The 119,715-nt window shown below is 54.9% G+C and overlaps 1 protein-coding gene across 2 annotated transcripts; it reads right to left on the bottom strand.

Moving 5' to 3' along the window:
- Positions 1-4,543: 4,543 nt before the first annotated feature.
- CABLES1 (Cdk5 and Abl enzyme substrate 1) lies at positions 4,544-108,173 on the bottom strand. 2 transcript variants are annotated; one of them, XM_062201456.1, is made up of 10 exons: positions 107,359-108,173; positions 62,891-62,962; positions 57,407-57,499; positions 43,416-43,493; positions 24,696-24,792; positions 23,420-23,576; positions 22,273-22,376; positions 10,883-10,989; positions 8,121-8,328; positions 4,544-5,743 (listed from the first exon to the last, which is right to left on the bottom strand). In XM_062201456.1, exons 1-10 carry the CDS (start codon positions 108,171-108,173, stop codon positions 5,603-5,605), a joined length of 1,872 nt encoding a protein of 623 aa, XP_062057440.1. In that variant the 3' UTR covers positions 4,544-5,602. The 2 variants fall into 2 exon arrangements, with proteins under 2 accessions (XP_062057440.1, XP_062057443.1); XM_062201459.1 differs by lacking the exon at positions 43,416-43,493.
- Positions 108,174-119,715: the final 11,542 nt, after the last annotated feature.

Genomic DNA, 119,715 nt, shown 5'->3' with positions numbered 1-119,715 from the left:
CCAGCTCTGAGGCTCCTCCTAAGAACCCCCAAGGTTCTGAGAGCATGCCCAGGAGAGCAACTGCAGCTGGATACCAACCAGCGCCCTGGTGGGTTGCTTCAGGGACAGGTTCACTGTGGCTAAGCTGCCTTTTTGGGGGATGGGGGTGGGGAGAGGCTTATAACTTCTGAAACTTTCCTGTGTGGCGATTCTGATGCTTTTGGGAACTTCCCCTAGCTTCCAAAGACATTTTGGAAGAGCAGACAACCCTATGTGGTCCATGCTTGACAAGACAATTTCCTACTCTGCCAACTGGGTGTGCAGGGCAGGGTCGTGGTGGGCACTTGATGGTGTGTAAGATGGACGTGAGCGAAGGGGGCTCAGTGGTTGGACTGTTTCAGAAGGGGTGGGTGGTGAGACCCCTGGGGGTAGCAGGGTCGCTTAGTTGGGGCTGGGGCCTGGGTTACAGAACACACGCCTGGGGCTTCTCCCCTCCTTTCCACCTTCTTAATGCCTCTGTTCTGACCCAAGCTAGAGGCAGGACAACTGGTTCAGTCACATGGAACTGGGTTTGAGTCTCAGTCGCTTAAAGCTGTGTATATTGGGAATGTAACACTGTTTCAGAGCCTCAGTTTCCACAGAATGGGCACAGAATCCTAACCTAACAGGTTAAACAGGAGTGTGTGCTTCTGAACCCAACACAGGGGCACCTGCTGGGTGAATTTGATGACCTCCCAAGCTCTAACCCCTTGTTGAACAAGGGCTTATCTCCCTGTCAAAGCTCACGTCTCTGGCTTCTCCCAACCCATCCAGGAGCCCTAGTAAAAGTGCTAGATTTCACCCCTATCCGTTTTCCTACCAAGCACTGGAGACGGCACCTTTCCTCAACCCCACTGGTCTCTCTCCAACACTTGGAAACCCACAGAACCCAGTGTAAGATGCATTTATTTAATAAATGCTAGGTGGCCCTCACCATCAGTGCAGGCAAACCGGATGTCTGCTCCTCCGCGATGGCCCCAAGGCTATGGCTGGGCAGCTCCTGCCCCAGCACCCCCAGTGCTGGCCCTGACTCCCCCATTGTGATTCTGACCCTGAGCCCCAGAGAATCTGGGATACAGGTGGCATCTGAGCAGCAGCCTGAACGAGCACTTGTTGAGGTCACCCAGCTCCGTGCCTGGGGCGGCGTGGCACCTGCAGATTAGCCCCAGCTTAGTCCCACACAAATCTTTCCAGGCCTGTGCATCCTGGGTCAATAGACACCAAGATGACTCCACAGCGAGGGGCTGGCTTTTTTTTTTTTTTTCCCTTAAGAATTATTTACTTGAAAGGCAGAGTGACAGAGAGGGAGAGACAGATCTTCCACCTCTTCTATTGCTTTCCCAGGCCATAGAGAGCTGGGTCGGAAGTGGAGCAGCCAGGACTCGAACTGATGCCCATATGGGATGGTGGCACTGCAGGCAGCGGGTTTACCCGCTATGCCACAGCCCCGACCGCAAGTGGTACCTTTTTAAAGATGCCTTTTTGTCCTATGCCTCTCCAACTTGATGCAGGTCCTGCCCTTGCAAGAAGCGGCTCCCACCCGCGCCCCCCCTGAGGAGTAAGATGGCAGAGTTGGGGGCCAGGCCTGTGCCTGCAGACCCTGTGGAGCTTCTAGGATTCTGACTGGGGGTTTATAGGGCGGTGGCCACTTGGGTAGCTTCCCTCCTATTCTGAATTGCATCCCTAGCCCTTGTGTGTGTGTAGGTGATAAACAGACCATTCCCTTCATCTGTTTTTTATTTTTTTTTCTTTTTTTTTTAAATAGCGTTTTACCTCCGTTCGGCCCGAGACTGTATTCCTAGAAGCCATTTTCTGTGAGTTGGGGCTGAAATATGACTCTGGGCGCTGACTCCCTTTTCTCTGGCTCTCAGCACTTCCCCACCGGCCAGCCAGCACGGTCCTTAACCAGGGGGCGACCTCAGGCTGCCCCTGCCCCCGCAAGCCCCTCACCCCGAGGGACTTTGCCTACCGTGGTCAGCTCACAGCCCAGGTGTCCTGTGACCTGGAGTAACCTGGCTCCTAGTGGCTTCGGGCGCCAGCCTCTCCCCCCCCCCTCCCCCCGCCATCTGCAGCCTGCAAGGGGGCAAAGAGGACTTCGGGTTCAGGTTCTGATGAGTTATCTGAGGCAGCCAGGGCTGGTGGAGCGCAGAGGACCTGCCGGTTAGCCCTGAGCCGGAAGCCCTGGACCGGAAGCGCCAGAGGGAGAGATAAGAGAGCCAGGAGCCGGCGCTGCAGTTGGGTTTGCTGCTGGGGGCAGAGGGGGACAGGAAGGAACCTCCGCCGCGGCCAGTCGCCGGGGCAGGCCTGTGTGGTGCAGAGTGATTTGTGGAGTCAGCGGCCGTCCCGGTCAGGGTCAGAGCAGAAAGCTCAGGAAAACGAAGTGCGCGTGCGTTCCGTGTGGGTTTCCTGTTCTCACACAGGTTTATCACTGCGGAGAGGGCTGACTTCTTGGTGCGGCTGCACTGGCCGGCGCTCAGCCCCCAGGGCAGCAGGTACAGAGGGGGCGGAGCCAGCCCTGCCGGGTGTACAGCTGGGCTCTGCGCCAGTCCCCCACTTCCTCCCCCACGCGGAGGCACCAAGTTTCCTGCTTGTTGGGCTGCGGCTCTCGCCTGATGGGGAGGATGGGGGAGGGGGCCCCGGGCCTCCAGGCCAGCTCTGAGGAGATGGGGTCGGGCAGAACCAGCTGGTGTGGTCCCGAGAGCAGCGGTTGGGCAATATTTTGTGCATGAGGAGAACGGCCGTGCTAAGAAGGCGCAGGGCTGGAAAAGGGGTGGAGGTCAGAGAGCAAAGCCTCAGAATCTTCTAGAACCAGTTTGCTGAGTAGCCTTCTGGCCGCACAGGCTTGGGCTTCCTCCTTGACGCCTTGCCAAAGCCCAAGGCTGGGGAAGTGTCCTGGAATGTTCTGTGTCACCAGGGCGGTGCTGGGCGTGACCTGCACCCCCTCACCCTAAGCCCTTCATCCTCCGTCTCCTCTCCCTTTGCCTCCAGAAAGAGCTCATGGGATGGACACGCAGAAGGGGATCTGACCATATGCCGTCCTCCTACCCACCCCAACTAAGTCCAAACCAACAAGACTCCTCGCTCGGCATATCCACAGGCCAAAGCAGCCCATAACTAAAATGAGGCTTTGAAAAGCAATGGGCCAACAACCTTCTTGAATCCATCTCATAAATGCTAAAAAAAAAAAAAAAAAAAAAAAAAAAAAAAAACCATCACCCCAAATCCAAGATTAGCCTGATTTTAAGACATGGGCAGGGCTCGGGCTTCCCTTCCAAGCCTGGGTTGGCTGCCTGTGTGGGCCTCCATCAGAAGCCCAGAACCTGGCAGGAGGCTGGACGCAAGGGGTCGTGGGGGGAGCTTACTAGGCCATTTCTAGACACAACTGGGCCACAGCTCGGCAAGGTGCTCCATCTGCAGCACTGCCCAGGGAGCTGGGCGGGCTGAGTGCCAGGTTGCAGGGGCTGTACACCGAGAGGGAGGTGAAGAGCTTTTGTAGTTCAGGAGATGGAGACTTAAAAATTTTGATTTATGGGGCTAGCATTGTGGTACAGTGGGTTGAGTTACTGCCTGCAACGTTGGCATCCCACAGCGGAGCACCAGTTTAAGTTCCGGCTGCTCTGCTTCCAATTTAACTTCTTGCTAACATGCCTGGGAGAGAAATGGACGATGGGTGAAGTATTTGGGCCACTGCCACCCAGGTGGGAGAGCAGGATGGCATTCCTGGCAATAGCGGCTATTCAGGAAGTGAACCAGCAGATGGAAGCTTGCTCTGTCACTCTTTCAAATACATAATAAATCTGTAAAACATTTGCTTTGTCGACAGTCGGTGTCTTAAATATTAGCTGATCTAGCTTTTTTAAAAGGATTTGTTTTATTTATTTGAAAGGCAGAGTTAGAGATCTTCCACCCACTGGTTCACTCCAGAGTGGCTTCAAATGGCCAGAACTGAGCTGATTGGAAGCCAGGAGCTTCTTCCTGGTCTCCCAAGTAGGTGCAGGGGCCCGAGGACTTGGGCCATCTTCCACTGCTTTCCCAGACCATAGCAGAGAGCTGGATCAGAAGTGGAGCAGCCAGGACTTGAACTAGCGCCCATATGGGATGCCAGTGCTGCAGGCCAGGGCTTTAACCCGCTGTGCCAAAGCGCTTGCCCCTGATCTAACTTTTGATCAGCCACAGATACTGCGTTAATCTTATTGTCACATCAAAATCACCATTGTACAAATGATTCCAGCCAAGCAAATTCGCTACCAAAATACTTGGACTCAACTCGGTTAAATCTAAGCCTCTGGAGCAGCCAAGCCCCCCCCCCCCCGCCCCCTCCCCAGCTGCTGCTGAATTCTCCATGCCCTGGGCCTGGTGGACTCCTGCTCCACTAAGGAAAGCAGCTTGGAATCTGTGGCCCCCTTGGAAACTATGCGTGGCATCTGGGGAGGGCGGAGGCAGAGGAATTAGCAAGGGAAGGCCAAGGTGATGGATGAGAGGTACTGCCCGCGCGTGCGCGCACGCACACACACACACACACACATAGAAAACAAGGAAAGGTTTTAATTCTTTTTACATAGCCACAGGCTTTCTTCAGAAAGGCAACCCCAGCTGGCACCTCTGTGTTGTGCCTACGAGGTGCTGATGCGCTGTGGGCCTCAGGACGGGTCATCCCAGAAAGTGTCGGTTCAAGAGAAAGCACAGCCCTGTGCGCGTGGAAATGACCAGAGTCGCTGCCTTCGTCGTCAACCCAACCTCAGTTCGAAGTGTTTGTCCCCGCTGGCAAGAGCCTCAGAGCCCTGTCATGCACGTGACTTTTATAAAACACTCTTCTCTATTTATATATGCAGATATGTAGCACAAGAAATGTGCTTCTTATGCACTCTAACATAGAGCACAGGAACCCACCCCACCCCACGGAGCACGGCAGAGCGCGTGCGGGTGCCACGCCCCACACCCAGCAGGTGTCTCTGTCCCATTGGTGGTAGGAGCAGTAAACAGTGTCATTTTCTGAGGGCCGAGGATGTGGGAAATCTGGTACCGAGCGCCGATTCTCCAGAAATCGTCTAGCAATGACCGCTGAGGGTCAGCCTGGCCTCTGAAGGGCGGGGCTGGCTCTGAGCGAGTGGCCTGCTGCAGCTTCTCTCGGACTCCACACGCCCTGCGGAAAGTGCGCTTCCGACGGCTGATACAAAGATAGCTTGGCACCGTTTTTTTACTCAGGGAGGGTCTCTTTTTCAAAGCTTCCCCAGTCCTGCAGATTCTTCCCGATCCACTCCATGTTGGAACAGTCTGGAGAGAAGCCCCCGACCACTCTCAAGATGTGTGTGTGTACGTGTGCCTGCCCAGGTAACACCTGGCTGGGCCTCTGCTGTCCCCAGCACAGACCTCTTCCTCTGCTCTGGGTAGTGAGCAGTGCGCGGCTCCTCTGGGCCAGCCAGATGGCAGTCTCCCTGGACAGTTTCCGGTTCTGCTTCTCCGTGCAAACATGTCGAGAGGAAGCAGGTTGGTACTGTGGGTTCCATTTTTTTTGCATTTCCAGTAGTAAGGGCAGCTCCACGGAGCTCAGGGGCAACCGTCCCCGGCCCTCCCTGGGCCTGTGCTAGGGGCTCTGGATCAAGCGTCTGTAGTGTGGCATGACCTCGTGCTCTGGCAAGTGAAGTGCAAATTCCAAGGCCACTAACACCGGGAATTCAAAGGCAATCAGCTCCCGCCTATTCAGCCGGAATTTCTCTTCCAGTTTCTGCAACCAAATCAAAGAAAACCAAAAACCAGGTTAGTCTGGCCATGAACAAATCAGAGGCTCCCTCCAAGTGCAAGTTCTCCGTCCCTCCGCCAGCGAGCGCTGGTGGAGAAACCCATGGTCTTAGTCTGGTTTCTGTTGCTGGACCAGGACAGCGAGGCTGGGGCACCGACAAAGAGCGGCTCTGGAGGCCAGGCAGCCGTGTCTGGTGAGGGTCTCAGGACACCAGGGGGACCCGCTTGGCAACACCATGACCTTGAGATAACTCGCCTAGTGCCATGACAGAGAGCTCTTAAGGGCCCCACCTCCCAATGCCACCATGGTGGCAATCCATTCCGTTTTGGAAGGGACTCGCCTATTGCAGTCATAGCACCTGTGATGAGCACAGGGCTGATGCTTTCTGCTGTCAGTCTGCCCGAGCTGCACACACCTCACATTGAATCCTCTTGATTATCTCACAAGGCTGATGTCAACAACGATCTCCATTTTATGGTGGAAAAACCTAGATCTCCTAGAGATCAAACTGTCACACAGGCAGGGATCGGCAGTGCCGAGACGCAAACCTCACTGTAACTCCAGCTGGGGCGCTGCAGCCGAGCTGTGTGGGCTCAGAGGTAGGACTGAAAATGCAGCCGGTCACTGACTGGCCCCAGGGACAACCCGCGCGGCAGCTCTGAGCGGGGAGAGTGGATCACACGCAGTTCGGTGCTTTCATCTTAGGCACAGGGCCCGAGTCCTGGAGAGGGTCTCACAGTTAGCGTGCATCTCAGCGGGGCTGAGTGCCCAGCGGCTCGCTCCTGTCTGCAGCTGTGTGGGGGCTAGAACAGAGGACAGCAGGGCGAGGGGAGGGTGGAGAAGGCCTTGGTTTTGCAGATGACAGCTGGGCTGGGATCTTCCATAAGGCTTACTGCTACTGAAAAACGGCTGGTCAAACCGTCACTGTGCCATTCGGCACCAATACTATCTGCTTTTGCTGTGTGGGAATTACTCACCTGTGATTAACTAGGCATAATATCACAAGTTTCACCACAGTTGCCTCTAGGTATCATGGGAGATTGGCTCCAGGATCCCCCTTGGATACCAACATCCGAGGATGCTCCACTCCCTTCTATAAAGAGTGAGGTGCAGGGGCTAGTGTACTAACCAAGTCTTTCTGATGCTTTGACATCTTGGGGCCTTGATGATCTAGTGTGACGGGCCCTCCTGGGGTTAGCCAATTCCTCCACAGTGAACAAATGCAAACCAGCCAATCCGCAGCCCAAAACCACCTTCCCCTTGGGCTCTCAGACTTCAGGCCATTCTTGACTTGCCCTAATCCCCGCAGGACCAGGGCCCAGACCACTAGCGACAGCCTCTGTGCCCCAGAGCCTGCTAAAAAAAAAGACCAAGTACTCCGAAACCTGGGTCATCTGCTCCTTCCTGTAGAACCCAAAAAAGGGCTGCTGCCCACACCCAGCCTCCCCTTCTGTCTCCTGATCAGAGCTGCCGTGTGCCTGCATGGCCCGGCACTCCCATTCCAGTGGACTGAATGGGACCCCACAAAATCCCTGTGCTGATGCCCTACGCCCCGGGGAAGGCCTTGGGAACAATTAGGCTTGGGAGGAGGTCATGAGTGTGGAGCCCTGGTGGTAGAGCAGAGACTCAAGAACTTGCTCTCTCTCTCTCACGATTCCGGATACAGCAAGATGACATCTGCAGGCAGGGAGGCGGGCACCTGCCAGCAAGCGAAGTGCCTGGTACCTTGACCTGGTTCTTCCTGGCCTGCAGCACTGAGAAAGGATTTTCTGCAGATTAAGCTGGATTCTGTTGGAGCAGCACGAGGTCGGATGCTCCTTCTCTTGGGAGCAGTAACAAACCACCTTCTCAATGGCATCTGTCTCCTGATTGTATGAAGTCCCCTTAAGCAAACCAGTGTTTACAACACTGTTTTATAAAATGGTTTTTCCTGTTTCTGTCCAGGAAACTAGGGTTTCCTTGCCTTGATGGGGCTCCTCTTTAAATGCAAGGCAGGTGTCACCCCCATCAAACCCAGGCCCTTCTCCAAAGAGGAGGCAACCAAGGCGGCAGACTGCCCCTGGGTCGCACTGCCCACGGGCTTCTTGCGTTAAAGCAGCTTCTATGGTTTGAGAATGACTCCACCCCTCGCCATATCTGAAAATGGACATGTATGGCCTGGTCTTTCCAGACTGGATCAGCACCGTGTTCTAAGACAGCCCAAGACAGGGGATCTGACGCCTGCCGCAGGAAGTTACGACACACGGTGCTCATCGCCATTCCCCAGGGTGGGTCAGAACCCTGCCGGGCGGGCTCACCAAGCAGGGTCCTCCAGAGAGCAGGACCCTGGCCGGCATGAGCTGTCAGGACCTAGGCCACTCACGTCAATCAAATGCTTGACTTCATGTTTTTTGAGGTCACTCCCAATCTTGGCGGCTAACAGCACACAGGCTCCTGCGCACAGCTTCCGGTTTTGCTTGTTCAACTTCCCCCTGAGGGCGAGCTTCTCAAAGTAGACAAAGGCCATGGCCACCGTGGGCTCCTCGAAGCCGCAGTCCTCCTGGGCAAGCTTCCGCATCTCACGCTTCAGACTGGGGAGACACAGCAAGGAAGCATTTGTCATCCGGGAACTCGGGAGAAGGACTCCTCCACCCCGCGCATATCTGCTCCCCTTCTTCCCAGAGGGTGACGCGGAAGAGGGTAGACTCCCTGGGAGTGAGGTACGTTACGTGCCGGTGCAGCTGTGCAGAGCTTGTTTGCTTTTTTCCCTCACCCCAGACTGTGCTGCCACCATCACCTCCTCCAGGCAGGAGGGTGCCCAGCCAGGGCCCCAGCGAATAGGACCCCAGGCAATGCAGGTGGATGTCTGGGAGGCATCGGTGATGGCTCAAGTACTTGGGATTGAGTCTCAGGATCCTGGCCTCAAGCCTGACCCAGCCCTGCCAATTGCAGGCATTTAGGGAGTAAACCACCAGATGGGATCTCTCTCTCCAATAACAGCTGTAATAAAGTAGAAAGGAACCTCAACCATGAAACTGTGCCCATCTTTAACGTGAGATAGCTCTACTCCCAATCGCTCCAGAAAGATGCTTTTAAAAATCAATTAGGGCCGGCCGGCGCCGCAGCTCACTAGGCTAATCCTCCGCCTTGCGGCACCCGCACACCAGGTTCTAGTCCCGGTCGGGGCACTGATCCTGTCCCGGTTGCCCCTCTTCCAGGCCAGCTCTCTGCTGTGGCCAGGGAGTGCAGTGGAGGATGGCCCAAGTCCTTGGGCCCTGCACCCCATGGGAGACCAGGAGAAGCACCTGGCTCCTGCCATCGGATCAGCGCGCCTACCGTGGCGGCCATTGGAGGGTGAACCAACGGCAAAAAGGAAGACCTTTCTCTCTGTCTCTCTCTTACTGTCCACTCTGCCTGTCCAAAAAAAAAAAAATCAATTAGGGCAGGGCCGGCACTGTGGTGTAGCGGGTAAAGCCGCCGTCTGTAGTGCCAGCATCCTATATGTGCACTGGTTCAAGACCTGGCTGTTCTACTTCTGACCTAGCCCTCTGCTATGGCCTGGGAAAGCAGTAGAAGATGGCCTAAGTCCTTGGGCCCATGCACCCACGTGGGAGACCCAGAAGAAGCTCTTGGCTTCAGATTGGCACAGCTCCAGCCATCGAGGCCAATTGGAGAGTGAACCAGCGGATGGAAGACCTCTCTCTCTCTGCCTTTCCTCCTTTCTCTGTGTAACTCTTTCAAATAAATCTTTAAAAAATGCATTAGAGGGCCGATGCTGTGACAGTGTTTTTAGCACCACCTATGGCACCTGCATCTGTTCGGGTCCCAGCTGCTCTATAGCCGATCCAGCTCCCTACTGGTATGCCTGGGAAGGCTCCCAGGTCCCTGGGCCCCTGTACCCAAGTGGGAGACCTGGAGGAAGCTCCTGGCTCCTGGCTTTGGCCTGGCCCAGCCCTGGTCATTGAGGATTTCTGTCCCTCCTCCTCTCTGCAATTCTTTCAAATAAATCTTTAAAAAATTAATTAGGCATTTGGTGTAAGCTCTGCCAATGATCAATTATACTCATTAAGCAGAGTAGTTTGGGTGAGAGCATAGCAACCAATGTCCTTAGGAAAGCTGCCCAGCAAATGGACAAAGTGTGAATACTTAATTTTTCCTAAATTTTTTGATTCTGTCTTGGGAGAGCAGTAATCAAATCAGTGCTAGGATACACACTGGTGGAAATGGCACATACTAGTGTGGCGTGTGCACACATACATTTTGCCATCATTCACTGTACATCACAACAACACAAGTTGGCTCCCTTCTGGCTTGGTGGGGACAGCTGTGGGTTCCCACAAAGTGGATCTAATTGGCTGCAGAGGAAACATGAGCCCGACTCTGCTTTGGTGACTCTGGCTGCTCAAACATGAGGCTTGGTTGCCACCTCTGGGAAGATGATTGTGGGTAAAATTATCTCACGCCCCGATTCTAGTTCTCTTCTGCTTAAAATTTTTTTTCATTTTATTTAGGAGGGAGGGAGGGAGGGAGGGAGAGAGAGGTTTTCCATCTGCTGGTTCACTCCCCAAATGTCCCCAACAACCAGGGCTAGGACAGGCCGAAGCCAGGAGCCTGGAACTCAACTTGGGTCTCCCATGTGGGAGGCAGGGACTCAAGCCATTGAGCCATCTGCTGCCTCCTGGGGTGCGTTAGCAGGAAGCTGGATTGGAAGTGGAGGGGCTGGGACTCTAATATGTGAGCATCCCAGGCAGTGACCCATTTGCTGTGCCAAATGCCACCCCTGCTTTTCTGCCTTGCCCACATTTGAGAAAACAGAGACCTGAATGTCACCTGTTCTCCCCAAGGTTTCTGTAACACAGATCTTACTGAACTAGTGAGCTGTGGAAGGCACAAAGTGATTCTCTCACTGGAGCACTGTCCCCAGACCCATGTCAACGGGGCAGCAGGGCCTGGCTTCTGTCCTGTTCCCCCGGGGTGCTCCCTCTCCCTCCACATCTGGGCATGAGCCAACCAGCCCCAGGAGGGTCTCTTTCTGCTGGACATGACTGGGATTCACGTCCCCAGAGCCACGGTACACAGTAGGAGCCAAATGCATGTGGGGTGGGCCTTCAGGGAAAGGGCAGGGGCCTGTGGAGCCTCCCATACCTCCTTATCTTGCTGAGCGTCAGCTTAATGTGCGGAAACTTCTCCTTGAAGGTCTCGTTCATGTCCTTTTTAAGATCTGAGGGCTTCACGTAGTCGATGACTGTGGTCTGTAACAGAGCGGGCAACACGGGGCACTTTTAGATAAGAGTCCTAGGTCATGATGACGTGCAACGGGTGGGCAGCTTATAAAACCAGCCACCAAGGGGAAAGCTTGGAGCCCCAGCAGGGCCGTGGCCTTTTGGAGGTCAAGGAAACCAACTGCTACTGTCAGCAGGAGGGTCCCTGAGAAAAAGTGGCTGCAGACCATCAGCTGTCAGAGCCCAGCGGTCCACCTCACACTGTGTTTCTGCCTGCCTTTGGATGTTGCAGTGCTTAAAGACGCAGGATTTGGACCCACGCAGATCTGCATTCGAGCTGCCCAGCATGGGTGGCCAGTCACGTGGCCCCAAATCTCGCTGTTCACGTGCGGAAAACCAAAGCTGTGACAGCACCCATGCCACCCAGCTGTTCTGAGAACAACCTGAGACACGGTCTGCAGAGTGCTTGGCATACAGCAAGCACTCAATAAACGCCATGATTTTGAAAAATATCTTAGGACTGTGGTAAAATAAATCTCACATAAACTTCACGGTGCACAGTTCTGTGGCACTGAGTTTGTCCACACTCAGGGCCACCATCACCACCAGCCGCCTCTAGAACTCTCTGTCTTGTAAACCAGACACTCAGGACGCATTAGAGAACTCCCCATTGCTCCTCGCCAGTCCCTGGCAACCGTCACCCCTCTCCCTGCTCCTGTGAACCTGACCGCTCTGGATTCCGCGGTGGGATCGGGGTGTGTTCTTCCCTGGGCACACGTCCTCAAGTTTCATCCACCTGGTAGCGTGGGCCAGAAGTCCCTTTCTAAGGCTGAATGACATTCCACTGTGTGTAAACCCCTCTAATGGTAGCTACGGTTAACAGTTCTTGAAACTTGAGTCTCCTCCTCTTCTCCCTTGTTCTATATTCTGCGCAGTGTTCAAGGCTGGCTCCCCTGAGCCCTTCCTGAATATGGTGGCCCTCTTCTTCCTCTGCCCTGCACCAGGCTGGTCTCACCCTCCTCGCGAGCACACCTGCCAAGTGCTGGGGGTCTCCTGATTGACTGTAGGCAAGGCCAGGGAGGAGACAGCCCAGCTTCTGCTGTAAAGACTGCTCCCCATGGAAGGCTCCCCACCAGCAGACACATCCAACGTTGCCCTCGAGGCTCGAAAGCTCCATGGCTTTCTCTGAATGCCTGTGTGTCACCCACTTGGTGTCCGGATTTTAGGGCAGGCACATGGGCTCCCTGGGGTATCAGCTGACAGCAAAGAATAGACGCATGGGGCTGGGGCTGGCGCTGTGGTGTAGTAGGTTAAGCCTCAGCCTGTGGCACTGGTATCCCATGTGGGTACTGGTTTGAGTTCTGGCTGCTCCACTTCTGATCCAGCTCCCTGCTAATGGCCTGGGAAAGCCATGGAGGATGCCCCAAGTGCTTGGGCCCCTGGCACCCACGTGGGAGTTCTGGAAGAAGCTTCTAGCTCCTGGCTTTGGATTGGTCCAGTTCTGGCCATTGCAGCCATTTGGGGAGTGAACCAATGGATGGAAGATTTCTCTGTCTCTATCTCCTTCTGTCTGTACTCTGCCTCTCAAATCTTTTAAAACACATCCTGGTTCAAACTGATGAATATTTAACGGCACCCCCTTTGCTTCCCTGATGAATACAGCCAAACCTCAGCTATATGATGTCAGACAATTCCACTCAACTTGTTCAGCATTTCTAACACTGGGGTGGAAGAGGTCTCAGCAGGTGCAACACTATCTTTGCTCTGTGGTCTTTCTGGCCCCATCAGGATGGGGCTCCCTGACCTGGTCTGGGACACACCTGTTCTGGTGCCCACCAGTGATGTGCCTTGGGAGAGGCAGGAAGGTGGTGACACAGCCGTGTGGACACGTGTACATGAGCCCATGCATGTGGGGCGCTCGGCTCTTCAGGGCAGGGAGTGGGCATGTGCTTGGCGGCCACTCTCACTGCCAAGGACTGGGAAAGTGACATCCTGTGGCTACCCACCAGGACGGGCTGGCATGTCTTTCTGCTTGGGACCCAGTTACTTGAGCTGTCACTGCTGCGCCCCCGGGGTACATCAGCTGGAAGCTAGAATCAGCGGGAGCTGGGACTCAAACCCAGGTCTGCTCTGATGAGAGATGCAGGTGTCAAACACCTATCTCCCATTCCACTGTTAGGAACGCCTCAGTCACATCTCTAACAAACATCTCCTCTGGGTTGGCCAGGGAGCTGGATTTTTTTCATTTAGGAAAGAGGCAGTAGGACAGGGACCATGGCTGCCGCGATCCGCTCTGCCTCCAGCGGGCCCACCAGCCAGTGCCTGTTTCCTGAACACCCCATGCTCCCCGTCCCCTTTCCAGCCCGCCTGCTGCTGCTCCTCTGCAGACCAAAGCCGAGAACAGGCCCAAGCAAGACACTGCCTGCCTCGGCTGGGCCCTGTGAGTCCCAGGGAAGCAGATCCTGCTGCTTCATGGCTGCTGGGACTTTCAGATGGGGACCGGTCTGTCCGAGGGCCCAGGAGTGGAGCCTGGGTGCCTGCCTGCTGCCACCATGACTACTCTGCTCAGGTCTGACTTACAGATGCCTGTACAAGACAACCTCTCGAGAAAGAAGCCTCCCATCGCCAAGGAAGTAGTCTTCAAACGCATCCCAGCCACCCCATCTTACGGACGAGGACACAGGGACTCAGGGAGGCGAGGAGCTTGCCCGGGACCTGGGCAGGCTGCAGGCAGAGCCAGCTCTGAGATCCTAGTGTCCCGGGCTGGCTGCTTCCAGCCCACCCACTCGCTGCCTCCCTGCTTTCAGACTGACGGGGCAATGGAACACGGCTCCTTAAGCAGGGCTCTCGCAAAGGAGTCTGGGCCAGCAGCCAGCCATGCAAAGAGCTGGGCTGGTGGCCCCAGCAAGGTGGGCAGCACGGCCAGTCACTGAACCTCTGACCAGGCTGAGTGTGCCAATCACAGTCTCCGTGCCTGGCTGCCATGGGCCCCTGGCTGGGCTCACGGGCCACTTCCACAGGACTGTCCCCTAGGCCCCATGGCCGCCAGGGGGCTCTGCCTTGATGCACCCTCCTTAAACTCTATGATTCGGGTATCCACCCTCCTCCTTGGGCCTCTAGCCATACAGAGGTGGGAAACTCACAGTTCCTATTCCACACTCTGTTGCAGCTGGGATTCAAATACAATTCTGCTCTTCCCGTGGGATGTTCTGTCATGAGCAGCCAGGCTGGCACAGGCCAGAGTCTTGTGGTCCAGTCACCAGCCTCAGGGTGTCCACTTTGAGGTGGGGACCACAGCAGGAGCAGCGGCAGGTCCCTGCTGTGGTGTCCTGACGCTGGTGGCAGCCACAGCTGCAGGAGGCAGAGCCTTGGCCAGGAGAGGCCGCGCTTGGCAGAGTGGCTTGAGGCTGTCTCCCGAAATCTCAAGTGTGAGCCGATGAGCCAGTCTCCTTGATAATTCACCAAGCTAATCAGGACCTACCCTGCAACAAATCCTTTTATCTCACACGAGCCAGTGCTAAGGGATGCACAAACACCTGACTTTCGCCCACCGCACTCGCCGCTACCATCCTGCACCCTCACTTGGAGAGGAGAGGAGGGAAGAATGGGAAGAGGAGAGGAGGGAAGCCTCGAATGACCCGTGAGTACCGATGGCTCAGCTCGCCTGCCCGCCTGGCAGGGCTCAGAACTTTGCTGTGTTCTGGGGACGCAGACCTGCCCATCACAGTGGCTTGCTCCTCATGGTGCCGCCCGCCTCTGTGCCCAGAGGCTGGATGCAGAGCCCCTGGACCTCAAGGCCATTAGCACCTCGCAGGCAGGGCCCAGCCCGCCCTGCACACAGCAGCAGCCCGGGGCTGTGGGAGGACTTTCCGCATTGCTTCCTCCCCTGGCTGCAGCAGCTCGCTTGCCCGCCTTGCTCCAGTCTGCGTCTCTGAGCTGGGGCTCGGAGGGGAGGAGCCAGACCCCCGGGTTTAAATCCCGGCTTGGCCACGCGTGTTTGGGCAGCCCCGTGCAAACTGTAAAAGCATTGGCTGCCTCATCGTCTGCTTTGTGCCGATGGCAGAGGGGCAGGAGAGCTGCAGTCTGTTCTTACACACCCGGGACACTCAGTCAGGTGGGGGCAGCACTTGGAGCGACAGCTGGCAACCGCGCAGGGCCGTGTGCACACGCTCCTAGCACAGGCCAGACTTGGTAGTGGACAGACCCCCGAGCCCAGGGCCACCCCTCCAGCTGGTGCCATAGCGGACGCCAGGCCTCACTGTCCCTCTGAAGAACAGTGGGCCACGATTCCTCGGCACAGCCCTGTCTGGGGGTGGGGGGCACCACGTGAGGACCCTTAGTGGCTGGGCCTCCCAGTCACACTGAAAAGCCAGTGTCCTCTACCGTGGTGGCTGTGGGTGGAGGGGGTGGTACTGGGAGACCAGGACAACGGGCCCCAGGCACGCGTTCTTTCTGGTCTGAGAATAAACTTGACGTTGCACCTGTGCTTGTCTGAGCCCATCTGCTCATCGAACCCAGTGAGTTACAGAAAGGCCACGCCCAGGTTTTGCCAGTGCATGTTACTATAAGCCAAAGTGCTGATTAAACAGGTGGGGGGCCACTTGCTGGTCTGGGACAGTCTGAGCAACTGTGGCATTCAACGCCTTCTGATTCCAGGCGTGGAATTCACCAGCTGAAGAGCCCCTCACAGCCCGTGGCAGGGCTGGGCTCCCGGACGGGTGACACCCATGGCCCGGATGCTGCTGGGGTGAGAGGTGACTGGCGCTGGGCTCTCTGTCCAGCTGCACAGGGGGCAGGACAGCAGGGAGGAGGGGCCTGTCCACAACACAGCCTGTGCAGAGGGACACGGGTGAGAGAGGAGTCTGCCGAGCTGAGACAGGAAGTAGAGTTGGGAGGGCGGGGGAGCAGGTGCCCACGAGTCCCTTCTGAGATGGGAGGAGATGACCTGACCACAGCTTAGCTGCCTGGCTGGAACAGCCTACCCAAGTGTGGGGCAGAGGCGACACCGGGACACCCCTGCCTTATATACAAATATGGCCTCGACCCAGTGGAGAAACGGGGCTCCCGTGGAATTGAGTTTGGGGCCCAGCCCAGCCCATGGCAGCAGCTAGGGTGCTGTGGAGGCCTCTCAGGGTGAGAATGGGGGACAACAGGAGAGGGCGGGGTACACACACCCCACCAGTGCTCCTAGTGCACAGCGTGGGGAGGGGGGCTCAGAGGCCACAGGCTGCTGCTCTGATCCTCACGGAACCAACGGCAGAGGGGCGCAGAGCTCGGGCCTCCTCCACCCCCCGCCCCCCTGGCCAGGCTCGCTTACCGGCAGCTCGGAACGCTGTGAGCTTGCTGTGGCCGCTGCAGCTGTTCTCTGGGCTAGGAGCTCTCCCCCGTCTTGCACCCCCACAGGCAGATGCTTTCCTAGGGAGCCAGGGCCAGCCTGGGGCTACTCCTGTCCCTGGAGCTGGCTGGAGACCTGATGTGGGCGCGCAGCCTCCCCACGCCTTGGTTTCCACACCACGCTTGTGAAAGGGAAGAAGGTGCAAGGCTGGGTCTGGGCAGCTCCTCCGAGTGCTAGGCTGCGTGGCTGCGCTCATGCGGCGTGCGTTGCCGGCTCAGCTGGGCACTGGGGAAGCAGACGCTTTGCCTGCTCAGGGACTTCGCAGAGCTTGGCCCTGCACTAAATCTGTCTAAACAGCAACAGCCGGGCACTGCAGCTGTGGCACGTGTTTCACCCCTTCCCCTAGAGGCCAATCACAAGCACACAGTGAAAACGAGCAGGGGCCTATGTAGCCGGGAGTCGCGTTTGCTGCTGTTACTACCCGTGCAATTCCAGATCCCTAATCCTGGACTGATTCTCTCTCTTCCTCCCTTTAGGGGAGTGGGGCGTGGTTCTTCCATTTCCTTCACTGAAATGCAAGGGTTTGCAAATGGAGAGCAACAAAGGAAAGGTGCTTCATAGCCTCAGGTTTATGGCACCACATGGATTTACTGGGCATGCAAAGGTACCTGTCGAGTATTTCCCAGGTGCCATGGACCTGCTGGAGAAGCGTCACCGTCCCCTTGATGGGACACTGGGTGATCAGGGCCCCGGGTCCACACACAGCCGCAGAGTATCGGGGGTACTTTTAAACAGCAGCCACCGAGCACGAACTAAGCATGGAGCCTGGAACGCCATGTTCAGAAATCACGAAGTGATTGCCTAAACTCTGGCACAGGGAGGGCAGCAGAGGCTGTACCTTCTTGGGTAGAACGCCAAGCTCAATACTGACACGTTACTACAGGGTTAAACCGTGATTGGATCATGCTTCCCAGAAGCAGCCAGACCCAAAGCCCACCTATGGTCTGACTTCATTGATAAGGAGCATCCAGGAGAAGCAAACCCAGAGAGAAAGCCAGCGAGTCACCCAGGGTGAGGTGGTGAGGGGTGAAGGGGGTGGCCGGAGGGCAGGCACCTTCTTCTGAGCATGATGAAAATGTTCTGAGTTGGTTGTGGGGTTGGCTGCCTAACTTTGGGGAAAATACTAAAAACCACTCAAACCTTAAAGAGGTGAATTGTATGGCAGGTGAATTATAGCTAATAATGCTGTTACCAAAAGGAAAAAAAACAAAACCCAACACTCTAAGGCCTTTTATTTGAACACTCACACTTACACCTAAAGCTGTAGGCCTGTTCACCTGCAGGTGCATCCTTCCAGTTCAGGGAAGGCCTAGCAATTGTGTGGGTAACTCGGCATTACTCAAAGAGAACTGAATGCACTCCAGCCACGTGCAAACCTCAGGGCCCTGGGAGGGGTTGTGCAGGGGAGAAGCCAGGGGTGCAAGCTGTGGTGACAAGCCCACCCTGAGGGCAGGTGAGTGCCCGAGCCTTTCAGACTGTGTGTATACACACACACATGTTCTAAGAGAAGGTACGTGTGTTAGTCTAAGATCCACCTGTATAACCCACTGCGGGCACAGCTCAGTCCCCTCCCTACGGTGAGTCATCTACTTCCCACTGCCAGCATCTCACAGCATCCTGGAAATTCAGTTCTAAGCCACAGTCCCACAGCTCTGGGGAGCAGCACGGGTGGGAGGTGGCCTTTCTCTCTGAGGACTTAGCTTTTGATATTAAAGCAAATAAAAGAGCAGGTGCTTTATCATGCAGATCAATCCCCGAGAGGATCCCCTGAGGATGCAGCAGACCCCATGGAGGATGCTGGCAGTGAGAGGTTCCTCCTGGCCCAGGAATCCATCCAGGTTACGTTAATTCTGTTCGCACTATCTCAGCTCTCTCGCTTATTTTCTCCTAATTGCTCCCCACACCCATAAAGGGGAAGGCAAGAAAGAAGAGAACACGACCGCAGGAGAGTGTGGCCTGGCTCGGACGATAAACCAGCAGCCTGAGCGGAGCGGTGCTCGCCTGCGTCGGGAGCCGCGGTGGCAGCTCCAACCTGGGGCCTCCTGCCTGCCGGGCTCCAGGGCCACCTTTTAGACACCTGGAGACCAAGCCTTGTGGGGCACAGGTGATGTGGTTTGTGAGCCCACCCTGGCAGTTTTGTTTGAGTTCAGCATCTCACAGGGGTCAGGAGTGGGTGCAGCCTGCAGCTTAAAACCATCAAAGGTGAGTAGGAAGTGAAGTCAGTTTTAAAAGGGAGCCCTTCTGGAAGTTTCCAGCTGGCCAGCAGGTCCGAACGGCAGCAGTGAGTGGCCTTTTCACACTGCACTTGGAACAAACATGGATGCTGGTCTGGCTGGTAAATACCTCTGGCTCTAGGACTTAGAAGTCTCACTTCTAGGAATTTACCCAGAAAAAGGAAAACACATGCCCAAAAAGCAACGGCGAGAACACTCAGGGCAGCAGGACCTGCAATGTCCTCGCCCTGGGCCAGCCCAGACCGGAGAAATAAACCGGGGAACACCCAACAGCACCCAGCAAACACCCACTGGCTCACAGACACGGCTGCTGGCCGCTCTCACAGAGGCTCACTGTGCAGAAGCAGCAGTGGGGCAAAGAAAAAACAAGAAGCCCCGCCGTAGAATGCCATTTATAGGAGGTTCTGGACGGAAGCTGGAACAGCCGGGCCACTGCCGGAGGAAGCTCGCCCAGGGGGCTGACGTGCACCATCTGCATCACACTGGGGATTGCTAGCGGGTGCCCTGGTGGCACAGTCCCACATCCTTGGGCTGCAGCGGGATCTGAAGGGTGGAAGGATCCGCTCGGCGCTCTCAGGGCTGTGTGGCTTAGCCGAGGCCTCTGAGATACCTCAAACCCGCAATCCACCCCACCCCCGCCAACACACACAGTGCACACCAGCTCCCACGATGTCAGCCCTGTGGCCCAGCTGGGCCTAACCTGGACTGCCTGGGGGGCCTGAGGCAGACAGGCCACGGCAGCAGGACCCCAGGAAGTGGGCCTCAGTGCTGGGGCTGCGAACAGAGCCAGGCTGTGACCCGCAGGACTGCTCCTGAGGCACGCAGCCTGGCTTCACAGGGATGGGGCTTGGCACCCTGCCAGCAACGGCTGGGGAATGTGCTGACCCAAGCTGGCTCTGTCCCAGGTACAGCTCCCCACACCCTCCCGGGGGTCATAGGTGCCTGGGGCCTTTTAAAGAAGGCCTTTGACAACTTGGCTCGAATAACCCTGTAGCTCTTGGAGGCCGACTACAGGTGCAGCTCGTGTACCCCGGGGCTGGGTTTGTCAGGGTCACCACTCCCCGAGCCGTCCCTGCCTGTGCGTGTGCCTGTGTCACTGGAAAGGCAGTTTTACACATAACTCAGCCTCTCTCACACTCCAGGGAGCCACTTCTCACTCCATAACCTCACCTTCAATGCCACTTCCTCTGGCCATTAGAACCTCCTTTCCCCCCCCAGACACCTCCTGCCACTTTCCCAGGACCACAGTGATTAAAAGGGCTCCCTGTTTGCTGTCTGACCTCCCCCTTACTCTAAGGACCAGGGGAGTGGAAAATGTGATTGCTTAGTTCTCCACCCAATAAGGAAGCACCCAGCCCGGCACACAGTAGGGCTGCAACAGAGCCTTGCTGAATGTGCAAATTCTGTACCTGTTACCCAACACAGGAAAATGAAGCAAATGAGCAAAAACAAAAAGCCTGGCCCTCGAGACCACAAGTTTCAAGGCAAATATGCTAGAAATGCCCTGTGAGCCACACCTGCTTCCAGGAGGGAGGTCTTCCAGGGAGCAGGCTGAGGCTCTCTGCAACACGCAATGCATGGTCAACCACCCACTAACACGAAAAAGTGGATTTCCCACATTGTATCAAAGTACGGTGTTCTGTGGCCAGAACAGGAGACGCAGAGCTGCCAGGAAACGGGGTTCATGAGCCATGTCATTCTCTAGAACAGACTACTGGCTGCAGGGCCGGGGGTGGGGTGGCGACAGGAGACGCGATCCCCTTGGGAGCAAGGAAGGAGGAGGGCAGCACGCGTGTGCTGACTCGGCAAGTGTGCTACAGCACGCGCTGTCCAAGCAGGTGCAGCTGCACACGCACAGGCACTGTGGCCCAGAACGTCAAAGCTCACGGTGCCTGCGATCATTTCAAAGAACAGAAACTTGGATCTGATACCACACCCGTCCAAGGGGAGGACAATGTCATGACCACACACAGCACACCCATGGAAGAGCCACACCCAAGTCAATCACAAGTAACAGCACATACCTTCTGGTTGCCCTGGTTACCCAGAAATCTATTCACAATTTTCATGCCCCGCCCCCAGGTCAGCAGTTCTGCTGACTTCTGAGGGGTGTGGGATTCAGAGATGACCAGGCTAGACAAAAGGAGCCTTGAGCCAGGAGGTCTAGCCTCAGGCCTCATTTCCTGTTAACCATGAAAACCTTCCTCAGTTCCTTAGTAAATAAAGCATGGCACCACATCAAGAATGATTTGTGGTAGGGCCGGCACTGTGGCATAGTGGGTAAAGCCACCGCCTGCAGTACCGGCATCTCATATGGGTGCCAGTTCGATTCCCAGCTGCTCCAGTTTCAATCCAGCTCTCTGCTAATGCAAATGGGACAGCAGCAGAGAATGGCTCAAGTGCTTGGGCCCCTGCCCAACCTGGAGGAAACTCCTGGCTCCTGACTTCGGTCTGGCCCAGCTGCAGCCAGTGTAGCCATCTGGGGAATAAACCAGCAGACAGATTTCTCTCTTGTCTCCCCCTTCCTCTCTCTTTAACTCTGCCTTTCAAACAAACAAAATATAAATCTTTAAAAAATGCTTAGTGACAACCTTTCCGTTATTCTCTCCTTAACATTAGCACGAGGAGCAAGGAGCCTGGCCATTTACTGAACACCTACTATGTGCCAAATGAACAGATCAGAGTGGGCAAAGCACGCATCAGCACCTGTGGTTTTGCTCTGTTACGAGCTGGGGGACACATGTGGTGAAGGAGGACCCCGCTGGCCATTCCTTCCGCTGCCACGTGGCCTGTGAGGCCAACCTCTGACCTCTGAACCAATCCCCAGAGGACCTATGCAGAGAGTAACCGGCAAGGGGGAGTCCCGCCTGGTGGTTCCCTGAGTGCCCTTCGGGTGGGTTCCTACACCGGCAACTGCAGATGCAAGAGCATAGCAAAGTACAAGGGGCTGGCACACCCCGCCACCGGGGAGGGGAGGGGTCCCGAGAACAGCACAGGCTGGGCAGATGAGGGCAACCGGGCAGGAAGTGCAGCGCTGCCCGCCTCCCTCCCCCACCATGTTCCCCCACCCTGCTGCCTCCCAGTGCAGCTGCCCGCCGAGTGTCCACAGGGCTCTCTGTGGTCGGCTGAAATGGCAGCCCTCGGCGCTGGGAAATGGTGGTCAGCCAGCAGCAGGGCCCAAAATGACACAAAGGGAAAAACATGAAGAGTCCGCGAAATAAAAACAGCGAGGAAAGGCTCTGCAGCGGACACCCACGGTGTCCTACTTTTACTTTCCCAAGAGATAATTCTGTCATCCCCAAGCCCAGTGCCAAACATTTGCTCGGAGCACACGTGGAGGCCTGTGATCAGCTCCAAATAGAGCTGGACTTGAACTCGGGGCTCCCAGGGATGGGCCTAGTGGTCCCCCAGTGGGGTCTGTGGACAGATAAGCTCATCACCACCCCTCAGGGGAGGGTCCCTGGACCTGAATCAGTGGCCTTCACCGACACTGGCTACCCGGCCTTTGGACACAGGGCAGGTGATCATGTTTCCATGAGCAGTCACACTGCGGAGCTCCGCCAGGAAGTCCCCCAGTCTCCAAAGCAGCCCCAGCCCCCACCTACTGACACAAGCAAGCCCGCTCTGACTACTCCAGGGTGGCCTAGGCGCAAGCAAACCCAGCACCCGCCCGCTGCTACTCACCATGTACGAAGGAAAGATCAGAACTCGCTTGTGCTTGCCACAAGGCCACTGGGGGTCATCCAAGAGATTTGGGTCATAGTCCATAAAGTCTCCCAGGTCACTACCTGAAGATCATACGCAAAATGATAATTAGGGGCTGGGGCCCTCCAAAGAGAGGCGGCTGGGAGAGGCACGGTGAGAATGAGGAGAGGCGCTCAGCCTAACATCAGGCGGCTGGCTCTGACCTCAGCAGAGCGCCCTGCGTGCCACTGATGTGTGTCCCCCTGCAAGCGCGCTCACCACATTCTTACCGTTCTGACATATTTTCCATTTTAGAAAACGATGAGTTCATCTCCCTGACCCAGGAGAGCACAGGGCTGTGTGCAGCGAGCCTGCAAACGCTCCTTTGTTGAACTTGCACATCAATGAGCCTCCAGCCTCCAGCCTGGCCACCTGAGAAGCACTACTTGGTGCAAAGGTTTCTGGGCAGGATCTTGGGTCTGTGTGAGCACAAACCAGGGAGGCCACAAGGCACGGGGCTGTCCATGACCAGAGGTGGCTGAACACAGGGACAGGGCTTGCTACAGAACCCGGGGGGCCTTCCCCGAGAGGAGAAACAGCTTTGCGCCACAGCTTTCTCCCTTGTGCCAATTTGTACAAAGGTTTGCAGTGGCACTGCTGGAGGTGCCCAAGTCTTCTTTCAGCAGCTGGCTTGGCTCCCCCACTTCCATAGGACTTTCCAAGGAAGGTCTCACAGCTGATTCTGCACTTCAGGGACCAATGATTAGGGAAAAAACAAACCAAGAATGCATTCTGCAAATGTGGGATAGCACTGAGGGAGCAAGGAGAGGAGCAGGAGTGGCTGAGGAAAGCGGGAAAGGCAGCCACCACCTCTGCCTGGTGCACAGGGCCTTGGTGCTTCTCCAGGCAGAGACCCAGGGCCTTGGCCGCTGAGGCCTCTAACCAGGGAGATGGTCGCCTGTGGCCTGGCAGAGCCCGCCCAGCCCAGGATCAGGGCTTCCCTCAAAGCTGTATCACCTGCCGGAGGAGCTCACTCTCCGTGGGCGCCTGTCTGTCCCCCAGTCTGCACACAGGGAGCCCCCGTCCATGCTGCAAACCGGGGCACTTTCCCGCCACAAGCTACCCAGACCAGCAGGGCAGAGGTTACCTGTGTCGAGGCTCCCCTGGGTGCTGCTTGCCCGGCCTAGGGAGAGGCTGCGGTGGCTCAGGTTACGGAACTGGGAGAAGGAGGAGGCGGAGTCTATGGTATTTCTCCGGGCCCCGAAGGCATTTGTGGGTAACAGAAATTGGGTATAAGAAACAGTCTAAAAGGCGGAGATAAAAACAGGATGGGGATTACTGCCAGGCAACGGCTGGCTGGCACTCTGAGCCCTGCTCGCCAGCCCAAGGGCAGGTCGGTCTGCTTTCTCCATGCTAAATCTACATGATCTGAAAGATGAAGCTACTTTTCCTCTCCGTGCTAACCTGCACTAATCTGAGGCTGTGCCTTGTTTTCATTGGTCCCTCTTGACGCGACTCTCCCTGTGACGTGGCAGAAATACCGCGTGCTTGAGACGCGGTGCTACATCGAGCCTGCTGGGGTGCTGGGAGCCGCTTTTTATCATCTGCCAAGCACCGAATTCCTGAACACACCGGCCACGGAGTCTCTGATGAGGGTGGGGCCTCCCACGGGTTACTCCGCCAGAGGCTGCAGAGGAATGCTTGCGCATTCCCTTACACCTGCATGGGGGAGGTACCTCCAACGCCTTCCCCGCCTCCACCGACCTACACCTATATCAGAGATGGCATTGCTGGGGTGCCTGGCTGGCTGCTCTGGGGGCGGGGGCAAGGAGAGTCTTCTGTCACCCCAGCAGCCTCACTTGCAAGCCAAGTGCACCGGGAAATGCCTCTATCATTGCCAGGAACAGGCCTGGAGAGGGTGTATGAGGACTGCCTGGCCCAGCACTAAAAAAGTCAAGTTCATCTTTCAACCTTGCCCTGCCTCAGACATCAGCCTAGTGGCTCACTGCATGGGTGATGAGAAAGGAAGGTGATGGCCCTGTTGCTTGGTGGTCACTGCATTGGGCTGAGGGACTCTCAGCTGTTCCGGACCACGGGAAGCCAAAGCACCGCCCAGCAGAGAGCTGCTCTCTGATAGCTTCAGTGAATGGACGCTCAACCCCACCACCCGCTCCTGCAATACCGGTGCAGGCCTGGGTGCCAGACTCCCAAGTGTTGCTCAATCAGCTGGCACGGAAATGCCCATCGGACCCTGGGAATGACCCCCTTGCTGCTCGAGTCCCTAGCCTGGTGGATTTCTGTGCACACATGGGGGAAGCTGGGGCAGGCAGCAGCCCTCAACCAGAAACCTGCTCTAGACTCGGCCCCTTCAGTTGGTATCGGCACAGAGCCGGGGGCCGGGGCCGGAAGCCAGGCAGCCTTACCTTCCCATCAGCACCCAGCTCCACACCTTCAAGACCAATGATCTCTTTCAAGCTCATGGCACCTGCTGATGGCTTCCCTCCATCCAGCTTCAAGTCCCTGGGGAGGACAGGCCAAAGGAAAAATGCTTTTGTGTGCACCCCAAGGAGTCACGATGTTCACAGCGCGAGACACCGCAGTCACACTGATGGAGATGGCTGTCATGGGCACGGCAGGACGCGTCTCCCCAAAACTCAGATGTTTAAACTCGGATGTCTTAATGTTCATGGTTGATGGATTAAGAGTGGAGACTTGAGCCAAGTGTGGCGTCCGAGAGATGGGTCTGGTGGGAGGTGCTCAGGTCACTGGGGGTGTGCGTGTCCTTGGAGGGTGGTTGACGCGTAAGTTGATTATTGCTTGAGTTCTCAAGTTCAGCCTAAGCTCCTCTCTGCTCACTGGATCGCCACGTGCTTGTTCCTCTGCACCCACCACAACGTGCCAGACCCTGAACTGTGACCCTGAACCGTGAGCAGAAACAAACATCGCCTTCCCAAGAAGCTCCTTGGCGGTACTGCAGTGATGGCACGCGGACTGACACAATGAGCAGGTGGCCCCGGCAGATGGGGCGGCCCTTTGACCTTGCCAGTGATGCTCTGGGCACTTCCTGTTTCACCCCCGGACACTTACATGAAACCCAAGCGGACAGAAGGCCAGGCTCAGAAGCCAGGGGGTTTCAGGCATCCCTTCCTTCCCAGTGAGGTCCCTGAGCTCTCAGAAACGACCCTGGAGCTCCAGCTGCTGGGTTCTTTAAGCTGCCTGGCTGACCCCTGGGACCGGTGCTACTGTGGTCGCTCTGCTCGGCAGAGCAGCCCGAGGCCCAGCTCGCCACAGTCACGTGGGGCGCGGGCTGCTGTGCTTTGTGTATCCGGGCTTCTTGTGGGCACATGACACTGCCTCGGAGGAGCCGGGTGCCATACCATGCCCGCAGCTCCCCTCCCTTGCAGGAGTTCCCAGACGCAGCTGCCTATCAGAATCACCATAGGTAGGGGAGGATGGGGGCCAAACTGCTGCCCAGCTCCCCTCCCCAGACATGGGATTTGGAATCATGGGATCTGGACTCGCAGCTACTCTGGGGGAGAGGCTGTGCTCAGCTCCCGTCTCTACACTGGACACAGTGCTTATCAGTGAGATCCCCTCAGCCCACAGCATCCTTGCTGGGCAGCCTGGATCGAGGGTCCTCTCCAACAGCTGGTGCAAGAACAGATGAAATCTAAAGGCAAAATGATCGGGTGAAAAAGAAGGGAGTGAGCTGAGTGGAGGGGAGAGAGAGAAGGAGGCCACCCCTAACCACAGAGGAGGGCCCGGGGCTCCCTGGCTTTGTTTGCTGAGCAGGGTCCCAGTCTCTGGGCCCTCCTTGGAGGAACTGGCCCCCAGACTTCAGAGTCTGATGAGTGACAGTTTTTAAAACACACACCCAGGACCTCTGTACCACGGAGTGCTGCCTTTTTCAAGTCGCCTCCTTGGGTGGCTGCTGTACTGCCAGCCTCAGAACGTCTCTGGAGCCCCTTCAGAGCCGGCCAAAGTCATGCAGAGGCGCAGCAGGCCCTCAACCCTCCCCGGCTTCCAAGTTGGAAGTTAGAGGTGGGTTTTCAGTTCTTTGACCTGCAACAGGATTACTTTATATTACTATTTTTTAAAAGATTTATTTATTTCAAACACAGAGTTACAGAGAGGCAGAGGCAGAGAGTGAGAGAGGTCTTCCATCCACTGATTCACTCCCCCAAACGGTTGCAACGGTCAGAATTGGGCCAATCCGAAGCCAGGAGCTTCTTCCGGGTCTCCCACATGGGTGCAGGGGCCCAAGGACTTAGACCATCCTCTGCTGTTTTCCCAGGCCATAGCAGAGAGCTGGATCGGAAGTGGAGCAGCCGGGACTCAAACCGGTGCCCATGTAGGTTGCTGGCACTGCAGGCAGTGGCTTTACCCACTATGCCACAGCACCGGCCCCAACAGGATTACTTTAATGAGTGCTTCTCTCACCTGCTACCCCTACCCTATTCAGTGATTAGGCTGCAAATGACTCAAGGTAACTGCACAGATCACACTCACCCCGAAGGACTGCACAAGACCAGTAAGTCAGAGGATTGTAAATACGCGGCTAGAAGCTGCATGCCACTCAAAAACAAGCTGAGCAACGGAGGGAAGTGGAGAGGTGTCTGACCGGGACCACACTCCCTGAGGGCTGCGAGGTCCAGGCTATTCAGTCATCACATCAGTTTACACACTCCCAGTGCTGACCTCAGGCCGGCCACTGAAGAGACCCAGCAGACCAGAGCAGGGCAGGGCTCAGGGAGGTCACTGAGCACTGTGGCACTGTTGAGAGCCACAAGGCCGCCTGCTGCAGGAGCAACCCAGGGCGACGCTCAGAAGACTTCCTGAAGCATTTAAGGATGGAGATGATGGACGCACCAGGGCACTCCGAAGGGGAAATTCCTTCGAAGCAAAGCTTGCACAGGGCAAGGAGGCAGAAATATCCGTGGCAGGTAGAAAGCAAGGACAGTGACCAGAGCGGGGGGAGGAGGGCAGAAGCTGAGCTGGGGTGACCTCCGGCGTCGCTGAAGCTCCACAGACTCCCTGCTTTCCCAGAGCCCAAGCCAGCGCCCGTGTTCTCAGATCCCCAACTCCCAGACGATTTCCTCCTCGTTTCCATTCTGCCAGACAGATGCACTGTTTAGGGCTGAAATCAACGGATCAGCAGGGAACACCTTCACAGGGTGACATGGCCAAGGCAAGTAAGGAGTAGCAAAGGAAGCCTGCACTAAGAGTGCTCCCAGGGCTGGCGCTGTGGTGCAATGGGTTAAGCCGACGCCTGCAACACTGGCATCCCATATGGGAGGCAGTTCCCACCCTGGCTGCTCTACTTCCAATACAGCTCCTTGCTCATGCACCTAGGAAAGCAAAAGAAGATGACCCAAGCCCTTGGGCCCCTGTCACCCAAGTGGGAGACCTGGATGGAATTCCTGGCTCCTGGTTTCAGAGTGGTCTGGCCCAACCCTGGCCATCGTGGCCATTTGGGGAGTGAGCCAGTGGATGGAAAATCTCTTCTTGCTCTGTCTCTTCCTTTAACTCTGACTTAAATAAGTCAGACTTTTTAAAAGAGTGCTCCTAGACCCAGCACTGCTGCAGGCAGGAACGGTCCCAATCCATCTCCGTGTCCTGTCTGGATCACATCCAAGATGTAAGGGCGCAGAAGGAAGTGGTCACTGAGCAGAGGGAGCCTGACCCCTGGCTGCATCACCAGTGCAGGTCTGTAAGGGTGGCAGGCGATACACGTGCTTCCCACGGCCCCTTCCAGCTGTCTGCTCGCTGCTGAATGTGCACCTCTCAGTGGGCAGCACCAAACCAGCCAGGCCTCTTTCCACACAGCCCCCCTTCTTGGGGCCTCCCCCAAGGGGAATGGACCCAGAGCAAAAAAAAAAAAAAGTACTCTATGAGTTCATATAAACTCTATTTTAAGAAATGGGGAGACTGGCCTGTGAGCCACCGGCACCCCTCATTGGTGTGCCAGGGTTCAACACGTGCCTCCGGCTCCCGACTCCAGTTTCCTTCTGATGTGGCACCGGAAGGCAACAGGGATGGCTCCTGTGTGGCTGCGCCCCTGCCCAAGGAGGAGACTTGGACTGAGCTGCTGGCTCCTGGCTGGGGAGTGAACTAGCGAATGGGAGCTCTATTTCTGTGTCTCAAGTAAAAGCAAGCAAATAGATTCCTAGACCCAGTGGATCTTCCAAGTGCCTCACGGCTGCCTGGGACTACTGGACAGAACAAGAGGGCTGGGCAAGGCTCCACCACACCTTCCCTGCAGGAACCACTCTCTGGAGGGTTAAGCATGACTCACTGTAGCCACTGCTGCCCACCACAGTGTTCTCCTTTCCAGCTACCTAAGGCCGAGCCGAGCAAAAAAAGGAACGAGTGGGAGCTGTGGTGCGGCAGACTAAGCTGCTGCTTAGGATACAGGCATCCCATACCAGAGTGCTGGCCTGAGTTCCAGCTGCTGTGCTTCCGATCCAGCTTCCTGCTAATGTGCCTGGGAGACAGGAGGAGATGGCTCAAGTACTCGGGCCCCTGATCCCCACATGGGGGAGCTGACTGGAGTTCCTGGCTGCTGGCTCCAGCTTGGCTCAGTCCTGTCTGAGCCAATTCAGCAGTGAACCCGTGGGTGGAAAATCTGTCACTCTTTCAAATAAGTAAAAACATTTAAAAAGGACAGTTGAAAAGAAGAGTGGCAGGTGCACCCTGGAGTGCTCCTGGAACACAGCCGACTGCTGTGCAGAGCGCCTAGGACTTAGTTGGTGATGGGGACATTCTCCATCCGTGCTGTCCCATCTGGGGCCACTGGACGCACATGCGGCAACTGAGCCTCCGATGTGTGCCCCAATGACTGAGAAACTCAATTTCTAATTCTACCTCATTTCTATGACTATAAACGTAATCAGCCACAATAGCTAGGCTGAGCCAGCCTGCTTGTCAGGACGTTGGCTATCATTCATTCATAACTTTCCACGGTCATGGGTCGTGCATCTAATGACTTGGATTTGGCCTCCCAGTTTTCTTCCCACGGCCTGGCCGTTTCCCATCTGTGATCCTGGGGACGCTTACAGCGAAGGCTCAGCTCACGGCATAGACCACAGGAGGTGTGGTAAGGAGAGGGGGTGGGGGAGGCAGGGCCCTGCAGAGGGAGCCAGCACAGTGGGGTTCCTCTCTCTGTGGGGAGGGAAATGATGGCCTTGGGGTCCACACTCAGCACTTTGCAAACTGGGCCCCGAGATGCGACAAAATTTCACAACACACAGAGTGGCAGGTCTTTCTGCCCGGAGGGGCCAACAGAGTGTGGGCGGGGCCCGAGCACGCAGGTGAGCAATGGGCAGCAGGGGAGCCTGCAGGCCCTTCCTCTGCTGGGTGCTGGGGAGGTGGGCGAGGCCTGGAGGGATGACTCCGACCGTCCCTTCACATGTGCAGCGGGCACTAACGGGTCCTATTCAGACTGGGAGAAAGAAGAAAAGTGCTCCTCTGCATCCCACAGCTGGTGCACTCAGTCGCTTCCTTCCTACCCTAAAACCTTCACTAGGCAGTAACAAATATCACAGCTGCTTGGGAACATGACTGCTCCATGGAGGTGCAGGACACACTTCCCCATGCCTCTCCTCGCCCAGATTCAGGAAGACGCCTTCTCCAGCTCACAGCTGCCATGCAGTGGGGCTGACACTGTGGCACCTTTTAGGATGCCGACATCCCATATGGGCACCAGTTCAAGCCCCAGCTGCTCCACTTCCCTTCCAGCTCCCTGTTAATGCTCCTGAAAAGGCAGTAGAAGAGGCAGTGGAAGATGGCCCAAGTGCTTGGGCTCCTGCACCCGTGGGAGACACATGGCCATTTGGGGAGAGAACCAGCAGATGGGAGATCTCTTTCTCTCCCTCTTTGTAACTCTGCCTTTCAAATACATAAATCTTAAAAAAGAGAGCGAGCAGAGCATGCACACAGACGCTGCCTGGTCACAGGGCCACAGAAGGGACCGCGGCTCTCGTTTAGGCCGTCTCTGACGTCAGCTTCTTTCCCGGTCTTTTCCATCTGTGTAGCTAAGACTCTCGGGATCTGACAAATGAAGCAGCTTTTACCCAGCGCAGGACATAGTTATCTGGGTTGACTTTTCTCAGTGCCACATTCTGATTTGCATCATTTTCATCATTTTCCAGATAGTAACGTGAACCACAGAAAACTGCTTCTTCTGTGGACATATCTGACCCACACGAGCAGCCACTTCCCACGGTGCCATCCTAACGTTACACATAACGCAGGTCCTTGGGCCTCACACTGAGTGCACAGCCAGCCAGACACCTGGGGTCTTTCCTGTCCCAATCTTTCAGAAGCCTAGAGAGTTGGAGTCGACCGTAGAAAGGAATTCTGAATGGTAGACTCATCCAATTCCAAACCTCCAGGGGTGGGCATTTGCCTAGTGGTTGTGACACCTACATCCCAGATCTGAGTACCTGGGTTTGAGTCCCAGCTCTGCTCCTATTCTGGTTTCCTAATAATGTAGACATTGCAGGTGATGGCTCAAGTAGTTGGGTCTCTGCCACCAATGTGGTTGACCTGGATTGAGCTCCTGGCTCTGGAATGCTCTAGCTTAAGCTATTGTGGGAAGCTGGAGAACAAACCAGCATTGGCTCTCAAAATCTATCAATCGGACTGCTCTAGTGTAAGCTAGTTTAAGGTACTGTGGGAATCTAGGGAGTGAACCAGCAGGTGAGAACTCTATCTCTGGCTCTAAAATCAATCAATCAAACAAAAAAACCTGCAGAGAAAAAGCACTATGCAGAAGTCCCAGTGTAATCATGATCTCGATGTTTTCTCTCCAAGATCACTGGATTCTCATGTATGGAAACAGAAGCACCTGTTGGGCTCCAGGGCAACCATTCACCTGCAGCTCAGGAACACAGAGCTGGAGAGCCTGGGACCACAGAGCACAGGAATGAAAAGTGCCATCAAGTTGGACTTTTCAATTTCTATGAAAATGCCTGATTATTTTTTTAACTGGGGTTCAAATGTTCATTTATATTTCACCTCCTTGAAAAACCAGAGGAGAAACAAATTCAAATACCTTCCATGGGTATCGTCTAAGTTGTGTCTATTAAAGTTGAAGCACCACAGCTTGTCCCATGGGATGAGCGGGCCCGCCAGGTGAGAGGAAACACTCTCATTTTCAGACACCCTGCGCCTGGGTCACAGGCACGGACTGTGGACCACACGGCACACGGGGTCTGACTCCTTCTCTCACCTTGCTCTGGGTAATGCGCAGCGGGCACTCCGTGACCCGCAAAAGCTCGCTTCTCATTCTACGTGGGTTTGTTGCTGTCTGCAGAGGCCACATGCAACAAGTGCGTTTTGAAAATCCAGCACACAGAGCTTTTTTTTTTTTTCCTTAAAAACAAGATGGATGTTTGAAGCTGGCCCACAGGAATGGGGGAGTGGATGGAGAGGGAACCAGGGAGGGGCTGGGGAGAGGTGGGGGAGGGATTCAAAGGAGAGATGAAAAGGTCCTTAGGGAGAGAGCCGGGCTACAGGTATGCCCTTGAGGCAGGTGCGGAAAACCAGGTAGGTTTGTTTTGGGCTGTGACTCATCCTTCACAGTGCATGCTGCTACAGTTCACACAGCTTTCCCCGGACCTGTGGCTGCAGCCTACGAGACTCCTGGCCCCCTGTCTGACTTCAGCTTCCGCAAATGCATGCGATTTCGCACTTATGGAATCTTCTGATCAAAGCAGATGGCTAGCCTTGACATCTTAGTGCCCCAAAGGGATCCCCTGGGTCACTATTCCCCAGGGACCGGCCTCCTCCTGCCTGTATCCTTTGGAAAGGCAATGGCACTTATGGTTTCCTTTTCCGTGGCTCGCTGGCAGAGGCCCAGCCGGCGGCTCGTGGAGCCATAATGCACGGAATTGATCTTGATGGGGAAGACGAGATTCCCTATTAGATAACAAGTTCAAGCCACGGCCTTTTCCTTGGGGAGCATGGTTCACGAACCAGACACAACATTTAAAGACTTAACACCTGGGAAGACGATGGAAAAACCGTGTGATCCAATTAACTAGTTTCCAGGGCTTTCTAATTTCAAGATGGGGCTGTCCTGACTTCTGGCCATGGTCACTTCTCTTGTGTGCCAGAAGCTGAAGACGTTGGAATGCCAGCCAGGCGTCCACTGGGCACTAGCTCTTTAAAGGAATACAAAAGCCTGAACACTTTGATGTGTAAATAATTCAAAAGTCATTAAATATTAACGGAATTTCTAGGCCCTTCAAAAAGGAAGGGAGAGAGAAAGAGACTGCACAGAAAACAAAGCTTAAAGGCTGGATTAAGAAAGGAGATGCCACCTGTGAACCACTCTTCATTAAGAGATTACAGATCCACTGGAACTCAAGGACACAAGGATTCTTCTTAGTTCCAGACGCCCCAGTTGTGCCTACAGGTCCAGGGCGGCCTCCCTCAGGCCTGCTTGCTTGGATCGGAAGGGAGCGCAACGGACCCAGAGTTCCCCGTCAACACAAGGTCTGCAGCCAACGGAGGGAAGTGGCGTCGACCGCAGTGTGTGGTCGTCTAGTCCTGTCCCCCTCCACTCAGCACATCACGGAGAAGCCGACCCCCACAGACCCCTGGCAGACACAGCTTATACCACGAGCTCTGTCCAAAAGCAGCTCCCCAAACAGCCAGATAATGGCATGAGTCAGGCATGAGATCATCGCAATTCGGGCTCCGTGTGGGACTATGCTTGGTGTGAGCGAAGGCACGCTGCTTGGGAATGTGTAATTTTCCACAACCAAGAGAGACGCTTCTGGAGAGTGTGGGTGGGGAGGAAGGCGAGAAGGGCCTGGAGCCAGGCAGGGAGCGCTTGGGCCGCGTGGCTAAGAATAGAAGACGCTGTTCTCTGGATCACAACACCATTGATCGACACTCAGGAAGTGGACCCAGGCGATGACCTCATCTCAATGCCAAAAGCTAAGGACACAAACACCACATGGGAGCTGCTGACAACATAAACACACACTCCCGGAGACACCTTGTGTCCCGCCGGGGAGCCATTTTCTTGCTCACTTGTGGTGAGTTGACCCGGGGACCACCATTCGATCACCCAGGATCACCTGAAAGGGCCGGCACCCACACACATCATAGAAACTGACTCCGTGTGAATCTTCCAGCTCAGTTACTCCACGTTCATCTGGGCTCGGGCCCCTTCTGGCCAGATCCATGCCAACAGACCTCCCTGCCATGGCTGGAGGTTCTGGCAACCTAACCAGCCCCAAGGCACGAGAGCGAGCTCAGGCCCCAGGAGCGTAAGGGCTGAAAGTGTAGAGGGTCAAGAAACTGGAGAAGTTGAGCTTCCGGTTTGGTTTGCTGTTCTGGGGCTGACCCTCAGTAACTCCTTTTTCTTTGTAAAGATTTTTTTGAAGGCAGAGATAAAGACAGAGAGGAAGCGACACATCTTCCATCCACTGGCTGCAGCGGTCAGGACTAGGCCAGGCTTAAGTCAGGAGTCTCATCTGGGTCTCCCATGTGGGTGGCAGGGGCCTAAGTACTTGGGCCATCTTCCACTGCTCTCCCAGCAGGAAGCTGGATCCGGAAGTGCAGCAGCTGGGATTCAAACTGGCACCCACTGTGGGATACTGGAATTGCAGATGGCTTGACCTTCTGACAGTGGCCCCTCTCAGCAACATTTTAAAGGTCAAGTTCACACGATTCAACCTTCCTCTCTCAATTTTTCTTTCTCAGGGCTCCAGGCTCCTTTCCCCTAAGCTGTTCCTGTTTTGCACGATGTCTTCTCTCTTTCTCCACCTAAATCCATACATGACTTTGTAGCTCCCAGATTTTCCCCTCCGGCCCCTCCCCCACTGGTGGCAGTGCAGGAGGAAGGGGCGGAGCGGTGTTCCCCACTGGAGGTGCTGGGTGAGCTCTTTATTGAGGCTGGGGTGGCGGTCCGCCTATTTAGGAGAGTGGAGAAAGTTGCTTGCAACTCATTCTGTGTGTAAAGGGTCCCAAGCCAAACCACAAATCCGCACTGGAGAAGACGAGGCAGTGAGTAATGTGGATAAAAGGCAAAGAGAGATTCAGGCCGGCCTTGGCAACGCTCAGTGAGGGGAGAGGAACTGCTTTAAGGCTGGGACTCTTCCCAGAAACGGTATAATTTCCAGGGCTCACCCGAGCAGTGCTTACAGCCACGGTGAAGAAGACGGGCGACATCTGTTCCTCTCCGCCGAAGCGGCTTCCGCCAGCGTGCTGGCAGAGGTGGGATGTGGCGAGAAAGGTCCCACGGAACAAGCACCTCTTCAGGCTCCCCACAAGTCCATGCACCGAGACAGAAACAGACTGGGAGCAAACAGGCCAACATGCTAATGGGGGTTTTGTCTGGGGCGGGGACTGCTTAGTTGTTTTCATCTTCTTTTTTACATATTTTCTCCATTTCCTTTAATGAGCATGTACCCTTGAGAAAACCAAATTAAAGCCCCCCAAAAAGCAGGTCTGAAGATGAGCCCGTTGCGTCCGTGGAACCACACTGCTGGCTCAGTCACCGTGAGCCAGACTGGGAGTTGCCATGGGAGAGATCTGGAAAGAGCAGCACAGAGCTCTGTGGACAGAAACGGAGCTGGAGCGAACATGTAGTGAGGAGCGACGGCAGCCGGCAGTGCAGGGAGCTTTCTCACATCACAGCTCACGTTCTGCTTGTGACACCCCCCACTCCCCCAACCGAGGGTGACATCAGAGCCAGTTTCACAGATGAGCAAGCCTGGGCTCAGTGGGGCTCTGATCCTGCCTGATGCCCACCTCCTACCCTGCACGTTGACAGCGCCAGCCCTGTGGGCGAGGGCGGGGAGGGGCTGCAGTCTTCCCTATGGGACCGTGAAGGCCAATGGAGGGGGCAATGGGTTTCTTGTCCCCATCTGCAACTGTCCGGAACAGGGCTGTGGTTGCCCGTGTTATCTGCTGGAGTCCCACGTAGAGTCGTGTCCGAAGAACGCCTCGCGCAGCCCTTCGGCAGAGTGAAGTGTACGGGCCCAGGCAGGGCCACGGCGACGTCTGCCATCTGAGCCGAGGAGCGCTCCTGACCCCGGAGCTCCTTTGAGCCGCATCGCCTGGCATGTCCTGCATTTCAGTCACCCCTTAGTGAGCGAGCTCAGGACACCGTGAAGTGGGAGCAGCAGCGCCCTGGAGCCCGCCAATGCTTCCGCGTCCTCAGCGCTGTCTTGTGCTCTTTGAGCTCCGTCTGTAGGTTGGCGCTGTAAAATGCAATCCATCCTGGGTAATGGTTATGGGACTCCAGGCTCAACGGCTGTGTGGTGCGAAAGGGGTGGGCACGATCCACAGCCAGTCTTCAATCGAAGCGTGCCCAGAAGTCCCGACATATCCCAAACATACGCATCTGATTAGAGATAGAGCCAGCGAGGATTACACTGGGTGTAAGGTCACACAGACAGGGAGAGGGGCTTCAGCGACAGGCCCAAGCGCCCTGCTCTCCTCTGACTGTGGATTCCATCCAGATGCCCCCACCCCACCACTTCAAGCAAAAGCAGAACACACAAAAGGAGAAGCCCCTGATCTACCGAAATAGGCCTGTGTGTTATTTGTGTTCAGAGGAGTTCAGACAAAGCAGGTAACCTCGAGGCCTGGGTAAGCAAACCGGCTGGACACCAGGGGATGCCAATAGGCCTCCGGCAAAGACAGCACGAGCCGGGGCAGGGTGACCTGGGCCAGAGGTCCTTGGCAGTCTCAGGTTCAACATTCGGGGTACAGAAGCAGCTGCAAGCAGCTCTGAGGGTGCACAGCGTGTGGGGCTGGTGCTGGTGAAGCTGAGAGGCGCGTGCGGAGTGGGAGGCCAGCGCAGGACGGGGACTTCGCTGGGCCGAGCACCTGCAGCAGGCTGCACCCTTTTTGCCACTGTAGGCCTGGCAGCTTTCCTGGTGGCTGTGATGGAACCAGCCAGGGAGAAGCAGGGCCCAAGGCCCATCCCTGCTAGCGCCTTCCTTCCATGGTCTATCAGCCCACCACTCCTTCGCAGTTGGCCACAAGGACCAGAAGCCCAGGTGAGGGTCCCTGAGAGCCAGCACCTGCTCTTGCCAGAGTAGACCTGACCACCCAGGCCTCCTTTGTGGGGAAAACGACACTCACAAACTCGGCACTTCTCAGCAGCATCATCATTTTCACGCACACTGCGCACCCTGTGCACAGGCTGGAGCTGCCTCAGGACCAAGACACAACCCACACCCCCAGGTTGAAAAGCAGCTTAAATACGAGTTGTATGGGGGAGGACAGGGCTAAGCCAAGGCTGCAGAGACACCAATGGAGGGGGCTGATGGAGCTGCCTGTGGGAGAGGTCTGATTCCGGGCAGGAGACACAGGGATTGGGGTCAGGACTTGGGGTCTGGGCGAGGGAACTGTCCTCCAAACTCTGCCCCCAGTGTAAAAGTCCTGGGGACAAGGAGACTCTGACAAGGTCAGGAGCCACAGGGCTCCCGAGTGTCTGGTTCAGTCCCATTTTCTGAAAGGAACAGGAGAGGAGGCGCAGCTCTGAGCTGGGGAGGAGCTGGCCTCAGTTCTGAAGGAGGGCAGGTGGGGCCAGCTCCAGCCCAGCCCAGGGGTGCCGCTTGTTGCTGAGCTCAGCAGGCTGGTGGGACTCAAGAGTTCTCCGGGCTTAGCAATCCACCTGGACACTTATAGAGCAGCATCAGAAACCGTCTTGTCCTTAAGGAAAGCATTGTGGGGGAGGGGAGGGGAGGCTCCACTGCCGGAGCCAATGCCGGGTCAAGGGCTTGAGTCCTCCTGGAGGTGGAGCTCTTCAGTGGCCTCCCCAAGTTCAAGTGGGGCACAGGTGCACTGCTCAGCAGCCCCAGTGGCAGAGCCCGCAGACTGGTTCACAGTGCCCAGGAATGGGAGAAACCACCCACCTTTCCTGCTCCCAACAGTGGCCAAGGGAGGTGCTCCTGTGAAACCTGCAGGTGCAAGTATCACCTGGGAGCAGTCAGGACCTCTGGCAGGCCCAGGGGACAGGATGGGGGAGCCCCTGGGAGCACTATACACCGGCCTTGGCTCATTACCTGCCCCTGTGCAGCACCTGGGGGTCTACACTGCTTCCTCTGCCTGGAGACTGTGGCGTATCTACGAGCCACTGCCCCACCCCATCCATTAGAGGGCCCTGTTGCCAGCAGCTCAGGATGCGGGGAGTGCATACCCACCCTGTCCTCAGAGCCCGAGGGAGCAGGCTGTAGGCCCAAGGACAGAGGGAAGCAGAGACCCAGAGGACGACTCTGGGAAGTGCTGGGTGCCAGCTGCCTCTACGCGGACGATCTGTGAGCAGGTAAGACAGTTGCGTGCTGCCGAGGCCTGCCGCAGCCTTCTGCGCAGTGGCCACAGCCTGGCACTGTGCACAGCATTTTTCACACATTCTATCGGGACACGAGGAGGACCCTCCCGAGTCCCTCCATGCTCGGGGGGGGGGGGGTGACCTGGGTACAACAGGGAAAAGTGCATGGGAGACAGGAGCAGGCAGCCTGCAGGTATGGTGTCCTGGGGACACTCCCGCCTCTGTGGACAGCCAGTCAGTCCACCCTTCATGGACACTGAAGAATTTCATCCCCTCCACACACATATTCCTACAGATGGCAAACATGAGCTGGCTTCTACACGTGTATAGAAAAACAGAATTAAAAGATAAGCTTACTTTGGTGCAAAGGCTGAAATCCACACACTTGGGGCTGGTACTGTGGCGTAGCAGGTAAAGCTGCCGCCCGCTGCACTGGCATCCCATATGGGTGCCAGTTTGAATCCCAGCTGCTCCATTTCTGATCAGTTCCCTGCTAATAAGCCTGGGAAAGCAGAAGATGGCCCAAGGCTTTGGGCCCCTGCAGGTCTCCCCTGCACCCACATGGAAGACGCAGAAGCAGCTCCGGGCTCCTGGCTTCAGATCTGCCCAGTCCTGACCACTGCAGCCATTTGGCAAGTGAATCAGCAGATGGAAGATCTCTTTCTCTCTGCCTCTGCCTCTCCTTCTCTGTGACTCTTTCAAATAAGTAAATTTTTAAAAACATGAAATCCACACATGTCAAAGGTCTTCAGAGTATTCATGGGAAATGTGTTACAGAAGTGTTTTCAAAAATTGTTTTTGCACCAAAACAAATCTCTTTTAATTCCACTTTTCTATAAGCTTTTCAAAGTGCCTTCATACCCAGATTAGTTCTCACTACAGACTCCAGCCAGAGATGTCTGGGATTTGCCCTCAGAGCAGCCACAGCTGCAGGGTAAACCAGCAACTTGCAAAGCTGCCTCTGAAAGCCACTACCCCATAGCTCAGCCACTGGGGTCCCTAGGAGGTGGCCCTCGTGTGGCACCTGGACGTACAAGACCCATGCTGGTATGGATTTCCAAGCCACACCATCACCCCGATGCACACTGGGCAGCCTCCAAGGGGTGACCGTGAAGGGAAACCAACCAGGCTTTCAAGGGAGCACCAGTGCTTCTGAGGCTACCTCTGCAGCTGGGTTGCCCCCATGTGAGCCCGACAAGGTAGTGGCCATGTCCACAGCCCACTCGCCTCACCTCCTGCCACCTGGGAGGTCACTAAGCCTCTCTTGGCCCCCACTGGCTCAATAACACGACTACACAGGCACCTCCCCTACAAGCCTGTTGGGAAGGTGTATTGAGTACACACACACAGGATGCTCAGACGGGGCCTCGGCTTGCATCATTACCATGTCACTCGGCCGTCAGTGAGCGCCAAGGAAACAGGCTCTACTCTCCAGGAGCTCTGCCTGCCAGCCAGGTGGGGGAGCCCGGGCGGGATGAAGAATGCTGCAGGTGTGAGGCTGATGGGTGGGAGTGTGAGCGCATGTCTTGTCCATAAATTCCTTGTCGGGCAATGCAGGAGGTGGAGCTGGGAGGCTGCCAGGCAGCTCTGGGGCCAGGAAACAAGCCCAGACAGATAAGGCCAACTGATAGACGCCGCCCATGTCGGGGACATCACCGGTGAACTTGGGAGTTTCCTGTTATTGCAGTTCATTGTGATGAAGCTGGAACTGTACGTGATCCCTTCGTTGGCGTGGGGAGGTTGTGCTCGTCTGTAATTAGCAGGCCCATGTGGCTGGCATTGTGGCGTAGCAGGTAAAGCTGCTGTGTGTGATGTCTGCATCTCATATGGGTGCTGGTTCAAGTCCCAACCGCTCCACTTCCCATCCAGCTCCCTGCTAATGGCCTAGGAAAAGCAGCAGGTGGTTCAAGTGCTTGGGCCCTCGTCATCCATGTGGGAAACATGGATGAAGCTCCTGGCTTTGGTTTCTAGCCTGACTCAGCCCTGGTCATTGCAGCCATGTGGGGAATACACCAGCAGATGGAAGATCTCTGTCTCTTTGTAACTCTTTCAAATAAATAAAAATATCTTAAAAAAATTACTCAGGCCCATGTAGCTGGGTCCTTGGGCACAGGTGCAACAGAAACACAGGAGCCTGAAACCAGAGTCCTGTGTTCTAGTGCTGCCAGCCGTGCCGGCGGGCGTGGGGGAGCGGCACGCACCTGTGCCTCCACTGCAGAGGCTGAACCACATGGCCCCAGTATACTACGACTTAGGTACTAGGGACAAGAGACTTTCAGTGTAAAACTGAAGGAATTTTCCACAGTGCAAATTTATTAGCCAACATGTACATGAATTAAATAGTTTAAAACAGGTATGCATGTACAGGATTTATGGGTACATTTCCTACCATATTTTTGCTAGCATGAATATTTTAATCATCTGAATACATTTGCTTCCCAATAATTAGTAAAAACATCTTAAAAATCATAATTATGGTCAACATGCTGTTACTTATAAAATGGATTGTACTCAGTAGCAAGTTAAGAAAGCAAAGGGGGGCCTGCGCTGTGGTGCAGTGGGTTAACGCCCTGGCCTGAAGCGCCGGCATCCCATATGGGTGCCAGTTCTAGTCCCGGCTACTCCTCTTCCAATCCAGCTCTCTGTTGTGGCCTGGGAAAGCAGAAGAAGACGGCCCAAGTCCTTGGGCCCCTGCACCTGCATGGGAGACCTGGAAGAAGCTCCTGGCTTTGGATTGGCGCAGCTCCGGCCGTTGCGGCCATCTAGGGAGTGAACCAGCAGATGGAAGACCTCTCTCTCTGTCTCTACCTCTCTCTGTAATTCTCTTTCAAATAAAAATAAATCAATAATAATAATAAAAAAAAAAAAGCAGAGGGCTAGGGCTGGTGCTATGGTGTAGTGGGTAAAGATGCAGCCTGCAGTGCCAGCATCCCATATGGGCACAGGTTCGAGTCCCAGCTGCTCCACTTCCGATCCAGCTCTCTGCTATGGCCTGGGAAAGCTGGAGAAGATGATCCAAGTCCTTGGGCCCCTGCACCCACGTGGGAGATCTAGAAGAAGCTCCTGGCTCCTAGCTTTGGATCAGCACATCTGAGGCCGTTGAACCCTATTGGGGATTGAACCAGCGGATGGAAGACCTCTCTCTCTCTCTGCCTCTCTTCTTTCTGTGTAACTCTTTCAAATAAATAAATTCTTCGGAAAAAAAAAAAAAAGGCAGACGGCTTTCTCAGTCCTGCTATAGATGACAATAATTTGAGTCGTACTCCTGGCTTCTCCTGCATTTCAGGAGTTTGCTGTAGAAATGGGCTCATGCCTTTCCTTCCGAGTTCCAACAAAGGATCCATTATGCTTTTTGCCCCACCGAAGGAACTTTCCTGCATTTTGGTTTCTGTAAGGATAGGAGGGGTGCTGGTCTGACGGTTCAGGACTAAGACAGGTGACGTCCTGTGGTCCCGAACACTCATTTCACTGCTCCCTCCAGGCCACCAGGCAGAACAGCTGGACCTACTGTGGTTCTAGGACGCGGCCCTTCCGGCATCATGAGAAGACTTGCCAGCAGCAGGAAGGAGACCGGGCACAGACAGGTGCAGGTTCCTGGTGCCAGCTGGTGAGGAAGTTCAGTGGAGGTGGCCCAGGTGGCCTCTTGCTGGGTACTTAAAAGGCACTTCCACTGGCTTTGCAGAAACCACCACAGCCTTCAGATGAAGGACTCTGGGTGGTAACCTGTCTGCCCGTGCTACAGAGGAGCCGAGGGGGGCGCACAGAAGGTGAGCAATTTGCTCAGGTCCGACACTCTAACCCCTGAAATTCTCGGCATTGACCCCTCTCGCTTGCTGTCCTTGCTCGATGGGCCCACCTAGCTCCGCCCACTCACTTCTGGGAGACAGGTGTCATAAAGGCCCCCTTCACACCATGCTTGTCCTGCTGGTCAGAGCGGGTCAGGGGGACACCCCCCCCCCCCGGCTAGACAGGCAGGGGTTCCAGCTCCTGTCCCTAAGCTGGTGTCTGACACCTCAACTCCTGAGTAACGGCGATCTTACCCATAACCCGGGATAGCACACTTAGGGACCCCAGGAGGAGACCCCCGAATTTGGAAATGAGTTCATCCTTTGGGGAAGAAACCGTCAAGAACACTCGGAAGATGGGCGAGAAGAAATCAAATCATCTTAAAGAAACAGAACGAGTCTTTGGCCAGCAAGGTCAGGCTGTGGGACACCCCTGAGCATCCACCACCAGTTGTAATTAGCCATGAGTATTATTTTAATGTGTCTCCCCTGCCAAGCGCTAAGTTCAGGGGGAGAGGAGCCAGGCTCATCCCTTGCTGCCTGTGCTTCTGATACCTGGCCCCTGGGTAAGCCCTTGGTAAAGGAATGAACGGGGCTGGGGGCACAGCCAAGGAAAGAATGCAACCACCAAGGAGGGTGGACAAGGAAGCTCAGCAAAGTGAGGGTGCTGCTGCGGTGCCCAGCCACGCTGGCCCGGGGGAGGATGTGCTGGGAGGGGCCTTCTGCAGCCACAGGGCCTCTGGAACATGCACACAGGCTACCTACACTCACATATCCTGGGCCCTGGGGCCACCGTGTGCACTCGATGCAGTGGCTCTCCAGGGTCCCACCTGGGATCTGTGAGCTACAAGCTGGCTCCCCAGGGATGAGTCTGCATGCAGAGAAGGCGTCCCCACGACATCTTCCACAGCAGCCCGCTGACCACCTCCCAGCGGTCCCTGAGCCTCCAGCTGCAGGATTTGCCATTTGTTCGTAGGGGTTTTGTTTGGTTTTTCCGAGAGAACCTATTCTGCAAGGTGGTCGTGAGGATGTAGGTACGGGACAAGAGCAGCACCAAGCATGCGTTCAGCCTCCTGCATGTTCTCACCCTGGCAGGCACACAGCTGATCAATGACTGAGTCAGGCATGCGGCCTGGGGTCTCGTGCAACTGAGGGCCACAGTGAAGTCAACAAGCCCGAAGTCGGACACGTGGACGGGGGGAATGGGAAGGTCAGGGTCAGGGTTGGCAGCAGCTGGGTCAGACCCATGGAGACGGTTGGTGAAAGATGCATCAGTGATGGGCCACACGCAGCAGTCACGTGTGTGCAGTCTTAGGTTGTCGCGACGACCAGACGGTAGTGCCAGCTTACAGTGAGCGAGATCAGAGGCAGCGCCAGCGATGCTCCCACATCCTGTATGGTGGACTGCCCAGCCCCGACCCCAGCGGCACCCTGCACACAGACACTAGATGCAAAGGAACAGGGAAGAGGGCACCAGCGTCCAGACGCGATGGAGGACAGGAAAGCAGGATTGAGGGGTGGCGAAGAGAAGGACAGGTTTTGCAAGGACGGACCCTCAGTTACGTTATTTCGGAGGAGGAGGGGCAGGGCTTGTTGAACTAGGGGAGGGCTCCTCTGGCCTGTGCTAATCGCATAGGCCCGTTCCGTGTCCCACTGTGCTTGGAGGACTGTCCCACGGCAGCAGCCTCTGCTTGCTGGCCAGTGTCTGACCCCACGCCAGGCGGCAGCACAGTCCCAAGTTTCGGTCTCATTTCTTTCCTGGCCTACCTTTCCTGGCCTGGCCCCCTGCGGCTCTGGCTTCACAGCACTGGACAAGGTGACAAATGTGCATTTAGCAAGGGAGGACAGGCAATGTGGTGGGTACACAGGCACACCTCTCACACACACAGTCACAAGGAAGCTTTCTGGCTGCAAAGAGAAAGGAACATCTTTTCTTTCAAATGCACAGCAACTGAGCTTGCAGCGTCAAAGCAAGGCACGTTCTTGACGTCGGCGAGGGAAGCCACAGTGCACATGAACTGCTCACCCAGAGAACTCCAAAGCATGCAGATACATACCCGACCTGGGTACTGTCGCGATACGGCAGCACGGAAAATATACTACACAAGGATCTTCTGCCACTGATAAGGACTATTCTACAAAATAAAAAAAAAAGAACAAACAACAAACAGACTAAATACAGACTCAAATTAAAAAAAAAAAAAAAAAAACAAAACTCTAAAACAATTAAGCACTCAGGGAATTCAGAGCAGTTCCTACGCGCGCACTCCCGCCACCTCCCCTAACAGATGGTACTCTGCACTCCTTGCAAGCAGCAGCCTGGGCACAGCAGAAGGCTGCTGCCTGCCCTCACCCAGACACCACCGCGGGAGACTCAGGCTCCTTGCTTGGGTGAGAGCTGCTGGCTGCGGGCTGCCCCTGCAAGACGGAGCAGAGGGTGCCGAGTCTGGGATGGCTGGAGCTGGGCGGACAGCCATGCTACGTGGGAGCTGCTCACAGCCATGCTACGTGGGAGCTGCTCATGTCTGTTCCACAGTAAACTCCACAGCCCCAGTGCCAGAAACCGTGAGCCCCACCACTCCACCCCCCGCCCCAGTGCTGTTGTGATCATTAGGTTTTCTATGCACTGGCAACACATTAGGTTCTGAGAATAGAGGAAGGGAACAATTACATAATCGGTCTTCCCCCCACCACTGCTACAAAGATACAACTGGAGATGATTCTACACAATGCTCTTATGCAATCAAAGCCACCTTAAAAACATGAAAAACAAAACTAAAAATCCTTCAAAAGTACTTATTCTGGCATGTGAAAATTACTTTTGTCAAAGGCAACTACTGATGAGAAATTGGGAAAATGAATAAAGAGATTAGAAAGCATTCTCTTTGGGGCCGGCACTGTGGCATAGTGGGTAAAGCTGCAGCCTGCAGTGCCAGTATCCCATATGGGCACTGGTTCCAGTCCCAGCTGCTCTACTTCTGATCCAGCTCTCTGCTATGGCCTGGGAAATCAGAAGATGGCCCTGCACCCACATGGCAGACCTGGAAGAAGCTCCTGGCTCCTGGCTTTCACATGGCCCAGCCCTGGCTGTTGTAGCCATTTAGGGAGTGAAACAGTGGATGGAAGATCTCTGTTGCTCCCTCCCTCTAACTCTGTCTTTCAAATAAAAAAAGAAAAAAAGAAAGCATTCTCTTTAGCTCTTGGTCAGCACAGAGCATGGACAGAATTTACTTATGTTTGCGATCCTTCCCTTTAGCAATTGTTGCAATGAAGCCAGAGAAAAGCATGCTCCCAGATGTGCCAAGGCTTGGGGGTTTTGGCCTTGTCTTAGCATCCCCAGAGTAAACCACCTGCAGCCCTGGGACAGTCTGGCTCCCTGGCTCGGCAAAGCCGGCCCTGTGGTCCCAGCCCTTTGTCTCTGCAGTCTCAACAGGCCCACCACACGACTTCCTTCTGCAGCCTATCATTCAGCCATGCAAAATGCTGCCCCTCACTTCTATAAAGATGCCTGCTTCTTTAGACCTGTGTCCTCTGCATGCCACTTCTTCTCCACCTGCTGTGCCTCACCTCGGAGCACTGGTGACTCCTCGTTATTCTTCAAAACTTAGCTCTCCCTTCACTGAGCTATGGGTTCCCTGGCTGCTGCAGCCCCCCACCCCAGGAGTGCACTGACGTGATCAGTGCTGCTAGCCCTCTGCCTGCCTCCTTTTCTAGGGCTTAGCACACGCAGCCCCTTCAAAAATGCCCATTAGATATCACGGCAATGCGGCCTGGGCCACCAGGAGGCCCCTGAGTGCAAGCCATGGGGAGGGCAGGGCTGCAGCTGGCTAATTCCACAGCGGTGAGCGGGATGGGATGGAAGCAACACTGCCCGCTTCTAACACCAACTCTGACCTCAGACAGCTTAACAACTCTCTTGAGCCTCAGTGTCCCCCAGCTTAAAAAAAAAAAATGGGATGCAATTAGTATTGATCTCGTTGGAATATCGTGAGAGTCAATGATTCACATTGGGAAAACCCTTGGAACAGAGCCTAGAAATAACACAGGCAATAAACATTACGACCTGTCTTTCCTGCAGGCCAGCTTTGTGGGTTAAGTTTGGCCAGCAAGGACCTTGAACTCAACCTATGCAGGCCTTTGTGCTAAATACCCAGGCCTGCTAAGACATGAGGCCTGCTGGGACAGTGGAAGGTGCACAGCACGTGCCTGGCCTGGCTCTGCGATGTAACAGGTAGAGGCAGATGCCACAGACCTTAACCTTGGTCACTGCAAGCACAGGGGTGTCTCGTCCAGAGTGGGCCATCGAGGCCAATGGTTAGGTGTGTCCTGACCACAGCCCACTAGTCCCGGCTGGCCCCCTCGATCTCTCAACGTGCTGCCCACAAGAGAGCTTGTAACAGTGTGATGCTCACAGCAACCTACTCAAGCAGGCAGAAAGACGGCTACCACATCCTACAGATCAGGCAGGAGCCAGACATTCTCCTGACGAGGCCAGAGCCCATCAGTGCCCAAAGCAAGGCACCAGCAGGTGCGGCAGATTGAGGCTCTAACCTCGAGGGCTCTTCTTGACGACTCGCTGGAAAGGCCTGCTCCCGTGGGCTTCTCAGACACCAACAAATCTGCCTGCCCCCGGCTGCCCCAGGTGGCTCTCTAGGCTGGCCTGCAGGCCACCGAGCCAACACTGACGCTGACGTCAAGCTGCCTTAGCTACCGCAGGGAGGCTGTGCCCATGCCACTGCCACTCCCTGCTGCCCGCAGGGGGAAAGCCTGGAACTCCCCTTTCCTCCTGGCAGCCACCACTGGCGACTCCTGCGACAGAGGCACAAGTGCTATCAACAAACCCAACAGGCTGAGTGCTACTGCGTTCTCTTCATTCCTTTCTGACCATAGGTCCTTCTACCCACACGCCGAGTGTGTCTGGGCGTTTTTAATAGCACAAGAAAATAAGAGAGCTTCGGTGCCCACACACGACCCAGGTCTTCTTTCCAATGATTCGACCGCAAGACGACCGTTAGCAAAAGGGCTGCACTGTTCTATTCAACGAGTGCCCACTCTGGGTGGCCCTCACCGTGAAGTCCGAGAGGCTGGCAACACACCTCTCATTCAGAAAAGAGTTACTCTGTCGCTTGGGTCAGGGCTGGCGGCTCTGGACATGGACTCACTGCCAACAATGCCAGCTGGGCCGGGACTCGTGTGCTGGGCTGGTCTCAAACAGGAGCAGAGAGGAAGGCCAGTCTCTGGGCCCGTGTCTCCGTGGACACTCAGGGGGAATCCACAGCAGAGGCCCGCACGGCAGATCCACGGCAGGTTTGCCAACGGGGCTCCTAAGAACACGTCCTACGTGCCTCCCGCAGGAGGTCTAGCACCAGGAGGGAGGGCAGTGCTGAACCGGGCAGCAGGCATGAACGGGCGGCGTGCACACTCTCCCCGGGGCTTCCTACCACAGCAGCGTGATTCCAACAGGTCCTGCGTGACCACAGCGGGCAAGAGTCCCGGGAATCTGCAGCTTTGCTCAGCAGCGGAGAAACACACATTCAACTGGAGATGCCCAAGACGAGAGTCAGAGCTGGCTGCCGCCGTCGCGTGCCTCTGGTACGCGTGCGAGAATTCAATCAGATGCTGCTGGCGTCAAGGTCGACGTCAGCCAGGCAAACTGCATTTCCAGCAGGCTTTGGAAACTGGCTGCTTCCACGTCTTCACATCCAGCTGCCGCAGCCGCCTTCCTTTCTGTCCACACGGCACAACTAGAGCCCACGTAGCTTTCCCCATCCGTGACCCGCAACAGACGGCTCCGAGTCGAGATGGCCAGAAGTGTCACAGAAAAGATCAGGACTTCAAGTGAGGAATTCGCTGTGGGGCCCGGGCCTTTGAGGAGCTTAAGGCCACACTCCCCCACACACATGCAGGGGGCGGGGGTAAGGGGCTGCCGCCCACATGGGCAAGGCCGCCTCCGGAGACATCACCTTTTCCATAGGGTCCAGGAGGCACCAGGCACACTGGAGGCTGGCCTCGATTTATTCTCTGTGTGGCTTTGGCTCGGTGCTCTCAGGAAGGTGCTTCTGGTAGGAGGGCTCATGAGGCTTCAGACCACACACGGTGCTTTGCTGGGGAGATGCTAGAATGTTCTGAAGAGCCAGGGGACACAAGGACCCTCATGGGCTGACAGCTTGCCAAGGACCTTTCTGGAATCTGCCTTCGCCCCTTCCCGCCAGGCCTTGGCGGCAACTTGCACCATCCAGGATCCTCAAACATTTCCTCTTTTGCCACAAGCTCCTGTGTTTTTTCAGACCCCCCGGGGAGCCTCTGTTGGCTGTAAGAAGGTCCAATCTCTTCCAGGTGCACTATCCGCTTCTAGCGGAAATGGTCTCCTAAGGACGCTGTGAAAACAGCAGCCAACTGCAAGAGGCAGAGGAGAGAAAGCCAAACCCACAGCAATGGGGGGGAGGGGCGAGTACAGTGATGTGTGAACCCCACCCAGGGGCCCCACAGCCCAGGGGTCCATGGCAGGCTCCAGGCACAGGCACAGAAGTATATTTCCCAAAATCTGTAGCTCATCCCGGGCATTTCCAAGAAGGGCACACTTCCAAAAGCTGCTGTGTGCCCCCAGAAGACAAGCTGAAGCACTAAGCCCCAGTACCTGTGAAGGCGGCCTTAATTTGAGAGCATGGCCTTTGCAGACGTAACTGAGTTAGGAAGAGGGCAGGCTGCGTTAGGGCAGGCCTCCATCCTGTGACCAGTGTTCTCCTAAAGAGAGATCTGGAGACACCCACATGCCCAGGAAGGGGAGAAGGCTGTGTGGCAGCAGACTGGGGCGATGCAGCCATCAGGATGGCTGACGGACCACCGAGACCAGGAGAGGCCAGAGATGGTCTCGAGAGCTTCCCAAGGGCACACAGCCCTGCTTTGCAGCCTTCCAGAGCTGCAGGAGAACCTCTTCGGGCTGTTTTAACATCCAATTTGTAGTATGCTCTACGGCAGCCCTGGGAAATGCAGACGGCTGGCTCTGTGCCACACATCACCTGCTCAGCAGGTGCTCCATGTGCCCACACAGCATGTACAGTGCATGGGACGGTGAAGGCAATGTCAATGTGGCAAGGTCGGAGAAACTTGTCCTCTTCCCAGCTCTGAGCCTTCCCCAGTCACAGGGCCTTCTTTAAAGTGGAAGAATGGGGACTTGCTCCCTCCCCCCGCCCTGCCCCCAGAAGGGCTGGCAGTCACATAATGAGAGCTGAATGCAAACAACAGTGGCAACAAGAAGACATTCTGGGAAGTCTCCTGAAAGCCTGCCTAGCCGCTGGGGGCATGCGTTTCCTCGCTGCGGGGTGTGCCTCATCTGGGGACAAGGGCAAAGCAAGCTGGGGGGCTTCCAAGGACATTCTTCCCAGAGCAATCTGCTCCCCGCTGGCCCGGGGTGGGACAGAGACAGCACTGAAGAAGTGGCCAGTGCAGGGAGCTGGGAGGACGAAGGCGGTGCTGGATCAGGGGGCTCAGGGAGGGCCTTCGGCAGGCTGGGACCAGCGCCCGGTAAGTGGGCCGAGCCCTGGAGGAGCAGTGCCAGTCCAAGAAGGAAGCATGGGCCAACGCAGAGCTGTGTGCCACCGCAAGGACACAGACGCCAGGGGCTGGGGGTTCAGAGCTGGCACGGACCAGGTCGGGTGACGCATCCGAGCCACTATGCCGAGAGGTTTGCCGATGTTACCATCATGGGGGTGTTTGTCTTCTTACCATGACTGCCACCACCACCTCCACGGTCGCTCAGCCACTGTCATTCCCACAGGCCAGGCTCTCTCCCAGCTAAGGAGCTGCGCCTGTGTGGTCTGCGCTTCCGGCTCCCTCTCTCCCTCTTGCGAGCACTTTTGAGCTCTCGCTTCATGGCAGACACCGCATGAGGGCTTGGGGAGAGACACAACAGGCTCTGTCCTCACCCCGCTGAGGGTTGGGTGGGAGATAGGGTTACACAGGGGTGTAGGTTCTCTGAGGGGAAGCAGAGGGTGCTACTGAGCACAGAGCAAGAAGAGCTAACCCATCCTGAAGGAGGCTTCTCAGAGGTGAGTAACTAGACCCTGACCCAGCACCCTGCCAAGGCCGGCCGGGACCCCGTGGGCACCTGTGCTCTGAGCACCCAGCCCCTCCCATAGTCAGCACCAGGCGATGAGTCAGCACACTCGTGAGCAGCTCTGGGGATCACTGCAGCGTCAGATGGGGGGCGGGGCTGCCGCCCCCCAGGATGGACACCTTCCTGAAAATTGGTGCTAAACACTGGTGACGGAGACAACAGCTGCAGAGGCCCCTGCCACGCATGGGAGGAAGCGGGCTCCGCACTTTTCACGGACGGACAAACGGAAGCTCTGAGAGGAGGAAAGCTGGCTTGGGAAGGGGCTGATGTCCATGGTACCGCCGGGAAGACCCTCAACCTCCGTCGGACTGGACACGCTTGTCGCACGGAGGGAGAGCAGAAGGCCGGCTGAGCGCCGGTCACTAGCTGCCGTATTTTTTGGAACGTGTCACTTCCTCCAGCTACTCCTCCTTTAGACTGGCCCTCCCAAAGCCGATGAGACCACAAACAAGGTCCCCCCTTTCCCTCCAAAGATGTCTGGCTCACAAAGGCAAGGCTACAGCTTGATTTCGGTTGCGACTCTTCTATCATCTCCCTTGAAAAAGCCTCAATCCTCCACGTCTGTTAGATCTTCCTGCCCAGCTGGTTCTCGACTGAGAGGTCTCCAGGCTCAGGTCTTGGTCCATGCCCACCTCAGATCCTTTTCAATCTTGCTGACGAGTTCTCCCCTGGGGACTGGACACCTCGGTCTGCTCACGGCCAAGGACATTTCTCCACCTGGTCACAATGGCTCCCAAAGCAGACGCAGGAGGTGGGCTCTGCCAGGGCCCAAGGCAGGCATCCCAAGACCACGTGACCCGGGGCTCTTGCCTCCTGTCCCTCCCAAAGACAGGTACTTCTGGGTCTCACAACTGTAAGCTCCACGGGCAGGTCCTTTCTCGACGAACCACCATGGTCACTGGATGCAAAGCTCACGGAGGCACCTGCCGTCGTCAGTCTCAGGCTCACAAGTCCTACCTTGCACTGCGATGGTCCCACTGTCTCCATCCACCAGGAGCCCTCAGGTGGCAGCAGCTGGTCTGGCTCCTAGGAGGGCCTGCAAACATCATCTGGCATTTTCCAGGGCTTTCTCTTGCCCGAGCACTGAGCTGGTCTTCACTTCGGTGTGAAGCCCAGCACACTGTGGGGCTCTCAGTGAAGACGCACAGGACAGCCAATGATGACCGGCTCCTATCCGGTAAGCAGCAGCTCCCGCTTGCCAGCTGCCCCTAGCACAGGCTGCTCTAGGGCCCCGTGCCAGTGCCTGGGCGAGGGGCTGCCGGCCACCTCCCTTCCTGCACAAAATGCTCGCTCCCACACTGCAACAGTTTTCAAAAGCCTTGAGGGGGTTTCCCAACCTCACAACAAAACAAATTCACTTTTAGGAGATGATACACACTCACCCTCTAATTATCCACAGGAACAAAATTACCCAAAACCCCACCGCGCTGCTTGCTCTTACTCCTGCCCGGCAAGCAGATCGTCCCACTCTCTGCCTGGCACCCTCTGTGGCTCCCACCTTGCTCCCAAAGACCCGGCAGCCCCAAGTCTCAGGGCTCACTGGCTCCTCCTCACGGGCTTTCCCATGGTGCCTCAAACGCACCTGTGTGACTCAGCCTCAGTGCCGATGCCTCCACTGCTGCCGGTCCTCCTGCCGGCCCCTAGAGCCCTTCCTGTGGCCCCTCACCCTCAGCTGCTCAGTCTGTCTCCACAGCACCTCTCCTGTTTCCTTACTTGTTAGCCAGCTCATCAGCCACTTCCCCATCCAGTCCCGAGCTCCTTGAAGCAGGACCTGCAACCTGCAGCCACTTTTTCCACCGATGCAGCCCAACAGCCCCGCGCGGAGCAGGTGGGAGGAGCAGGCACTGAAGGGCGGCACACAGGCCTGGTGGCAGTGGTTAAGGGACTGCTTTATCGGGCACCTTCCGGCTGGATGCACCCCATCCCCGCTGGAAGGTGCACAGCCATGGGGCGGTCCCAACAGAACTCCAGACCCACTCTGGGTGGGAGCGATAGGCTTCTGCCGGTAACCTCTCAGGCAAGGTAAAGGAGCTCGCTCTGTAGTCACCTCATGTTGTAGGCCTAGGTGCGACCCTGCCCGTGTAAGCGCCAAGGCAGTTTTCCCATGAACTTCTGAAGTCCAGCTTACACGGGCACGGCTCACACACCCGGGTTACGCTATTCCCACTAAGTTTAACGTCGGGGAGCTGGGCCTCCCACCTCCAGCTGATGGAGGAACTGCGTGCTTTTGGTCTTCCATGCCGCTGACGACAAGGCTGGAGGGTCCACGCAGCAGAGGAAAACCTGCTCTACCCAAACCCCGCTCAGGCTGCAGATGGTACCTAGGTGCCTAAGGAATTCCAGCTGCCAGCTGACCCCTCCAACTCCCCCCTACACCTCTGCCCACCGTCCTATGCACTGGGACACGCTGGGATGAGGGAAAGCCCCACGTCTTGTGGAAATCAAGAAAGGTAACAGCTCCAGCTAATGTCCTAACCTAGTTATTCCGTCACAAAGAAATGAAGTTAGTCTAGCGTGCCTCTTCCCCTGTGAACTCGCGTTCGCTGCACACAACAACCTAGCACGGTTTTCTAAAGCGCTGAGCCCTCTGCTCCAGAACGCTGCCAGCCATCAGCTGTGGGTCTGTCCGTCTATCCCGAGTGGAATCGACCCTCTCCTCCCACTGCAGACCCCACTTCCTCCCGGCAACATCTGCCGGGCACTACTCAAAACTTCCTTCACTCTCCCTGGAGACTCAAACCTAACTTTGCATTTCTAGAACCCCCACATTCTCTAGGACCTAGCCCTAAAGACTAAAACCCACTTAAAAAGTATTGAACAGACACGCACTGAGCACCTTCTGTGCACGCTGCTCTGCTTAAGACTCCACACTGCACAGTTCCACTTGGGGAAGGAGCCACACAGAGGCCGGCAGCTGAAGTCTGCTCACCTGGAACCACCAGCCCCAGGAAGGCCACCACCCTTCCCCTCCCTCTTCTGGACCTGGTTTTAAAAGCTCCACAGCTGGGGCCAGTGCCGTGGTGCACTTGGTTAATCCTCTGCCTGCGGCACCGGCATCCCATATGGGCAATGGGTTCTAGTCCTGGTTGCTCCTCTTCTAGTCCAGCTCTCTGCTGTGGCCTGGGAGTGCAGTGGAGGATGGCCCAAGTGCTTGGGCCCTGCACCTGGCTCCTGGCTTCTGATCGGCATAGCTCCGGCCATGGCATCCATTTGGGGAGTGAACCAACAGAAGGAAGACCTTTCCTTTCTCTCTCTCTCTCACTGTCTGTAACTCTACCAGTCGAATAAATTAAAAAAATCTTTAAAAAGAAAAACACTCCACAACTATCACTGGCATCTGATCCATTATTTTAGTAAAACACATCTAATGTAAAATGTGCCACGTCTGTAAGTATATAACTTCAGTGTCACTAAGGACACGCACTCTGCTGTGCAACCATCATCACCATCTACTTCCAAGTCTTCCATTACTCCAAACAGAAACTCTATACCCATTAAGCAATAACTCCCTCCCCTCCTAAGCCCCAGCGACCTCGAATCTGCTTTCTGTCTTTACATCTTTACCTAATCTGATTGTTTTATAATGAATAAAGTCGGACAAGAATTGACCTTTTGTGTCTGGCTTATTTCACTCGGCATGTTTTCCAGGCTTGTGACCTCCACTCCCTTCCAGGACTGAATGCTATTTATCCATTCATCTGCTGGTGGACGCTTGGTTGTTCCTATCTCTTGGCTACTGTGAGTGACGCTGTGTGGGCGCACGGACATCTGTTTGGATGCTTCTTTTTCAGTCTTTCCAGTGTAAACCTAGCAATGAATTGCTGGGTCGCTGGGTCATCTTGTGCTTTACTTTTTAAGGATCTGCCCGTGTTCTGTGAGAGCTGGCAGGAAATGACACAGGCTCCCACTGTTGCAAGTGTCTTTCGTTCACACCAGATTTCAGCCTCTTACAGGTCTTCCCAAACCACTTTATTTAGTCCTTATTATTTAACTAGTCCTGGCCTTTAGCTAAGGATGTTTAAAAATCAAAATTAAAAAATTGCAGCGGAGAATTTCCTGACAGTGGGTGGATTCTCATCTCCCACCGCTCCCGTGGGACATCAGGACTGGGACTCCACCTCCCTCTTTCTGGCTACGCGCTCCAGTTTCCTCCCTGTAAGCGAGGATAATGACTATTTTCATATGCTGTGATCCGGGTAACAAATAACCAGAGTTAGTGGCTTAAAATAGCACACACTTGTAATTCTGGAGGTCAGGACTTTGAAACGGAGCAAAACACGGGATGTTAGCAGAGCTGATTCCTAACGGAGGATCTGGGGACCAAGTGGTTTCCTGGTGCCTCCCAGTTCCAGTGGTTGCTTGCAGTCTCTGGCTTGTGGCCCCATTCCTCATCCTCACAGCCAGCAATGGCCAGGCCACTCCAGGCCCTAACCCGGGATCATCCTCCTATTTCCAGGTCAGCTCATCAACAACCTCGATCACCTCACCATGTCAGCTGACGTATTCATACTCTGAAGGTGGGGACATCTCTGGGGACTACTGTCCTACCTATCACAAGACAGTAACACCTTCCTCATAAGGTGCTCCAAGGATTATCTGTATTTCTAAATCTGTTCCACCCTTGAAGGCAAACCCACTTATAAACAAACACCTATTGAGTTTTGAGTTAATGAAACAAAGCATGAAGTACCTTGAGCGTGGCACCCAGTAAGCACTCAACAAACATCTCCCATGATCATCCAGTAACGTTGCACTCTCTTTTGGTAATAGGGCCCAGCCACAAGAACCCAGTTCTGGGTCTGAGCTTCCTGAGATCTTGTTCGGAAGTTCAGGGAAACACTGCTTCCTTCTCCAGCTACAATGTCCAATCTGACATCTCCCCAAAGGTCCCCAGGTCCCAGGCGTCCTGCAGGCTCCGCCTTGGCAGCACCCCTGGCAACCGCCCTCACAGTGCCCCACACCTGTGTGCAGACCAGACACCAGCAGGGCTCCAGTTTTAACAGCGGGCTGAGGTGCCCATCACTGTTGGCCCTGGTCTGAGATCCAGGCGGGCGCGGTTCTGCTGAACATTCTCCCGGCCGGCAGCCGGCAGCACGACTCCAAACTGCCCTTGGCTGTCGGGACTTCTGCGTGTTACCTGCATGCAAAGCCCTCTAGCAGGTCCCAACGCCAGCCTCGGACAGAGGAACACAGTTTTTAAAGTGGACTCCATCCCTATCATACCACAAGATCTGCTGGGGTGGGGGCTGGCTTCCAGCACGCACACCCGTTAGGTAAGGATTTGCCTAATGCCAGGGAGGGAAGCGATTCCTTACAGGTGAGGCTCCAAGGTGTATTTCTAAGCAGCTGCCCCAATATTAATGGTCATGAGGTCTACTTAGCCTTTCTCTCCACCAGTGTCACATACGTTGTCCTTTATTGTCTCTGGTTCTCAATATATCTCACCTCCCCCATCTAACTAAAAACCACGCTTGAAACTCTTGGTTAGATCAGACGCTGAGCTTGGTGACAGACTCACTGCTTATTTCATGAGCTATGCCCTGGCTCTGAGACAAGGGGCCCTACCCCTCCCACACGCTAGGGCCTCTATCACATGGCCAGGACGCCTGGGGACAAAGGAACTTCCATACCAGAGTCTTCAGGGCCAGAAAGAGCAAAGAGCAAAGGTTCAGCCTATAGATGAAAAGGCTGGGCTGGGCTGGTTGGAGGCCACAGGAAGCCGGGGCTGGAACAGTGACCGAGACAGCCTGGGCCTTAGTACTTAACACAAGTGCCACTCGCTTGTCCCAGGCCCCCGTTCAGTCTCCGCAAGGAGAGGCAGCTCATCCTCTGTCCTTGGGGACTCCACTTTCCCATCCAACCTTCAAGTTCTTTACTGAACACCTCCAGCCTTCTGCCCAGAGCTGCGCTGCCCCCAGCACAGGCAGGCAAGCTGGAGGCTCGTGGCTCCACGGCTCACTACTGAATGCGTCCCTGTGCGCCCCAGGTGGGTGATCAGAGACCCCAGCCATGCACTGCTCCTCCCTCTGAGAATATGGCCAGGACCTCTCCTACCCACTGCTGCCAGGGACAGAGCTCTTCCCAACGCTGAGGCTGCCGCCCCCGGGGGAGATCCCTCTCTGCTGCCCGCCTCCACGGAAAGGCCGGGTCACCCCCCTCGTGCATCAGCTCCACCACAGCGGCCTTCTGCCACCTCGGAAATCAGATTCCAGTCCAGGCTTCCCCCAGGGTTCGCTCCTTTGTCTGGCTGAGGACCCCCTACCCTTGCTAATGAACCTGAAGGAGGAAGATGCACCCCCCACCCCAGTCCTCCCATCTTCTGTGTGCACAGGAAAAGCAGCTCCCACCTGGCCAGCACCTTTGCGGGCAGCCCCCTGTTCTCACAGTGGTTGTCATGGCTCTTTCCTAACCCTGATGCTACTTCTCAGACCCCTAGAGGAGATAAGCATCCCCGGCTCCCCTGAAGGCCAAACCTCTTGCCCTCCTGGCTGGAGGGGGAGCTGGGGACGGCAGCTTTGTAATGCACCTTAGAAATCTTTGCAATCCCAAGCTTTCACTAACCACACCCTCTCAAGGCCAATACATGCCAGGCAGGGATCTGGGGACTCCATGTCCTGGGCGCTTGGCAACAGCCGGGTGGGACATGGCTAACATGGCCCAATCCTTTGACTTTGCCATGGATTTTATGAGTATTTATAAATTAAAAGCTGTCTGTTTCTTTTGCAGTCAAAGATTATAACAAAAACACCAATGTACACCCATGATAAATAACAATACTAAAAATGGCAAAAGGTTTGTGTTTAATGAGTAAAAGCCTCAAAGGGAAAGGGAAAAAAAAAACCAAAACAGTGGTTAGAGGAAAAAGGCACAAAAATTGTGACAGTGAGAGGAAGTAAAGACAAAAAAAAATTCAGAGCATTCTATTTAATGATTAACAGTTGGGTGGATGTTAACTAAAAGGTGTGTACTTAAAATACAAAGATTTATTTGGAGAGCTCAATTTTACTATTCTGAAACCACCAGAATCGTTATAAAATGGCATTCCTCATCCTCATATGGCTTTAAAAATAGACACATGCTTCAAGAAAAGCAGCCTTGGGAAGCCATCCCTGTCAGTGCTGTGGAGCTGGTGACACAGTGCATCTTGTACCAAGTTATGGCAAAGCTGGGTCCTCAAGGTCTAACTGAGCACCTGACAATTGTCGTTGTGTGGATAACAGAGCGTCCCTGAGGCCCCGTGGTCTCCAACAAATCAGAAGGAGCTCAAGCACCATGGTCTTTGAAGCAAGACCCACCTCTGCTCTGACAGCTGCCTCTGAGCCACGCCCTGAGGCCAGCAGGGAGGAGCTGGCCCTGAGGGTGGCATGGCACCCTTGGAGCTCCGTGTCCAGCAGGCCATTCAGTCACACGTGTGCCAGTAAGGAATCCATTATGCACTGGCAAGAGAGACTTGACGTCGCGGTCATATACATTTCCTAAACACCATAATTTTTAATCAACAGACCGCTTACAAGAACCACCAGGGATCTGGCGGAAACCCGTCCCCCAGAGGTGCAGGCCCAGGAATCTGTGGGCAAAGTCATGACTCTTGTCCCGAGAGAGTCAGCAAAGGCAGAGCCAGTTCAGGTGTGGACCAGAGCACACGGTGGTGGTGAGAAAGGAAGAAAAACCCAGCACAGAAGAGCAACAAAACCACCTCTGTTCAGACCTTTCTAGAAAAACGCACTTCAGTCTGTCTCTGGTCTTGCCCTGCCATTGGGCTTTAGGGAGCCAGACAGTGATGCTGGAGTGTGGAGGGGGAATTGTCTGGGAAGGTGCTGCGACCTCCTGTTCGTCCCAGCAGCGTGGGCCCGGACACGCCAGGTTCTGGGCCACTGACCCTTCTCCACCCCCGCCCCCGCCCCCACGGCCACAGTGGCGTTCATGCGGTACCTGCCATTCCTGGTATCGTGCTGCCGCATGTTCTTGATAAAATGAATCTTCTTAAAATTCTTTGGTCTGGGTGAACCTGAGAGAGTTCGACATCTGAAAAACAAAAGTTGATGCAAAAGCCTGGTCAGCTGCTTGCTGGACAGCGCAGGCTTCTCCACAGAAAGCCAGGAAGGAAAGACCGCACGAATGGTTTGCAATACCCCACGGCAGGCAGAAGTCACCTGGGGTCATGAAGACGATGCAGATGGACGCAAGGAAACTTTAAAAAAAAAAAAAAAAAACACCATGGGCGGGCATGGTGGGAGTCTGCGGGACCAGCATCTCCTATGGGCTCTGTGTTGAATCTGGGCTGCTCCAATTCTGATCCAGCTCCCTGCTAATGTGCCTGGGGAGGCAGTGGAGGATGACCCACATGGGAGACCTAGAAGAAGCTCCTGGCTTCTGGCTTTGTGGCCATCTGGGGAGTGAACCAGCAGATGGAAGACCTCTCTGTCTCTCCCCCTCCTCTAACTCTGCCTTTCAAATGAATAAAAATAAAAATCTTTAAAAATAAAAAACAAATTAAAAAACACCGACAGACAACTTCCTCGATACTGTTTTACAGGAGTCTGTGGAAAGCCAGCCAATGACAACTCTTGTCCTCAGCCACAGTAACACAGCCGACACAGATTCCAACGACACGATTCTTTCTTGTCGTCTTGAGAAGGCTCCTCCTGGGTCAGCCCAGGGAAAGGCAAGGGGAAACTGTAGAGCAGAGTGGAGGAACCACGGGGAGAGTCGCGCTTCGCAAACAACCCTGAGTCACTCTTCCTGCGGAGCAGGATCTTGGCCTTGGCCACCTGGAGCGCTGCCCCCTCTCTCCACTGGAGTGCGCCTGGGAAGTCACAGATGGAATCGGAACGTGCATCAGAGACCTAGCTAGTTGCTATTTCCAGACAGATTGTGGCTTTGTTGAACTAAAGTGACTCGGATTTGAGAGATTCTTTTTCTGGAATATACCGCCTGGGCTTGCACTACGGGTTGGACAGAGCAAGCCTAAGGTGGGAGACAGCCCGTCTGTGTACAGTATTTTCTGAGGCCGCCGCCAGATTTGAAGTCACAAAACCACAGCACCACCAGCAAAGCAAGAATCCCAACCAACAAGATCGGCTTTTTCTTGGGCAGGGGAGCTGTGTGTTTCCGACTGTGGTTTCCACGACCAACAAGCCTTTCTGACTCTGAGTCTCGCCGCCCTGGGCTGCGGGCATGTTTCAGACAGGCAGTCATGGAGCAACCAGCACTCCGCCTCCTCCCAGAGCCCACAGCGAGGCCTGCACTGGGATGTCACGGAACTCGCTTTGAGAGTCGGGAGAAGGAACAACAGGAGGACCCAGCAAGGAGTCACAGCCCAGGGGCAGGCAGGTATGAGGTCAGTGTCTGGGGGCCTTCTTTGGGGAGACCCACGGGCGACAGGTGCAGCGGAGGATAGCCCCGCTGGCCATTATCCAATACACCGGATCCAGAAGCTCCAATGGAAACCACATCCGCCCAGCCTCCACCCTCAGATTCGCTACAGACCTTGACCTGTCGCCATTGCTAAGATTTCCCAGCCTTCCCTGCTGCTACCCTGAAGGTTTATGAACTGTCAAGTGATGCATTTAAATGCATGCCCTTCTGCACGTGCCATCAGCAGCAGACTCTTCGGACAAAGTATGCGTATGCTGTTACTACTCGCCTCTAGTGTTATTAGAACTGCAGTGCTTACTAAAGGACCTGAGTGCTTGGCTTTGTGTATTATTTATCTGAGAGGCAGAGAGGACACGCTCCCGTCTGGTAGAGGAGATCCGAGGGGGCGAGGCCGGGTCAAAGCCAGGAGCCAGGAACTTGATCCGGGTCTCCTACATGGGTAGCAGGAACCCAGCTGCTTGAGCCGTCACCAGCTGCCCCCCAGAGTGTGCCTTAGCAGGACTTGAAATCGGGCACGGAGATGGAACGCAGAGGTCCTAACCAGCGGCTTCACCACCAGGCCAAACGCCTGCCCCTGAATTTTCGGCTTTAGAGGAAGACTCTCCTCTTAGAGACCTGCAGAGCCCTGCTTCGGGGGCCCCAGGCAGATGGGTTTCGGAGGCAGAGAGAGCGCGGGTGCCTTCCAAGCCCCTCCCTGCCCCAGGCCTCCAAACCCAGACTTCACTGGCGCAGGGTTTAGGGGAACAGAACCTCACTCTGTCTTCTTGGGGTCCCCCTCTGGATGCAGACTCAGACCTCCAAACTGCCTCCCGTCTACTGCCAGGGTCTGCAGGCCATTCAAGGTTCCCAACTGTCTCTCACCCAGACGGTTCTAGAAACATAGGGTCACTGGAGAGCCGAGATCCTCTGTGCGTCTCCAGGGGGATCTAGATAGGCCAAGGGTTCCAGAGTGTCCTCAGATGGTTACCATACCTGCCCCCAGCAGCAGCAGAGCTTCTGGGGCTGGCCAGTCAGGCCACAAGCCAGACACTGAGTGGGCACAGGTGGCTCACAGATCCTCCCACCTCGGCAAACTCCGGCACCTTCTCCCGCCCCCCAGGAAGCTGACTCCGATGCCAGCACGGAGCGAGGACGGCCCCGAGCTGCACCCTGCCTCCCGTGCCTGCAGGAAGAGCAGCACCCCACTCCCCGGCCTTCCGCTGAAACTGGAAGCCAGCGACTGTGGAGGGGCCACAGACGGCTCCCACAGCAGCAGGGGAAGGAGGCGTGGCAGAACGTCTGTCACAGCCGCAGCCCCCAGCCCCCACCAGCCCGGACCCGTCTGGCAAATCAGAGCAGGTGCCGATGACGTCATCCGCCACAGACAGAATGAGGTCTTTCTCCACGGCTAGCAGAGAAATCCTTCTTTCTTGGGTTCCAGGCACCCCTCCAGGCAGGCACAAAGTCCTCTCTTGGCACTCTGGGAGGATACAGGGTACAACAAGCCAACTGATGTGCACAGCTCACCCAAGGGCCTTCGTCGTACAGCTGCACCCAGCGCTCACCGCGTTGGCCCTCGCTCAGCAAGCTGTTTGTCATTTTGCCTTTTGTAAGCGTTCAAGCAAACCACCAGGGACTCTAAGACAGGAGAATTGCTAGAGTGTGGCGTTAGCAACAATTGCCAAGGCGACTGTAGCACTCGGCACTCAGGTTTGTGCAGGTTAAGCAAACAGCAAATTAATTTCAAAGCTGCCTGCATCAGGTGTAAACACCCATTTAAAACATATATTGTAAGTGATGCAAAAATTAAATTAGGATAGAATTAAATTAAAAACCAATGTAATGAAAGATTAGCTCCTTCATGTTGGCACTGATTACAGGATACACTTAATTATGGGAAAGGTTTAATGGATGCCTGGGAGCCATTTCTTCTGTGTGCTAAGCTGCCAAGCACGTTGGGCTAACAAGCTTCGCCCCCACAGTTCCCGAAACACTTCAGTGTCGTTAGGTGCATTTGTTTCACAGACTGAAGAGGACCTCAGCGATCCCTCCCATTTCACAGATGGGAAAACCACGGTCCCAGGGATGTGAGTAAACGTCCAAGGCTAAGAACTCACATCCCCGAGGGCTGAACGGATGTCCCTTCTCCTACATCACACACACGTTACTTCCTGGGAGCCAGAACATGTCTGAGTAAATGAGAGAACTTTTTGCAACCTAACATCCGTTTGTGGGAATAAAGACTTCTAAAGCTGCCAAATTCCCTTGACTTCTGACTCCTCTTCAAGATGTTCTATTTGCCCAGATGGGTGTGAAATCTGCAAGCAAAGGGAGCACGATGTCGCAGGGGAGGCGGTGAAGCCATTTGTACAGGCGGGGCAGGTTCTCGGATGAGGGAGCACGGCTGACAGGCACTGGCCAGGAACCCAGCACCCAGGTCCCCCCTCCTCGGAGCTCCCCCTGGCCACGTCAGGGTACAAGACACCTCTGTCCGGAATCCTGAGGATGGAGCAGCACTGTTTTGCCGGCTGCTCCAACAGTGGCTTCCAGGGGCCTCTCGAAATGTCAGGAGCTCTCCTCTGGAGCTTTGCTGTCTGTGGCAGGGGAGGGGGCCCTGGTCAGAGTGTGATCGTACAGCTCTCAGATGTAGGGCTGCTGCCCGCCCCCCACACCCAGCAGGTGGCTGGGCTAGGGGCCAGCTTCCTCATTCATCTATTTTAAAATAAAGATTTATTTTTATTTATTTGAAAAGCAGAGGTACAGATAGAGGAGAAGAGAGAGCTAGACCTAGAGACAGCAAGAGAGACAGAGAGATCTTCCATCCACTGGTTCACTCCCCAAATGGCTGTAAAGGCCATAACTGGGCTGATCCAAGGCCAGGAGCCAGGAGTTCTTCCAGGTCTCCCACATGGGTGCAGGGGCCCAAGGACTTGGGCCATCTTCCACTGTTTTTCCCAGGCCATAGCAGAGAGCTGGATGGGAAGTGGAGCGGCTGGGACTTGAAGTGGTGCCCATATGGAATGCTGGTGCCTCAAGTAGCAGCTTAACCGCTGTGCCACAGTGCCGGTCCCGTTCCTGTTACTTTTAATACACACATATACATGTGAATACAAATATATACAGAAACACGCATGAGGTAGCACATGCTGGGAAGGCAGGTACTTGGGTTCCTGCCATCTATGTGGGAGCCCAGGATTGAATTCTGGGCTCTGGGAGTTGGCCTGGCAGAAGACAGGGTCCGGAGTCCTGGCCAGCAGCCAAAGCATGTGGGGTACAGGTGCGGGTTCAATGAGAAGCTGCTGCAAGTCTGTGGGAGCTCCCAGCCAGAGGCACAGACAGCTCAGCAACTGCTATCACCCCAAAAGACACCTCACACGCACCGCAGACCCCAAGGGAGACACAGGTACTCAGCAGCACCCAGTAGTGGGGCTGTGGTCAGCTCCTAGGGGGTCCTACTGGCCCTCCTGGGAAAACAAAGCCCAGGGCCTTTGTGGGGACAAGGCTGGGTTGTGCCTCCATTAAGCGGCAGCTTTGCAAATGGAATGGCAAACTGGGCTGTGCTGGTGCACGAGTGGGATACGGTCATTGTGGAGCTCTGCTGGTCTTCGGGCTTGGGATTCTGCACTAGGGGCGAGTTCCACATTCCCTGGGCCTCAGGTGGTCATTTCAGAAACTGAACGCTGGGCCGGTGCAGTGGTGCAGCAGGCTCAGGCGCTGCCCGCATCCCACAGCAGAGTGCCAGTCTGAGTCCCAGCACCTCTGTTTCACCTTCAGCTTCCTGCTAGTGCATCCTGGGAGGCAGCAACACAAGTGCTTAGGTCCCTGGAGTTCCTGGCTCCTGGCTTTGGCCAGGCCCAAACCCAGGGTTGTGGCCATTCGGGGAGTGAACCAATGGGGACAGCTCCTCTCTGTCTCTCCCTGTCAATCTGCCTTTCAAACACAACATAAATAAATCTTTAAAACTTGATAAAAGTTTCATTCTGTGGGCCAAAACTTTCTCCCTCAGAACCCCTCTTGTACCGCGCACTGCAGACACATGTGGAAGCCTGGGCACATTACCTCCGGAGAGGGGCGTTCTCCTCAATATCCTCCAGGGTCTCCAAGGACGATCGCTGGGAGATGAGGCGACGGCTGCAGAGAGAGGACAGCAAGGGATCAGTTCCGTGAGGCCGCGGCTGGCCTCTACAATCCAGTACCACGAGAAGGGACGGCTCAGACCCATGCTGCCTGCATGGCAGCCACCTGGCCCGCCCACCGGGCCCTCTCTGCTGTGATGCACAGAGGGACCCACCCTTTCCTGCTGCAATTTCCCCAAGGTGCCTGCAGAAGGCAGCCCTGTGTGGAGGGTTTCTGAAGCATCAAACGATACTATTCAGCATGCAAACATCCATGGAACATAAACTCCGGTGTACTAAACGTGTCACTGTCTCCAAAAGGCCAGGACTTCAAAGGCAACGAGAAGTAAAGAAGAAATTGGAGCCCGAGTTGTGGTGCAGCAGGTTAAGCCTCCACTTGCAACACTGGCTTCAGATAGGGGCACTGGTTGGAGTCCCGGCAGCTCCACTTCCAGTCCAGCTCTCGCTAATGGGAAAGCAGAAGATGACCCAAGGCCTTGGGCCCCTGCATGGGTTGCAGGGTTCTGGCTTTGGACTGGCTCAGCTCTGGCCATTATGGCCATTTGGGGAGTGATCCAGTGGGTGAAAGATCCCTGCCTCTCTGTAACTCTGCCTTTCAAACAAATAAATATATCTTCCTTTTAAAAAAAGAAGAAATCACCCCTTGGGGAGCATTTCTCAGAGACTGGGGGTAATACTCAGCATGACTGTACCCCACAGTGGCAGTTCCCAGCTGCTGAAGGTCGCAAGCCACCAGCTACGACCCCTCCCGTTTGCTGAAATCGGAACAGGTCCTGCTCAACGCAGAACAGCTGAGACAAGAGAGCAGGCTGGGGTCGGGGACTTCAAACAAATCCATTTGGACGAGGACCGGAGTTTCACAGTAAGTGATTTGGCACGGTGGGGCAAATGGAAAAAGGTTGACAGGTTTTTACTTTTAGAAAAAAAAAATAGGACTAAAAATACAAATGTAAGTCGATTTTCTATCGCATTTGACAAAATTCCAGTTAAGAGCATGTAATTATGACTATGACCTAATTTGTTCTAAAGAACAAAGAAGAAAACTGTCCTTTTCTCTATGTGTGTACTCTTTCCGGCCAGTTACCCTGACATCTTTTGCTCCATGCTTTGCTTTTATAAGACAATCAGAAGGCTCATTTTTGCAAACTATTCAAGGGCTCCATCAATTCTTCCAAGAGCCTTTCTTAAGCTTTGGTATTCAAATCCTTTTGAAAACACCTCTCACATCTCTTCCTCATTGTCTACGAAACTGTCCAGTGCTCTTGGACTTTCCAGAGGCAACACCAAACCACCCACAGTGCCTCCCCCACCGCCACCGTGTGCACGAAGTGCTGGCCATTCCCTAGAGTCTACCACATTTCCACCTCCACTGTGCTGCCCGGAGCTGGCCAGAGACACTGTCTGACCCGAGGGAGGTGCAGTCAGCTCCTCCTTTTCCTTGTGGCCAGTTCCTCAGTCAACAGGACTCCCCTGGGCAGCCCTGTAACTCCAAGGACTCAGCCCGAGTGAGCTGCCAGCCCAGTCTCTCCAGGAGCTGGGAGCACGGGGTCCCAGGCTGGGACTGGGGTAGGTGTCCAGTTGGCCATGCGGTCATCCTCTGCAGCTCTCCACGTCAGGGGCCGCACCCACAGGGCAGCGTGATGCTGTAAAGGAGCAGGCCTGGGTGCAGGGATTAGACAGGTCTGGATTTCTTTCTTTCTTTCTTTCTTTCTTTCTTTCTTTTTTTTTTTTTTTTTTTTGACAGGCAGAGTGGACAGTGAGAGAGAGAGACAGAGAGAAAGGTCTTCTTTTGCCATTGGTTCACCCTCCAATGGCCACCACGGCTGGTGCGCTGCGGCCGGTGCACCACGCTGATCCGAAGCCAGGAGCCAGGTGCTTCTCCTGGTCTCCCATGTGGGTGCAGGGCCCAAGCACTTGGGCCATCCTCCACTGCACTCCCGGGCCACAGCAGAGAGCTGGCCTGGAAGAGGGGCAACCGGGACAGAATCCAGCGCCCCGACTGGGACTAGAACCCGGTGTGCGGGCGCTACAGGCGGAGGATTAGCCTATTGAGCCACAGCACCGGCAAGATCTGCATTTCAATCCCTGGGATCTCACACAGTCCCTCAATCTTTGAGCCTCAGCTTCCTCATCTATGAAAGTGAGAGTAACAAACAGCCAGATGTAAAGTCCTCGGCACAGGCAGTTCTTAAAGAGTGGTAGCTACTGAGTTTTGATCGATGCTCCAGCTTCCTCCACCAGAGCTGCACCCTGACCTGTGTCCCAGTCCAACAGCCTAGAATCAGGCTGACCATCCTAGCTCCAGCAGGGTCACACCAATGCCTTGGGCCTCGGCCCACCTGAGACACCCGTTCCTCCTTCAACACTTACATCCACTTCTAAATAACTCATTCTGCCTGTGTAAGCCAGGCTGTGTCAGCACGCCTCAGGAAGTCCCACGGGTGCACTGGCCGCCTGTCACCTTACTGCCCCACCAGCCTCCCAGCACTGCCCTCGTCATTAGCCATGCCTCTCTGCCCACCAGAAAGTCATGATTTAAACATACCTGCTCTCGTTATTTCTAGGTAACATTCGGAACTTCCGAATAAAAAATGAGCCCGCTTTAGATACGCACGCTACCATGTTATTGGAGATAACATATCCACAGGCAGAAACAAATGTTTAGGTTTCAGGTGCTGGCAACCTCCCCAAATTCTCACCCTGGGAGCCTTCCTTGGTAGAACAGCATTTTCAGGTGAACAGGAAATAGGTGATGGTTTTACTGAATGTGTAACCAGGTGACCACAGCACCTGAGGACAACCCCCCACCAGCACCAGCACCACCAGGGAAGACGTGGAGGGCTCCATGGGCAGCACAGGCAGACACGACCTGAGGCCCCTGCAAGACCCAGGCAGGTCCATCCCCTCAACGTGTCCCACATCCACCTGCTCAACCAGCAGGACCGCATCCCACCCCAACCCCTTGTCTCCTGGAAACACAAAGCCCAGGCAGCTGTGGCTCCAGCGGGACAACAACAAACACCAACAAATTCCAGCAAGGAGCCCTCACCCCATCCACCCACCCCCACTCCCCCGCTGTGGAGAGCCCTCCAGCCCAACCCCACAGCAGGCACGAGAGTCCCTGCCAGGCAGCCTGGGTCTCCACAGCCCCAGCCACATTCAGGCCAGGGTATCTGCCCTGGAAAAAAAGGGACCATTCACAAAAGCACACATCTGACAACTCCCCCATTGAGAAGCTGATGCTGCTCTTCCCATACAGGGAAAGACAGGTACTTATGCAGAAAAACACCCAAATAGAGTAGATCTTTCTATACGATTACAAGAATTTGCTTTTTTAAAAGTCAGCCCACTGGGTTTTCTCCTCTGGAGTTGAACAAACGTAGAGTCACACACATCATGGACTCAATGGCCATGCGCAGGCAGCCAGCCTCAACCAAGCCCTTTCACCCTGCGACTGGCCACATCCACTCTGCCAACTACTATGCAGATCTACTAGCCTGGGGCACATGTGTCCTCACCCCACAATGTGATGGTATCAGGGGTGGCTCAGCAGCTGATGAGGTCACCAGGGTGGGGCCTCAGGGATGGCCTCCACCTCCCTGGAATAAGGACCCAGAAAGCTCTCCAGCCACATAAGGATACAGAGAAGTCAGTAGCTGAACCGAAAGCCAGCCCCTGACCATGCTGGTGCCTGGATCTCGGGCTTCGAGTGTTTATAAGCCACCCAGTCTATGGGGATGTGTTACAGCGGCCCAAGATACAGACACACAGAAACAGGTGTCACAGCAGCCCAAGTTAGACACACGCACGCACACGTGTCACAGAGGCTCAAGTTACAGACACACACACAGGGGTTGCACACACAGACACAGGTGTTAACGGCAGCTCAAGTTACACACACACATACACACACACACAGAATGTTACAGCAGCCCAAGTTACACATACATAGTGTTATAGCAGCCCAAGTTACACATACACACACACACGGGCACCACAGGTCAGGATTCTCCAAAAGGAGGAAAATCCAAAACCCCAATGTCCACATGTCCTTTAAATTTTTATTTGAGAGACAGAATAAGCTCTCATCCTCTGGTTCACTCCCTAAATACCAGCAACAGTCAAGACTCAACCCAGGTCTCCCACAAGGGCGGCACAAACCCAACCTCTTGAGCCATCACCTCTGCCACCCAGCGTCTGCATTAGCAGGAAGCCAGAGTCAGGAGTGGAGTAGGGACTCGAACTCAGCAATGTGGACTTCCCAGGTAGCATCTCAGCCCCTGGGCCAGATCCCGCCCACCCACCCCCCACCCCCAACGTGTTCCCTCGGTGCAGCAGGTGTGCCTCCCTTCTCTCATGAGTGGAACCAAGCAGTGCGTTCTCCAAGATGGACAGGCAGAGCATGGGAAGGACTACCGCTGAACCGTAAAGAGACCTTCCCGTGGGCCACAGAATGCAGACACACGCCACCTTTCCCATCAGACGGGGCCAGGTCGCTGCCAGACAAGAGTCCTGTGACCTGCCGTGTGACTCAGTGGTGTGCCTCTCTGACCACATCACCGCCTTTTAGACCCTCCCAGGGAGCGACATCTTCCCTCTTGCCTTCTGCAAAGGGAGGACAGGGCTAAGGGCCAGCAGCCAACCTTAACTGAGCCCTTCCACCCTGCAATTTGCCTCATAAACTAAGCCCATTACTAAACAAATTCATCAGTGTGGGGGCAAAGGAGCAGAGGTCTTTGCACGTTTTTAAATGACAAAGAACACTTAACCTAGGCCCAAACAGCTTATTACTCAAGCAGACATTCAGTAAGAGACTGGCAGAGCTCAAAACAAAAGAACTAGGGGCTGACATCACCAAAGACCATTGTCTCTGCCCAGCAGGCAGATCTAGCCTGCACTTGGGGCCCCCATCTTGTCTGACAGTGAAGAGCTAGGCCCTCTCACTGGCTACGTTTTAGAGCTGATGTGGTTCACACCGAATGCCCACGTGTAGGCCAGTCTCCCCAAAGGACCCAGACTCACTCTGGGATAATATCCTTTGAAGACAAGACTGGCTGAGCAAGGCAGTCATAATCCACGGCAACACGACCGCCCATCTGCGTCCTCTTAGAACGAATTTATCCACCCATCAGTAAGGGCCAGCAGCTGGTCACCAGGGGAAAACCATCTCGGGACCAACACTTCTCAGGTGTCTTTTAAGCAACCGAGAGGTCACCAGCCCCATTTGTAGGGCAGGAACTAACTGCCCATGGGAAGCAGGCTCCCCGGCGTGCCCCTCTGGGAAGTCCTCCCAGCCAACATTCCCAATATTCAGGATGGGCTCTCCTGGAGGAAGGTCCTCCTCTTACACCAGTCAGCAGGGTGTTCTGATCTAGGGGCAGGACAGGGGGCTTGCTGCTGCCCCTGCTGGCCAATGAGGAGGACAGGATCATGCTGGGGTCCAGCAGGGCAAGCCAATCAAAGCCAGTCCCCCAGTGGAGACACCAACAGTAGCAGCTTGGACTGGTGGATGAAGAGGCAGTGAGCACCACACAGGACAGCTCTGGACCAAAAGACAGGACGAGCCTGCCATGTGAAAGGTGAGCCCTGGGGTCAGGGCTGTGGAGCAGTGACTGGTTCTGGTTCTAGTCCCGGCTGCTCCTCTTCCGATCCAGCTCTCTGCTATGGCCTGGGAAATCAGTAGAAGATGGTCCAAGTCCTTGGGCCCCTGCACCAGTGTGGGAGACCTGGAGGAAGCTCCTGGCTTTGGATCGGCCCAGCTCCAGCTGTTGTGGCCATCTGGGGAGTGAACCAGCAGATGGAAGACCTCTCTCTCTGTCTCTACCTCTCTCTGTAATTCTTTCAAACAAATAATCTTTAAAAAAAAAAAAAAAGAAAAGAAAGAAAGGTAAGTCCTGGCCACAGTCTGTTTCCTGGGCGTGACATGAGGGCACTGAAGCCTGGGCCGTCTCCAGAGTCTGGGAGTGGCTAGGGGAGGGGTTTTTAGAAGTTCCCAGGGGGACTCCAGTGAGCAGGACAGCTGAGTCTCTGCCCAGGTTTAAAGTGGGTGAGACCCTACTCCTGACACCCCAGTGACTTCCCTCTAGCATCAGCAAACTGGCATGGAAATGATCAAAACCACCCCAAATAGGAAGCCATCTCCTCCCCTCTTGCATGAGGACCTTATTTGGTTCAATAAGCGAAGGAATTGGAGGTGGGTGCAGCAGGGCTCATTTGGAGAACTGAGGCTAGGGAAGGACAAGATTTCAAGTATAAGCAGGTGGGTAACGTATGTAATAGAAACACATGACCTACGTGCAGTACCGGACGAGCAAAGAATGACTTCTGTTTTCTCCGGGAGCAAAACACAAGCTTTGACAGCAGGAAGGAGGAGCCTTGGTGACCCCAAAGCCAACCATCTCTCTACTCCCCAAAAGTAACTTGTATACGGCTCTAGGTTTCCACAGGTAAGGAACCCTCTTCCCAGGGCAGGTGTCGTGGTACGGTGCGTTAAGCCACCACTTGAGATGACCGCACTCCATATCAGAGTGCCTGGCTGGAGTCCCCGCTACTCTGCACTTCTGACCCAGCTTCCTGCTACTGTGCACCTGGGAGGCAGCAGGTGATGGCTCAAGGGCTCAGGTCGTGGAGACCCAGATGGAGTTCTGGGTTCTGGGCTTCAGCCTAGCCCAGCCCTGGCTCTTGTGGACATTTGGGAAGTGAGCCAAAGGAAGGAATATCTCTGTCTCTGTGTCATCCTGCCTTTCAAATCCTTTTTTAAAAAAGAGAATTTCCTTTCTTGGCTGCACGTTGGACTGCTGGATGGCACAGTTACCTACTCACAGGCGTGGAGGAAGAGGGCATCACTAACATAGTTACCCATGGGACAGCCGAGCTGAGGTCATCATGACTTCACGTCGGTGTAGACAGCTGTTCTGACCAAAACCTCCAATCATAAAAATAAGATAATCACAGGACACCCACACACTCATCATGGACGTGCTCTGGCCCACAGACCAACCCTCACTCCCTCAATGAAACAGAACCACGACAGACTGTGAGCTGCTCTCGGGCGGACCACGCTTAGTCAACAGTGGGGATGTGAACAGGCTGAGGATGAACTCACACTGTGGTTAACACGCGTTCCCAGACAGCACAGCCCGGGAGCTGGCCTCAGAGGCTTCCCAACCCCTCGGCACCCCAAGGTCACGAGAAGTCCCACTTCAGCTTCACATGCTCGAGCAGCCTCCACGTGCCAGCCTGCTTTGCTGACTTGAGCATCCGCAGGTGCCTGAGCAGGACCCACCAGAGAAGGCTGCGGCTCACACCCTAGGAAGCAGAGCTGGCCAGGGCCGGCACTGCAGTACAGCAGGTTAAGCAGCCCCCATCCTGCACTCTGTACCTGTTCAGGTCCCAGCTGCTCCACTTCCTATTTATCCAGCTCTCTGCTAATGCACCTGGGAAAGCAGAAGAAGGTGGCTCAAGTGCCTGGGTCCTTGCCACCTGAACGGCCTGAATGGAGTTCCAGCTCCTAGCTTTGGCCTGGACCAGCCCTGACTGTTACAGTCATTTGGGGAGTGAACCAGTGGATGTACGCTCTCCTCTATCACTCTGCCTTTCAAATAAGGAGAAAGAAAGGAAGGAAAGAAGACCTAGTCTTTTCGGCAGCTGGCAAATTCCTTGTAATAAGTCACAAGATCTCTTGGGGCCAGCTTTGTGGCTTAGCAGGTAAAGCTGCCAGCATCCCATATAGTCACTGGTTTAAATTCCAGCTACTCTGCTTCCGATCCAGCTCTCTGCTATGGCCTGGGAAAGCAGTAGAAGATGATCCAAGTCCTTGGGCCCCTGCACCCACATGGGAGACCAGGAAGAAGCTCCTGGCTCCTGCTTTGGATCAGCTCAGCTCCAACCATTGCAACCATCTGGGGAATGAACCAGCAGATGGAAGACCTCTCCTTCTCCCTGCGTCTCTATAACTGCCTTTCAAATAAAACACATACATCTTTAAAAAAAAAAAAAAAAAGTCACAAGATCTTATAAGCCTCTGTCCCTTGGTCCTTGTATCCCTACCCCACACAGATTCTTCTGCACTGGGAATAGTGTTCAGCTCATATAAAAACAACAAACAAAAAAAGCCCCAAACCACAATGATTCTAAAAAGCAGGGTACACATCTGCCATTTGCAGCAGCCTCACTGGGGAAGCCTACTATTTAAAGGGAAGGAAGAACTGGGTACAAACCCAACAACAATGCCACCTTTTGCGGAAAGACTGGTTCTCAACTACTAGACTTCTTAAAGCAAAACCACCTCCAACATCGCAGTTATTCCCCGGGTTTCTCTAGCCGGGTGTTGAGTTGTTGGAGTCCCTGCAGCCTGAGCTTCCCCTAGATATGCAGCAAATACATCATGACCACTCTGTGCACGAGCTGGCAAGCCCGAAAGCCAAGATTCCAGATGCTCCCTTCAGCATGAGCCAAGCCAGTGCGCTCACTCAAGAGCCAAACTCATTCTGCACCAGCACGCAGGTGCTCCCAGACGACGTGTCAGCCGGGAGTCTGCAGGTGGCATGGCCCTGGCCTCAGTGTGAGAAGGTGCTGGTGAGATGCATGCTGAGCTTTCTTCCCCCATGGAGAACTCTGTCCCCCAGCGAAGGTGCTGACGGAGTGAGCACGGGTCTTACTCGCGCACCTGGCAACAGCTGCTTTCCGGCTGAGGGCGAAATCCCGGAGCAGGGCTGAAGAGTCTGACTGCACGGGGACACACAAGCCACGTGGCCTGCGGAGCATGCGGCAGACCCGGTCAGAAGCAGAGGGCACAGCCAGCTTGCTTCTTGCAAGGGGGCCCATCCCCCACCCCAGCTTCTTGCCTAGAGCCTAGACCTATGATAACACAGACCAAAGCAATCCCAGGCCCCTGGGAGCCAGGGGACTCCTCCTCATGCCACAGGGGCAGGGAGCGTCCGGGCCAACGGTCTGGCCCTGCCAAGGCAATGGCAGGCAGGACTCGATATTCAATAAATCGAATAGCAGGCTAATCTTTCAGTTGAAAATTTTGTATGACCCCTCCCCCAATGATGTTACAAATATGCAAATAGCCCTTGGCAGATAAAAGGTTCCCTCATACTTGACAAAAAACAAGATTATCTTTAAGAAAAGGAGAGATAACCAGATTAGCTTTTAAAAAGCATACAAAAGGGGTGGCGCTGTGGCATAGTGGGTAAAGACGCCACTTGCAGTGCCAGCATCCCACATGGGCACTGGTTTGAGTCCTGGCTGCTCCACTCCGATCCAGCTCTCTGCTATGGCCTGGGAAAGCAGTAGAAGATGGCCCAAGTCCTTGGGCCCCTGCAGCCATGTGGGAGAGCTGGGAGAAGCTCCTGGCTCCTGGCTTCGGATCGGCGCAGCTCCAGCCATTGTGGCCATCTGGGGAGTGAACCAGCAGATGGAAGACCTCTCTCTCTCTCTCTCTCTCTCTCTGCCTCTGTCTCTCTGTAACTCTGCCTTTCAAATAAATAAATTTTTAAAAAAAATATTTAAAAATGCTACAAAAGTGATATACAACCCAGCTATGTTTTCAAAAAATCAAGTTAAGATCAATACACCAAGAGTTGCCGAGCCTGTTCAAATAAGATTTGTTTCTACATTGTTATAGGCGGGTCAAGAAACCTACTCTCTAAATGTCTGCAGAGAATACAAAGAAACTCGGCTCATCCAAGTTTCCTTCTGTCTCAAGGGTTCTCCCCAGATGTGCCAAGTCCTGGGAAACCAAGCTGTGAGGTCATCTCGGTGTGTCAGGCTGTTGAGACAGACTCATGGCCAGGCTTAATAACCAGCCAGCATTCGCGCCCACAGAGCCCCCAGTTCACCCTGCTAACCTTAAGAAGCTCCCTTCCCGTCATGTCAGGTAACAAGCCACAACGACTCCTTCAGGGAACAAGCTCAAACTCCTCTGACAATGGGACCGGGTGAGATCAGGAAACAGCAGCAGACATGACACACCCAGCCACCGGGAAGGCACTGTCTCCGTCTCCCAGGACATCCTTGGGGTCTCAAAGAATCCAGGGGGCAGCCCAGGGCCACTGGCCGACAGCCAGTGCTGAGTTCTAATTCACACTTGGCTGCTTCCTAGAGGGAGGGGGAGGGGCCCCACCCTGCAGCTGCAGGGTGCACAGTGATCCAATGTGAACAGCTGGAGCCGAGAGAAGGGATATGAGCAGAAAAAAATCAGGGCCCTAAAAGGGTCTGATGGGCCAGGATAGATGGCACTGATCTTACTACAGAACACACTGGACGCCCAGAGTGGACGAGAAGGGGTGATGACAAGTAGCTGGGTTAGGACAGGGTGGGACGAGGACAGCGGCGAGGAAAGCCCACTCCAAATAACATGGCCAGCTTCATCCTGGAGAGGGGAGAGCCCTGCGGATCTAACACAAGCCCAAGGACGCTGGGGTCAGCTCACAGATGTTCTATAGCATGCGTGAGGATTCAAGGAACTGAATGCAGGCACATTTTTCAGAAGGGGTTCCCTGAGCCAGGTGGGGAGGCTGGCTGGGAACCCAGCACCTGGGCCAGAGCAGAGCAGGTGTGGAATGTAAGCAGGAGGTGAGGAAAGCACACGTGAGCTCAAAGGAGAGCCCAGATTCTGCCTGGCAGGAGGTCTGAGGGGTATCATCAGGGGAGATGGAGAAGAGATGGAGCGGGCTTCCTACAGGAAAGCAAGAATGCAGAGCCACTGGCCCCGAGCTACTTCCCCCAGCCAGGACTAAGCAGGACCTACTCCCGAGACTTCGGAAGGTCTGTGAACATCTGAGTCCACTGTGTGATGGAAACCAGCACCGGATCATCTCCAGCTGCCTCAGGGAGTCAGGTTTTTTTTTCTTTTTCTTTTTCTTTTCTTTTTTTTTTTTTTTAAGAGACAGAGAACTCCCATCCACTGGTTCAACCCCTAAATGTGTAAAATGGCCACAGCAAGGCCGGGCAGGAGCCAGGAGCCAGGAGCCTGGAACTCCATCCAGATCTCTTCATGTGGGTGGCAGGGACCCTTACCTGTGCCAACACCTGCTGCCTCCCAGAGCAGAACGCTGGAATCAGGAGCAAACGTGGGACTGGAACCAGGCAATCCAATATGGGGATGCAGGTGGCCCAGGCAGTATTCTAACTGCTGCACCACAAGGAGCGCTAATCCTGCTCTCCACTGAAGATGGAACCTGTTCCTGAACACCCCAGCATGTCAAGGGCCCGAGCACCAGTGACCGTGCCTGGGAACACCTCTGGTGAGCACCAGTGACCGTGCCTGGGAACACCTCTGGTGATCAGAAGAACGCCTTTGCGTGCTAAAGACCTGCAACATCACATTGGTTTTTCCCTGGAAGGCAAAATGAAGACTTGCCACCCCCCCAAGTCTGTTTGGTCTGCAGCACAAAGACAAGGGGGACAGGAGGAAGCCGCCCTGTGCCTGGCAGGGAACCCCTCTGCCTTCCCTACGGGCTGGCGAGCTGAGATGTCATCAAGAGCTCATTTAATTAGAGCCAGCAGGAGTCGGAGGGCCAGGCACATCCCCGGGGGTATTCACGGGACCTTCACAAGGCTGCCTCCCAGTAAGGCATCACCCTCCTGCAAGCCCCTCACTCCGTCTCCAGCTGACCTTTCTCTGTTCTAAACAGCCCTCCGCAGGATGGATTTCGACAGCTCGCAAACAGTATGCAATTATTGACAGCAAAGTCAGGATTGATGAGGTTTCATAAATGCTCGTTTGCCGGGAGGTTTTCAGATGCACCACGGCTCATGCGCAGAAGCAGCTTAGGGAGACAGACGTCGATGCCGCCCTCCGGTTTCCTACCAAGGGGCTGTAATGGTCTCAGAAGCCTTTCTGGAAGTGTTTTAAAAATGCCTGTTTCTCCTTGCTTGCCATGTTTACTCCCTTTATTGAAAGCTGAATGGAGACTGGGCACTGTGGAATCACTGGCCTCATTCTAACTGTTGTGGGGCTGAGGGATGCCAAGGGTGAGGACATTTCACTAAGTATTTATTTTTCATTAAGTATTTATTTGAAAAGCAGTGACAGAGACAGAGAGAGAGAATATGAATCTTCAGTCAACTGGGTCACTCTGCAAATGCTTGCAACAGCCAGGCGGAAGCCAGGTCCCAGGAACTCCATCTGGGTCTCCAACATGAATCGCAGAAACTAAGCACCCAGGCCTCCTCCACTGCTTTCCTGGACACAGTAGCAGGGAGCTGGATCAGAAATGGAGCAGCTGGGACTAGAACCAGCGTGCCAATATGGGTGTTGCAATCTGGACTGTAACACCAGTCCCTTGACAAAACTTTAGTTCAGAAGAAAATCCAGTATTTCCTTCTCCCTTCCTTTTATCCACCCCAATGCTGCCTTCCTCCCAGGAGACGGTCCAGGTGCTGCCTCCTCTGTGAAGCTGTCCCTAACGTTGTCTGAATTCCCCTAACACTTGGTCTCTTTACCACATTTGCGAATATTCACATCCGAAAAAAGTACTCCATCTAAAAAAAGTACTCCATCTAAAAAAGTACTCCCAGACTGGTTGGTTTTATTCTTGTTGTTTTATTCATACTTATCTCCAACCTGGCTGTAGGGCCTGTGAAGATGGGTAACTATGTCTACCCTTCTTTGAAACCCCTTGGTTAACTAGCCGATCACCCAGTACACAGCAGGTGTGCAATAAACCCTTAAGTAGAGTGTTAACAGCTCCAGCTCCAGCCAGCCCCAGAGGGGGCCAAAGTGCATTTTGAAAACTCTAGCGAGGCAGCTTAATGTTTCTCTTCCTTGGCCAGCTAGCAGCAGCCCAGGCCCCATCAGGAATGAGGCCAAACACCAAAGTCGGGACCCCTGCAGGACAGTGATGCAGCAGAATGCCTCCCCCCACACCAGACCTCTCACCAAACCTCAAAACGGAAACCAGAGGAGCGCAATCAGGTTTCACACACGTGCGTGTGCGATCACTGCTCGATCAGTGTTGGAGCTGCCCGTGACGCTTTGCCGTGAGGCCACTGTGACGCACAGATAAATCCGAAAGCAGAAACTACGGTTCCAGAACGATCTCGGCATCTACCTGGTTTCTTCCGGCCCTAGCTGTAGAGCAGGGACATAACCCCCAAGGGACAGAGATGAGCAGCACGTAAGGCCTCAGTTCAATTTAATAGATGTGGCCGGGGAAGCTTAATTGCACAAACTCAACTTACTCTGGAGCATGAGTTAATTAATGCACAGTTAATGAGGTGACTAATGCAAAGGTCACCAGTGTGTTAAGCCTTGCTGTAGAACACTATGCGGGGGCTGGTGCTGTGGCACGGCGGGTTAAAGCCACGGCCTGCAGTGGCCAGCATCTACATAGCTGCTCCACTTCCGATCCAACTCCCTGTTGGTGTGCCTGGCAAAGCAGCGAAAGATGGCCCAGGTGCTTGGGCCTCTGCACCCGCACCGGAGACCCAGAAGAAGCTCCTGGCTGTGGCCTGGCCCAGTCCAGTCATTGTGGCCATTTGGGGAGTGAACCAGTGAATGGAAGACCTCTCTCTATCCCTCCTTCTCTCTCTGAAATTCTGCCTTTCAAATAAATAATTTAAAAAACCACTGAGTTTCTATTTCATTGTAGTTTTAAAGACAGTATGCAAAGTTTTATATATATATATATATATATATATATAACATACATACCTACAAATTATGCTTAAAATGATAAATGGTTACCCTCTCCAACCAATTCTACCCCAAGATATAATCTGAGAAATGCAAACACTTGTTCACACAAAAACTTACACAGGGATATTGAATATAGAACATGCAAGCCACAGTGTCCATCAGCTGAGCATGCTATAACCCAAACCTTGAACACGCTACCCTAAGCCAGAGAGGCCAGGCACAGAGCACGGGGGACCACCCAGGCTGAGGTTCCACGTCCATGAAATGCCTAGCACAGGCGCATCCACGCAGACAGGAAAGAGATTAGTGGTTGCTGTGGGCAGAGGGAGGAACGGGGAGCGACTGCTGACGGCCACAGGGCTGCTTGCTAGGGTGACGAAAACACTCTAAAATTAGGTCGTGGTGATGGTTGCACAACTCTGTGAATCTACTAAAAACCACGGAACAGTACGCTTTAAATGAACGGTATGTGAGTTCTATCCCAATAAGGCTGTGAAAAATATTTACACGCTATCTAAAATCTATACATGTAGAAAATACATCTTGGAAAAAAAATACAATCCCAAAAAAAATCCAATCGACCCCTCACGGAAGCGCCGAGGTCCCCCGCTGGGCTCTGCAGAGCTGCAGGCAGCCGAGGGGGTCCAGCCGCCTCTCACCGGAGCTCTGGAGCCTGCCTGGGCCAGGGCTGATGCGGGAGGATGAGCAGCAGGGCTCAGATGAGCTCATTTCAGTGCCGTTCCCTTTCCTTTCGAAGGTGAGCTAACCGGGGCCGATGGGTGGCTGCTCCCGGGGCCCAGAGGCAGGCAACGGTGGAACAGAAGGCAGTAGACGTGGGCAAACCCGCGAGGGGGCAGGGCCAGCGCATCCCCCACATGGGTTCTCAATCCGTCTACTTTGCCTCAAACGCTGCATCACAGAGCACCAACCGACAGGCCCACCCTTCTATCCCCCGGCTCCCTGTCCCCTTCCAGAGCAAGATGGAACCCTTCCTGCGCACGTCCCAGCGCCTGGAGCTCTGCGGCTTCTGCTCTCGGAACGCCCCATCTTCCCTGCCCTCTGGTCTCAGACACCCTTGCAAATCATTGCTTTCTGAAGGCAAACCCGCGATCACCTTCCGTCACTCACAATGCGCCATTCCGGGTGCTTCCGTCAGCGTCTGCAGAGGGACTTTAATTTACTGGCTCACTTGGAGCCCTTTGAAGATCTATTATTAGCACACCTGCCACGCCATATACGTAATTAGCAACCACAGTTCTGACTACCTCACTGCTCAGGGAAGAGGATTAGCGGTAGGAGTGCCAGGCTGAAGCCACATGAATACTCACCCAGATGTAGTACTGACTCCACTGCCCCGGCCTCCTCCACAGAGGCCTCTCTCCTTGATGCCCAGGCTTTGGTGCCATTTTCTTGTGGTTACCACGAAAGAGAACGCACTTTTAACAGCTAGGCTGAGTGTGGGGTTCATGGTTTAAGATTTTCAGAAAGCAACAAGCTAAAATGAATGCGCTCGCCTACGATCTGTTTTCTGAGGGCGTGTAACGCTGTCATTCTTCAGGACATGCCTGGACCTCCCGCGCATTCTGTGAAACTCCCATCAGACACAAAGTGTGTATGTGCAGGTGCGTGTCCAATCCCGTCGCTTCCCTACAGCACAGCATACGGCCCCATGAGAAGATCACATGCCACTGCTCCAACGCACAGCACCAACAACTCACAGGACATAGGTGTTCCAGTGAGGGTGCAGGAGGTTGGCGCCCGGAACCTTGGGCTCTGTCTCCCAGGGCCAGGCCTCGGTGGCTTGGGATTTCAGTGGGTGGCAGGGATCTGGGAAAAAGCTGAAAGCTGAAACCAAGTAGAGATGCAGTCCCTCTCTGAAAAATGGGTGGGTTCCTAAGGAGCTTGAAGAGAAACTTTGGTTGATCAGGAGGAAAAAAAAAAAAAAAAAAAAGCAGCCAGCAGAACGGAGCCTGTAAAGCTTCACCAAGAAATTGAGCACTGATAAAGCCACGCAGGGTTGGTAAGGAAAGTGCCTACCCTGGGAAGGTTCAAGGCACACGACTGCCCGCTCACCCCATACCATCAGAATTATGACCCACCATTCATACGTTTGTGCCCTTGTTCACTGCCATGACTTTTTTTTTTTTAAAAGATCTTATTTATTTGAGAGAATTACAGACAGAGAGCAGACAGAAAAGTCTTCCATCCTCTGGTTCACTCCCCAAATGGCCGCAATGGCTGGAGCTGAGCAGATCCGAAGCCAGGAGTCAGGAGCTTCTTCCAGGTCTCCCACGTGGGTGCAGGGGCCCACGCACTTGGGCCATCTTCTACTGCTGTCCCAGGCCATAGCAGAGAGCTGGATCAGAAAAGGAGCAGCCGGGACTTGAACCGGCACCCATATGGGATGCTGGCACTGCAGGCAGAGGATTAACCTGCACTACAGCGCCGGCCCGACTGCCATCACTTATTAAGCACCAACCTCCAGGTGCTGAGCGGCTGAGGGTGAACAGCGGGGGTGGCGACATACGGAAAGAGAATTATAAAACTGGAAGGTGCACTGATGGATGAGTCCCAGGTATTACAGGAGCAAGGAGACAGCAGCCTGGCCAGGCTGGGGACACAGAGGGACTCGTGAGAGGCGGCTTCCTGGACATCAGTACCACAGACCCTGGAGATCACGAATGCAGCCCCAACGTACAGGTCACGTGTTCAGGACAAAGGCAAACCCTCAGCTTCTCAGAGGTAACCTTGTCCTGCTCTCTCCCGGGTGGAGAAGCCCCTCCCTGGTCCTCACTCCCTGCTCAGGCTGGGGAGTCCCGCTCCTGGACTTCCACGACGTCCTCGAAGACGGTTGCTGTCAAGTGTGGGCACGTGCAAGGTTCACCCTGTAGACCTGGGCCTGCCAAACCCGCTCAGACTGAAGGCCTCGTAGCCATCAAGAACCCATTTTCCTGGGTTCATAAAAGCCCAGCAGTCCGGCACCTGCTGTTAACCCATCAACAGGATCAGGGCACGAATGGACCCAAGGCCTAGCAGGCTGTGGGAGACCCCTGGGGTGCTTGGTCTTGGAGCCCAGGAGCAACCCTGCATGCCAAACCTCCAGGGGTCAGGAGCAGGCGTGGGCAAGGGCCTTTGGTTCTGTGCGAGGCCAGCACCCTCTTCCCACAGCACAGAGGCTCTCAGAAAGGACACATCAGAACACGGGAACAGGCCCAAAGCAGGCCGGCCTTCATCACGGGGTTATTCTTCCTCCGGGGAACCACTCGTGCCAGGTTGCCAAGGGCTTTACAGGCGTAGCAGTGGCGAATCTGCGTGACACTCTCGTGATGGGGCTGTGCCCTGATTTCCACCTTGCAGACAGCAAAACTGTGCTTCCGGAGGGCCGTGTGACTGCCCAAGGCATCGGCCAGGAGGTGAAGATGACTTCTATACTCAGCAAGTTGAGCTCTCCCACACCTAAAAGGAGAGTATTCTGTCCCTTTCCCCTCTGGAGCTGGCAGGTCCCTCAGGGACCAGGGGAGGGGGCTCTCTTCCAGGGGGAGCTGGAGGGACAGGTGCCTGATGGGCCATGCTACCCTGCCACTTGGCCAGCTGCCTCTCCCTGCTGCTCTTCAACCGTCTACCCATGCTGGGCCAGCCCAGAGCCCAAGGCCAAGGCCAGGCACCAGGCACCTACCCGAAGTTTGCCCGTGACCCCACAGGGCGGCTGGCTCCAATTAGGGGAATGACCAAAGGAGTCAAGGAGCCTGGACAGGTCATAAGCCACTTCAAACCTTTGCGGACTCACCCAGGCAACAGGCCACCTGTCCCCCAGACTTTCAAATCCTGATGAGTTCTCCAGGTTCAAAAGTGTGTCTGTCTTCCCACGAAAAACCTCACTTTACCAAGGGGATAAAGAGCTCTGCCCAACTGGTGAGGATGGACTCGTGCTGCAAAGCCACAGATTTCAGGAACCTGGGCCGGGCTAGCGCCGGCTGAGCGTGCATCTGACAGCCGCAGGCCCCACTCCCGCGAGCAATGACGTGGGCCCCTGACAGACAAGAAGTTTCTCTGGAACACGTCAGACATGGCACTTTGTGGGGCTTAACCAGTAGGTGAGCCTCGAGCTGCCCAGGCCTGGTGGAGGGAGACAATGCCGTGCTGACGCCTGGAGGATTCCGTGTGCAGAACCCCCGGGCACACGGCGGCACCCACACAGCCCGGGGCGGGGAACCTCCTGGTGCGGGAAGTGGAGGGGGTCTTGGCCCCGACCGCATGTCACCTCCAGCCCGGGATGCAGCTTTGCTGCAGGTCCTGCTTTTTGGTTTTCATTGAACTTGTCTTTATGGTTATAAAGCACACACCTGATTTTACCCTTTTAACCATTCTGCCAAGTAGACAGCTTAGTAGCACCGGGCTCATTCACAGCGCTGTGCAACCATCACTACTCATCCAGAACTTTCCCATCATCCAGGCAGAAGCTCTGTCCTCGTGAAGCTGTGACGCTGGGCTCTCCTCCCCTGGGCCCCTGGCACTGCTCCCCGCTTTCCATCCCCACCAACTTCTCCAGGGACCTCAGGGAAGTGAGTCACAAGGCAGCTGTCCTTCTGTGACTGGCTTACGTCACCCAGCGCTTTTTCAAGGCCCGGCACGGCAGGCGTCAGCATTCCCTTGCTTTCTAAAGCCGAGCAGCGCCCCACTGTTGGACACACCGCACCATGCCTAACATCCCCCGGTGGATCCTGAGGCTGCGTCTACCTTCTGGTTATATGAATGATGCTGCCATGAACGTGAGGGTACCAACTCCATGCCTGTTTTTCTCTGCATTCCCATCAGCTGCCCCAGGGTTGGGGTGCCCTTTAGAGGCCTGTGCTGTGAAAGGGACACAGGCAGTCCCAGGAGCTCCCACAGTCTAGCCGTGCCCACACAGCCGCTGGTGTCACCCTGGGGGCTATCAGCCCAGTACCACGGGGTTGGGCACAAGTTCCTGCATGTCCCAGTCTCTTTCAATGCCCCCAAACATATGCCCTTTCTTCAGAGAGGCAGCGGTGTCTGGTGAGGTCCCCAAGGGCACACCTGTGGGCTAGGGGGAGCCCTGGTTAGGAACAGTCGCTTCTCTCCTCACCTCTCCCCACAGGAAGACCACCCCCTGTTCCCCTGGGAATTGCCCTGTGCAGCCCTGCCTCCTCTGTTGTCATGGATTGTCTGGTCTGGCTCTAAGTGACTTAGAATACCCAGGTCCAGGGCTAAATCTCATATCAAGGTGCACAACATGTCTGAACAATTGAACACAGCAAAACACTCACCACCCCCACACCCCCAAAATAGTTAGCACCAAATTAACACTGGGCAAACTGTAATCAACAGAACCCCCGCCACGATGATTTCCATATGGATGGCACACTGTGAACCCCTCGAGGCATATGTGGAATGAGCTCAGCCAACTGCAGAAAGAGGCATCTGATAAATAAAACAGAGCCTGCATTTCCAAACTGGCCGCGCGCTGGCCCCTGCAGAGCCCGACCATGTCCCGCGGGGAGGTGTGGACAGCATAGGGCCCGGTGCCTGCAGCGTGTCCCAGGCTGTGCGAAAGTCCTGCCGTGTGGAGGACAGATCCAGGGAGGCTCTCAAAGGAGCCTGGGAAGCTAGCATTTGTCTTAATTAAAAAAAAAAAAAAAAGACACAGGGTTGGAATAACCATTAAGCAAACATGAAAATAGTCAAACATCCTCCCAGGAGATGAGGGGGAATAATTTCCGCTGATAATGATCTAAGCTTGGTTTTATCAAGTGAGTCAAGTACAAGGCAGTGAGTGAGAGATCTGGTTCCCATTCGAGCTGCCCCTTGTCTTGATTCAGTCCTTCAGTGCTGGCTTCGGGCCCCTGACGTTTAATATGAAATGGGAGAGGTGCCACCTGCTCCTGCTCTGTTCCGACATCAGCGGAGAAATCACGCCCAGCCCAGCCAGCGGGAGAGGACTGAGGACAGGGGAAGAAGCATCTGTGAGTAAAGGAAGCTCACAGACTGCAACGTGCACTTTGTTTTTTCATTTGATAAAAGCTGAACGCACACTGTCATAACTGACAGAATGTGCCCCTCCAGTGTGTGTTCACATCCTACAACGGCCATCTCTGGGTGGCAGGTGCATGGGTAACTTGAATTTCACTTTTTTCTAAATGTTTCAAGCAAGTATTCTTTTCTGCTATGGGAGGAAAACACCACATCACTTAAAGAAAATGACGCATTCATACTATACACAGACATTGCACACAGACACTGTTAGGGTACTCGGTGGTGAGGAATCAGTTGGCAACATTGTTAACAGCACAGGCAGAAAGGTAAAAAATAGAATGAGAGGTTGATAAGATGGCCTATTGTGATTAAGTCCTTTCTTACACAGTTGCCTGCATGCACCTGTTCACACACACACACCTTTCCCTAGAATTACTTCTTCCCAACAGACAAAATTGCTGCTTTCTCTTGAAATGTGACTTTTCAGGCATCCTGTGTGCTAGAGCAATCACTGCCCTGGAGGCGGCCTTCCCTTCCCCTCCGGAACCGGCCGCTGACTGAGTGAGGGCTTCTAGACAAATGGGGAAAGAGCAAGAGCTTTAGCGTGGCCCCCACCCACCTTCACAGCGGCACGGTTCACAACAGCCGAAAAGGGGAAGCAATCTGTCCGTCTGTCCCTTGACACGGTGCAGGTGTGCAAGGGAATGTCACCCGGCCTCTGTAAGGAAGCCAGGATGACACGTGCTAGCACACAGAGGCCGGATCACACCGAGTGAGGGGAACCCAGCAGCCACAGGAGGGACTGCATGAGTCCACGTGTATGAGACACGCAGAGGAGCCACGTTCACGCAGACACAGAAAGCAACAGGACAGCAACTGTCAGGGGCTCTGAGGGGGCACAGGGTTTCAGGTTTGCAAGGGGGAATGTTCTGGAGACTGGCTGAACAACACGAATGTGCCGAACACTACCAAACAGCACACTTTGAAATGGCCACAGGATGGCAACATGTAGATCGATTTTGCACAAGTTTTTATAAAACGATCCAGAAAGTGAGCTGTGGTGCTGGTTTGCACCCAGCTCAGTGCAACGTGCAGAGGCATGGCAATGGCTGCACGTAGAAACGCCTCTTTTCCCGGCCCTTAATTAGGCATAAAGTAGGGGGGTAGAGAAGGGTAGAGAAGCTCCTTCCTGCTGGTGCCAAGTGGCAACACAGGCCCAGCTGCTTCTGAGAAACACCAGAGAACATGCAGCTCACTGCCTGGGCACCGCCCTGCGCCGGGATCCGGGCAGGGTGCCTGGGGGAGCTCCATCCGGGCCAGGTGTGCAGCGCTCGGGCCTGCACTGACCTGAAGCAGCACCAGCCACAAACACCGCACCTGCCCGGGGACAGCTCAGCTCTGCAGGCCCCAGAGTGCGCCGACTCCACCTACCTTCCATGGCGAACGCAGTCGCTGACACCAGATGAGCATAAATAAAAGAGCCCTAAGAGACTCCGGGGAAAGGGGCTTTGGGGGTGCATCCCCAGTTTCCGAAGGGATTCCACTTCCTCACAAAGGACGGTGACAAGAGACCACCATGGTGGCCGAAGAGCCCCACGGGGAGCACGGCTCAGTGGTCAGGAACCGCAGACCTAGAACCAGCGCAGCCTGGGATTTCAGATGAGCTCGAGAATCTCTCTCTGGGTCTCAGTTTCCCCAACAGTAGGATGGGGAGAACAGGAATGACCTTACAGGACTGTCACACAGATCGCTTATGATAGCATTTTTCAACTGGAAACTCAGCCCCTACAGTGTTCCGCCTGCAGATGCCACCTGCCATGAGGCCCCAGGGCCCCGGCCTCCCACCCTCAGCTCAAAGTTTCTGTGCCTTTCTTCCCCGATTGCAAATCAACCTCTTACTAAGATTTGCTCACTGAACTGGGGGCCTGGAGGTGCAGCTAGCCTCACAGGGTCCCTGCACCCCAGACTCACAGGTTCACTTATCTCCCCTTGGAAAGACCATCTTGATGTCTCCTTGTCTAGAGGTGTTTCTTTTCCAGGAACCCCAGGCAGGCCCCAGGAAGAAGTGACTACCCCCCAACAATGCCATCATCAAAAGTCCCAGAACACCGCAGGCAGGGACCTGCACATGAGCTGTACACACACCTCTCAGCCCCAACAGGGAACCTCCAGCCCAGCCCGGGGGAGCCTGGGAACCCAGCCAGAGCTTCCCTGCCCCTTGCTCTGCCCCTGCGCAGTAAACTCCTCCCTTCCTGCACCTCCCACAGGCCAGTGATTGGCCAGCGCATGGCACCAGGGGTGTCAGGTTTTGGGAGTCCTACAAGCTCCGGCTATTAAATCTTGTTACAGGAAGCAAATAAGAATGAAGGCGAGTACTTATCTCAGCAAAAGGGAGCTGGGAGACACGCTCGCTCCTCCACAAGGGACCCCTCCCTTCATCAAGCCTCCTATAGTCCTGTCAGAAGGAGAAGCCCTCCTCTCCGGGACACTGCCCACCTCCTTGTTCACCACCACACAGCCAAGAGCTGGTGTCGCCCTTACCCTGCTCACCAGCCCGGGGATGCACTCCCTGGGCCGAGCCTGCTCCATCCCAGCAGCACTCCTCCCCATAGGCCCAGAGTGCCTCCCCAGCTTCCCTGGCCCTGCCCCCACATCCTGGCCACCCCATCTCTGCTTTTGCTGCTGGGTGCCCCTTGACACATACTCAATATAGGAGACCCTCCAGGTGCAGACCCATCATCCCCCTGTAGCCCTCCTTGGGGTGAGCTCATCCCTACCCTCGGCTCAGAACATCATCTGTGTACAGGCTCCGCCCTGCCCAAGCACCTTCCCAGATCTCCCTGTGGCATCCCCATGGGCAGCTCAGCCCCCTCAAGTCACAAACCCTGGAGTGTTTTTCTTTTTGAACCACCCCCACCCCTTCCTCCCGCCACACACCCACATGCACCCTCAGCCCAGCACTGGGCATCGTCCTGTCCATTTCCGAACAGAGCGGCATCCTCCACCAGCCTGCTGCCATCGCTCCCCGGCTCCAGGCCTCAGACCACAGCAGTGGTCCCTCGATCTCCATGGGGGTCCAGAGCCACCCCCTGTCCCTTGGACAAAGCAGTGCAGCCCTGCAGGTAACCACACACGTCCTCCTGTTCGCTTCAAACCCTGTCGGGTTCACTGATCATACGCAGTGCCAGGTAAGCGCTTATGAAGTCACCACCATCCTGTACTGCTTAGGGAGTGGGGACAGAAGACAGTCTGTATGTGTTCGGGACACACACAATTTTTCTTCTCGGACATCCTCAGTCAGGGGCTGTTAGCACCTGCTGCCTGTCTTTTGCCACTCTCCTAAGAAAACACAAACGATTTTAAAAAGCTCCTAGGAGGCCGGCGCTGTGGCTCAACAGACTAATCCTCCGCCTTGCGGCGCCGGCACACCGGGTTCTAGTCCCGGTCGGGGCACCGATTCTGTCCCGGTTGCCCCTCTTCCAGGCCAGCTCTCTGCTGTGGCCAGGGAGTGCAGTGGAGGATGGCCCAAGTGCTTGGGCCCTGCACCCCATGGGAGACCAGGAGAAGCACCTGGCTCCTGCCCTCGGATCAGCACGGTGCACAGGCTGCAGCGTGCTGGCCGCGGCGGCCATTGGAGGGTGAACCAACGGCAAAAGGAAGACCTCTCTCTCTGTCTCTCTCTCTGTCCACTCTGCCTGTCAAAAACAAAACAAAAACAAAAAAAAAAAAAAAAAAAAAAAAAAAGCTCCCAGGGCACGAATGGCCTGGCAGCCACAGCCCCTGCTCAAACTCCTCAGCCCCAAGGGGGTCTTCCCATCATACAGCCTTGGGACACACTGACACCACATTGCCTGGAACTCTTTCCCATCCACTCCTCATGTGCTGGCGGCTTTTCCTCCAGCAGCCTAGAACACCTCCTCCGAGAAGTCTTCCTGGTCTCCAAAGCCAGGAGCTCAATCCAGGTCTCCCAGGTGGGTGGCAGAGACAGCACTACTTGAGCCATCACAGCTGCCTCCCAGGGTCTACCTTAGCAGGAAGCTGGAGTCATGCGCAGAGCCAACACAAGCAACATCTTAGTCTGTGTGTCCACAGCCTGCCTCTGCAGAGAGGGAGTCTCAGAATGACGGCCAGGCAGGACAGATGCCCCCACGGAGGGCCTCATTAGGTAAAGGTCTAGGGAATATGACCAGGACCCTCACCCCCGCCCCCACCCCTCCCGGGGCTTACACCGTGATAACCTCAGCTGAGCGCAGGCTGGCGCTGGCAGGTGGGTTTCAGCCAGAGCTCAGCCTCGCAGCCCTCGCAGCTCCGCACTGGACCTGCACGAGGACCTGGCTGGAGACAACTCTGCCTACGTCCCTTCCAGTTTAAATTCAAGACTCTACTAACCCATCATCTACCAATACAGCCATCTGCAAAGCAACGCATCGCTTTTGAAGTTCTTGTCTGCTGTTGATTTCATCCTAGCTAGGTCCCTTCAAAGCAGCCCCAGATAAAAGTCACCTGACAATTCTCCAGGGAGATGCCCGAGCCCTACACTATGAAAGGGACCTAAGTAACTTGCCGATGTGCTTAGAGAGAGAAACCAGCCTTTATCATTTTCTCCACCTAAATGTTTATCTCTAGATGAAATAAAAAAGAAACCCCACAAGGAACCTCTGCAACGGCAGACTAATCTGAATCTTGCTCGAAGCAAGAATCCCTGGTCTGTGCGTGCGTGTTATTTATTTTCAAACTTAAACAGATGTCGCCTATAAGCTCACACAGTCGGATGGATCCTCTGACTCGAATCTATTTAGCAGTGTGTCGCTGCCGTGGGTGAAATTAAAAGGGATGCAGAAGAATTGCTTGTTCACTGATAAAAAGTGCATGTGGTGGAAAAAGTCGTGCACGACAAAAAGTTCCCTTAAAACACATCACAAAACACTCGTTCATGGGAAAGGTGCCCTTTGCTCTCAAGAAAATGGAAATCTTGTATCAAGAGCAGCCCAGCGGCAGGCGCTGTGGGATTTTGCACCCAGGTAAACTTATCTTTTAATACCATTTTCCACAACGTGCCTTCATGGTCTGTTGCCCTATTGTCTCCCTAAGTGAAGCATTTGCCCCAAAGATTAACCAGTCTCTCCAGGCCCCACCCCTTCGGGCCACACCCAGCTGCCTCCTACCAGGTAGCGGAAGGAAGCGAAAACAGCAGCTTTAAGGAGAGTTGAGCAGCTACCAAGAAGGGCATTGGGGCGGGGCGGGACTCTGCTCTTTCTGGGATGAATCACACTGCCTTTGGGACACCTCCTGCCTGTATCTGTAGTTCTCAAAGTTCCACACGTGCAGGGCAGGGACTATGAAGCCCCGCAGGTGCCCACTGATATTTGCTCATCTGATTGGCTGTCCACTCATCAAAACGCCACGGCCTTGACAAAGGTCCGCCTGATCTGCCGACTGCTGACCATCGAAACTACAGCAATAAAGCCCCCAAGCAGATTTTCCAGGGCCCAAGCCGGGCAGCCCAAACGGATCAAAGGGACTGGAAAATTACAAAATCCCTTCTTGGCTCTGGGCTGTGCAATTACAACCATTTCCCTCATTTATTTGGAGTCATCGTTGATGGGCTGGCTCAGCATGCATTTCCTGAACGGCGATCACACTAAATGACCATCACTGGGAAGCACACAGAGCATCCGTGGGGTGCCGGGCGCCCGGCGCAGCATTAGCCATGAGTTCATTCACTGAACTCTCGCGTCAGCCCCACGTGCTTGTGTTATTACTGTCTTTATTTCACAAATAAGGAAGCCGAGGGTCAGGAAGGTTTGACTTTATTTATAAATTGCCCCACGTCCCACAGCTAGGGAACAGCAAAGCCAGGATTCCAATCCAGGCAGACTAGCTCCTGAATGTTTGCTGTCACGGGGCCTCTCACCTGGGTACATCCCACAGAGAGCACGAGGAAGAAGATGGCTCGGCAGATGATGTGCAAACATGATGTCAGCCATACGTGGGTCTCGGCAGGCAGCACAGCACAGCAGGAAGGAAAAGGCACGGGGAGCAGCGGGGTGCATTTCACTTTCCGATTTCTGGTTTCCTCACCAGGGGTGCCGCGAGCCCCCCCCCCCAGCGCAGGTGTGTGCAGGAACTGATGCATTAGCATGATGCAGGCCTCCTCCCGGAACACCCCACATAGGCAGGCTCCTTCAGGGACCCTTGAACCCGTACAGCCGGAGCTTGCCGTTCACCGGCTCTCTACCCGCAGGTCTGCGCCCTGCTGAGGTGAATTGCTGGGCCAGCACTCACAGCCCCGCGGGCCACAGCTCGCAGGGCAGCAGGAAGTCAGTGCCAGCCAGCACCAGGGCCCCAGCTGAGGGGAGGACACACTCCACTCCACCCCGCCTCGAGGTCTCCGCCCACTGTCAGTGTCAGGTATTGTGCATTTTTGTGTTTTGTGATTTGACTGTTTAAAATGGCTCCAAATATAGTGTTTTTTTTTTTTCTTTTAAAGATTTATTTATTTGAAAGGCAGAGTTGCACAGAGAGAGAAAGAGGCAGAGAGAGAGAGAGGTCTTCCATCTGCTGGTTCACTCCCCAGATAGCTGCAACGGCTGGAGCTGCGCTGATCCTAAGCCAGGAGCCAGGAGCTTCCTCTGGGTCTCCCACATGGGTGCAGGGGCCTAAGGACTTGGGCCATCTTCTACTGCTTTCCCAGGCCACAGCAGAGAGCTGGATCGGAAGTGGAGCAGCCAGGACTTGAACCCATGCCCATATGGGATGCCGGCATTGCAGGTGGCGGCTCTACCTGCTAGGCCACAGCACTGGCCCCCAAACAGTGTTGAAATACTACCTGGGCTGAGCTTAAAGCCAATGTGTACCTTAGGCAGAAGATACGGTTGAAAGTGGCATTCAGATGAGTGATAGCACTGCTCTCTGTGAGTTCAATGACAAATACACAGAATGTAAAAAAAAAAAAAGGCATCTTCGGGGCTGGTGTTGTAGCATAGCACGTAAGGCTGCCAAGTGCGATGCTGGCATCTCATATGGGCACCGGTTCGAGTCCTGGCTGCTCCACTTCTCAAGCCAGCTCCCTGTTAATGTGCCTGGGAAAGCAGCGGAGGATGGTGGAAGTCCCTGGGCCCCTGCACCCATGTGGGAGACCAAGAAGAAATTCCTAACACATGGCTTCAGCCTGGCACAGCCCTGGCCTCTGTGGCCATCTGGGGAGTGAACCAGCAGATGGAAGACCTCTCTCCCTCTCAAACTCTACCTTACGAAAAATAGATTTTTTCTTAAAGGCATCCTTAAATAGAAACACACAGAGAACAGCGCTAGGTGCTGGTCGGATGATGAAAATCAAATGCCCAGAGACTCCTGGGAACAAGGGTTTGGAATTCCCCACCTCAGTGTCCACAGCACCTTCATACAACAAACTACGGTAAGAAACGCAGCCTTACTAAACTAGCTAAGAATTCTGCAGTGGAAATGCACCTTCTGGGAGGCCACCAGCCAGGACAAAGCTCAGACACTGACGCCCCGAGCTCTGGCTCCAAAGAGGAGAGGTTGAGACCCGGCACATGCAGGTGCTGGTGTCCCGGGCGGCAGCTGGGGCCGGGATCAGCCCAGGGCACAGGCACAGGCGCTCTCACTGTCATCCCAGCCAACAGGAAGCTCAGAAGCACACACGGCCTCAGGCTCCAGGCCTCCCAGCTCCTCCTCGTGCACAGGAGAGCCCACGGGGCGGCAGCCGAGGGAAGCGCACGCCTTCTGTCCTCCATCGGTTTTACTTTCTGTGGTCACAGTGGACTAGGCACTATAAATATTACACGGGGAGTTGCAAAAGCAAGCAATTCACAAGTTTCAAGTGGTGCACCACAAAATTCCAAATAGTATGGTGAGAACTTGCAGCCTTTTGCTCTGTCCTGCCTAGGGTGTGACTCACCCCCTTGTGCAGTGTATCCACACTGGGTTTGCTACCCTCCCTCTCTTTCAGCACTCAGTAGTCAGTTATCACACTGACCGTCCAGTCTCAAAGTGCTTGTCCAAGCACAGTGCCTGTGTAACTCAGCTCACTTCATGTTGTCATGTAGGCACCGTACATTCTCATATCCTCACACGCAGGGCAAGGACAGGACGGAAGGGTATTCTGAGATGAGAGAAAGACTACATTCACAGGGATCGGTGCTGTGGTGTAGTGGGTAAAGCTGCTGCCTACAGTACCGTCATCCCATATGGGCGCCGGTTCAAGTCCCGGCTGCTCCACTTCCAATCCAGCTCTCTGCTATGGCCTGGGAAAGCAGTAGAAGATGGTACAGGTCCTTGGGCCCCTGCACCCGCATGGGAGACCTGGAAGAAGCTCCTGGCTTCAGATTGGCATGGCTCTGGCAGTTGCAGCCCTCTGGGGAGTGAAGCAGTGGATGGAAGCTAGCTCGCTCGTGCTCTCTCTCTCTCTCTCTGCCTCTGCCTTTCAAATAAATAAGTCTTTAAAAAAAAAAAAGACTACATTCACATCAGTTTAATTAGAGCATACATTTATAATGGTTCTATTATCAGTTGTTATGAATCTCTTACTGTACCTAGTTAATAAATTAAACTTTACTATAGTATATACAGGGCTCAATGCTCTCTGTATTCCAGGCATCCAGTGAGGGTCTTGACATGTACACCTGAGAGAAGGGGGGACTACTGTACCAAGACTGGGGTGGGGGGGACAGGCCCTCCCCAGAGCCCCCTCGGTGCGCTCCTTGCCCCCTCTGGCCTCCCTGCTGGCTCACTCAGAGCCAACGCTCTTCTTTTGCAGGCTGACTCAGAGTGATTCTCACCAAGGCCTGGCAGCAGCCAGCTCAGAGCCGGACCAGAGCCTGCTTTCCCGGTTGTCAGGTGAACCTCGGGCAACTTCCAGGAACCTCAGGGGACAGCCTCTCAGGGCCCCTCTGTGGCGGTCCACTCACAGGACGACGGCGTGGGGTGTGGGGGGGGGGGAGCTGGCAGACCACTCCACACGTATTTTACAGTCCTTCAAATGCCAGCAAGAAAAGCCAGCCTGTAGGACAAGGAAACGCTGTGGAGACCACAGCTGACGCCAAACCCAAAGTCAGTGTTACACTATAGAGGAAAATGCACTCCAAGGCGCCATGATGGTGGGATCCCACCATACAGAGCCCGTGGGAAGCACCGTAGCCCCGACCCAATGCACTTGGTCTTTCTCCTCTAACCAGTGCTTGGAAAAAATGAAAATGGAGCTACCGGCTCTGGACGCAGCTACACAAGGCTGAATTAACTCCCAGAGCAAGCAGGAGATGCCAGTGCTAATAAAATGTCACCTCAACTACTTGTGCTCTGGTTATAAAAAGAAACTCGAGATTTCCTCCCCTGGGCACCGCCTGTTAATTGCCATTCGTAAAAGTTCTGTTTTCTAGGTCTGCAATATGCATTATTTTCTCTTCGACGATACGAAGAAACTTCTAAGATATCAACTGGCATTCCAAATGGCAGAGCAATCAGTTTTCCCACTCGCGCCCTCTGAGTAGCGCCAGAGCCCGCTGAAACACAGCCATCTGGTCCCAATTTGCCACAACATAGAATCAGAGCTCAGCTCCCATGGACATTTTTTAAAATTCCAGATCCCCCCAGCCTGCGCGTATCTTAGTCGTTTCCTTATATTTCAGGCTTGACTTGAGTTTTCCTGGCTCCGAAAGGGCTAAGGGGAAGCAGAATGACCGTCACACCTCTTCCTAAGTGCTCCAGCGTAATTCTTGCCAACCCTGCGAAACACTCACACCACTCACAGGATGACTGGACTGGAACATATCCTGCCCATTGCTTCCAATCCGCCTGGTTCCAGTTATTCACTGGGTGTGTAGCAAAGAGGTTCAAATTTAAAAATCGGGTAAAGTCATTCTGTGTATACACAGAGGTTTCCCACCAACACATCCACAGTCAAACACAGGCTACGTGGGTAAAGAACATGAACATCAGCATGGCACCCTCAGTACAGGTGTGGGGCCACGCCTCCTAGACCCTAAAACCAAACGTGTCGTGCGCAGGTCACAAGACTCACTACTTACAATGCTACACGTGTCAACAAGTAGGAATACATGGACGAGGCTGGTGGCTCTGCAGGCTGCCGAGAAAAGCAAGCGCTCTGAAGCTCAAAGCCCCTCACTGATAAGGAGCTATTGAGCCCTGGGAAATCTGCAGAGCACCAGCAGAATATCCGAGATTCAGAATCACACCAGGTTAGGGCCAGCGTTGTGGCACAGCAGGTAAAGCCACATCCCATGCGAGCACCAGTTCCAGCTGATCCACCTCTGATCCAGCTCCCTCCTGTCGGCCTAGGAAAAGCAGCAGAAGACAGCCCAAGTACTTGGGTCCCCGCCACCCAAGGGGGAGACCCCGATGAAGCTCTTGGCTTCAACCCGGTCCAGGCCTGGCCATTGTGACCACCTGGGGAATGAACCAGCAGATGGAAGATCTCTCTCCACCCCCACCCCCCCAATACAATCTCTCCCTCTAACTTTCAAATAAATAAATCAATCTTTTTTTTTTTTTTTTGGACAGGCAGAGTGGACAGTAGAGGGAGACAGAGAGAGAAAGGTCTTCCTTTTGCTGTTGGTTCACCCTCCAATGGTCGCCGCGGTAGGCGCGCTGCGGCCGGCGCACCACACTGATCCGATGGCAGGAGCCAGGTGCTTCTCCTGGTCTCCCATGGGGTGCAGGGCCCAAGCACTCCCTGGCCACAGCAGAGAGCTGGCCTGGAAGAGGGGCAACCGGGACAGAATCGGTGCCCTGACCGGGACTAGAACCCGGTGTGCCGGTGCCACAAGGCGGAGGATTAGCCTAGTGAGCCGTGGCGCCGGCCTAAATAAATCAATCTTAAAAACAAAATGAAACAACGGGAATCACACCAGATCCACACTGAGAGCTACACCCTGGGTACTACAATGAGCCATTACAGAGGCTTGCTCTTTTGCAGTCACACCATGATGGGCTGAGTCTGATTATAAAACACATCCACTCTCTCTTTACCAGGGATAACTGAGCTCTAGGAGATTAAGAAATTGAGCTGAGGGGCTGGCACTGTGGCATAGCCGGTAAAGCCGCTGCCTGCAGTGCCCGCATCCCATACAGGGGCCGGTTCAAGGCCGGGCTGCTCCACTTCTGATCCAGCTCTCTGCTATGGCCTGGGAAAGCAGTAGAAGATGGCCCAAGTCCTTGGGCACCCAAACCTGCACCCACATGGGAAACCCAGAAGAAGCTCCTGGCTCCTGATCAGCCCAACTCCAGCTGTTGCTGCCAACTGGGGAGTGAATCAGTGAATGGAAGACCCCCCCCACCCCCGCCTCTCCTTCTCTTTCTGTGTAACTCTGACTTTCAACTAAATAAATAAATCTTTAAAAAGAAAAAAAGAGAAATTGAGCTGAAGTCCCAGATCCCTACAGTTCCACAGGCTCCTAAAGCACTGGATACGCATGCCCAGATTACAAAAGCAGCCAATGAAACAGGACAGACACATGGGTGGCTGCAACATCGCGAGGGCACCTGCCTCCCGGGGAGTGACACAGACTGGGAGCTCGCGGAGCTGCTGTGGCACATGACTGTGTGGTTTCCCGAAAGCCTCTTCCTCCTCTTGGAGAGCAGCTCTTTCCTCACATCCCCTCAGAGTCCAGCACTTGGCAATTAGTTGCAAGTGCAAGTTGAAGTAGGATTTGCTTTGGAAATGATCTTACTCCAAGATGTTTTTCTTTAATGGAATGAAATTGCATATCTTTAAAAATTGAATGAAATCTGATTTGGGCTTTTTTTTATATTGATGTACCCAACTTTATCTTAGAAGGGAATATTGGAGGGGCAGGAGCCCCAGTTAAGTCACCGTCTGGAATTCTGGGTCCCCTATCACAGTGCTTCTGCTCATGTCCCCGCGAGTGCACACCCGGAGAGGCGGCAGATGACGGCGTGAGCAGTTGGACCCCTGCCACCCACGAGGGAGATCCAGATGGAGTTCCAGGCTCTTGGCTTCCACCTGGCCCAGTGTTGTGAGCATTTGGGGAGTAAACCAGCAGATGGAAGATGTGTCTCTCTGCCTTTCAAACAAAATGAATTTTTAGAAATTTCCAAATAAAAGGTAATATTGGAATTTTTAGGTCAAATAAGTTGGAAATGAATAAAATTTTAGGATGTTCTCTAAGCATAAATATTATTCTCTTCTTTGGAAGGAAAAGCCCTATGCATATGTCCTTATCAATACATTATTTACGGGGCTAGTGCTGTGGCAAAGCTGGTAAAGCCGCCAAGTGAGGTGCCAGCATCCCTTATGGGCACGTTAGAGTCCTGGCTGCTCCACTTCCAATCAAGCTCTCTGCTGTGGGCTGGGAAAGCAGTAGAAGATGCCCCTGCACCCATGTGGGAGACCCAGCTGGCTCTGGCCTGGCCCAGCTCCAGCCATTGTGGCCATTTGGGGAGTGAACCAGTGGATGAGAGACCCTCTATCTCTCTACTTCCATTCTGTAACTCTGTCTTTCAAATAAATAAATCTTACAAAAAACATTATTTATGACACCATGGAACTATCACCTCAAGCACAAGATTTGGGAGGGATAAAAGACAATGAGAGGGGTGGCACTGTGGCATAGTGGGTGAGGCCGCCGCCTGCAGTGCCAGCATCCCATGTGGGCACTGGTTCAAGTCCCGGCTGCTCCACTTCCGATCCAGCTCTCTGCTGTGGCCTGGGAAAGCCTTGGAAGATGGCCCAGGTCCTAGGGCCCCTGCACCCATGTGGGAAACCTGGAAGAAGCTCCTGATCAGCCCAGCTCTGGCCACTGTGGCCATTTGGGGAGTGAACCAGCAGATAGAAGACACCTCTCTCTCTCTCTCTTTGCCTCTCTAACTCTGCCTTTCAAATAATAAAAAAAAAGACAATGAGAAGACAGTCTGCTTCAGTGGTCTATTTTTTCTCCTCAGTAGCCATTTTTAAACCCTTAATGGTAGGTTGTGCCACACCTCCCTCCCCTGCCATCCAGTCTACACCCCAGAAACCTTGGGCCCTCCTGATGCAGTCCAATCCCATCCATCTCCAAACCCATCCCACCGCAGCCCGAGTCTCTGTGGAAGCCACTGGCTTCTCCTGCACCCCCCACCACTGTGGTCAGCCCCCATCTCCCACCAATCGACTCTGCCGGGCCTCCTCACCCCTGCTGCTGCCCAGTCCTCCCAGCCCGCATCAGCTACCAGCACTTGATCCTGCTTACCACAGACCTCAGCCCAGCTATCCCCTCCGGAAGCAGCCTTCCTTGACCTGACGTCCCCACCACCCAGTGGTCACACCCACTGAGGCACTTGTTACCGGCCAACCCCCTCTGTGACACGCACCATACCTGCCAATTAGTCTCCGATTAGACGTAAGCTCTATGAGGGCAGGGACCGTGCAGCTCACCTGCACGTTCCACCTGCCTATCACCTCCTACATGCACCTTGAGTCCCTCAGCCGCACACCATCTCCACCCCAGCCCAGGCCACTGCATCTCTCAGCAGGGGGCTCCTGCTGGAGGCCAGGGACTCCCAAACATTGCCCCAGTCCCCGCGGGCCCTCCTCCAGCTCATTCTCCACACAGCAGGCGAGCCAGAGCACCCAGCACCCAGTGTGGCTCTCCAGCGGCTTCTAAGAAGAGTGAACCCTTGGTCTGAGGAGGAGGCCCCTGCCCCATCTTGGGCCTCAGCTCCCTGCAGCCCCATGTTCACCACACTGCAACCACTTGGGTCTCTTGTTCCTCCTTAATCAGATCAAGTGCGTTCACCTCCCTGGGCCCCGAAACCCCTGCATCCCACCTCGAGGAGGCTTTTCTTGCTCCCTTATCCCCTCATCATCTAGAGGTTCAGCAGCAGAACGTGCACAGGCTGAACCCTGGGAGGGAGGTCTTGGATGTGCTGATGAAGCCCCTCCCACCTGAGCCCCTGCGCTCTAAGCAAAGCATCACTGGGGGCATAGCGTGCACAGAGAAGTGCTGAATAAATGCTCTGGAGGAAAAGAAAACTAAGTCTCAATAAACACACGAGACACTGCTGACGTCCCGGGTGCGGGAAAGCTGGGGCTCACGAGGCATCGTCCAAATCTGAACGGGCGTCAGACGCACCTTGCGGCCTCTGTGGAGACAGACTGCAGGGGGCCCTGTCCCCAGGACATCTGACACCGCAGGTCTGAGCTGGGCACCAGCAGCTGCCACCGCCACTGGCCATCTGGTGCAGCCACACCACGGAAGTGAGCAGAGGGAGAATCCCGTGCAGTGTCGCTTTATTCCTCATGTCCTCCTGCTCCTACGCAGGCTCTGCCCTGCGACTTCCGCTCCTCGCCCACTGGCCAGGGACAGGAAGGCAGGGAACGGGACAGCCATGCTCACTCAGACGCCAGGAAGGAACCACTGCACTTACCACACCCCGGGTAGCTTTACACGGACACACGCGCAGACCGTGGTGCGGGCAGGGCCGGCTTCCCCGCGCTTCCAGCCTCAGTGTCTTGCCTCTCCTGCTGTGTCCACAGGGTCTTGCCCGCAGGACGCCAGGCCCAGCCTGCTCCGGTAGGGCCTCATCCTAACCCGTGCACCAGGATCCTGTGTCCACCCAGCTCACACTCTGAGGACCCAGGTGGATGAGTCTGTTGGGCAGACACCATGCAACCCAGCACCTACCCCAAGGGAAAAGCAAGCTCGGCCCCCAGCTCCCTCACTGAGCTCCGTCCCTTGGGGAGAGCCCCCTGACACTCCTAAAGTTCTGTACTTGTACAAGTAAATGCCTTCCCCAGAACCGCAAAGTTTGGACAGGCACACGTTCATTCTTCTGAGGACAAGGAGGCAAAAGGGCTAAAAGCATCGCTAGGGTTTTCCTTCTCTATCCCACCTGCCTGCAGCTGCGCCATCTGGAAGCCTCCATCCTTCCCTTGAAACGAACGTCCCCCTCCGGAACCAGGCGCCCAGTGCACAGCGGCACATACGCAGAGAACCCAGTCAACCTGCAGGCCCTGCTCAGAGGCCACCTGCAGCACAGCACCTGCCCCTGCTGCAGGAATGGGGGGACCCAGCTGCCCCGCATGCCAGCGCCCCTCTTCCGGGGCAGGCCCCCTCTGCCAGGTGTGCAGATGGCTGTGCAGAACTGACACCCACCAGGGTCGCTGCAGACCCAGTGCCAGACAGGCTACACCTGTGAGCCCAGGGACACAGCCCAAATCTGTCTGCTCCAGGGGTTCAAAGAGAGGAGGAAGGGGCAGCATGCTAACAAATAGGGAGGGGGAAGGGGGTCAGAGGCCAATAGCAGAGTCCCAGACTCTGCACATCAGGGCCACATTGCCCTATGTCCCCCGAGGAGCCCTCACACTCAGCAGGGCATCCCACTTGGATATGGAGGTGCAGCAGCCAGCACAGTCCCCAGAGCAAGGGTCACAGCTTCTGAAAAGAGTACAAGCCAAGGTGAGCTTTCCCAATTGTCTTTGGAAGGCGCATTCCCCAAAGAGGGGCAACGGGGACCCCAGGTGGGGCAGCATCTTCCATGTGCCTGGGTGGGTGTGGGCGAGACTGGGTTGCTCTCAACCCACAGTTCTGCTGCTCTCCAACTGCACTGAGGACCCTGAGAAGTCACCGACTGCTTTACCTTGGCAATGGGCATCACCCAGACTCCAGTGCAGGCAGGGGGACGGCGAGCACCTAGCGGAGCGGGTGCTCCCTGCTCCAGTTTACTGCCATTTCTTACTGAAACGCTGCACAGCTTGTCCGCTCAGGAACCAGGGCATCAGCTCCCTTCGCTCCCAGCAGACCTGGTCCAGCTTCTCAACTTCTCCACGACGGCTGCTGTCCGACGCCATGCGATGCGATGCAACGGGGAATGGACGCAAGGCTACCATTTTACGGTCTGATCACGGGAGGCCACCCCTCTGCTACGTGCTGGATGGTGCACGTTTGTTTTACATCTCACAACACTTCCAAACGGCAGGAATTGTATCCCCACTCTACAGATGGATCACTGAGGCTCAGTAGGGCCAAGCAGCCAAGCGACAGGCCCTATCTCCAAAGCTGGTCTTTCCACACCTGCAACTGTGCCCCCACGTAGCTGAGAAAGTGGCTAAGCAGGGGAGGAGGAGCTTGCTCCCTGGGGGCAGAACTCATCTGGAGGGAGCCATGGCTCTCGGGAAAGTTTTCCAGCCCCCGCCCATCCCAGAGTTGGTCACGTGAGAAACCCGCATCCCCGCTCGATGCCACCCCGATAGCACAGTGTCCCTTTGTACTTTAATACAGTGGCCTTGAGTGACTCCAGCCCAGAGGCCCGGAACAGCCGAGGCCCTAGCGAGTCTGCTCTTCTGAGGCTAACAAATATCCAAGTGGGAGAATTGCACCAGGCAGAAGAACGCGATTTTACAGCACTTACGAGAACACAAAGAAGCCTATTAAGTGATACAGCTACTGTAGAGTTTTTGTTTAAAACCCTCAACTTAGAATTGGAAGACGGACTTCAAATTCCAGCCCCGCCACCTAATCTGTCAAGCTGCCACCACAGTGCCTGTTTGAAATGACTTGATGTAAAAATATACACACAAGTACTTTGTAAACGGCAACGAACCAAGGAAATAACTTAAAACGTTATCTGGTGGTCTATGATAGATAAATCAAATCCCACAAGTACCTCAAACACGTGTGATTTCATTTCCCTTCCCCATTCTTCACTCTCCAGAAGCACTTTTTTTTTTCCCCTAACAAAACTCATCAGGGCTGACCATCTGTCTCCACAACGCGCCAATGGCGGTTCTTACGCAACAACCATCACAGTTTATCCGCCAGCACCTTTCATCTCCCCCTCCCCTCTTCCCAAAACTATTAAAGTAGATGCTCTGCTTTCCAAATAATGGAGTCAACAAATAAAGAGCCTTTAAAATAAGGACCCACGTGCTAGGTATGTGGAACTCCTCGGTCTCCTGTGGAATGGTCTTTCATCTACTCACGACGGTTGCAACACACTGAGTCCCCACACGCCCCTGCCACTGCGCTGTGCCAAATCCTAAACCGCTAGCGTTTACAAGCTTGCTGTCTTTGTGACTAAAGCTGCACCAATAAACCCCAAACCGCATTAATGATAACCTCGTTAAATATAAACTAGCATGCAATTATCCAAACTACCAACACAAACAAAGAGGGAAAAACAGCCCAGCAAACCCATGGGTTGTACGTTCCTAGAGGCTTCTGGAAATCAAAAATAAAACTGCAACATCACACAGTTTCTAAGAGAAAGTAATAGCTAATGATTTAATGATTCCTACACACGACGCTAAGCCATCCATCTGTCTGAGCCCCAGTGTCTACGAGTTTGGTTCTTATACTGCACACGGGCTGAGACTTGAGGGGGCATTTCTTTGAGGCAGTGGCCCTGGGGATGACTCACATCATCGGTATTAGGCAGGGGATTCTTACACAAGCTTCTGCTATGCAACACGCATCCCCTGCTAGCTCACACAGCCCCAGAGAGGACACTGGGACAAAACGATGTGTGACACAGCCTCTGGTGCCCGTGCCCAGAAGCCAGCTCTCAGAATGGGGAATGAGCCATGGCCTCCTGCTGGGGTGGACACGTCCCAGCAGGACCCACTCAGCCTACTGAGCAGCAGGCTCCGCCCTGTCTCTGTCCACAGCACACTGTGAAATGGAACAGAAACCCAGCCTGGAGGTCAGGACGCCAGGGTTCAATGACAGCTCTGGACTTCAGCTACGTGGCCTTGGGCACATTTCCTTAACCCAGCAACCTCGTGTCCTCAGCTCGGCGAGCTGGCATAGTGACACGGGGCACTCAGCACATGCGTGGGGCAGCAGACCTGGCTGGTACATCTCCCCACTGTACCCCTGGTGACAGGGACAGACACGGTCAAGAAGTTCATTCCCCTGCAGGACTATGGGCGGGAGGGGGGAGAAGGGGAGTGGTGGGGACTTCTATGGGAAAAAGACAACCCCCTGGGGTGGGGAAGGGCAGAGCAGCGACAGGACCAGCAGGGCTTGGCAGGGAAAAGGCTCTGCGGGAGTTGCTGTCCTGTCTCTGGGGTTCTGATCTCTGGGTTTTGTTTGTGTTCCATGGTGGCTGTGATGGGGGCAGGGTGGAGGAGGGGCTGGTGCACTCCAATGCCAACTAGCCCCAGATGGACCCATCACCAAGCCCTGGCTTCTAGGAAGACCACAGTTGGGCTGGGGTGCAGAGACCCCAGGGATGGAGGGTCAGCTGGGGAACCGGGGACACTGAGCAGGCTGGAGGCCCCTCCCTCGGTGCAGTCCCAGGCATACCCTCCAAGAAGCCAACACGGGGACTGGCTTCCGAAGGTGTGTTGGGAGCAACCAGTGGCAGTGAGACACAAGGAACGAGAGGCCAGCAGGATCAGAGGTGGGTTTCCGAAAGGCCCCTCTGGCAGCCTGGGGAAAAGGGAACGTCAGCCCAGAGCCTCTCGGAAGGAGGCTGAATCCCACCAGGACTCAGGCCAAGGCCAAGCCCAGGCCAGTGAGGGTGGCCAGAAAGGGGTCAAGGCCCCGTGTGCCTCCAGGACACATAGCCCGGGGCTACCGCCAGGTGGCCAACTTCTCCTGACAAGCCTAGGAGTAAACAGATTAGGAGGCCACATGGCTTTGGTCGCAACTACTCCAGTCTGTTGCTGTCACACAAAGAGAACCAAAGACAACACACGCCTGGGTAGGCACAGCTGTTTCAGAGAAAGTGTTCCGTGGGCACTGATGATGGGGCCTCGCCCCAGCGGAAAGGTACCCAAAGGACATGTTCGAGGCCGGGGAAGATTGGTGTGCCCGTTTCACAGACAAGAACCTGGTCAGGGTAAATGGCAGAGCTGCAAACACATCCCTTGGGGTACCAGCTCCTGCTCCTGCTGTGCTATGCTCTGAATGGCCCCAGGGAGGTGATGGGTGGGGCTGGGATGTGGGCAAGCTCAGGCAGGTGTCCAGCCAGACTCATGGCTGCCTTCACAGAAACCTGCTTCCCTGGTCTGGCACAGAGATCCTCCCTGGGAGCCCGCAAGGGGGCGCTCTTGAGAAAACCAGAATCCACGGCGACCTCCGAGGTCATAAAGGGCAACCTCTGCCCAGCTCAGCTGCAGCCAATCTAACACGGATTTCCCAGCCCGACCCACACACCACAGCCGGGGGAGGGAGATGCAGCAGAGCAGGGACCTGGAGCCGGAATGGCCGGCTTCAAGCCCAGCGCACACTCAGGCTGAGGGGTGGCAGGCTATTGACTTCACCTCTCTGTGCTCAAAGCAAGGGAGGAGATACAGGAATTCCTGGAATCCCCATGCTGTGCCTTGTGTTCCTTCAGTAGAAACACTGGGCCCGAGCTGGCTCAGCAGTGACTCAAGCCACGAGCTGCCCTCTACCTGACCACTCGCCACCCTGCTAGGTCTAAGTCGCCTGTTGACACCTGCCACCCGACACAGATGGGCTGACGCCCTGGGGCTGCATCTCCTCCGTCTAGCACACTGGTGCCTCTTGACTGACACTGGTTTGGGTCAATGTTTGTTCACTGAGTAAGTGACACAGGGCAGTAAGTCCCCACTAGAATTTCCTCCACCACCTATCTGACAAAGGTCACCCCTGCCTGCTCTGTGAGCCCGGCCTCCTGCCAAGACTCAGGTGTTGTGTGTGGGAACCGAAAGCAACATCTATAAAAGGTGTTTTTTTTTTTTTTTTCCTTTAAAGGCTTATTTATTTGAAAGTCAGAGAGAGAGAGATCTTCCATCTGCTGGTTCACTCCCCAAATAGCCACAACAGCTGGGGCTGGGCCAGGAGCTTCTTCCGGGTCTCTCACACAGGTGCCAGTGTCCAAGCACTTGGGCCATCCTCCACTGCTTTCCCAGATGCATTAGCAGGGAGCTGGATGGGAAGTGGAACAGCTGGGACTCGGACTGGCACCACACACAGCATCCTTACCCATTATGCCACAACACCAGCCCCTAGAAAAATACTTTGTAAACCTGATGGCTCAGGCCGTGAGGGCCACTCCAGATCAGCTCCCTGCCAGGAAGTGGCGCTGGTTGGAGGCTGACCATCTTACTGGGCAGCAGCTTCCAGCTTGGGTGGCCTTTGTTAGTCCTCAGTCCAGTCACGAGGCCTCCATGTCCAGGGGAGCACAGGGGAAGGTGGGTTTGACAGTTACGTATGTTGAGGGAAGCCATGCACCCTACGGTGCCTATTCAGCCAATCAGGGCCGGCACCAAACACTGCAGCCGTCCATCTGATTCTTCAGTTAGGCTATCGAGTCCCCAGATCAGCTGTGCTGGGGGCCCTGCATGGGCCACAGGCCTGACACACTTGGGAGGCTAGGCCTGCAGGGGTAGCAGGCCCATCGGCCCCAGCCCTCTCCTTCATACAGAACCCGAGGCCCAAAATGCGGGCTTCCCGGTCCTGGCTGGGCACTCCCTACCTCAGATCACCCGACTCACCTATAATCTTTCTATTCTGCTCCAAGGCCACCTGCCCTAGGCCCTGACCCCAGCTAACAAGTATATCCAAGGAGGGGGAAAGTCCAGGGCAGAGCCTGCTGGGACAGTGCCAGGCGGGTGGTACACAGCTGGCGATGGCTGCCCACACCCTCCACGGACAGTCGAAGGTGGCATGGACTCGCTGCCCTCCCTGGGCGCCTGCCAGCCCTAGCGGGCTGCCCAGCCACCCCCAAGCTTGCTCACACAACAGGCTTTGTGACGGCAAGGAGCAGGGCAGCAGGCGGGCCAGGGCTGCCCCTGCCACTGGTGTGGGTCACTCGCTTTGCCCCGGGTGGGGCCCGGTCCATGCCTGACCAGGGCCTGGGGCTGCAGCTTTGGCTTCCACATTCCGGCTGCTGGAAAAACAGCTCCACCATAACTCGTGTCTGCTAACTGCCGAGGAGGTCAAAGTCTTTGCTGGACTTCCGAGACCCAGAGCGGCAGGTGCCTCCACAGGTGGGGCACATAGGGTGGCAGCTTCGGTGGCTTGCCTGAAGTCACGGAATCAGGCAGTGGCAAAGGCGGGGGGGGGGGGGGGGGGGGCGCAGGAGTCCAGCTCGCATTTTCCTTTTGGTGAAGATACTGGGGCTGCAGCTACAGCACGGGCCAGTTCCCCTCCCTGCCCCCTCCTCCCCCTTTAGGGGCAGGGCCGAGTGAGTGGCGGGGAGAGGCCTGAGCTCAAGCTTTAATGCTAAGCCACCTTGGGCAAGTGGCTTCACCTCTGAGCCCCAGTCCCCCCACCATGCCTTACAACCAGGACAGCTACGCCTGCTGGGAAAAGCCTCCCATCTCAAAGCACGGGCTTTCTGCATGGCAGGGAGCCGGCGGACCTGCAGAGGCTGCGACGCTCCACACGCTGGCCCTGGGAAGCCAGCCTTCAACAGGGACCCTAAGCACAGGTAGTCCCCGGAAGGGCCCATGACCAACCAAGGCTCCCTGCTGAGGACAGAGCACCCAAAAGGGGCCCCAGCCTGCCCAGGGCCAGACAGCAGCATTAGTGGCACAAGCATTCGAACTTAAGGCATGGGCTACACTGCACTGCTGCCTTCCTTCCGCGTGAGACCTAACTCTCACAAGGCAGGACGCTAACCCAGGTAATTCTAAGCAGCAGCCCCTGTGTGCTCCAGCCAGCTGGCACATGAGTTCACCGAGCTCGACTCCAGGCTCCTGGGCCGCTGGCTGCCGGCTGCCGCCCGAAATGAAGCTTTGACTCAAAAGGAAGCCTCAAAACATGACTTATAAATTTATACTCCCCGCCACCTATTAACACCTTTTGGGGTCCTGTGAGCCAAGAAACAAGGAGCACGACAGGGCATGAAGCAAAAAGGCATTTGATTTTACTTGAGCCTGCTGGTGGAGGATCCGCAGGCCCACAGGCCTGGACTCCCTGGCCACCCTAAGTCAGGAGTAGGGAACCTTTCCTCTGGCTAGGGCCATTTGGATTTTTATAACATCATTCACGGGCCATAAAACATCATCAGCTCAGAAATTCGCCTGCCATAGGTTTATTGAATCTCCAGTTCTGCCTGCAGGTGCCCGGGCAGGGCCAAATCAGATGATTTTGCAGGCCCTAACAATGAGAGTGGCAGGCAGCAGCAAAGCTGGGGGCAGGGTACCACAAATGGGCTCAATCTGGGGGAGACCAGGAGAGGGAGAATAGAATCACACCAGTGCAAGTGGCCTGCTGTTTTCTGCACCAGGGTTTACAGCCAACGGCTCACTACCTATGGACCTAAGTGTGCAAGGCCTGGCCACACAGTGGCGTGGCGGAGGGAAAGACCCGAGTTCCCTCCTTGGACAGAGCTGGGTCTGACTTATCACCCAGATCTCACTGCCTGGGCCCATCTGAGGCAGTCGCTCAGCCTCTCTGGTTCTCACGGGCTCCTGGCTTGTGAGAGTCAACACAGGAGGCCGTGAAGGTTCCCAGTGACAGCTGTCATGTAACCCAGAGATGGCGCAATCACTCCACGACACATATTTGCCGAGTGCCTGCCCGTGCCAAGGCCTGGGCTGCCAGTGAGGCTGTAGGTTCAGAACTTTGAGATGCAGACATACAGAAAGCTCCCATGGCCACAGCAGGGCCAGGGGGTGGAGCCAGGAACTCAACCCAGGTCTCTCCTGGGGTGGTGGAAACCCAACTGCCTGAGCCGACACCTGCTGCCTTCCCAGATGCTCATTAGCAGGAAGCTGGGCTCAGGAGCAGAGCTGAGCCTGAACCCAGAGACATCTTAATCGCCAAGTCAATGGTCCACCACTGGAGCCTGTACTTTAGTGCCACAAGGGCCTATGGAATTCCTTAAATAGCAAGAAAGTATAACTGAAAATCCACATGCCAGGAGAACATGAAGCAGCAGCAGATGGAACCTCACTGGCTAGCAGAGCTCCCTAAAGGGAGGCATATCAGAAAAACACAGGGAACCCAGGAGGGCCGGCCCCAGCCTGACTCCAACGGTTTGTGCTCTGAACCACACTTGGTCTAGGCAGGTGAGTGAGTGATCATAAAACCAGAGACAATGTTCTTGAAAGCATCACAGTGTAGGAAACAAAGCATCCTAGCGCAGGCCAAGTTCACTGCCACTCCACAGCCAATACAGTCTTAGAGGGTCCTTAAATCAGCTGTACCTTATTTTCCCCTTCTCTACATCAAATTGGATGTGTTTCTGTGGGTAGCTGTAATCTTAAATAAATGCCTATCAAACTGTCCGTGATGGAATATTTAGAAATAGAGGAATGCAACTCTTCCCATCTCATCTCGGTGCGTGTGCTGGGGTGGGAGCGATGGATTAAAGCGCCTACAGGGTCCCGTTTATGGGATTAGAGAGCAAGTTCCGGCTTGGCTCGGGAATACTCCATATGCAAGGACATGGGTGTGCTGGACAAAGAGGACAAGGCCTCCCGAGTCACAGCTTTCAGCACAGGGACACATTTGTCTCCCAGGAGGATGCAGGACAGCCCCGCACAAGGGCTTGGATCGACGCGTATGTTTATCCTAACTCCCGTGATGACCCGCTAGGCTGCCAGGCTTCCGATCAAACTCCAGAGTGGTTAGGAGCTGCCTTAGAAACTGCCAAGTGTGCGCCGCTCACCCTGAAGGGCGGGATCTCCCTGCGGAGGGCTGACCCGCCCATGCCGCCTTACAAGCCCTGACAAGGCACGTCAGCATGGGACCGCCACAGGCGCTCCGTGGGGCTACTTCAGCTGCGCAGTCACAGGCTGCCTCCCCTATGCACGCTCCCCGCCCCAGCCCTGCCTGCCCACCCCTGGGTGCTGGAACGGCAACACTCCATGCAGAGCCCTGTTAGGATTTCATGGACTAAGAAAACTTCTGCACCAGCTGAGCTCACTCTGCGGGGAGGAAGTTAAGTTTACTCAGACCTGAGCTATCGGCTGAGCATTCCAGGAAACAGGCTGCACCTGAGGCCGGCCCCGCCCATTTCCACACCTGCAGAATGCGCCTCTCCAGCCATGGGGAAACTGAGGCCGCAGGAGATGCAAACGAATGAAACAAGGTGGAGTCCGAGCGGTGCTTCCCAGCAGGCCTCAGACACTCCCAGGGAGCCAGCCTGTCCCTACTGGCTGCCCCCAGTCCCACTGCCCTGAGAATGCAGCCAGCAAGCTCCAGCTGCTTCCTAACATTCCAGGCTTTCGCTGAGACGCCTAACACCTTCCGATAACAAACCAGCAAACACAACCAGCTTTCAACCGCTCCTACCAAATTCCTCTTGGCCCGCAATCAATCAATCAATCCTCAAGGTCCGATTTCTCCCTGTCTGCCACCCACCCTGGGCTTGGGCCTGGGTCAAGGGTTTAGAAGGAAGGCTTTCCACTTCTCAGAAAGGCAAAGGGCAAAAGCCAAACTCCCCGGGGCCGGGCAGGCGGGAGCGACTCAGGCGCGTCCGCCGCAAGTTTGGGCGCACACGCGCGCGGCGCTCGGCCACTGGGCCACCGGCCCCACCCACGGCCCCACTCCGCGCCGGGCCGCGTGGGGAGCGCGCGCCGGGTCTCAGGAAGTTTCGTGCGCTCCTCCTTGTCCTGGGAGGTTTGGGGCCGCGTCTTCGTGAGCTCCTGCCCTGCGGGTGCCAGGCGTGGACACGCACGTGTGACCACGCACTCCCTGGAGACTCCCCTCCCCCCTTCTTTCCCGTGTCCTAGTGGCTTGGAATTGGGCCAGGAGCTCAGGGCCCAGCCGGGCGTGGAAAGGTGGGCGCGACCCTAGTCCCACAGCCCAGGAGAGGCGGGGAGGCTGGAGGCGCGTCGCGTCCGGGACACTCACCGGGACCTCTGCAGCTGCTCCAAAGCGCTGGTGCTGCTGCCCTGGCCGGGCTGCTCCAGGGAGCAGTAGGTCTGTGAGGTCTGCCTGGAGAAGGCCATGGGCAGGATTCCCTGAGTGAACGAGTTGAGGCGACCCCGACTGCCGCTCGCGCTTCCGGGGGTCCCGGCGCCCAAAAAGGCTGCCGCCGGCACCTGCACGCTGGTAAAGGCATCGTCCTCCTCCAGCTCCTCCTGCCCGGGGTCCCCGGGCCCGTCGGGCGGCTGCGGCGAAGCACAGGCGGCCAGAGGCGCGGGCCGCGGCAGCTGCGACAGCTCCCCCGACGCGCGGCCCGCGCCCAGGGCGCTCGCGATTCCCCGCGCCGCGCCTGGGCCGGGCACGGCGGCGTGGCCGCCCGGGGCCAGGGGCGGCAGCAGCGACGGCTGCGGGGAGCAGGGGCCGGCGGCCGTGCCCGGCGCTGGGAGGGCGCCGCAGCCGCCTCTCTCGGCCGCAGCCACCAGCAGGCTGAGCCGAGTCCTCGCGCCGCAGGCGCTGCCGGCGCCCGGCTTGGCCGCGCCGCCCTCGTCGCCGCCGCGCCACCCCTCGTCCTGCAGCGGCGGCCGTCCGTCCAGAGAGATGTTGGTGAGGAAGGAGAGCGCAGCCTGGCGCCGCCGCGGGTCCACGCGCGGCTTCCGGGGGGGCTCGGGCGGCGGCGGCGCTGCGGCCGCGGGCTGGGGCTGCGGCTGCGGCTGCGGCTGCAATCCGCCGGAGCCCGCGGCGTCGGTGCCGGCGCTGCCGCTGCCGCTGCAAGCGGCCGTGCTGGCGGCCGCCGCCGCCATTGTGTCCGTCTGCGGTGCTATTTCCGCGAGGCCGGCCGCGAGCAGCGAGCCGCGCTCCGTGCTAAGCGGCGGGCGCGAGCGGCGGCGACCCAGGCTGGGCAGGGCGCGGGGCGCGGGCGGCGTGCACGGCGGCCCGGCCCCCCCGCGGGCGGGCCATGCTGGCCCCGGTGCTCGGGCAGGGGGCGCCGCGGCCCGCCCCACGCGCGCCTCGCTGGCCGCCCGCCTGCTCGCCGCTCCCCCGGCCGGTGGGTCGCGGGCGCCGCGGCCCGGTGTCCGTATTTATAGGTGCGTGCGCCCAGCGCCCGTGCTCCGAAGCGCTCGTTGCAATAACACCGGATCACGTGTGGGGAAAGAAACCTGGGAAGAAAACAAAGCCGCAGGCGGAGGCAGGCGCGGGAGGCGACGGGGCTGGAGAAGAGGAAGAGGAGGAGAAGGCGAGCTGAGCGCGTGGCGGGGCGGGGACCTGTCGGCCTGTCCCGACCGGCCGAGCTGCTGCTGCTGCTGCTGCTGCTGCTGCTGCTGCTGCTGCTGCGAGAGTCGCAGGCGCCCGGGGCCGGCGGGAGTCGGTTGCTGGAGGCGAGCACGTGTGCTCCGCACGCTGGCCCTGGGACCTGGGGGTGCGCGCCGAATCCTCGCTGTCAGGGCGTGGGGGTGTGCGCCTGGGGCAGTCGTGGGCCCAGTCGTGCGTTGAGATTTGGCCCTCGAGCGAGTAACCTGGACCCCGCGTTGCCGGGGGTGGGAGTGGGGGTGGGGGTGGGGGCGGGGGCGGACAAATAGGTCCTTACTCCTGGTTGCTCGGTTGGGTCCGCAGCTCCTGCGTGGACGGCCCCTCCTCCAAGCTGTCGCTGCCCTAAGCTTGCATCTCATTCATTCGCACGCCTTGGGGCTGCGTGGGAGACCCCACGCGTGAACACCGCGCGGCTGAAGCGGTTGACACCACCCTCTCGTGTGGTGCTGTCACTCTTCCTCTCTTCTCAGCAACAGCCAAGGTCAGTTTTACCTCTTCTCCATCTCCCGCGGAGACCCCGCGGGGTTAAAATAGCCTCACACACTTTCCGCTTTATCACCTGCAGAATCTTGTGGGATACCAACGCCTTTTCTCCCGGACCAACACACACAGTGACGATGCCATTTTTTCTATTTCATAAATAATCTTTCTATAAAAGATGACCCTAACAGGGTTGCCTGCAGCTCGAATCTGTGAGGGGAGAGTCGCAGCCCCACCCCAAGAGGCAGGGGGCTAGGGTGGGGGTGGAGAGGGCTCCCCCAGGAGCAGGCTGAGAACCCCTGGTGTTCCCTAGTGGCCTAAATGACTTACTCAATGCAGTAAGAAACTATTGTCACACTGAATTAAGCCCTGTGATGCCAAAGAAACCTTGCTACACTTTTCCGAGGGAGAAGCAATGCAACCTTGCTACACTTTTCGGAGGGAGAAAACAAGTTCATTTAATTAACGGTTTAAATTTAGCCCTGGAGCAAACGAGTGACTGCGTTGAAATTCCACTCCCTTTCAAGAGCAGGAAAGTAAACTGAGAAACGGAGGGCGGAGGGCGAACGCACCGGGTCTTGAGATGTGGCTCCAGCCTGGAGCGCGAGGTACCTGCGTGTCAGGTTACAGCCGCTCAGGACACACTGGGCAGGCGGCCCTTTGCGTGGACAATTGCTCCTGCTTTATTTTGTGCCATTTTTAGGCCTTTTGAAAACGTGGAGCCTGGTGGCTCTTTACAACAGCCTCACAGCAGCTAAGTCGGAGCTTAATAACCAGCTCTGGGGAAGGTCATCAGGGTAGTAATTACTTTCTTTAACTAACTACCTGGAAACTTGCAGGCTGCTTTTTTTTTTTTTTTTACCATGGACGTAATTTACATGACTGCTGGCCTGGTGGTGCTGGCTGGTGGTGTGAAAGGAAAGACTCCAACTCTGACTCTGGAGAAAGAAAAAAACTATTTAATTACAAAAATGTAAATGTGAATTACAGAACATGAAATAAGCAGAGGAGCCAAAAAGAAAAGAAAAAAAAGCAACACTAGCAATCTTATCTCCCAGAGAAATAACTTAAAATTTTGCTTTCTGTCTTGTGTATATTTTTAAACAAAAGCTAAATGGGGCTGTTGGTATCTTGTGATTTTTGCCTGCTGAGTTGTGATCATCTTCCATTTGGAACGTTCTGTAGCATCATTTAATGACATCCTAGTGTTCAATTGGATGGGGAGACTAAGCTATTAAACCTGTGCGTTTAATAAGCTCGTCTCCATTTTGTTGTTATAAAGATGGCAATGCCGATGGCCTTTATTTTTCTAAGTCTTGCCACCATTCAATAGTGTTTTCCTTGGTTAAAACAGTTGCTGGGGCAAATGTTATCTCAGGTTTCCAAGGCTCCCCATCCCAAGAGGTGATTCAATCTGCTTCTTCCCTCTCTGGCTGGCTAGTACAGTTTCTTTCACCAACATCCATTTCTTTGCCCATTTGATATAACTCTTTGCAAGTATCCTACAGGAATCAATGTTGAGCCTCAACTGCTTGTGATCCCCTGGTGGGACTCTTGAAAGATAGGATTTATTGTTCACCTACTGGGTGCCAGCCACAGTGATCATGCTGTGTTGGTGATAATGGGGGCATTATTGATTTTTCATCACTTAACCAAGCAAGGCAGGGCACCCATGCATGCTCTTGCGCCCTCTGCTGGTGAGCCTGTTTTATGGGGGGCAGGATTTAGTCTGTAGTTGAGAGTCAGCTCTAAAAGAAGTATTGCAGGCTTTCGGGTAAGAGGATCTGGGCTTCAAGAGCAAGTCACGTAGGCTCCCAGAGCCCAGTTTCCTTTGTGGGTTGTGAGGCAGAAGTGAGGGCTGCACAAGGAGCATCTTATACACCATACAGTACTTTTAAAAATGTTAGTTGGGGCAGGCATTTACCCGTGTCCCATATGGGAGAGCCTGGGTTGGATTCCTGGCCACAGCTCCAGACTCTTAACTGCTAATGCGACCCTGGGCAGCACTTCAAGTAACTTAACTTCTGCCATCCACGTGGGAGCTCTGGATTGAGTTCCCAGCTCCTGGTCCAGCTCCAGCCATTGCATGCATCTGGGAACTGAACCAGCAGATGGAAGCACTCGCTCTCTTCTCTCTCTGTCTCTCTCCCTCCCTTCCTCCCTCTCCCCTCCTCTCTCCCTCCCCCTCCCCTTCTCCCTCTCTCTACCATATCCATCTCAGTCTCCCTGCCTCTCAAATAAATACATATTTTTAAATGTCAGTTGTGATTTAGCCATTGTGATCCACTTAGTCCTTGAATCATTCCAAGTTCATTTATTTTTTAGCCATTTTTATTCATTGATCAAGTATTATTGAGCAACTTCTTTGTGAGCAGTAACATCTTGTGACAAAGGGATAAAAAGTGTAGCCTTTAGCCCTTGTGCCCTTGACAGCTGAGGTGGAAGAGAACCGAAGCTCAGGGAGGAATCTCAGTGAAAATGCAAAGCAGACTGGTTTCGTGGGGACAAAGCAGTGTGTTCGCAGGTATGGCGGAGGGAGGCCTGTGGGAGGGGGTCTTAGGCAGCAGCCAGGATCTGAGCAGACCTGGAAGGTCAAGCAGCCGAGGAACAGGCCCTCCAAGGGCAGTTTTGCCTACACATTGCTGTTGTGTAGCAGGCAGAGAGGACTAGGACTTGCAATGAAATTCTTGGAGCCAGCAGGTGGAAGATTTCTTTCTTTCACTCTACCTTTCAGATAAATTTTAAAAGAGAAAAAAACCAGTCATCTCAAAAGTGGGGAAAAACTACAATGGAAGTTGGAAATGAGGCTTTAAACTCAGATAAACCAGGGCTCTAACGCCAGCTTAGGCTCTTAGGAGTGTGCAACCTCCTAAAGCCTCCAGCTTGGACAAGTTATGAGCTTTTTGCCTCGATAGCCCCCTCTGTACAGGTAGATTTAGCAATATTTTACCTCGCCGAGTCGCGAGGGTCACCCATAATACAAGGTATGTCACTAGCAGCGTATATGGCATTCAGCGGGTGACTGTTAGAAAAATGCAAAGTACAGAAGACACCCCTATGAAAGGCCAGGGTGTTTTAAGCTCCAGGGTTTTGTAGTTCTCACTGGTCCTGCCTGGGAGACGGGACTGCCAGAAATGTCAGCTGTCAGCTCCAGGTCACATCAGAGTAGCTTCCCGTATGTTCCAGCAACATGCATGCTGCTGCCTGCTGAGGGAACGCACACCAGACCGCAGGCTCAGCGCCCCAGAGCGACCTGCTGCTTTCCTGAATTCAGAGTGAGACCAGGACGGGGGAATTCCAAGGGGTGGCCCTCCGTGCCCTGACACATCCCCTGGAACTTCACCTTCCCATGGGGATTTTGGATCACTTCTGCTGCTCTGGGGGAGCACAGCTTGGGGGGGGGGGGTGTCATCATTTCCCTTCCACAATTTGGCATGGATACCTCAGTGTCCCCAGAACATGTGCAATCAGATATGCTGTTCAAGACTTCACTAGAAGTTCAGGAATATTGGAGGAAAGAAACCCAGTGAGTCACTGACAGGCCTGTTGAGCAGCTCAGCAAATGTGGCCGCCCCATCACCCTCGTGTCCGTGCTTCATAAACACCAACCCTGTGCCAGGTGAGGGTTAGGCTCTGCAGGTGCCAAAGGAGCACGCCATGTGAACCTGTCCTGGAGCTAACAGAGGTGGGAGACACGTCAGCACCTGTATTTTCAGCATCCTAGCATAAGTGTGTTTCTAAAACAGCTGTATGCACAGGGCACAGCTGCCCCCAGCATGCTTTCCAGAGTAGAAGCTATTGTGACCTTTGACCCAGAGCCACCCCTCTCCAGGACACTGCCTTCTCCCTACACAGAGTGAAGCGCCATGTGGTCCTGGGGTCCCGGGGTCCCTGCTTCTTCCTGCCATGGTTCTGACCTCCAGGTCTCCTGCTGCCTGAGGGCCCGCCCTGCCCTCAGTGATTGACACCAGCAGCCCCTGACACTGCTCGGCCATTGGCTCAGATGGGTCTTGTCTCTGGACCCCAGCCACTGCCTGGAGGAGAGAGGAAGAGGGACATTGAGAGGAAGAGGGACGTTGCGCTGTGGCTCCTGCCTAGGATGAGGGCAGGCAGAAGAGGCTGAGAAAAACAGGTGACGGGCACGTCCACGGAGATGTGGAAACCGTCACAGAAAAGCGTGTGACTAGTTTATGGAGGACAATGGCTCAGGCCCAGGATGCATGCAGGTGCCTTGTCGCTCTGAAACCGCGTGTCAGTGTTCCAGGGAATCAATTCCACAGTCTTGTTGGAGGGCTTTCCAGAGAGCCTGGTGCAGATACACTTGTTCTTCACACTTCCTCACTTTGAGATTCCCCTTGGCCTCAGCCCTGCTGACTGGGGTGGAGGAGGGATGGGCTTTCGGAAGGCACCGCTCTCCTGGGAGGGGCCTGCACAGCTTGGGTTGAAGTTCCAATCTGTCACTAACTCTGTGACCTCTGGGTCTCAATTTCTATGTCCCTAAGCCACAGCAGATCCTATTGACCTTGTTACGCAGGTGAGAATCAAGGCATGTGTATAACACCTAGCAGGTGTCTAGCACACAGTGGCTGCTTGCGAGTGGTGGCTGTAGTCATCCTGCAGAGCCCCGGGGAAGTAGACTGCTCGGTGGGTGAGCAGCAGACATTTTGTTTCATGGCCTGAATGGGGAAAACTCTGGTTTCTCCATTTGCGTGGAACACTGAGGACACCAATATGTGGTGGGATTTTCCCACCCCTGCCAAATCTCCAACACCCTGGACGCTGACTAGGTGTCCTACAGCTCAGTGCAATTCTGAGACCATCGACCTGGAGTGTCGAATGTCGTTCACCCACACTCCTGTCCAACTTGGCTATGAATCAGGGCCCATGAGCCTCTCCTTAGGTTTGATAATTTGCTACGATCACTCAAGCAACTCAGGGAAAAGCTTCCTTGTGTGTAGGTTTATCATAGATAAACTGTGGCATAGATAAACTGTGTCCGTGTGTGACACAGACATCCCATATGGAGTCCCGGCTGCTCCACTTCCAATCCAGCTCCCTGCTAATGGCCTAGGAAAGCAGTGGAAGATGGCCCAAGTGCTTGGGCCCCTGCACCCACATGGGAGGCCTGGAAGAAGCTCCTGGCTCCTGGCTTTGGATCATCTCAGCTCCGACTGTTGCTGCCATTTGGGGAGTGAACCAGGGGCTGGAAGACCTCTCTCTCTCTCTGTCTCTCCCTCTCTCCTTATATACATCTGCCTCTCAGATGAGTAAATAAATCTTAAAAAAAAAAAAAAAGAATAAGACACAGGTGAAGAGGATCCCAGGGCAAGGTCTGAAGGGTCCGAGCTGAGCCCAGATGTCTCCTTCCTCATCATCTGTGGCGACATGGATGTGGTCGCCAACCTGGAAGCCATCCCAGCTCCGTCTGTCAGGGATGACCGGGAAGCTCCATCACATAATAATTATTCAGTCTCCAGCTCCTCTCCTGTCGGGGCGGTAGGGCTGAAAGCCCCAGTCTCCTGATCATGGCTCGGCCGTTTCGGTGGCCAGCTGCTGTCCTGAAGCCAGCCAGGAGTGCAGCAAAAGTGGCCTTAGGACAAAAAAGTCTTCTCACCCAGGAAATGACTTCCCGGATCAAAGACTGTTAGGAAAACAGGTGCTCCTAAGGCTTTCTGAGTCAGGAACCGAGGGCAGAGACCAGATGGCTACCTTTGCTGTCGGACTGCCCTGGAAGAAACCTGGAATCAAAACCCTCAGGATCACACATCCCAGACACTTCTGTGAGATGCCCATTCATCTTCCTAAAGGGGGAGTGGTTATGTCCAGAACGCCACCTGTCATTCCACAGTATGACAGATAGGATATTTGCATTTTTAAGAAAACCACTGCATGTTCTTTGTTGTGTTACCTTTGTACTCATCCTCATGAGGATGAACAAGGGTGGGTAATACTCAGACTCCCCACCAAGTGCCCCTAAAGACGGAGCGGAATAGACCCACAGTCTGAGGGATCTGTAGGTGGGACTTGGCACAGGACATCTCTTTGAATTTATCATTTTAGATTACAAATGAAGGAGCTATGGGGCCAGCCTTGTGGTGTAGCAGGTAAAGCACCCACCTGTGACGCCAGCGCCTGATGGGGCACCAGTTTACACATCCCAGCTATTCCTCTTCAGATCCATCTCCCTGCTAATGGCCTCAGAAGCAGTGCAGGATGGCCCAAGTGCTTAGGCCCCTGTCACCAACATAGGAGACCCAGATGAAGCTCCTGGCTCCAACTTGGCCCAGCTGGGGAGTGAACCAGTGGATGGAGGATCTCTCTCCCTCTCTCTCTCTCTCCCTCTCCCTCTCCCTCTCTCTTTCTCTGTAACTGTTTAAAATAAATAAATATATCTTTAAAAAAATGAATGAGCTATGAGAATTGGGCATGTGACAAAAATGACACATCAAATCAGTAAAGATAGATTCTGGATTCAGTGGTGTTGGGACAGTTGCCAGCTTGGGGCAGGGAGTCAGTCCCAACTATTTGTACCACATTAAATTCTCGATGGAAGAAAAATTTAAGTGCACAAAGTAGAACCATAAAGATGTTATCGAGAAGTGCTAAGGAAAGAAGTTAGCAATAGAACAGTACTCGCAGTTGGTTTTTTTTTTTTTTAATTTTTTTTTTTATTTTTATTTTTGACAGGCAGAGTGGACAGTGAGAGAGAGAGAGACAGAGAGAAAGGTCTTCCTTTTGCCGTTGGTTCACCCTCCAATGGCCGCCGCGGTAGCGCGCTGCGGCCGGCGCACCGCGCTGTTCCGATGGCAGGAGCCAGGTGCTTATCCTGGTCTCCCCTGGGGTGCAGAGCCCAAACACTTGGGCCATCCTCCACTGCACTCCCTGGCCACAGCAGAGAGCTGGCCTGGAAGAGGGGCAACCGGGACAGGATCGGTGCCCCGACCGGGACTAGAACCCGGTGTGCCGGCGCCGCAAGGCGGAGGATTAGCCTGTTGAGCCACGGCGCCGGCCTCGCAGTTGGTTTTGTTCACCCCTGAAACCTCAGTGTCTGGCATAAAGTCAGAGTCCAATAAACTTCTGATGAAAGGACTTGAGAGAATGTTTTAGTATTAAATTTAAAAAAATTATTTATTTACATTTTATTATAAAGGTAAAAAGAGAGAACAAAGTCTTCCATCCATTGGTTCAATTCTCAAATGCCTGCAATAGCACAGGTGGGGCCAGGCTGAAGCCAGGAACCAGGAACTCAATTCAGGTCTCCCATGTGGGTGGCAGGGACCAAAGCACTCTGCCTGTAAACATATGTTATAACCACCTCTGCTGGGGGTGCAGCCTTTCTTTCTTTTTAAGAGATGTATTTATTTACTTTGAAAATCAGTTACAGAAAGAGAGGGAGAAGTAGAGAGATATATATATATCTTCCATCTGCTGGTTATTCCCCAAATGGCTGCAGCGATCAGGGATGGGCCAGGCCGAAGCCAGGAGTTAGAAACTCCATCTGGGTCTCCCTTGTGGGTAGCAGGGGCCCAAGTACTTGAACCATCTTCCACTGCCTTCCCAGGTGCATTAGGGGGGAGCTGGATCAGACGTGGGGCACCTGGGACTCAAACCAGCATCCCAAGAGGTAAAACCTAAGGATGACTTACAACCCAGAAGCTATCGAAGCAAAAGTGAGTTCAGCTACCAAAACAAAAATTACAGATGACTACATGGGGAAAAGCAAAATGAGGGGAGGGCGTGGGTGTTGTGGTGCAGCAGCGTACGCTGCCTTCGCAACAAGCGCACCCCGTATCAGAGCACCAGTTCGAGTTCCGGCTGCTCCGCTTCCCATCCAGCTTCTTGCTCATATATCCTGGGAGGCAGCAGATGATGGCCCAAGAGCCTGGTGCCCTGCCACCCACATGGGAGACCCAGATGGGGTTCGATGTTTCGCTCCTTCTCTTGCTGTGCTTTTCAAGTAAATGAAAATAAAAAATAAACCAGGGATGGACATTTAGTGCAGCGGTAAAGATGTCACTCGGGACACCCACATCTCATCTCAGAGTGCCTGAATTCCAGTCCCAGATCTGCCCCCGATCTACCTTCCTGTCAGTGTGCACCCCGGGAGGCAGCAGATGATGGCTCACGTACTTGGGTCCCAGCAGTGTAGTGGGAGACCTGGATTGAGTCCCTGGCTCCTGGCTTCAGGCTGACCCAGCCTGGCTGGTGTAGGCATTTGGGGAGTAAGCTAGCAAATGAAATACCTTTTCCTCTGTCTCTCTGCTTTTAAAATAAAATGAAAATAAATAAAACACAATGTTTTAAATTAAAAGACAAATATGCAAGAGGGAAATATTTGCAATGCATATCACAAAGGATACCTTTCCTTAATATTAAAGAAATCCTAAATATTGGTTTTTAAGAAAAAGGCCAATAGCACAGTAGAGAAATGAGCAAATGAATTAGAAGAACAAGGGGCTGTTAAACACAAGAAGAGATCCTCAACCTCTGGTCATGCGGGACAAGCAAATAAAAATTCTTGTGAGATACAACTTTCCGCCCATCAGATTTGCAGAGGTGAGAAAGTCTTGAGAACACACCCTGCCCATGTGTATTAGCTCAGGGAGAAGGAAACACGCTAATAGGTAGATTGGAATGTCTCAGAAGTGACCTGGCCACGCAGTGTGTCTTGTGACCCGCTTCTAAGCATTCGGCCGACAGATACACTAGCATGCATCTGAGTGAAGACTGCTCTAGGTTTGTATGAGACTGTTGCAAAAGGTTTATGGAAAATGGAATTAAAGCTATGAACTTATTTTGGTGCACACAAAATTTGATGTAAAAATTATTTTCATAACACATGCATAATGTATATTACGAAGAGACTGTGCGTGCTTTCAAAATTGCCTTGCACGGAACGTACTCCTACTTTAATTGCACTGTTCCACAGACGTTTTGAAGTGGCCTTGTTGTTTGTTGTGATGATGTTTTGTAACAGGAAACCATCAGGGAAGGCCGTCCCAGGGCTGTTAGCAGACTCTGACACATCCATTCATGAAATCGTGTGCAGCTGCTAAGTGTGAGCAATAACTTGTCTGTCTGTTTTATAGCGAAGACCTCCAAGATGCATGTGAGAACAGCAGGCTGTGCAGTAGTGTTTATGGACTCATTTGCATTGAAAAAACAGGTGTGGGCAATTAGCTTGGCGGTCAAGTCACTGCTTTCCAGACAGAGTCCGTGGCTCCTTGTCTCCCGTACCCCATGACCCTCCCCACCTTTGCATGTGCTGCACTGCCTGGTGATCATTGTCTTCCCCACCACCACCCGTGGGTTCCTTGAGGCCGAGGACCCTGTCTTATTCATCTTTAAATTGTTAACCTAAGACACAGTAGGTAATCAAAAAGAAAAAATAATAATTAATGCATGAACATACCAAGAATCCTGGAGTCCTTCCTGAGGGAGTGGCAGAGGCCACTCCTGAGGGAGTGGAAGTTTGGGGGAAGTCACTAACAGGTGCACTCAAGCTGAGCTGAAAGAAGGGATCCCTCACCTGTAGGACAGGGCAGGGACAAAGCAGACATTCAAGGGGAGAGAACACCTTACCTCTGGGCTGGAGAATGGAGGGAAGGGATCCTAGGAAGGCCCAGGATACCGAGTTCTTCAGAAGTTAGGAGACCAGGGGTTGGTGTTGTGGTATAGCAGATTAAGTCACCACCTGTGACGCCAGCATCCCATATGGCATTGGTTCATATCTTGGCTGCTCTACTTCCAATCCAGCTCTTGCTAATGTACCTGGGAAAGCAGCAGAGGATGGCCCAAATGCTTGGGCCCCTGCATCCCACATGGGGGACCTGCAAGAAGCTCCTGGCTTGTCAGTCCCCAAATGCCTGCAACGGCCTGGACTGAGGAGCCTGAAACTGAGTCTCCCAGGTGGGTGGCAGGGACTCCAGTCCCTGAGCCATCATCTTCCTCCTCCCGGGGTGCACAGTAGCAGGAAGCTGGGTCAGGAGGGAAGGAGCTGGGACTGGAACCCGGGCACTACACCACGGGACATGGGCACCCCTCGTGAGGACTCAAGCCCTGCACTGCTCCCTCCCAGATGCTCATTTAATGGGACGTTTGAAAGGGGTTCAGGATGCAGGACAACTCTGTTGTAGGCGACTGCTTCACACGTCACAGGTCGCCTTGAGTGTCTGGCCTCACGCATTCAATGCCAGTAGAGCACCCCAACCATGATGACAACTCAGGCACGCGGCACCCCTTGGGGAGGGACCTCTCTAGGCACGTGTTAGCCTTGCTCCCATTCCTGCAGGGGCTGACAGGTGATGCTGGGTGGCCTGGGGCAGGCTGCAGACCACGTGTGGACATGGGCAGGACCGGCCAGCTTGAGAGGTTTGGATGTGAAGGCCTTGGTTTTCTCCAGAACCTAGGGCCCAGGGAGACAGCCTGGAACCGAAGGCCTGAATTCCTGCTCTGATGAGCCAGCATGGAGCCGGGCGCCCCTAGGGGCCCAGCCTGTTTGAGGTCTGAGGCCTCGAGCACCCCCTTCCCGCCAGCGAGGTGGCGCCTGGTCAG

The sequence above is a fragment of the Lepus europaeus genome, chromosome 9 (assembly GCF_033115175.1).
Source record: "Lepus europaeus isolate LE1 chromosome 9, mLepTim1.pri, whole genome shotgun sequence".
NCBI lineage: Eukaryota > Metazoa > Chordata > Mammalia > Lagomorpha > Leporidae > Lepus > Lepus europaeus.
This window is presented reverse-complemented; position numbering and strand designations above follow the sequence as displayed.

Bases quoted from the DNA above. Each gene is read 5' to 3' on its own strand.
- CABLES1 (XM_062201456.1), bottom strand. From the start codon at position 108,173: ATGGCGGCGGCGGCCGCCAGCACGGCCGCTTGCAGCGGCAGCGGCAGC. The intron at 57,500-62,890 runs GTAATGTGCCCA...TTTGTTTTTCAG, and splicing joins GAGAACGCCCCTCTCCGGAG to ATGTCGAACTCTCTCAGGTT. The intron at 5,744-8,120 runs GTGAGTGGCCTA...ATTTGGTTGCAG, and splicing joins AAGTCAAGCATTTGATTGAC to AAACTGGAAGAGAAATTCCG.